The sequence below is a fragment of the Hypomesus nipponensis genome, chromosome 14, assembly GCF_054491055.1.
Source record: "Hypomesus nipponensis isolate SF chromosome 14, ASM5449105v1, whole genome shotgun sequence".
In the NCBI taxonomy this organism is placed as follows: Eukaryota; Metazoa; Chordata; class Actinopteri; order Osmeriformes; family Osmeridae; genus Hypomesus; species Hypomesus nipponensis.
Window position 1 is genome coordinate 10,797,172 of NC_140374.1, and position 112,783 is coordinate 10,909,954.

The 112,783-nt window shown below is 42.0% G+C and overlaps 6 protein-coding genes across 6 annotated transcripts; 3 read left to right on the plus strand and 3 right to left on the minus strand.

Moving 5' to 3' along the window:
* Window positions 1–2,811: 2,811 nt before the first annotated feature.
* On the plus strand, window positions 2,812–39,799 carry sema4ba (sema domain, immunoglobulin domain (Ig), transmembrane domain (TM) and short cytoplasmic domain, (semaphorin) 4Ba). Its single transcript, XM_084671977.1, has 15 exons — window positions 2,812–2,971; window positions 17,175–17,585; window positions 27,634–27,794; window positions 27,923–27,985; window positions 28,562–28,660; window positions 29,407–29,518; window positions 29,779–29,895; window positions 30,252–30,409; window positions 33,563–33,744; window positions 34,038–34,188; window positions 34,729–34,939; window positions 35,040–35,155; window positions 35,531–35,688; window positions 35,782–35,873; window positions 36,118–39,799. The coding sequence occupies exons 2-15, from the start codon at window positions 17,468–17,470 to the stop codon at window positions 36,888–36,890; spliced, it is 2,511 nt and encodes an 836-aa protein (XP_084528103.1). The 5' UTR covers window positions 2,812–2,971; window positions 17,175–17,467; the 3' UTR covers window positions 36,891–39,799.
* A 908-nt stretch (window positions 39,800–40,707) lies between these two features.
* On the plus strand, window positions 40,708–46,810 carry rasef2 (RAS and EF-hand domain containing 2). Its single transcript, XM_084671979.1, has 17 exons — window positions 40,708–41,153; window positions 41,237–41,389; window positions 42,129–42,219; window positions 42,607–42,702; window positions 42,795–42,872; window positions 42,952–43,067; window positions 43,160–43,228; window positions 43,425–43,506; window positions 43,585–43,655; window positions 43,753–43,951; window positions 44,041–44,142; window positions 44,241–44,388; window positions 44,482–44,563; window positions 45,829–45,943; window positions 46,097–46,210; window positions 46,295–46,371; window positions 46,457–46,810. Exons 1-17 carry the CDS (start codon window positions 40,843–40,845, stop codon window positions 46,557–46,559), a joined length of 2,007 nt encoding a protein of 668 aa, XP_084528105.1. The 5' UTR covers window positions 40,708–40,842; the 3' UTR covers window positions 46,560–46,810.
* Window positions 46,811–46,919: 109 nt separating this feature from the next.
* On the minus strand, window positions 46,920–49,319 carry serf2a (small EDRK-rich factor 2a). Its single transcript, XM_084671978.1, has 3 exons — window positions 49,175–49,319; window positions 47,448–47,553; window positions 46,920–47,269 (listed from the first exon to the last, which is right to left on the minus strand). The coding sequence occupies exons 1-3, from the start codon at window positions 49,179–49,181 to the stop codon at window positions 47,200–47,202; spliced, it is 183 nt and encodes a 60-aa protein (XP_084528104.1). The 5' UTR covers window positions 49,182–49,319; the 3' UTR covers window positions 46,920–47,199.
* Window positions 49,320–50,843: 1,524 nt separating this feature from the next.
* On the minus strand, window positions 50,844–75,123 carry fkbp16 (FKBP prolyl isomerase 16). Its single transcript, XM_084672639.1, has 8 exons — window positions 74,640–75,123; window positions 74,159–74,328; window positions 73,769–73,857; window positions 54,215–54,432; window positions 52,929–53,110; window positions 52,661–52,738; window positions 51,434–51,571; window positions 50,844–51,310 (listed from the first exon to the last, which is right to left on the minus strand). Exons 1-8 carry the CDS (start codon window positions 75,106–75,108, stop codon window positions 51,224–51,226), a joined length of 1,431 nt encoding a protein of 476 aa, XP_084528765.1. The 5' UTR covers window positions 75,109–75,123; the 3' UTR covers window positions 50,844–51,223.
* A 2,320-nt stretch (window positions 75,124–77,443) lies between these two features.
* Window positions 77,444–99,605, plus strand: LOC146258576 (RNA polymerase II elongation factor ELL2). Its single transcript, XM_084672465.1, has 12 exons — window positions 77,444–77,581; window positions 79,517–79,564; window positions 89,243–89,370; window positions 90,043–90,206; window positions 92,327–92,568; window positions 93,289–93,413; window positions 94,915–95,029; window positions 95,378–95,828; window positions 96,181–96,244; window positions 96,679–96,850; window positions 96,976–97,020; window positions 97,148–99,605. Exons 1-12 carry the CDS (start codon window positions 77,444–77,446, stop codon window positions 97,256–97,258), a joined length of 1,803 nt encoding a protein of 600 aa, XP_084528591.1. The 3' UTR covers window positions 97,259–99,605.
* A 1,119-nt stretch (window positions 99,606–100,724) lies between these two features.
* pex11a (peroxisomal biogenesis factor 11 alpha) lies at window positions 100,725–102,984 on the minus strand. The gene is made up of 3 exons (XM_084672466.1): window positions 102,617–102,984; window positions 102,224–102,339; window positions 100,725–102,033 (listed from the first exon to the last, which is right to left on the minus strand). The coding sequence occupies exons 1-3, from the start codon at window positions 102,670–102,672 to the stop codon at window positions 101,465–101,467; spliced, it is 741 nt and encodes a 246-aa protein (XP_084528592.1). The 5' UTR covers window positions 102,673–102,984; the 3' UTR covers window positions 100,725–101,464.
* Window positions 102,985–112,783: the final 9,799 nt, after the last annotated feature.

Sequence of the window (112,783 nt, forward strand, 5' to 3'; positions counted from 1 at the left end):
CACTGCTGAGATGTTGAAAAAGTGAGGTGGAAAACTTGCGTCGAAGCGAACCAATCAAGTGAATCAAGTGACCCAGGAAATCGTAATTATTGAAAGGAGGGAACTGTGGTGTTTGTGTGTGCGGATGTGATTGACTCATCCATTCTAGTTAGTCCTGCTTTCTAATTGTGAAACTAAGATTTCCTTCCCGATACTGAGTGGCACTGAGTGGGAGGTCAGGTGAAAGAATGCGGTACTGCCTGCAGTTTCATTTTCAGCCTACAGAGGGCATGATCATTGAGCCATTATAACTTTGTTGAGGATGTTCTTCGAAATAAATCACGCTCCAGTGCGTACATTTATAATTTCATCAATTTGTCTGAATTTGATGAACTGGATGTACAGTCTAAGATCTTGTGCAGGGATGCACCCTACTCGGAGGGGGGGGGGGGGGCAGAATTTTACCTTCTTGGATGCCTCCGTGACAGCACTGGTCTGATGATCTATTGCTGCCAAGGAAAAGGTGAGATGGAGAGAGGGAAGCCATGTGACATGGAGAGGGTTCTCCACAGCTGTCTGTAACACCTTCACACCGCATCAATCACATCATGATAAAAATATCTGTGTTCTTTCACGTTGCCACATAACACTTGTTAACACTGTGTCATTGAAAGCCAAAGCTAGGAGAGGGGATGTGGTCTGAAATATTAAATGACAGGCCCTGGAGACAGATGTGATGTCACTGAACTGCTACTGTACCTGCTAACCCCCAGTAGTTCAACTGGTAACCTGCTATCCTGGGTGTTCCCCATTAGGCCAACATGGAACTAGCAGCCTTATCGCAAAGGGTTGAATAAGCGTACTGTCTGTAATCTATCTGTTTGAATGGACCTGTCAGCTTTTCTTTCTGGGCGTGGTATACACTAGAGGATGCTCGAATAAATGAGCGTGGATATTTCACTAAAATGAAAGCATTTGAGAGTTCCCTACCAACTTGTCTGCCAGTTTTCTTGTGTCAGGACCTCGTGAGCCAAGGAGTTCAAGAGAATTTACCATTGCCTTTCAAATCTTTTGAAACAGTTAGTGAATAACAGTTTTTGTATACCTGTCTATATTTTGTCAGCAGGATATGCTAACAAGAAGCAACCTTGAAGGGTGTTAGAAATCAAGGGGTTCCGAGGCAATAAAAAGACCACCAATCACCACTTCTGTTTGACAAGCCTGATCCGCGTATTTAGACTTACACCAGACTTCCTTCTGTTCTGTAGACTGTTTACGTTGGAGCGTCTGCGAGGCTACGACAAGTGCTCCAGCTCAGCAGTCTGACAGGCATGTGTTATCAGAGGTGTGTGCTGCGCTGTGCCGAGGTCTCCTTTCCCAACAAAGCTGACAGGCCAACGTCACAGCCGGCTCCCAGTGACAGTAAACAAGACATCTGCTAAGTGGCCTTGCCGCTCCGGTAGTAGTCCTCATGTGACCAAGAAGGCATCTCAGCTCTGTACCCTCTCACCGACATGCCCAGAGCTGGCATTCCAACTCCTGACGCTTCCAAACCTGGCATTCCGTCTGCCTCCTTAGCAGTTCCCAAAGTATATAATTAGCATGCTATTTTAGCCACGGGCAGTTCTGACTCTCAACGACTTGCTATTTTACACCTCTGTGTTCATATTGGGTAATGCTTATCCCTGCTTTTAAATGGGTTTTTAATAAAAATGTTATTGGTGAAAAATGTTGTATTTCTCCAGTAGCCAGTGCACCTTTAAGTTTAAAAATGAGGATTCAGTTGATAATTAAAATATACACAGAAGGTTAGGGTTAGGGCATATATATATATATATATATATATATATATATATATATATATATATATATATATATATATATATATATATATATATATATGTGTGTGTGTGTTTTTTGATAAGTTTTCAGATGTACGCATTTCCGGAGGTAACCTCTCAAGAATGGTAAAGTCTACTAATGGCATTGGCAACAGAGAGCCAATCAAAGTTGGGTCTGTTTAGCATGGATAGTGTCTAGTTTCACATGAAGACAGTGGCCCCTTTTCAGTATATGAAATGGTCTCTTAGTTCTGAATGAAATTTCCATAGAGTCTTGTTAGCGTCACTGTTCGTGTCCCTGAACACTAAACTGAAAGCTCCCTGTGCAGTGTGTATTATTGTAGAACCTACTTCAGGACACAAGACTCTCTTTCTTCATCTTAAAGATAGACAATCCACTTCTGAGGTCATAGTGCCTGCTGCTTGTCAATGAATACCCTGCATAACATAACTAATTATCCTAGTATTCCCAATTTCCATCGGTAAGTTAGCCATACAGTTTACCATAAGACAGTTATGTGCTTCAAATTATACATTTGATATTTAGCAGGCTGAAACTTTGAGGTTGAAGTTTGGATATATTGAAAGATGCCACGAGAAAGGTCCAAGTAATGTTTTAGTTATGAAGCAAAAATATTTAAGTGCACAAAAGCATTTTTCATTTATAGACATTTCAGAACTCATTTCAAATGCAAAAGTGAAAATAGAAGGGTCTTGATGCAACTCCAAAATGTTCAAATTGTTGTCAACTGGAAGTACTAGTCTACTTGGTTATTCCCCACACACATACTGTATATAGATACAGAAATGAAAACTGAGTCAGGGTGATTGTGTGGGTGTGTATCCAGCCTTCTCGTCTGTCTCCCTCAGCCCCCCTCCCTCTCTCTTTCTCTCTCTCGCGCTGACAGACTGTGAGGGGGAGGGGCCTGTGTCCAGAGGGAGGCAGGTCTGTACTACGACAGCGTGTCTGACAGTCAGAAAGAGAGAGAGAGAGAGAGGACGCAGACACAGAGCAGGCAGCCAGGGCTTTAAACCGTACCTGCTTTACGTTGGATAATCCGCCTGCTCTTCCCCAAGTGAACTTCTTCTGACTCAAGAGAAAGAAAATTGTTGTATTTTTTAAGATAGCTGTGGTCCAGTGCTGAGAGAGAGTGAGTACAATCCCCCCCCACGCACACACACACACACCTCTAGATAGGCTGCTCTTGTGCACTCATTTACTGTGCTTTGCCCTGGCTGTGTTAATCATTGATGTGAGTGTCCTGGGCTTCTGGTTACCTAGTAAGATGACGACACTGCTGTCCTATCATTTTGCTGCTGGAGCAGGAAGCCCTATGGGCAGCTCAGGGTGTCTGCTACGGTTTATTGGTACTGCTCTGCTCCCTCTTTCTCTCCTCTCTCTGCCTCCCTTTCTCTTTCTTTTCTCTTTTTTGTCTCTTCTGTCTCTCTCTGTCTTTCTGTCCAGTACACAGGGCAAAGTGTGTGCTGACATGAGACAGCCTCTTTCTCTTCCTCTCCAAGTTTTTATCACAAGGTGATAGCAGGGCAAAAGGGATTGTTAAAGAGACCACTCTGGTACGCCTTTTCTTAAAGACATGTTGTCTTTTTGATCAAGCCTGGTCAGTTTTTTATTTCTTCTGAAAACCCCAGCTTTTCATCAGGGTGTATTTGAAATAGGCTGAAGTTGGGTGTCAGTTGAGTCAGTATCTGTAGGAGAGCCACGGTTTTCTTTCTGGCTTTGATGGCGTAGAGCTCCAGCTCTTTCCAGCCAGGCCAGAACTCAGGGCAAGGCAAGCGTGTGACTGGGAATGGGGCCTCTCTCTGCAGATAGGAGTGAGTGAATGTGGCAGCCAGTGCACACATATCCTGTCCCTGCACGAGAACTTCCAGTGAACTCCGAGGCATGTGGTAAAATTGGCTTTTTGAACGAAGGGAAAAGAGCAGAAACAAAATTTACGGCCAAGACTGTGTTGCTGTGGTTATGCCTGGGCTTTTTTGGCGGTTGTTGGTAAGTGGAGAAGGATGGTTGTGGTGGTCTGGCTTGGGATGTCAGGAAGTCAGGGTTTGAGGATGTGGGGCTGGCAAAACAAGTGCAGGTCAGGGGCTGCAGGTGTTAGTCTGGGATTCAAACGTCTCTCTGCTGAGCAACTGTGTCCTCCTTTTGGCTGCCGTTGTGTTAGAGGAGGAGTGGTTGAGAGAGCGGAATCGGACTCACTGCTATTGTGCTCTGAAGCCGTCTTTTCTGATAAAGATATGGGTTTCCAAGCACCTGACTGTTGAATTTAGCCTCAGTGTGAGGTTCACTCAGAAACAGGTGGGTTACAACTCAGATAAGCGGTTTAGATGATCATGTGTATCAGATGTCATCCATTTGTATCATGAAACTGTCATCTGTCTGCACAACACTGTACATACTGTGACTGGAACACGATGATTGTGTGGTTTGTGTGGCATGAGGAACTCGGGGCATCTTCCTAAGGCCAGCTCATGTGATCTTGTGGGTGGATCCTGCAGTATGGGAATGGACAGCTGGACAGGAGAGCAGCAGTAGCCTAGTCCTTCTAGCTAAGGACCTGGTTGAATAGACACACAGCACGAGCATATAACAAACACAGAAACTGTTGCAGAATCTGAATAAAGAAGCACATTCATGCCTTTGACGAACAAAGGGGAGTTCTTCTCACTGTGGAGGGGGCGGAATGATGGATTTCTTGTTTTTTTTATTTTATTTTTTACAAAGAGAGCAATTTGTTTTCTAGTCTGGGCCTATTAGGACACTTGTTGATTTTGTCGGACTTTGATTTGCTTGGAGAAAGCTTGTCCAGTACGGATGACCTTGGCCCTTTGTTTTTTTGGGTCTGATCCGCAAAAACAACAGCTGGCAATGGCATTCTGGGTACCAGGGCCTTGACAATGGAACTGCCTGTATGACGCTGTCAGAATGAGTTTGGCTCGTTGGTAGAGGACGGTGCCTGCTATATCAATACAACTCCAGTCACCAGCAAGTCACTTCTAGCATCCCAAAACAGATGGAAATGTCATTATGCAGCATACTGTAGAGTCTTATAGGAGTGTTCAGAATAATAGAAACAAGATATTTATCCGTGCTGGACCATCATTGTCCTAAACAGGCCTAAAGTTGGCCTAAATGATATATACTTCTGTAACACCCAGCTGTTGTTCGGAACAATGGCAGGCCAGGCATTTGATGTGCTGCTCCTCTCATAAGCAGCTAAAGGGCCACAAAGCAAGAATGAATAACAGTTCTCCTGTGGCCTGATGGGCTGATGCCCCACTCTGTTACAGCCCTGGACAACCTGCAACAGATTAGTGATTTCCCAGAGAAAAAAGGCTTAGAAGAGATACATCACAGTGGAGTATCCTTGCCTGGCATAATCCCCTATACCCCAGCCACACTCAGACATATGTTTCCAATCATAGTCCAATCATATCCCAGGATCTGTTTTTTTTTGTGTGTGTGTGTGTGTTACACTGATTCCACTTCTTTTATCTTTTGACAGGTGACTAGTGACTACCTGTGTGCAAACTGAGTTTGTGTTTGAGCCCTGCCCTGTTTTGTGGGATTTAACCACGAAATGAGGTCAGCGCAGTAGTAAAACAAGGAATGCAAACAAACTTCAGCTCTCACATTGCTCTACCTCAGTTGTATTCCGCGTTTTATTAGTAGAACACTTCTCTAGATAAGATGTCTGTGAACAGATCCCTTCTGTCATATGGCACTTCATGCCAGTGAATATGATGCAGTTTGCTGACTGTCGGCGTGGGAAGTCAAGAGGATCGGCCAAAGAATGGCCAGTCGCTTATAACCCGATGGTTCAACTAGGGCCTTCCAGGAGTCCTGTTACTATAAGTTTACTGATGGGAACTAAAAAAACAATCATTCTGGGAGCACAGCAGCCTCTTGTGTTTTTCCCAGTTCAAGCAGCGATGAGATGTGGGAAGTGATTGTGGACATGGAACTAAGCCAGGAAGCTGTGTTTGCTCGCCTGTCTCCTAGACCCCCCTCAGACAGGCCTTTCAACCTTTGGGAGACGCGCATAAAAACACTCCGCCTGTGGACTAGGTGTCTAGGGTTGCGTGGATCTTTATTGTTCAAGTACACTCGCAGAATCGTTAGGAGAAAACGTGTGGAATGTGTGGACGCTTGCATCAGCGTTTCTTAGCGCGTCCGCATGAGAAACGCAAAATTGTCTTTTCAGAGGTCGGCGTCAGTCACCCTCCACTTCACACCTGTTCTTCTGGCATGTCCATGTTACACACATTACACGCTGCTATTTTAAACAGGGCCGGCGGAATGTGGATGTCTGTACCTCTCTCTCACTCTGTAAATGTGTGCGGTAAAAATGAACACAGCGGTACACGTCGAAACTGCGCCTGTGTGTTTTTGCATGCGTGGCGTTTGCGACACCAACGTGAGAATAGTAATGGAGTCAGTGTTGGCAGGGTGTTCCTTCCCTTCTGTGGTGATATCATATCTCTCAACATTCCAGGTTGGCTTCTTTAGTCCACCAAAGGCACTACTGACCTTCCCATACAGACTACTACTGCCCACTGATCAGAGCATGCTTACTCTCTGTAAACAAACCCCTGTTTACTTGATTGAACCAAGACACTAGATTCATTGGGTTTCTATGGAACCGGACCCTTCGATTAAAAGTGCATAAAGTGTTGATATTACATGGCTGAAATACACTGTACTTTCATAACCTTGACTGATGGTAATAGAGAGTATAGTGTGACGTGTTTAGCTGTCCCGTTCACAGAGCTAGGAGTGGGAGATGACCACAGTGAAGAACAGGCAGGAAGGGATGCTGGGATATGAGCATGTCACGCATAGCTGGAATGCCCAAACAGAGGAATATGTGAGTTAGTGGATGAGGAGTGTGCAGGTCCCAGTGCAACCCTACTCCCCCACCCCTCCTCTCTCCTCTCTCCTCTCTGTCTTCCTCTATGTATTGCTGTCCAATGAATAGAGGACATGTACAGCTCTCTGCTCTCCTCTTCTCTCTCTGCCCTCTACCTGACATCTAACTGGATGGTTAGGACACACCCCTCCAAATATTTTTACCCCTTGCCCAAACCCCCAAAATCCCTTTTTATGGTAATGCTGACAGGCCATGACTTCAGTTAGTCTTGTATTAGATTAGCACATAACTATTGACACAATTAAGAAAACTTGGCACACGATGTCTCTTCCCTCCGTAATCAATTTCAGTCTCTGCATGCAAACAGATAATTAACTGTTTCACAGCATGATAACATGATACCTCTTTGCTTAATGCTTTGCCACCGGTATACAGTACATTAAACACTCTAAACAGAGAGAGACAGAGCTGAAGTGGAGCTCTGACGGTCAGACAGCAACAGTCTAAAAGCTTCTTGTCGTGAAAGCGAGTAACCCATCGCAAGCATGATTTCGGTGAGAGTCCCGGACAGTACACTCTAGGCTGAATAATTCATCCGAGTGGATCAAAGATGGGATATATTGAGACACAGTGCAAAACATCTTCTGTATAAAAATTAAATAAACAAAACATCCCATCGCTGTGGCTTTCTGCAGTGTGTGGGAGGCAGGCCCAGCATCCTCTCATCCCCTCTGGCAGGTGTCCACCAGCACCTGGGCAGACTGGGAGACTGATACAGATATGGTGTTGGGGCAGACATCTGGCAGGGTGAAGCTGCTTAGCATGCAGGTAGCAGCTCACAGGAACTAACACTGTTGACTTTGATGCTCATTTCTCCCCACTGCTGCCGGCGATGGTCGACAGAAGAGAGGGCGTATGGTCTGATTGGTTCAGGTCACTAAGATATCTTCATGCTGCCTCTCAAAGAGGCTCTGCTTTAGCTTGACTAACACTGTTCCCACACTTATTTGGACTTGGAGTATGTAAATGTAACAGTTTGCGGGCTTACATTTAGCACATATGAATTTATTTGGTCTTCAAAACTAAAAGAACACTTTTATTTTACTGAGAAACAGAACTGTCTAGTATGGAATGTTTATGCTTCTATAACCTAAAATATATTCAGGGGATAATGTTTGTGAAATTGCCTTACATTTCTACAGAAAGATGCTCATTGTCTGAGGTATGTCTTCTTGAAATACATTTCCCTACTCTTCCTCTGATCAGTTGAGTTAACATTTGTAGACAAAATGTTAGGATTAGGATTAGACTGTGAGTCTCTTTTTAAACCTGAAGCTACTCTAGTACTGACTACTCTCAATATAATCTTCGTGATTGATTTACTTTAATAATATCTCCGATTTTTTTCTTTTTTTCCAAAACTCATAGCCACACTTTATTTGACTTTCGTTGAATTTACAAATTGTTGGTCTTAGTCGTGTCTTATCCCGCTCATTCCTCACTGGCATTGATGCAATCCAAGCCGTCTGTTTGGTGACGTAGCAGCAGACAAGCCTTGACTTCCAAAGTTGTGAAACCAGGTAAAGCTGGCAAAGGATGTTGTGCTCTGTGGGCTCTTTAAGATCACTGAGGCTTTCCTGGATCAGATCATTTCACTCTCATCTCTCCATGATATCAGCTCCCACCTCCATGCATCCAGGCCGTCTCAGGGCCCAGGCCTCTGTGTGGACGTGTCAGGACTGATTGAATCTAACACGCTCTCCTGTGTGGGCCTCTCACAGCAAACAATGGCTGGAAGTATTTCAAGGAGCCTCTTGAATCAGAATCAGAATTAGCTTTATTCGCCATGTAAGTTCACACAAACAAGGAATTTTCTGTGGCAGGAAGGGTGCATACAATAAACCTATAGTATCTTAAATATAAAAAGTAGTAAAAGTACAGTCTAAATAATTCTAAAACAATACTATACAATATAAGATCTAAAATATAAAATAAGATGTAATATAAAATAAGAGTGCAATATGACTGTTAATAAGAGTGCAATATGACTGATCATATTGCAGATGGTCACTCTGTTCTTCATTAACCAACTGGTGCAGATCCAGAGCCACGAGCCTCCAACAACTACCCAAATTGTGCTTTTTGACACCAAGATCAGGGCTGATATTTAATGCAGTCCAAATGGTGACTTCACACCTACTGCACAGTGAGGAGATTTGCCTGTGTACCTCTACAGCTGCACTGTCATCTGATATACTGCTAATCCCCATCCTATGCCTGTTTGGTTAACTAGAGCAAGCGATCAGAGTTTCAAACTATTTGCTCAATGATCAAAGGAACATTTTAATATACAATGTAAAAAATAAAAAATAAATGTAACTAATTGATAATGCACATGTTAACATAGAGGACATAGTAAACCACAAATCTATTGGGATTGCATGTCTAACAGGATAACCATTTGAGTGATAAGACCTTGCCCTCCGATGGACTTCAAGCCAAGCTGCCCTCAAGGGTCAAACCTGGTTGTCTAGGATGGTGGATGCCATTGATTGGAATCTGCCCTAAATATCTGTGTTGCAAAGGATTCACTACATGGCTCGGATAACTAGGATGCCGACGCCTTGGTAACCTCTGAATCTTTATACTCAGGAATGTGCAGCCCGTCATTGATCTCTACAAGTGAGGTCACTGAATGTGGAGGGCAAACACCCTCCCATAGACCTCACATAGGGGACCCACCCCTACTCCCATCCAGACCACTCAAAATGACTGTGTGTTTGCCAGATAAAAACAAGAAGGAGCTGTTAGCTGGGGGCCCATATCATCCCTCCACACACGGTGAGCCAGTAGCCAGGGGCAAGACAGAGGATCCAGAACAGCCACAGGCCTCTACCTCAGAGGGTTGAATCTTTACAGTTGCATTGGTCCTGTAAATGTGCATATCTTACTTAAATGGATAATGTGAACCTGGTTTCTGAAGACTATCCGACAACAATCTTTGTACTGCAACGTACTTTGGGATTTCTTCATGACAGTGCTTCTGGAAATTCTGTGCCTCCAGAAGCCCAAAGAAGCTTCTTATCGTACTGAGTCCAGCCAGACTATGAAGGGAGAGCAGTCTGCACCCTCAGGAGTCACCATTCTGAAGCTCTTCTGACATTTTAACTGTGTGCAAATTCTCTAAAGTAATCAAGTTCTGGTCAGCCACAGACCTGTGCATCTCCATTTTCCTTCTTTATGTTACAAACAAGAGCAAGCACCACAACTGCTGTGTATTGTATTGGGTACGGTGATGCTGTTTTCCCACCCGTGTTTTCATTTGATGTGATTTCAGTTTCCACAGGGTTTTCTTTGGAGATCACATGTGGCTTCACAGCAGAGCTGCTCCTCCGTAATCTGCAATCTGAAACGCTATATTATGAGATCTGCAGAGTTTGGTGCAACTGATCGATGGCCGTGCTGGTCTGGCTACTGTGTTTTCGTAGACACCAGGAACAACAGAGCAGTGGGGAGGACATGTTCCGAGATGGATGAGGGGGTAAAGACTTCTGTCAGGAACAGCCTAAGGTTGGTGATGGAGGGATGGAGAAGAGAAAAGGGGGCAGGAGGGGTGGGTCTCCTCTCCTTCGTCCCCCTTCATCCCATCCAACTGGTGTGTGAGAAAGGTGTGAGAGGGAAGGCAATAGGAGGAGACCACATTCTGATCGCTTTATCAGCCTTACACAGTGATGGATGGGTTCAGCACCCTGCCCAGTAGCCTCTGTGTTTGCCTCTAAGATACTGGAATGCGTGCAACTCTTCTCTCTATGGACAGCGAGTGATAGCAGCCTCGTTGCTTTGTTTACAGCTTTTTTAGGAGTGGCATCCCATCCTAATCCATTTAAAGGTGAGGTTGGGAACGCATTCTCCAGCCTGCTTGTCTTTCAACTAGTTACAGGCTGAGGAATGAAGTGTATGCCCTTCAGATTAGGTGGCTGGACTGCAGGTTGTATTACTCTTCCAAAAGGGAGTCTCGTTCCAAGCATCTGTAATGTTGTTTTTGCAGGTCAATGTAGTGTTCGTATGTTGTCTATACAAGATCATTGTGTTTTGAGGTCAAACTTGGGATAAAGTTTCACATTCAGTTTGGACTGAACTGTTATACAGCGTATTTCCATAGAGAAAGTTATAACAGTTATCAGGCATCATTTTATCAGGGTCAAAATTCAAACACAATAAACAGAGAAGGAAAGAAGTGGGATAATTCAAAACAATTGGAGCCATGCAGTACAGGAGCAAGTGTTTAAACAGGCCTGACCTACTTACAACAGCCAAGACTTTATCAGCTCTTTACCTGTATTTCAGCGACGGCATAACTCCTTATAAAAACTGCTCAGTTAGATCTCTTAAACAGCATGCCGTGGACGTTTTTGCAGAGGCACCTTTCAAGGGTCATTGTACTGCATTCAGACTGCATACTTTTTGTTAATGTCAGTCATTTGAAATGACTGGATCAGTGTCACATTTAGCCTTGATATTCATACAGTATTCACTGGCATTTTGTTGGATATCCTCCAATATAGACTTCACAAATTGAACTTATTGTAAGGTCATGGCAGTCTAGAAGTATTTAGGCCTGTTGGCAGCATTTTAGATGGGGTTGACTATATGAGGTATTTTTGGTGAATCCAGCCCTCCTGTTAAAGAATCTTATAGCCCAAATAATGGAAGGATTTTTACTTTCAACAGCTGTTGATGGACATCTCAAGAGGTGATTTATAACCCACAGCATGCTTTCATACAGTTGATCATATAATCAAATCTCACAAAAGAAAAAATGCAGTCATTTATAATTTTGTGTTGCCTTGAAAAGGGCAATTATGGGAAGGTTTGATGCAATTGCTTATTGAGGGAAAAGCATATGAATTGTACTAAATGCATGTGAACTTGAATTATTAGTCAATGGTTGGTAAACTCTCAGGGTCACCTGTTATTAAACTCATAGCATTGTTCTCACACAATATAGAACACAGGGAAGACATATCAAATAGCCCTGGATCCTTATGTTTCGCTGAAACGGAAGTATAGGTGTTGCTTGCCACAATAGTAGGTGTGACCAGAAGGAAACACATAGAATAAAAGAATCAGGCCACTTCCAGAAAATCGACAGGCCACTTCTCAAAAGTAGAACAGCTTAGAATACAGCATTGATATGACAAAAAACTGGATCCTCCCCCTCTAACATGTCCATAGTTTTGCTCAGTATCTCAGCATATAAATCCACTTTGTTTTGAAACGTTATGCATGACAACACACAAAGGGTTTTAATCTGGGTTTAGACTCAATCTGATGTGTCATGACAGGGAGATTTGGCCCCATTGCCAGGAAAAAGAAATCTTGGCTGCAAAAGGGAAGAGGCGAGGAGTGCCAATTCACTCCCTCTTAGTTCACACTCCCTGAAAGATAAACCTCTATGAATGTTATTTGTTTGGTCAGGTTTTTTGTTCCACTTTTATAACAATGCATACATCTAATCAAGCTTTGAGATACATATTATTTCTGGGAAACGCTTCAAAGAAGTCTTTCCACTTTGCTTTCCCCTCACAGGTATCTGAGCAAAAACACACCCCCCAGCCCCTTTACCCTCACCCTCAGCATCTGTAGGATTAATGCACAAGGCTGTCTGTGAAGAGGATCCCCTGCTGGCGTCCTTCCACCCTCCACAGAGCTGATAGCGATAGCAGGCCTGGATACAGATGCAGCACTGCTACTATACATTTCATCAGCAAGCTGCTTGTGCTGGCTCCACATCTGTTATGGAAATTTACGCAGAGGGGAAATGGAATGAAATGGAATACCATTTCAAATATTTTCACTTTTGAGCACTGGGTGATTTAGAAACTCATGCTGGTTTCAAAGACACAGGTGATGAAATATCCTGAAATGAAATAGTCCACTTTCACAGCCATATATTACATTAATCTATCAATGGCCTCTCAGTGGCTGATGGCCTCAAATTTAAAGGTTTTTATCTTGTCAGCAGTACTGATGAAATTAAGAATTACTGACCATGTGTCAAAAGTCCCAGTAGTGGAGAGAGCTTGATGAATTTTACCCTCACAAACCTTAAGTTCAAGATGTCCCCTATCTCTTTTCAGTAGTTAATTAGACTTTAATTAGGCAATTAAAGGTCTTAGAAATAGCATATGGTCATAATTACCGCTGGATGGTTCACTCAGGGATGAATGAGCCATTAATTATTCTAAACTGGGCCTGGGGATTGGGCCAAACACAGGCACTTTAGGCACCTCATCACAGAGATTGGCTGCAAAGTTACCTGAGGGGGGGTTTGTATACCCGTTCCAAAAAAAGCAAAAAAGCATGTGTCGATGAATCTTGCTAGGTAATTATGGAAAGTGCTTTGTTATTGTGAATCACTCTGACCCCGATACTGAAGCTCACTGGACATAACTGTTCTCTTGCTCCCTGGCATCTGTAGACGTTGGTGACTGGTACTGAAAGAGCCCTGAAGTGTTGCCTCAGAAGTGTAGTCAGTACTGATCTTCTACACAAGGAGGTGGGTGAGGCTGTGTTCACACAGTACACACTGCTGCCCTCTCCCATTTCCGACCCCCCAGACAGTCAGACACATCGACTACACAACTGCTGATACACACAAGAGAATGCCCTTTAGGGTTGGGTGATGAAGAGGGCACGGGGGATTGTTGGTCCCCAGCTGAAGACCACATCTGGAAGCAGGTGGTGGAGGCCGCCCAAGCTGTGTTACTGCTTTGGTGTACAGGTGTGTTTACGGATGACAGAGATGCCAGAGAGGTCTTATTTATCAGTCAACACGTTTCCAGTCAACAGACATGGATTGGAATTCATGAAACCTTGACCCCCCCCCTTTTCCCTCCATCCACTCGATTGGCAAACCTGATAGTCACACCACCTGTTTCTGTTGCTGTAGAAGTACTGCTTTTTATTGGCCTCGGAACCTCATATCTATTGCTATTCATTGACAGAATTTGCAGTGCAGCAATGTACTGTACACTGTGTATTAGTATTATGCCAGGATACATATTCCAGGAAATTGCTGATGAGTTAGTAGAGTAGTAGAGGGAATTACCCAGTTTGTTCAAATATAAGCCTTATTTCCTCTTGTGCGTCAGACCCCTATGTGAGTTATTTTGACAGTGGGAAAGATACAAGGCTATTCATACATTCTGGAATATCAATTTCTCTAACGTATTAGGCAACATTTGATAGTATTTAATGCCTAAATCTAATTTGCCTGAAGGCACCACCCTATTTCGAATGAACTCACGTCACTCAACCACGAACATTGTATGGCTCTGTAAATTAACGAAAACACGTTTCCAAAGATAATATAACGCAGAAACTCTGAGGTGGCTAGCAAGGAATCAGCTGAACTTCACTCCCCACAATAACATGTATCCATTGAACTTCTTCATAGGTCTGTGTTGGGTTGTGAATGAATTGTTCTCCCCCAGTGCCTGTTCTCCAGTTGCCCCCAGAGTTTTACCGACACTTAATTTAACAGTGAGGGAGGAACGATTTATGGTCACCTCCCTTTCCCTCTGTTACTATTACCAACACATAGTTTTTATCTCATTGTAAGGGTCATTTTTAGAACCATTAAAGGGTTGTGGTGTGTTGTCTTTGAAGTTATAGTAAGGCATTTGGGAGATCACTCTTAGGCAAACGTATAAAGAAGAAAGAAGAGTTTGGGAGTTGCCTGTAAATCTTGCTGTCGAACGCCCTGGTTTCCCCCCTTGCCCCTCCGCGTGCCTCTGCAAACTTCCATGATACATAAAGGAGTCTGCTTTTGCGAGGCTGTCACACAACTTTACAAAGCCTCCCATGCACATTGCTAGAATGGGACCTAGCTTCCTGTCTCTACCAACAGGAGAGACTAATGATGGGACAGCTAATGCGACAGCCTTCCTCTCCAAAGTCCCTGAATATCACGTGCCACATTTCACACAAAACTTAGCAGAAAAATGGGTTTAACTTGGCCAGTTTGGGTTCTGAATGTGGGCAGGGATTTGGCCATAGCCAGAGTCTGTTTTTAAAAAATGGTCGGTACCACTTTAGAATAATGGTCCGTTGTTATTAAGTAGCTATGCAGGAAGTAATGGGTAGTTCTACATTAACACCGAATTTAATCCTATTAACTAATATGGAACCAAGATTAACTAAGCAGTAAGTAATAGCTGCTTTACAACAAAGGTATTTCCTTGGTATGTATTTGGTTATTACCAAATAAATGTATCCTCTTGGGAACTACTTGTGAACTATGACCAATTAAGAAAGAATAACCAATTAATTACTAATCACAAAAGTAACACGTCTAAAAGTGAACAATTTGGTTGTTTTACTCTTATTTTTGTGTAATTACAATTAGTGTTTGAGTTTAGTTTACAATGTGTGATTTTGAGCATGAAATTAACAGTTTTGCCAATTGTGTGTGGTAGGTGTGTTGGTACGTTAAGAGTTTAGAAAAAAAAATTGTTAAAGGTATTGAAAAAACGGTCATAGCGATTGTAAAAAAACTGTTACAACGGACCATTATTCTAAAGTGTTACCAAATGATGTAATCATCAAGTCATCCAGCCTGATCCTAATGAATTTAGTATATTCAGTAAGAGGGGCCCCTTGTGAGGTTACACACAGGGGTGGGGATTGGGATTCTGGATTTCTGAACCTTAGGGGGTTTCTGACATTGATACAGTTCTATCACCTCTTATTATGCTCTACCAGAGTCATAGCATTACAAATATCCTCGTAAGGCACCCTTTTATTGTAGTACTGTATGGATGGTGACAGGTAGCTCTCTCAGAAAGGAGATACTCCACATCACCCTGTTTGCACTCTGTTATTCCTAAACACATGCGCTATGATTTAAATGGCTGTGCAGTTGTCTCCCTGTGATGTAACCACGTTTGTTTCATTCATGGATTTCCTGGCCTCTGTGTAGCCTTTAGTCCTCTCGGCCACACCCCTTTCCCAGGATGCTTAGTGTCCCCACTAGCATCAGGAGCAGTGATTTGACTGGGCCTCGGAAAGAAGTCAAAAATAGTTCTACGAGCATTTGGCATTGACTAATCCAGTGTAACTGACCCTGCCTTGGATGTATTTAAGGTCCTCCCCCTGGGGCGACAGTCATTGAAACCACCCCATTAAGATGAGCAGATGCAGTGGGGATGTGTGTATCCAGTTCAATTTTGTCACTACGTATAGAGGCCTTCCCCTTTGCATACGCAACACGTAACACCTTTATACAGTAAGTCTTTTGGTTTTGTTGTGGTAAATTGTTTAAATGTCTCATTGTTTCAGATGTGGGAAGAACGGTTAGTTTGTGTCTAACTTTGGTCTTGGCAAGCACAACGAAGATTTATTATTATAGATCCATATTGATTTTAGACTTGGTGAAGCTGTGTGCAAACATCTTTAATCACATGACTTCTCCCATGGGTTTTAGATCCTTTCAGTTACCCCACCACAAACCTCAGTTCTAATTTCCCCTTAATAGGTTTTTCAGTGGGTTATAATAGACAGCAGACACAATCAAAAATTAATTTGATGCACTGCAAGAGTATTTGAATCACAATGAACAAACACATTACCATATGTCGTCTTTCAGTAATCACTGGTGGAGGATACTGCACCAGTTCATTCCTAATACTGTACTTTTGTTATTTTGTATTTCTGCTCATTCATTCAATCATGTCAAAGATTTGGTGAGTTTCCATTCCAGAATAGTGTCTTTTATATTAGCCCTCACCTGAAAGGAACAGATTTTCATTGTCCTGAACAAGATACCAACTGATGTCTCCAAGAACCATGGCCTACTCCTATTACATTAGTGACGCACCCACTAGTGATAACCTGAGAGTATCAAATTACTTTTTTTTTTATCTCACGCAGTACAATGCTTGCTTTACCACAAAGCAAATTTGCCATTTATCATAAAGTGTGTCCTTACCATAATGATACACATTCATGATCACAAGATCACATTTGAGAGACGTTATAGTAGTAGAGCCATAGTAACCTTTGGTTGGATAGGACGTGTTTTTAAATGTCAGGGCAGCCTGTGTTTCTCTCTCGCTGTCAGATATGATCTTGACTAATGTGACTTTTAAGAGGACAAATGGCATGTTTGTTTCCATCGAGGGAAAGAGGACACTGCCCATTCACAGACGTGCAGACATGGCCACAGGCAAGAAAAACAATACTGCCCACATGCTCTCATACGTACTTGTTTGTATCACAAGCCGAAATGAAACAAAAGAGCGAGGAGCACTCCGGCCTGTGACCTTGCAGCCAAAGTCTTTATTGGAGCTGAAACGTCTGTGCGTACGGAATGTTTTCACCAAGAAACGCTCCACGATAAGGAGAGAAACCCTGAGAGTTAGTGTGTACACCCATATCAACGAATGTTGTTTTTGTGTGTTTACAGATCTCGGCGGAGAGCCCTGGGGTGTGTGCACCGGAGCTGATTTCACGAGGCTGGCTGTCCCGGGAGACTCATAGTGGGGTCAAAGGTCATTGTTCCTCACCTGGTGTTGTCAACCACTAGGAGGAGTTTCCTCCAACTTTGCTTTCACAACTGCACACAGGTCCCCACCTTTCAGGCAACGCAGACCTCCAGAACGACACACAGGGAAAATAAACACGGAGAGACGCTCTTCATGAATTCCCCAAAATCCTGAAAGGCAAACCGTGCGAGTTGGCTGGCAGCATCGAGGAGCCATGTGGACAATAAGTATGGCCTCGCTCTGTGTACCGGCCCTGACGCTCCTACTGACAGTCTTTGTTCACCCAGCTGCGCCCCAACACGATGTCACTCCTCGCCTCAGCTTCTCATACAGTAAGTGTCGTCAGCTTCCTGAGTGGTTACGCTACGAGTCCTGAGGGGGATGTTTCTCCTCAGTCCTGCAAGCCGCTGTGTGCGTCATCTCTGTCAGGACCGGTCACAGTGAGAAACACCAGAATTCCTCAGAAAACAAAACAAAGACAGAGGCCTGTGTGTTTACCCTGACACTGTGCCCCCTTCACTGACCCGAGTGCTCAGATCATCCATTTACTGGAGAGTGTAAGAGAGCAGGCTCCCAGGGGCTGGTACTATAAATAAGTGTAGTGTGGGGGCTCGCCTGGGTCTTCCGGGGGCGTTGAGAGGTGCCTGGGGCTCACCCAGGGCTTTGTGGGGTACTTTAAACAGACAGTGGTGTTGGATGAGGTGTTGATAAGCGAGAAAGACCAGAGCAGATCTCTCAGCCGCAACTAGCTCTATAGAGTAGGGCTGTTCTCGGCTAGACAGAGGTGAAGCAGCATGTTTACGTAGTGCAGCACTGCTGTAATGTTTCTACCAGTTTAGTACAGCAATACTCTCGCTACGAGCAGTCCCTGTCTACAATGTCTACAATGATTATTTATTGTTACTCAGTTCAAGGCACCGTAGCCTATGCCTTAAATGCGTGCTTTCTTTATTGTATCAACTATGTAGGCACACACATTGATGGCTTTCAGTTCCCAATGTTTGACTTCATTGATTGTATAACATTTTATCAGTCAGTGTCCCGAGAAAGTGAATGAACGTTCAGACTGGCTCTGCAAAATGAACAAGGCTACTTCAAGTACTGTAGTATGCAATTTATGTTTGTCTAAACATAAACCTAACGCCTGTAAAGCTAGATAAATGCTGAACCATGAATTTCAGGTCCGTCAGGGTGGCTCTGTCAAGTTTCCACAGGTCAGAGGGAATTACTTTATGAACAAGGCCATTGTGCTGTTACACTCGCTCAGGATAACATATCACTGTCTCCACTAGCATACAGGGGTCTCTTTTGTTGTTTGCCTGTTACGCTAACACTAATGGTTAGTTGACACCGTGGCATCATTTGTCGGAATCATCATTTTGAATATGTACATCCTCAATTTGGTTGTATTATGCAGGTGATGCAAGTGAACCTACCCTGGATACCTGGATCAGTGACTCATCCTTTGGTATCATCAATAACAAACATATGAGTTTCAAGAGAAGGAGTTTGCTGAGATTTCGTTGTCAAAATATCTGCATCTGGATTAAGGCTAAGCCTCTGGTGGGTTGCCTGGTTCTGTGAGGCCAGGCAGGGATTTGAGCAGGTCAGCCACCATGGAGGTTGGTGGGGATGGGGCTCTGCCTGTCTCAGCTTGCCTCCCCTGTGCTAGAGGAACTCTATAGCACCAGGTAATCTCTCTCACTTGCCAGCCTCCACAAAACATGTTTCAGACAGAGCATTTCACAATAGAACTCGCCATTCGTCTCCCAGAGACCGACCCTTCATGCTCACACACTCCTTCGTGTTCTGACACACACAAAGAAATTGCTTTTGGGGTGAGACAACAATCTTGGAACGCAAACATAAAGCATGTCAAACTCAACATTTCACCGGCCCACTCAGTTTTTCCAGTGAAAAGGTTGTGGGATGTAGAGAGTTTCTCCCTTGGCAGTAACCTTCTAACCCGTTGTATTGTTTTATATAGTACCATGGATTGGAATCAATCATAAAAATTGTCAGTGGCATTGGGAAATGCCGACCTATGAGCAAGTTAATGCTCATGCTCTGTCAACCTATTAGCCATCTTTTTACAACCCGAGTAGACAGTTCAGTTTAAAAGTGACTGCGCTTTTACACTTTGAGAGTCTTGGTAGTAACAGCCCTCTGTCTCACACCATGCAGTTACCCTGTTACGATCATATAAGCATTTACAAGCTGAATGGAGCATTAAAACTAACACAAACGTTTGGTTCCATGGACATTTAAACGCATAATAGACTTCAACGACCAGCACAGAACCTGAGGAGAAGGAGTTAGCTGATTTAAAGTTATAGCCTATAAAGTTATGGCCAACGTATAACAGATTCCATTGTTATATAGTAGCATACACTGGTAGACAAGCCATTTTCCTGGTGGGGAAACCAGAGCTTGTGTGTATAATGCTGGGGAGGCAGATAGCTAGGGGCTTGACAGTTGGAGCTTGGCTTGGCATGGACGCATCCTCAATGGTGCGTCCGCCCCTGCCTTCTGTGTCTCTCCATGTTTATTGTACAGTGATTACAAGGCGACACCCACAGCTACAAGGCACAGGGGGCTGGACTGCCCCTCCCCCATCCTCTTGCCTGGATATCTGAGCCTGCTGGCTCTCCTGCCTTTGGATCAATGAAGAGGGTTAGACCGTTAGACCGTTCCTTCATGGTGGCTCCTCCACAGCGACATTTTCCTGGACATGCCCCTCCCCGTTGTCCTCCTCCCCTTTGCCGCCTTAATGAAGAAGCTAATCTACCATGAATAATGAATGGGGATTTGTGTGTGTTATGGTGTGAACATTCGTCTGGTTCTCATTACGCGCCTATCAGGACGGATCATGAGTTCAGGGAGGAGAGACTACATCTGCTTTCCCCCCCTCTTTTGTTCCCAGACTTAATGCAGACCATGCCAGAGAGCTTAGTGTGCAAGCATGCTATTTAAAGGGACACCTTTAAGCGGTTTACGTTGGCTCACTTAGCTTGTTGATCTGTTCATCCCGCTCTCCAACAGCAAGCATGCAGTCACGGCACAGTTGAAGATAGAGGCCTTGCCCTTCGCTCAGATAAGAATAAACGTAATTAATTTGGAAGCCGCAAATCAAGCGCATGCATCACAATGTGCTCAATCCCTGTCCTACAGGACTGCATTAAGGCCTGTTGAGTTGCTCCCACTGAACTGATTCAGAATGACAATCACGTCAAGTGAGATAACTAGTCTGCGAAGCACGATGCACAAAATACAGTGCTTCTTATTGTACTGTAATGTGTGTGTGTGGACTGCATAGGTATGGGAGGGTTCTGGACTAGATGCTTAGGTATGCTCCACTGAACCAAAAGCCTGTTCAAAGACATAGATCTAGAGCTGTTTCATAGTGCAGACAGTGTTCTCCAAAAGAACAGCAAGCCATTTTGAGTGTTGTGTGACAAACTTTATACATGTTATGTTTTACCTGTGTGTCCAATTGTCGCAGCAGTATCCATCTTTTATTTGATACTGAAAAGTGAAAACGTGGATCTGGAAACTCACCAGTGTTTGAGACCAGTGTTTTCTCCATTCCGCCAGGGAGTGGGTCATAAATCACGGTCGACAGGCCTTGTGAAAACAGCCCTCATCCCATCCACGCTCTGACATCTAAGGTGTTGAGGCGATCTCCCCGCTGCCGGCCCTAAACACAGCATGTGGTCATGCAAGCCTGCCTAAAACCCCACAGGCACTCAGACCAAGGGGACTACATGAGGTCATGACATGTTAGCGATGCTCCTGCTCTGCTCTCTCTGGAGGACAGGGTCAGGGAGAGGCCCTGAAGTAAAGCCTGGTTTACAATGTGCTACACCATGTAATGGTTGAACCCGGGTCAAGATCTAGATGGAAGAACAAGAACAGCATTCCTTCGCTATGGAAATCGGTTTATATGTTACCTAGGGAAGGCTTCCCTGTTGTTTACAGCTGAAATACCCCTCCTTCTAAATATATTTAATTTGATTCTTTCTCTTATTAAATGTGTCTCTTGTTCCCTTTAAAACCTGTTGTTGCCCCTCTTGCCCTAATGAATACCCAGGGAGAATCCATTAATTGCTTTTGACGGCAGATACTTTTCTTAACTTGATAGATTCTTTATATATTCTTTAACACAGTCACCACCTAATAGCAAACTGCTTTCCCAACCTCTGTTCACAAAGGTCATGTTTAGAACAGCAGGAATTCCCAGCATCACCATGGTGTCTGCGCTACCATTTATAGCTATCATGCTAACAAGTGGGAGACCAGGCATGCAGTTCCCTAAACAAACAGTAGGCTCACAGCTTGCCTAATGAATCTAATGGTGAATCCCTCCTCTTGGCTTGAAGTCTTAATGCATTCCAGATGCCTCCGTGTCTGTCCCCCCTTTACCCTGGCCCTCTACTGTCCACAGCACTATCAGTCATCATACTTTGTAGCTGATTAGCACTGATTAGCAAGACTTAATTCATCACTGTGGTGCTGATAAATACATAAGCTGATAGAGACATAATAGAAATGAGAGATTAAATGGGAAGGGCGGAGTACATTTACATGTATTAATCCAAAGCGACTTCCAAGAGAGAGCTTTACAAAAAGTGCAAAGGTCAATGATCATAAACAACGAGATAGCCCCAAACATTGCGGGTAGCCAAAACATGAAGCATACATTGTGAAAAAGCAACATCTGATCCAACAAATCTTTCATAAGTGCACTCCCGGAACAAGTGCGTCTTTAGCCTTTTCTTGAAGGTGGAGAGGCAGTCAGTATCTCTGATGGAGGTGGGGATATGATTCCACCACCCACCCCAGGAGTAAGGGAGGGTGGGGTGCCAGTCTGGTGCAGGTGGAGCAGAAAGACCCACAGATATTGAACAGCACGATGCTTTTATGATGGTGATTTCTGTTTGGTCTGTTGTGGCTGTCCCTGTCTCAAAGTGTTATTGTCCTCCTGCGTCTCTCCAACCATGACTTCACCTTCCGTAGTTTAGCCTAATCTTCAATTAACCTTTCTCCCCCACCGCACGGAATAACTCTCTTAGGACGCATAGTTGCATATTTGCGGCATCCACAGATGCAGTAACTCCTCTTTTTCTGAATGACTGGATTACTTTTATGTCTGTAAAATAGTTTATTTCTCAGACTTGCACACCCCTACAACATACTGACAACTCAAAAGCACAGGTACACATCTGTAACCGCTGAATAAAAATACGTGTCACCCCTTGTTATCAGCTATCACAGAAATGTCAAGAAGGCGTTTACGTGACCGGAGCTAGATTGTCAGGTTACAGTCAAAAGGACAATAGATTTCATCCCGTTTTTTAGATTGCTTCTTTGGCCACTATGGAAAGCTTGTAAGCTGTCGACTCATGACAAGGCACGGTTAGTTTACGTAGCTTAACGTGTTTGGATTTGCGCTGCTCCATCATGTTTTTATCGGGAAGGTGTGTATGTGTGTGTCGGGATGTGTACACATGTGTGTGTGTGAGTGATAGGTTTCGCTCCATCTTAGATTAACATCTGCGGTGCTAGGCTGTGCCCAAGTCTGTGCAGCTGATACGCTTGTTTTGCACCGCTTACCGCTTATCCCCTTTTGTCCTGTGCGGGGTCTCGCCATGTAAGTATCTTCGTGTTCCTTCTTGGAGGCAAATCTAGGCCATGTTTACGGACAGGCGGCTGAAAATGGGGCATCAGACATCCCTTAAAGATGTGCCATCAGGACACTGAAGCGATCCCTTGATCTCAAAAGAGACATGGAATTTGTTTCCAGGTCATCTGTGGATTGATGAAGAAAGTGTTTTGTCCGTCTCTTCATTAACGGAGTGACTAAGTTCAGTTGAGTTCTGGATTTTATCACTGAAGTATTATCAATCGGCAGATTGAGTGAGAGAACCAGACCTCTAACAATAAATGACAACACAACACCAGGTTTTGGTCTCAATCACGTCTCTCTCAGCTCTGGAAGCTGGAGGACCATCTTTTATAGGGCACACGAATGTAAACATAGATAGTGGCAGTAATGACATTACAACAGTCTCAGAGAAAGAGATTCACAGCTCCCAGCCCATGACCACTTTCAGGGCAGAGAGAGATCATAGGTGGAGCTATCCCTGTTGTCATCGCAAGAGTACTTTCTCCTGACCCCAAACATCTATTCAACCTGACAAACACAATCTACTCTTATCAATAGCCAACTCACATGAGAACACACTCACTAATATCCAATGACTAGTTCTATTGATTATTGAATAATGTAAGTACACAGGAAATTCAAATTTCTTCCACAGTATGGACCCAACAGCTCAAGCTGTTTTAAACAGAGAGTACATATCATTACCACAGTGAAGGGACTGTCACTGTGGTATGTGACACTTGGCAAGATGTCATGATGGCGTCCTTAATGAAACATGAAGTGGGGGCTGTGTAGGAGTGTGAGAAGATGGGAGGAGAATGAAGGAGTGTGCTACAGAACGTACAATAGAGGTCCGTACGCCAACTGTCAAGCCTACCGGAAATTTCTCAGCGTTCCCTGATGACTGCTCTGTTGTGGGCTAGTCTCCATTGGCCGAATGAGCCCAGTGATGGGACCCAGAGATACTTACGGTCCTTTCAGAGGCCATCAGTGTTTCCCTGTAGTTCCGGATCCCTGAAGTAAACGAAAACAACCCGTTTCTAACACAAATTTCCAACCCCCAAACACACAGCTGTGAACACTGATACAGACCACCATCAAGGATGTTGATGATTGAATCAGCCTGCCTTTGTTGAATGTCCGACAGTCCAAAATGAAACACTTTCATCTCCAACACTGAAGGACAGATTACTTCATGTCTGCCTTTAAAGAGGATGTTCCACGACTGTAATTAACTTTGTGCCTTTTTGGACTCAGATCTGTTGGGAAATCCACTGCGACAGACTGAAGAGGGTTCCCTAAAAGCCCACAGAGTAATTAATTTCCTCCTAAATAGATTACCGAGCCAAGCAGGGTGGATACAACAATCCATTTAGCAGTGTCATTTTACAAAAATTGCATTTAATTGCATAATGACGGTAATGATCTAGCATTGCTTACAGCTGCCAGGACCAGGCCATCCCCTCACTGCTTCTTATTGTGTGTTCTCCAGAATCCCCTGTGTGTCGGCGGAATGGGATCACACAGGAAGTGCTGTGAGCCACACAAAGCTTCTCTCAGTTACCCCCGGCCTGAGATCAGGGGCCTGGGAATGGCGATACGGTGAGAGGAGAACTGCTGGCACCCACAGACAGGAAAGGAGAGGTGTGATTGGCAGGTGTGATTGGCAGGAGTGTTAGGCGGCGCCTCTCTTTTTCAGCAGCAGCCAGCAGGTTAAAGAGGGACTGTGATGAATGTGATCCTCAGCCTGTCTGAGGAACATAGTCTGGGAGCTGTGATACAGTTCAGGATGTCCCTCCGAATGAATGTTTGAAAACAAACCCTGCTTTGACTGCAGCTAAAGCAGTTGGACTGTCGTATCCAAGCTGCTCTCCTTGGCTGTTTCCTCAACGCGCGTACGGAGATCGTCAGACGACGGCACGATAAACAAAGACTTGTTTAGACTCGGTTCTTAGATGGGTCTTCCTGTGTGCTAGCGTTCAATTCGGTGGCATCTATTAGCTTGATTTCCCCTGTTGGTATTTGACATTGTGGGCCTCAATAATGTGACGTCCCCTTTGATAAGTCGTCCTTTGTGGAGCGCTGTGGCAGGACACTTAATGCTCAAGCCTGTAGGGGCCAGCTGGAGGGGGAGGGGGCTCAACAAAGCGAGGGCAAACTAGTTATGATAGGTTGATGCTCTCAACTTGTTACACAGTGCCCACTTTCCTGCCCTTGCTAACACCCTTCCCCTCTCTCCCTCTAGCTCCCGTAGACATTTGCAGCTCTATTTTCTTTTTCCTCTTGCGTTCTCGCACTCTCTTTCTATTTATCTCTCTCTCTCACCCTCTCTCCTGAGTACTTCCACTTTTACCAGACCAGACTCTTCCCATTATTGGGTTGCGCCGTCATGGAAAGGCCCCCAGGCAGTCAACCTCAGATGCCCAGATGACAATCCAGGCTGTGGTCGGTGTGGAAAGGAGCATAGGGCAAGTTCAGATCTCAGACACACAGCCCCGGAAACGCTGACATGAGTCTCTGACCTACAGAACGTTCATTCCAGTGTGGAGGTTTGCAATCCCAGAGCTCGTCTTTTATTGCTAAATCATATCCATTTGTAGAGTTCATTGTGGTTAGTTGGGTTTCACTGCTGTCCCATAGTGCAGTAGTACAGTCACTCTTTACCAGATGACCGGAAAAAGGGACAAAAAGGTTGAACCGTCTTGATGATTAAACAAAAATTCCCCTTCAATGTCAATTCTTTTTTTTTTTTGCGTGCTAGTCTTTTCCATAAATAATTTAAATGTACTTTTACGGCTCTTCTACAAAATCCTCATATAATACAGATTTCCAGAAGCATATTTGATCAATCAAATCAGTGATACTGGCTTATCTTACAGTAGTTTTCTCCTTTTTGCGTTTCATATCTATTCAATTGAACTCTTGAACAGTGATACAGGATTTCTCAAGGACCAATAACCATTGAAAGTGTGTTTTAAGCCTACCTTCTTGTGGATTGTAGACAACAGGATTTTGTCAGAGACCTGTGTTCAGAGGTCGTACTGTAATGTACTCTTACAGCACAGTCCTCGCAGCCAGACACAATGTATAGATGGGAGTGATTATTGTTTACTTGAAATTATAAATGGAAAGCCATTCACTATTTAAAACCCACACGCATCTCTTAAATGATACACAATGAACTGCCTCATGGTGTGTTCCCCAAGCCCTGATGTCTGAGCATGACAGTGGAGAAAGTTAGCACTCCAGAGACTCTTCGTGTAGATTTCCTGCTCTGTGCCAATCCTTCTAAGCCCTTGTTTTGGTTCAAGCGCTAGCCTTTGTCTTTGCCTGTGTAAATCACCGTTAAATGTGCCCAAAGCTCTAAGAGGGAACAAGGAGGGGTGTGGAGGGGTGTGGAGGGGGAGGGGAGGTCCTCTTGTGGTTCTTAGATGGATTTCGTGGTAACAAGGCCCCCTGTTGCTGTGGTGATGCACTGCTTTTATTGTGTTTACCTAAGGGAAGTTGTTTCTGCCAACCCTCTGCCCTCTGGGACGGGGTAATGTCAGGTTAGCAGGAGAACCACACAGCCACCTGCTCAGTTCCAGTGGCTTTCACTCACTCAGAAATTGGGAATTGTCCTCTGTAGTGGTTTGGCTCATACTTAATTGACACATGGCAGGCCTGCATTTCCTTAGAACGTCAGGATTAGGCTTATGTGCATGAAGTTTTCAGGGCAGCATGTCCTTTTAGCTACAATATTTAGCTTGGGCTGGAATGCTGTCAAGCCCAGGCCAGCTAACATGACATTGAGCATGGCTGCAACTGTGTGCCGAAGTTAGGGCTTTGACGCCACTGTGGAAGGCTTGCAAAGAGACTCCATGATTTGTCACCGGGCTGCAGGCTAGAGCGAGGGGTTTCGAAGGGGTCTTAGTGTGGCATGAGAAAGTGGATGCTTTCTCTCTCTTTCATCCTGTCTTCTCTCTCTCTCTCTTTCTCTCTCTCTTCCTATCTCTTTGCTGGCTTCTCTCTCTCAGTTTGTCTCTTTATCTCAGTTTTTCTCTTTTTCTCTCTCTGTCTGCAGCCGTCAGAGGTGATGAGAGAGTGTGACTGCACGGGGGGGGTATTGTTTCTAGTACCATGTACGCACACACACACACACACGCACACACACACACACACAGTTGACTGAACACACAGTTACTCCACCAGCTGCTGCCTTCGTCTGGAATTCCTGAGGCAAGATCTGAGCGATTCAACAGTATCAGCTGTGGAGCGCGAGCCCACTGCGTGTGTCACACTCTAGCTCGTCCAGTGGCCATGCAGTCACCTCGGGCACAACGGCACAGCCAAGCCAGACAGCGTGTCATTGCCATGGCAACAGACAAACAGCTTGCAGGCACTGTGCGAGTAATGACATGGTACGCCGGTGTCTCTGATTAAGAAAGAACATCTGTCTTCATGCTGCATATCATGTTTTGTGACCACACACAGACACACGCACACTGGAACGTGCTTGCACAGGCACGCTTGACAATCTTACACACAGACACACACACGCAAACTAATGTATTCAGAGTTCTGGGCTGAATTTCTTATGGTTCTTTGCCATTCGGATCAGAACTTTGTCCAACATTTTTTGCTGGAAATTTCTATGACACGTAGCTCTTCTCCTCTCAATGTATTTCTCTCTCTTTCTCTCTCTCCACCTCCATTTTTGTCTCCTTCCTTTGCAGATGCAAAGGAGAGGTCAGCCAAAAGATTCACTGCAGATGGCGTCTTCAATTACACCTCTATCCTCCTCAGCAAGGAAGATAACATGCTCTATGTTGGAGCTAGAGAGGTCCTCTTTGCTCTCAACCTCACTGATATCGGCAGAGCCGAGCTCCAAAGGAATGTGAGTCTGCACTAACGTTTGTCTGGCAATGTTTCAATCCCAGTTTGATTTCAGGAACTGGAAAGTTTTTTAACTGGAGAAATAAAAAGTATAATTTGAATGCGTATGATATCTTCGCTCTCCTACAGCTGACATGGAGCACGCCACAGAGCAAGAGAGATGAGTGCGGTTTCAAAGGCAAAAAACTACAAGTGAGTACTGAAGCACACTTGTGCTGAGGAACTCAACATGCAGTGTTTACACTTCCATGACCGGGCTTCCAGGGTTTTTCTTTTCTTTTGCAAAACACCGAAAATAGACTCAGTGGCGTCCCTATGCCCTGAGAAGTTTCCACGGAACTAGTACATTTCCATTCAGATGCCCGTTGGTCCTTCTCACACACTCTTGCTCCTCCCCCTAACTTGACTCACCTGGTAATTGTAGTTCAATACGCACAGAGTTGGAGGAGTATCATCAGGTGACTAAACTGGATGATTAATTTATGACTAAATTGATTGTGTGGGAGATTCATAGACTGTAATCTTGATTAAGTCACTTTAGTCTTGAAGACAGCCACACAGGCACATCACGTAGCTGCCTAAAGATCCCTAGGCTGTTTATAAGCTGTTCATCCCTGGAGGAGTAACGTGGAAATGTCTGTGGATTGCAGACCAATGACATGCCAATCCACTCTATTTCTGAGTAACTCTAGATGATCAAATTGTAGAAGGATCCAAAACCTATGAATCCTATTGATGCTTTTCTCTTTCTGTGTGTCTTTAATGCAGATTGACTGCTTCAACTACGTCAAGATCTTACTGCGGCTGAACAGCACTCACCTATACGTGTGCGGAACCTATGCCTTCAGTCCCATCTGTGTGCACATAGTGAGTGCGTGTTTGATTTTGGCAGCTGTTGCCTACGTACAGTGCAGCCCCAGCAGGTCCTGCTGTTGAGAGCTCTAATTATCCATGTGATTCCCTCTGTCAGTCAAGATGCCGCTACTTTCCTCCTGAGGCTGGATTGAGATGCGTAGGAAAGGACAGATCTGAGAGGAAGCGTGCTGTACCTTTAAAGCTCTATGCACAGATGTGGCCCCTAGGCTCTGCGGCATAACATTGATATTTCCATTTAGGAAATGTATCGACAGGCAGAGAATGCAGGCCTACGTAAGAAGCGCTGTGTCCCCTCTGCTCCACTTAGATTCAGGAGACCCAACCGTGAGGCAAGAAAGACAGTCATTTGGCAGAGCACACGCTGTCTTGTTTCTGACCCTGAATTTCAGCAGGCCTGTCCTCCTAGTTTGGAGCTGTACTATCTTATCTGCGTAAGTGAGCCTCAGCCCACACCGAGAGAAACCTACAGACCCTCCTCATTGTGGGCGGCCATCCACGTCATCAGTACCAAATGAAACTGTAACAACAGTTACAGTGGACAAGATAAAGCAGAAACAAGGCCATCATACAAAATAGCAAAAAAGGATGTGAAAACCTGAGTGGAGGCCCATCCCTCACTTATGGTTCACCACTCATGACACTGCTGTGGATGTAGCCATCCAGCAGCGGTCAGTGTCAGTGTTGATTATAGCCTTACTTTCCCCTCAAAGCTGTGCGTGCTTGTGTGTGTCCTTCAGAACACTGCAGACTTCTCCCTGGTACGGAGCCAGACGGGGGAGATTTTGACAGAGGACGGACGAAGTCGATGCCCTTTCAACCCAGAGTACAAGTCCACCGCCATCATGGCCGGTAGGGTCACTGTGGGATCAGCCACTGTCAGAGACAAATTCCTCACGAGACATACGAACATCAGAGTACAAAACCATGCAAATTGTTTGACTTTATGGCATGAACGTTTTTGTTTCTTTTATGTTTCACAGAAGTACAGGGAAGAGCATATGAGTTGTAGATAAAAAGGCTTATTGTGGATAAGCTAAAGGCTGATCTTGATGGTTGAAGTTTTGTTTATATATGTCTTACTCTTCATTCCCCCTTTTTTTGTATTGTAGAGGGTGAGCTGTACACTGGTACGGTCAGTAATTTCCAGGGGAATGAACCTATCATTTACAAGAGCCTTGGCCATGGAACCTCCCTGAAAACAGAAAACTCCTTGAACTGGCTTCAAGGTAAGGGCTTTGGCTCTGCTAAATGTCCAGACCGAACACTAGTATACATAGGAGATAAGATTAACTTTACATTCGAATGCCAATGTTGAAAACAGTCCATCCTGAACATATACATGCCATATTTGAAGATTTGAGCCTGCATGCCATTTTTATATATATTTTCTACCTGTCTCCAGTTAAAAATGATAGTTGTCTTTAAGTGTGTCCAGTATTTCTCCAACAAGAGACAATACATTAATGCCTCTTACAGTGCTACTATATGTTCTGTGCAAATTAGTGATGGTAAATTGTGTTTGTACCAGAACCCATAGTTGTGGGTTGACATTTAAACCCTGCTTTCTTTGTTGTCTCCTCAGACCCAGCCTTTGTGGGCTCTGCTTATATACAGGAGAGCCTGCCCAAGGGCAACCCAGTGGGCAACGACGATAAAATGTACTTCTTCTTCAGTGAAGCGGGAAAGGAGTTTGATTTCTTTGACAACACCATTGTATCGCGCATCGCTCGCGTGTGTAAGGTGAGAGACGCTTCAGTGGAGACAGCCCCTCTAAAGGGGGTCTTTCCCCTTGAGCAAGAGACGCTACTGCCCATCTGTGTGTTGCGTGCAGGCGAGTATGTGTGTATGTTCGGAGGGGAATGGTAGCAGTGGCTGTGGTTGTTATACCGCGGTGTTGTGCCATCATGCTGCTTTCTAATTGGCAATCATCAACAATCATCACTCTCTGAAAGCACCAAATCTTCTAAACATCAGATATTCCTCAAGTACCTTATTCTGGTCCAGGTGCTCGAACCTGAAATGTCTGCTTCTCTGTCCTCATTGACAGCGATCTGTTGTTTTGTACTATTGTTCCAGTTATTTCCAAAAATCAGAATGTTAATCGTATCTATAGAGGCATCATGACAGTGGGGGTTTATTACAGCTGTAATAGAGTCCGATCTAGACACTGTGTGAAATACTAGTTGACAGTTTAATAGTCTGCACTCCTACCAGGCTCCATACATCCAGCAGTCAATCTCTGCTGATACTCATCCCATAACTAAGCAAATGTATTTGGTTCATCCTTTTATGGTGTGACATATTCCATTGGCTGTGCCGCCAGAATGGAGCTGGTCTTTTCAAGTCTCCCTTTTCGAGTCTCCCACAGCCAGTAGCACCATATCCTCCCCCATATTGCTAACAAACGTAATGAATCCACCCGAGCCCATTATCAAACTTAATTAGGAAATATTAACCATGATGAGACGTGAAGTAGAGCTATGCTTTGGGGCCAACTCTCGAGTCATTTTCAATTGCATCACTATTTTTTTTTGATATTCAATTTCCTCAGCACATACTCTCACTAAATTCATTTAAGCAGTCTACACTTAGCAACGCAAGGCATGTTTTGAATTTTAAGGGGCCCCATGCAATGCCATTTGAATTGTGAGAATTTTTTCTGGCCAGGTAGCAGACAGACACTTGGAAATGGTTTGTGTGCCTACATATTTCAATCTTCACAGGCTGAATGCACGTTTTTAGTGTTCGAGAGGCTTTGCTGTCATTAAGTGTTTGTCTGGACAATCTAGCTGCTTTCAGCGGGGCCAGGACACAAGACACTCACTTTATTCTCATCTGAAATACAGGCCTGTATTCTGGGACATTCAGCTGTCAGTCACTGGGGTGGTTTGAACAGCATGTTTGCAATACAACACCACAATCTCGTGTCCCTCACATTGCTCTGTACAAGGTGCAGTCCAAATGGTGCTGGAAAATGGGAAAGGAATAACTGACTAAATTGGGAGTTTCCTTTTAAAAGCTTTTTGTGTGGCTGCCTGGTGAAATCCGAAACGGAAGCGAAGGCGTTGTCAAAAACACACAGTATTACAATAATATACTTTGGCCGGTAGAAGCTTAGTGGAAGGAAGTTGAATAGCGGCTTTAACTAAAAAAACAGTTCTGTCATACCTCAGTCTGAACTTTTGTTAAGTTGAGTTCCATCCATCGCTCTCTTTCCATTTCTCTTTAGTTTCGCTCTGTGTCAGTTGTATGAGGTTCTGTGTTGTTTATTCAGGTGTTAGTGGAGGCTAGGAGTTCCACTACATTGAGGCCAGCCATAGAATGATAAACACAACTTTACTGCAAATAATAAAACACAACAGCAGCGTTCTCACTGATCATTCTGCTCTCTGTCTTTTCAAACTCCAGGATTAGCTTGAACTACAGTACCTGGCCTGAACTTTTTTGCATCAAGTACACCAGCCTTTCAAACAGATGCTAGCATTATGAGTTAATGAATGGGGTGTTATTGTGCTTCAGTATTCAGGGGTGACGTTAGGTACACTCCCTGGGATCAAATAATAACTACACGGAGCCAGAGGGAGCAAGGAATACATGTTGCTCATTATCCGGCTGGGTTACAGCAGCAAGTAATTGCATCTGAAACTCAACATTAGTCACATGTCATTTCCCTTTCCCGTCCAGCGATGCTGTTTCCTCGGGGTAAGCCATGCTGGGGGGACTCTGACGAAGGCACATGGCTTTGGGTTATGTAGACTAGACATCTAGATTAGTTTCCGTGTTTTTCTGAGCAGTTCCTATTTGAAAATTACTGTGGCCTCAATGGCTTCTGAATCTTTTCAGATCTATATTGATGAAAACAATTGGAATAATTGCTGCACTGACTTCTAGGCTCAGTTGAATGTAAACAGATAATAGGGTCTGGCAACAGTTTTTCTCTCTCTCTCTCTCCTCTCTCTCTCTCTCTCTCTCTCTCTCTCTCTCTCTCTCTCTCTCTCTCTCTCTCTCTCTCACTCTCTCTCTCTCTCTCTCTCTCTCGCTCTCTCTCTGTCTCTCTCTCTCTCTTTCTCTCTTTCAATAGTATGTGCTCTCTTATGACTCCTAAATAGACAGCTATTCATGCCAAGTGCAGCGATGAATGCATAGCTTTTTTTCTCTCACAACATTTCCACAAAGATGTTAGAGGGATGTAATCGTACTAAGTAGGTTTGGATGTGAGAAGTTGGACGAGCCCCTTTCTTGCTTGAACCGTGTGTGCAGCCTATCTCACATGGCGAACAGCAGCACCGTGGGCAGGGTAATGCCATGGGCATCGCTTCAGAGTGGTAGTGTCAGTGAAGAACCATTGTGTGAGAGCAGTGCCCTTTTCTCTCTTGCATTCAAAAGCATTTGGCCTCTTCAGTGCTCCCACTGTTTTTTCTCCGAGCCAGTTGTGGTGGTGGACAGTACATTGTTTTCTTGACCTAGATCTCCACTGCCTCAGGGGGTTATCTATGTTAGGGGCACGAAGAATTGTGTTCTGTCTGGTTTTTACTATGAGATACAAATGTTCCTCACTTAAGTCAAATTGATACATCTTGGGGAATGGTGCCAAAGGAAAGCTGAGGGAATGAAAGAGAGAATGAAGACAATCGTGATTCTATATGTAACAATAATAGCATTGAATATAGAATGTTAACCATTATCTCAGATTCACGTTAAGTCACAAGAGAACTATATATGCATCATATCAAGTGCAAATTTAATCAAAAAGTTGTGATTGAGTCTCTACACTCAGTCACCAATGAAGTACATTTTCAACTGATGTGGCTGCGCCCTCCTCTGGTCATTAAGTGTATTACTAGTGGAGAATGTTAGGCCTACGATTGAAACAGTGTCGTGCTTCTATTGCAGGGCGACAAAGGAGGAGAAAGGGTTTTGCAGAAGAAGTGGACCACCTTCCTGAAAGCCCAGCTGCTGTGCTCTCTGCCTGACGATGGCTTCCCCTTCAACATCATCCAGGACATGTTTGTGTTGACGCCCAACCCAGAGGACTGGAAGAACACCATCTTCTATGGAGTCTTCACTTCACAGTGGTGAGGCCTGACTCCTCTTTGGTCTCACCCACAGACAGTGTTATAACGGCCTCTTTTGGCACTCATGTCCTCATGTAAACACTTTTATCGTGTCGGACAGCCATTTTACACAATGTGTTTTTATTCTTAAAGTATGGTTCTGTCGAGGAATTGGTTATACAGAATGCTTTGTGCATACATCAACTGTATGTGTGTCATAGCCATTAGTGTTAAAGGCAAAAGAAACGATTCAGGGGGGGAAAACAGCAAAAAGTGCTTAGGTACAGTATAAATGTGGTGGGATGTCACTCCAGGTATAAGGGAGCCTCGGGGAGCTCGGCAGTGTGTGCCTTCACCATGGACCAGGTGGAGAGGGCTTTCAACGGGCGCTACCGCGAGGTCAACAGAGAGACACAGCAGTGGTACACATACAACCACCCCATCCCTGAGCCACGGCCTGGAGCGGTGAGTACCTGCTGCCCCCTGCTGGACACCCCCCTGCACTGTCGTCTGAAGGCACACGTGTTGGTTGTGGGGCTGTATGCACAGCAGCCATGTTCTAACCAGCCCCTGCGTTCCATCTCCACCCCCCCCCCCCCAATCTTGCACGAGCATCAGTGCTTGAGCAGATATCTGTCTCGCTGCAGTCACTGTCAGCCCCCTTCCCAGAAGACCTGATCTGTATCAGGGAGCTCCGCTGCTTTCATTTCCTGGCAGCCTTATCGCAGCCCAATCAACGGCGGCCCACAAACACGCAGTCTATTGATGAGACTGGCTGGAAGGAGGAAACGAGGGAGGGAGGGAGGGAGGGAGGGAGGGAGGGAGGGAGGGAGGGAGGGAGGGAGGGAGGGAGGGAGGGAGGGAGGGAGGGAGGGAGGGAGGGAGGGAGGGAGGGAGGGAGGGAGGGAGGGAGGGAGGGAGGGAGGGAGGGAGGGAGGGAGCTGCAGAGGTGCATGTTTGTTTGTGTGTGTGTCTGTGTTTGTGAAATGAGTGTCTTCTTTGCAGTGCATCACAAACGCAGCTAGAGAACAGGGCATCCCCTCATCCCTGCACATGCCCGACAAGGTGCTGAACTTCGTCAAGGACCACTTCCTGATGGACAGCGTGATCCGCAGCCAGCCTCTCCTGCTGAAAAGAAGCGTGCGCTACACCCAGATAGTAGTCCACCGTGTCCAGACCAGACACAAGGCCTACAACGTCCTCTTCATAGGCACAGGTAAACACGCCGCAACCACAATTGCCCCAACCTACGTTTCGGTAATAGTAGGATTGTGTGAGCACTTACTGAGCATGGTGTTCCATCATGTCTGTTCCAGATGATGGGAGACTTCACAAAGCCATCAACGTGAACAACAAGATGCACATCATTGAGGAAATGGTGCTGTTTTCGGAGCCCCAGCCTGTGCAACACATGGAGCTGGATTCGGAAAAGGTAGCTTTACAAGACTCTAAGACAGGACTGTTGATTTCTTGAGCCTTCCAGGTTGTAAACAATAATGAGTTCACTAAATGCTGGCACTGGCAGCCTAGAGATCCCACTAGCCATGGAGAAAGTCCCTATAGGGGGAGCTCAGGATCATTTAATTACAGGAAACTTCCTGTCGGGAGATCTAAAAAAAAGCAAGTGGTACATCATGCATCCTGTTCTCTGGAGCTCTGTATACACACTTTGTTTGTTTACAAAAGACGGCATACAGCTGGGCTCCAGTGGGGTATTGATATTGCATTAGCAATGGGTACATTTGATGTGTAATGGAAATGTCCAATACCCCCCTCCCACACACACACACTTCTTTCCCATCTGCAGGGGACTCTCTACGTCTCCTCCTATTCAGGACTGGTGGAGGTCCCAGTGGCCAACTGTACCAACTACCAGAGCTGTGGGGAGTGTGTCCTATCCAGGGACCCGTACTGTGCCTGGATGGGGAGACAGTGTCTCGACATCAGGCAGGCTCCACCAGAGAGGTACACTCACAGTATAGCATCACTCCACTAGGTCAGCTGGTATTGCTTTAACTAAATAGACACACCCTGACGTACTGTGTGTTGTTTTTTCAGCTACTGGCAGCAGGATGTAGATGAGGCAGACACATCAGTTATCTGTAACAAGTCGGTCCTTAACCCGCGCTCTGCTAAACCTCCTCCCACACGTAAGACCTGTGACGACCTTACTAGTCATTCCTTCTTTTCCTACCACAGTCATCTGCTGTCAAACTGCTGCATGGTCATGCCTCTTTTATTACAGCTTATAGCTGTTTCGGACTAATGACAGCCTATGGCCATGCTTGATCACTTGATCCACACAGCTACCAGGCTGAATGTAATTGACAGTTGATCTGATGTCTCAGCGTTAAGGATTTTCCCAAACAAAATCTTGCCCTTTGTTGTATACAGGTATGTCTTCATGTCAGGTGATATTGATACCAGCCAACACCTTCAAAGTACTGCCCTGTAAACTGCGCTCCAACCTGGCTGAGAGGAAGTGGGAGTACAGCGAGGGTGCAGGTCACTTCCTATACCCCAGCCCTGAGGGCGGCCTGGTGGTGGTGGCCCATGCTGACCGCCAGGAGATCTATGAGTGCTGGTCGGTAGAGGAGGGCTTTAGACAGCTGCTGGCCAATTACTGTGTTAGTGGCGAGGCCAGGCAGGAAAGCACCACCCTGATTGGCCGATCACGTACCCCTATGGTACCCCAAGAAGAGCCCATCATCTTGCCTGGGGAAGCTCGCTCGCCCCAGATGAACACCAAGACCTACTGGAACGAGCTCATCGTGGTGTGTGCCCTCCTGGCTTTCTCCCTGGTGGTCTTCTCCCTGTTCGTGGTCTACAGGAACCGGGACCGCATGAAATCGATGCTCAAGGAGGGCGAGTGCCCCAATATGCAGCAGAAAAAGCCCAGGATAGTGGGCAAGCCGGCAGAGAACTTACCCCTGAATGGGACCACTGTGCCGGCCTCCGTCTCAGACCACAAGGGCTACCAGACCCTCAACGACAACTACATCTGCAGCACTCCCCCACACGAGTGCTCCTCTCCGGACAACAGCAAGAGCTTCTCCGAGTCGGAGAAGAGGCCGCTTAACTTGAAGGACAGCCATGTTGAAATCTCGCCTACATGCCCAAGGCCTCGAGTTCGACTGGGCTCTGAGATTAAAGACTCCATTGTGTGAGGACGGCTTTGATGAACTACATGTGGGAGATTCAACACTTGCATCATGTGGAGGGACTAGCTGTGAACTAAAAGGAGAGTGCACTTACTGAAAAGGAAAACACTGAGGGGAAACACTGAGGAAACACTGAAAAGTACATTTCATTACACTGACTTTACACTCTGCCTCATTTCCTTTTGTCCCTGTGTCCAGTGCTTACTTCCTTTTAGTCACTCCTTTCTCTTGTGCACGAAGCACAACAGAGGAAGCTGATCAGGATTGCTTTCAGACTTTATAAGTTGTCCTGTAATGCTCACCGTGGGCATTTGACCCGCACAGAGCTGGCAGTGGCCCAATGTACTAGCTCTCAAACGTTTCTGGGATTCTATTTCTAAGCATTGTCACTCAGTCCGTCCAAGTGATCTACTGGTATAGTTTGGAAAAGCAGTGATGTTCTGTAGATGTGTCGCTAACCAGATGTTTTCCCACCTGAAGCAGCAGATCAAGCTGTCCTCCACCTAAAAGAATGAGAGTAAAAAAGGGGGGGTGAACAAAAAAAAAAACACTCCAGTAAAGGCGTACTAGTATAGTAGTATATACTTACATTCACACAGCTGGTCAACCGTGGTAGTATATAACTTGGGTAGATTAAAGGAATCATTGGAGAATAAGAAGGGCTGGCTGTTTTAGAAATTCAGAGAAAAGAGGAACCGGTGTCCATCTGGACTGACTTGAGCAACAAGAGCACAAAGCTCACAGGACTCCTGATGTAGAAGACCCTTTGCTCTTGTTGGAGCTTATAGGATTAGAAGAGGTAAAAAAAAGCTTAATCACTTCCACCTGTTATAATGGTGGATTGATGAAAAACATGCATTATCTACTAGGAAATGCAGATGAATGCAGGTGTTTAAGGATTGTATTTCTTAAATTAACAAGTTGTGTAAGTTGGACACTCAAAGGGTTTAAAAGTACCCTTGTATTAAGGGTTGCCCTCATTCCAGGTATTATACTGTTCAGCTTGCAGCAGGCTAACTATGCAAAGAACGTAATGTGAAGTTGGGTGAACATTTATGACATAAGAACTTTGCAAGCACACAGGTGTCAAGCACAGGTTTTGTTACTAATTGGTTGCAGTTAAAGTACAGTTAGGTATGAAAGTAATTTTAAGGCATTATCTGTTTTAGTAGAGTCCAGTCTGTTAATGCAGTACAACACAGGTCTGGATCCTAGAGCATGTCAGTCAGGCACATCTATGAAGGTGGTCATTGCAAACACACACCCAATAAAGGTGTAGATAAAACTGCCTTGGCCCTATCAGATGTAGTGAACCAGAGAAAGTCTGGGTGTGTGTGGGGTAACAAAACCACCAGTGTGAGTAAGAGCTTTTCATTGTTGATTGTGAAAAAAAAATGATATAATTACAATGTTTTCATGCCAAATGGAGCTGTTTTGTGTCTTATAGTAGCTGACCACCAGGCACTACTAGTTTGCTAATCTCAATGTGTTATGAAATATGAAAGTTGCCATACCCATTAGCTTTTTTTTCATTACAATAATGACTGTAATTTGTTTTGGTCAATATGGTCCCGAAGATATTAATTATATAAATGTTAAATTCGATGAAAGCATTTTAGCAGATCACAATTAGGAAGTTATAGAAATCTCTACATCTATACAGAATTGCAGTGCACCAAACTACAGTACATTATGACAATAAATACTCTCCAGTCGTAGCGTAATGTAAACGTAAAAGTATTCTGAAACTTCAAGTAACACAGTCTCATTTTACTTAAAAAAAATAGGGAATCATAGTTTAACTCTTGACAAAAAATCGTATTGATGAAGGACCGAGGGCTGAGTGTACTGAACTATACTGTATAAATGTACATTTTGTAATGTATCTAAGGGGTATAAGATCTGTGTAAGATTGTGGTTGATGTGCAAACCTGAAAACACCTTATCTCTGAATGCATTGTTTTTGCACAGAATGTTGGAAAGCCTTAGTTTGGTGCACATGGTTGTTAACAATTCTAGAGCGGGTTTGGTAAACCCATATCACCTTGGAAACCAGGTAGTGGTTGAGTCACCTGCGGTAGGTATGGCAGGAAAGACTGTATACAATACAAAAACATTGAGTGAATGCTTTTAGATTGTGGCCAGTATCAAAAAATAATCGATATCTTAAAACAGCTTTGTTCTCAGTCAAACATCATTTTCTTGTTTTGACAGTGAATCATACAACTGTCGGAACCACTATAGATGATGAGGGAACTGTGAAGGTCTATAAGAGTGTTTCTATTCCCTAATGGAATCTCAAAGACTTTTTACTTGCGTACTCGCTCAAACATAAAGAAAATAAAAGGCAGCTTAAGTTAAGTGGTTATTATCTGGACAATGCCACATTTGCCGAATGCAGGAATTATATATATAGAGAGAGATTCTCATGCAACACTACAGTACACACATGAAGATAGTGTCACAGCCATTATATTCCATCACAGCTTAAAATTAAAGTACAATTCATGCATACATTCATGAGACTGCAGTTAATGCCACATTGTAATATGTTATGTCTTTGTTTCTGTTAAGAAACCACTCTCATTCAAGCCTTCTATTTGTGACAGTGTCTCAGACACATGTTGTGTTGTAAGTTTGTAAATTAAAGGTGTTTTGTAAATTGAGCTGCCAATGTACATAAACTGTTGTGAATTATATTTTTTGTATTATACATCACTACTGTTTCTGTTGTTTGTATTGTATTGTACATAAAAGCACTTTATTTTAATTTTTCAAATAAAGATAAATACATTTTTGATTAATAAATCCTGGCCTTCCAATAACTACCATGTAGAAAGCAAGAACATTCTTTCTTGTGACCGATCGACCGTTCTTATGTTGAGCGATTAATTAGATACATCTGCTAGATTGTGTTTGTATACACCCACTGTGTGGCTATAGTGTCATTCATCTGAATCTAAACTGACATTTATCTCAGGCCATAATCAATCTTAATATGGTCTGCCTTGATCAACAGATATCATTAAAATACACTATGTATTACACAGACACTTCTAACTTTTCTCTCCTTAATTGTTTACCTTCTTTATAATGGAAATGTGTTGTTGCTGTGTTTTTCTGAGTTAAACTGAGTTTATTTCACTTAGTGAATATCAAAAACATGATCCCATGGTTCAAATGTGTGTACTGCTCCCAAGTTTCCTCGGTGAGTTAATAGGGATTGACTGTGTCTTTTGTCAACACATCAGTCACATTTAATGTAGGTGGAGTCAGTGTTTGCTTACACTTACACTGACTCAGCCACCAGCAAGTAAAGAAAACGAATGTAGGCCCTATGTTTTATACAGTTCTACGTCCATAACATGTATATGGCAGTTTGACATGGTAGCAACAATTGTATAAGTGAAGTGGCCATTACAATGCATTTACTATAGGCTACTGTTGTACTGTACCAGTCTACTCTGGTAGTAAAGAACTTCAGGGTACAACCTCCCTGGGTGGAGTTTTAGCCGTAGCCTACTTTGCACACAGTGCAACAAAGGAGGGCAGGTAGGTATCCCTGATAAAGAACACAGTCCACACCTTGAAGGAAAATAATACAACACTTTAATATCATTCCGAATATGGAAGTCCTCTCTACATTCATGGCTTAATCTCTCCAGCTAAGGAGGATGCAGTCTAATCTACAAACGTCGCCTTTGGTATGCACCTGTTGGACCAATCAGTAGCCCAGTTCAGATTACTTGCGATAATTCTTTAATTAGTGTGAGAAAGTTTACACCTCTACTCCTTTAGCGTACCTAAGCTCACGGAAATTGTCTCGCTGGACTGTTAACTCCTATTAAGGTGGAGGGGAAAAGGTTTGTAAAACTGCGGTAGTCGTCCCTACTTTATCAAACGGTATCATTATACGCACGTGGTTTGATCATTTGCATATTGTAAATTTAGTTTCGTAATGGACAGAACCAGTCTAGTGAGACTTTATTCGGCGTGTGATGTTAATAAATCGGGTATGATCGAGTATGAAGACTTCACAGTTGTCTGCCGAGAGCTTAATGTACCTGACGATGAAATCAAGTCCTTGTTCACCAAATTCGGCGCGGACGGCAACGGATGTATCAATTACGACAACTTCTCATCAAGGTTTCAAGAAGTTTCAGAAACATTAGATTTGGCGTCTTTCGGGGAGTTTGTGCAAGGTCGATCAGGTCCATGGAACGAATTTCAGAGCAGTATTGATGGCGCAGGAGCTGCCCTTTCAGAAAGGCAAGTTTGATGTGGAAATGTTCAGTGTGCTTTGTAATATCTGTGGATCGCCTCATTTGATGCAAATGTGTATGCTCTTACAGGCTTAAAGAAAATCTGGCCGACTTGTATCACGTCCTTCATTACTCCTCACAATTCCAGTTGTTACAACAGTATGAAGATGTCATCCAGGTTTTTGTAACTGAGAGCATGGAGCACACGCTACAGAACCAGAAGCTGGAGAGTACTTTGAAGCGGTAGGACCAAATGCATTGGTGTTTCGACTAACCGGTGTAGGATGAAGACAAATTATAGATGAATGAGGGTGTTCCCTAAACCATCAAAGCAAATTTTACACATCCATACTGGAGTATTTGGCAGGCATCATCACTAAAGGTTCTTTAGAATTTACTGCCTCTAAGGTAATCCTTCCTGTGAAGTTAAACTGAGTTTAGTCAACGAGGCTACAGGCTTCAGCTCTGCCTTTGATGAGTTATGTAATTTCTTCGTGAAGGAAGTAGGAAGACCAAAACAAGTTGCTCAGCCAGTTCTTCTCATTCTCTCCTTTCAGTTACCTGTACCTTACAGATGTATTTATCTACAATAAATGTTAGTTTGCTCATCAATCTTATTTTAATGTCCATTATTATTATTATTAAGTCCCAAATATCCAGTATTAACATGTTGCTATGGTGTGAGCCTCTGAGGGGCTGGCCAGTATATATTGGCATTCACTTCAAGACTGATCTGTAGTATGAGAAGTCCTGCTCAGGGTAGGGCCGCTGAAACTCCTTAGACAATGGCTACTCTAGAAGTGGGCGTGAAAGGAGCTGATCTATCAAAGTCTTTGGTGTGGATGCCACTTTTATGACCAAAAAAGATGGTTGTGTCTCTGTTTCCATATTCATCATCAGCCATGAACTAGGATTACAGTCATGTATTTACACCAGCTTCCAGTGGGATATTAAAGAAGCTTATTGCTCTGCCTTGTGACAGAACGGAGGAGATGAATAGTAGTCAGCTAGCAGAGCTGGAAGATGACATGCATCAACAACTTTCCCGAGTAGAGGAGAGGGTGAGAGACGAGGTAAGTGGCATAGATAAAACAGTTTATACCATGTCAGTATAATGAGTTGTCCACACTTGAGTTAGCAACATTTGAAAACAACTGAGAAACAAATAGGTTCAGATTGATGAATTGTATTGTCAAGGAAGTTCCTCGTAAATAAAGATGCACCAAGGATGAGAAATGTTACTACACATTTCAAAACAGAAGCAGACAAGTTTCCACCCCCCAAAGATCCTTCCTGCTTCTTGCGCATGCAAAGGTTTACCTGAAAATTTGAAGCAAAAGAAATGGCCAGTTCCACCTCACAATGGCCCTTCTGTGAAGCAGAGTAAAATCCTCTCTGAGGTGCAGGCCTGTGATCTGTCCTCTCTTTCTCTCCCTCCTTGGATTTCATGGCTGTTGTAGGAGCGCAAGAAAACAGAGAAAGTCATGGCAACCCTCCAGAGGAAACATGACGATCAGGTGGCAGACCTGCATGCAGCTGTGGACCGCTTGCTGAAGGTACGGTAGCCTGTCTGTTTCCCTGGGAACTCGCAGTGAAGCTTCTGAAATCCAAATGTACTGCATTTGTATCATTTATATGTTTGTTCTAGTGCCAGGAAGAATCTGAACTCCTCATTTCAAGAGAGTCTGTTGACAGATTACATGACCAAATAGCTGAATTAACACAGGTATGTTGGGATTAAGTCAAGTTGTTGTGGCCTAGGCCAGTACAGAAGTGTATTCTCCATCATCTCTGTGTCTTCTCAGGAGAACGAGCAGTTGCGGGGCGCTCTGCTGAAAGCGCAGACCAATATCTCCATATTGCAGGTAGAGATGGACAAAATGAAGAACATGTACGCAGACCAAAAACTTCAACATGAAAGGTGAGTGAACAAACTTCATTTTTATATCCACTGTGCTTACCAAATTAATTAACTGTATTACAGGCCATAAAAGCTCAGTGTATTTTTTACAGAGAAAGTGATGAATTGAAGAAGATGGTCATAGAATACCAGTCTTATGCAAGCCATGTTGAAATCCTCCAGTAAGTCTGTCAGACCGCGATTGTATGTTAGGAATGGTTTTGTTCTATTTCAGTTGAGAACATATCACACAGGTCGGTCATGCATGCACACACCTCATTCATGTTCATTGTTAGGTTCTGAGCACAGATCTTTATCATAGAGGTGATGTGCTGAAATATGGGCAGAGTATATGTCTGACTGACTGACTTTTATCAGGGACATGAACAAGAAGCTCTATGACAGCAATGATGGGTTACGCTCTGCCTTAACCAAGGATGTGGTGTCACCTAAAAGAAGGGTAAGTCAGCGGTTTTCATTTTAAGTCTGGATAACTCAATCTCCTATTTGATGCAGAGTCTACATTTCTTCCAAACAGTTGTCACCCAAGAATGAAATCCCAGCCCGGCGAATGAAGCCCCTTCGACAGAGCACATTTAACCAAAGCAGGTACACTGACTACATTTCCACCAGTACATCATATATATTTGCGAATGACAAATGTTTTTGCACAGATCACATTTCTTTATTTTATGTTTTGGTGCAGCTCAGAGCAAGATTTTCCAGCTGGGAGTAAATTAGAGTACTCCCATGTGGCCAGTTGGGCTGATAAATACCTAGACAGTGGCATTGCTATGCCCATGGACATTGCTGAAAGCTCAGTCAGTGATTATGACAGTGATGACAGCAGGGTTTCTTCAGAAACGGTGCACCACAGTTACTCCTACGTTCCATCAGAAATTGAGGTATGTTTTGAGTATACCACACAGGACAGTACTGGCACTTGAACATCATACCGATTTGGATGATAATTGAACTATCTTGACCACCCTAGATGTCGGAAGTGAAATCAGAGGCTACATTGTCAGTGGTCCCCAGCAGAACCAGCTCCTTAGCTTCTTCTATCAGAAGACGCTTGTCTGCCTTCCCCATCAAGGTTCATTGTGGTTTGGTCTATTCTCAGTGATAATGCATGAATACACCCTACATAGAAATGGCCCATTCTCCAAACTAACATGTATCCTTGTTAAAAAGCAAACAGATTCACTCGACTGTGTTGACACTGATGGCCCGGCGCCAATGTACCGCCTGGTGTTAGCGGGAGATGCAGGATCAGGGAAGTCAAGCTTCCTGATGAGGTTGAGTCTTAATGAGTTCAGGGGAGACATGCAGACAACTTTGGGTAAAGTCATACAATTAGCTCATCACAACTGCAATTGCAAGAAAAACAATACTGCTTAGTCTTTTCTTAACCTTCCCATAACCTGGCTCCCAGGAGTTGATTTCCAAATAAAGAAGATGTTGGTGGATGGAGAAAAGACTAACCTTCAGATATGGGACACTGCTGGACAGGAGAGGTATGCATACAATTTTCAATTGTTTTTTAAAGGTGTGATGACATGAAAACGTCATTTTATGAGGTTATTTAACATTAATGAGTTCCCCTAGCCTGCCTTTGGTCCCCCAGTGGCTAGAATTTTCGATAAGTGTAAACCAAGCCCTGCGTGTTCTTCTCCGCCTTTGACCAAATGAAGGCTCAATTGCGCTGTTTGAAAATCTCCCCCTAGTGACGTAGATAGGGGGAAGGTTACCTCCCTCTCTCTGCTTTGCCCGACCAGATCATCTAGCCCGCCCATGAGAAATTGAGCTACCACCGTGCAAGGGCGAGTGCGATATCGGTTTTTCCTGGAGAGAGACATCATGGCGAGCAAACAAACGAAGCATAACAGTTGCTCAGTGCTTGGATATACAAATGCAAGCACACATCTTTTTTTTCTGTTCCTTCATCCGAGCCTCTGCACAACCCGTATCTTAATTGTATTTTCGCTGGAAATGCGCCGACACAACTTCCCAAAGTGTTGTATGTCTGCTCCAAACATTTCCTCAACTTGAGCCAACTCAAAGCTGGCCTTGGTGAAATTAAATTCTAGATCATCACTAAATCTCCTTGGTCAAGCTACAAACCTTGGACAAGTAAGTTAACTAACACTATATCATTTGGTTTCTTTACTGTATATGGTTACCTAGCTTGCTACCCTTAGAATGTGGCTGTAACATTAGCTCTGCAGCTAACAGCTGAGTTACTGTTGCTAACGTAAAGATAAATGGCATCAAGTGTGTGTGTGAATACAAACGCTGTAACGCGAGTGTTGTACACTTCTTTGTTATTTGGATAACCGTTCTGCTGTTGGTGTTATGGCTCGCGATATCCGCCTTTCTCCACATTGAAATGACTGAGTGTGCACCTCTGCAAACCAGAGTGATCAGATGAGAATGGCTAAATTCGAGGCATTTTACAGCAACGAGGGCAACGAGTCATTGCGATACATCCTGTAAACAATAGCGCATGTTGCCGCCCCTCTCCTCCTCATTAGCATTTAAAGCTACAGACACAGAAACAGCGCGTTCTGAGGAAAGCTGATTGTGGGACTACTCGTAGTGCCTATAATTCTGCACCATGGCTGAATTTCGGGAAAAAGACTTCAGATACAGTATTAGGGGACAACTAAGGCCTATATAAAAGCATCCAAAAACAGCATGTCATGTCACCTTTAAACCAACTGTATTTGCTGTGGACTTGTAATGCACAGCCTGTTTGACACTTTCTGGTTCGGTACTTTAGGTTCCGTAGCATTGCCAGGTCTTACTTTCGTAAAGCCCACGGAGTGTTGCTGCTGTACGATGTGACATCTGAGAACAGCTTCCTAAATGTCCGAGAGTGGGTGGACCAGATTCAGGTAGTATTTGTTATTTATCCATCTCTAATGGCCATGAATGGTAAACCTGACCTGTGTTTCTGATGTAAGCCATGAAGGTCATCTCTCTACAAAAATAAAAAAAAGCATTCATAAATGTGACTGGATGTTTTATAGAGCATGTTGTTTCCCAAGGAGTCCACAGAGGAGCATATCCCTATGTGTGTGATTGGAAACAAGGTGGACCTGCGGGCAGAGCAACCTGAGGGCAGCTGTGTGAGCACCATGCATGGGGAGAGGCTGGCCAGGGTATGACTTCCATCTCTTTCATTGGGATAAGGACAATTATACCTTGGCCCATTAGCCATGTTCATTACTTTTTTTGTTTGACAGACTTACAGTGCTTTGTTCTGCGAGACTAGCGCCAAAGAGGGAACTAACGTGGTGGAAGCAGTGCTTCACCTTGCGAGGTAGGGGCAGCAAGGCAGAGCCATGGTACATTTCCATTGTCCACCATAAGTGTCAATTTTAAACAGCTCTATACTGTTGTTTCAGAGAAGTGAAGAGAAATGTGAAACTAAGACGACAGTCCGAATCACAAGTTAAGTTGAGTCTGGCCAATCCAAAGAAAACTCTAAACAACTGTTGTGGTTTGTAAAATCATTGATGCTCCGCAACTGATGTAAGCATGATGGTGGATTGTGTAGAGATGTGGATGGAGATACATTTTATCTTGTGTAATAGAGTATAAACACTTATTACTTCAGATGAATGCTAAACAAACCTTAATTTTAAACATTTGTACTATAAGTTAGTAATTGTAGAATGCTAGTTTTAACTGTTCTGCGAGTCTTTGGGAATTAATTTTCAATTGTGCAATTTACAATTTTAACAAAAGTTTATTTAAAGTTGAATGCAAATGTGTTTTTAAATAAAATCTTTACACTAATGCTTTGGCTTGTTTAAAAACATGACCATGTACATTAGCACATACAAAATAAAACTATAGGTAGAAACATGGAATAAACAAAAGCTTTTATTAAGATTTGACATGAAATATAAAATAAAGAGTTTCCAATGCAGGTAGAAATTCTTGTTCCATACATTTACTTTAAATACTGATTAACAGTAAAGCCTGAGTTCTTTAAACTGTTGATTTTCCAAACAGTGAAGTACAACCTCCACCACTAACTGGACTTCAAAGTGGTTTTACGAACAAGAGCTTGGGATGAATGATGGATCGAATGGGTTATATCTCAGGACAAGAGCGTAGTCTTGAATGGCTCCTCATCCAGCTGTCATTTGCTTTTCTCATCTCCAGGCTTGTCATTGGCTTTCTTCTGTTTCTGCTGCATTATCTCAGCATCCCTAGAATGAAAACAAAGACACAGACATTAAGTAGCAGTTTAGCCAAAAAAGCCTAGGTTAAGTAGCGGCTAACCAATAAGAATAATGGTAAATTAACTTCAGTCTCATACAAAATATGAATCCAGGCATGATCCTATTTAAAAGCAAAGTTCTGTGTACTAGAACTTGAAGCACTTGCCTCTGCTTTCTTGCTGCTGCAGACAAGCCATCTTCGGTCTTGCCTTTGGTTTTTTCAGTTTGCTTCTTTGCATTCTTTGCACGGGCGAGCTCACGCTGGTTTCCCCCTATAGTAAAAGACCCAGGAAATTGTTTAGTATAAAACCATAACTACATTGTCCACCCCCAGTGCTAGCTATAGCACACTTGGAAAATCCACAAGATACATCCTATCTGACCATATTTTCCATATCTGGCCTATAAACTTGGAACATTGAACAACCATGCACATATCAAAACAGATTCATAAGATAAACTGTTTAAGAATAACATCTTATTCATAATAATAATGATTTTGATATTGTACAAGTCAACTAGAACAGAACTAGAACAACTAGGAGAAATAGAACAGAAGTTTGACATGGCCGTATTTATCATCTCAATTAACTTCATTATTCTCAAAGGATATTCAAGAATGATTGAATTTTGTGGCAAGTGTTCACACCATTTAACTACATAAAGTATTGTCACAGACTTCTGTATGGTAATAATAACAGATTGGTGGAAAACAAGTTCTCTCTAGATCTAAATGCCAACAGTTCACTTTGAGCGTGTTAGCTTGTGCTGTACAGTTGTGGCCAAAAGTATTGGCAGTGACATACATTTTGTGTTTGCAAAGTTTGCTGCTTCAGTTGTTGTGATGTTGATTAACATTGTTATTCAATTATTGTGCAGTGATAAGATGGACTTTAAATAAAAGCTGGCTCCCCCAAAATTCAATTTATCAGTCATATCATAACACATGGGAAAGTGTGAACTAGTTTTAGTAAGGTTGTTTTGCTGTGAGAGGTGACTATTTGCATAATGATATTGAACGTTTTCGCCTTTTAAAACCTAATAAGAAATGTGTTTATTGTTTTCCAGTATTCGATAGAAACCAGTGAAAAAATAATCCACAGATAAGGAAACAGCAAACTTTGAAAAACACAATGTGTCACTGCCAATTATTTTGGCCACGACTGTACCTGTACAATAAGCGACTGTGCAAATTTAATGTCCGCGTTAAAAAAAGTATTCTATATAGCTAAAACACACAAGTAGGAGAACCCGGTGTGAACGATGAGTTTCTGAATCATCGTCCAAGTAACTTGTCTAGTGGATGCTCCTGCACAGTGATGCTGGTCAAAGAAGTAAATGAAAAAGGTTGCAGTACGTGGCATTCATTTTGGATCCTCTCTGTGTCCCGGTATTTTTTTTTAATTACTATTATCAGATAAAACGCTAATTATCAAATAATTCACGTTCAACACAATATTGTATATTAAAAATTGCCTTTACCTATGAAGGTAACACTGTTTAAGCTGTAAAATAAGGCTGTTTTTATATTTTTCTGAACAGGCATTCCGTGGGCTTAACGAAATTAGTTCGTTAGCTAGCTAAATCCTTAGATCTTCAGATTGTTCCAAAAGTTGTTTCATGTCACTGCTAAATGATCTAGCGACCTAAAGGTGCTGTTTAGTAAAGTTATCAAACCAGATTCAATGCATTGGAATTGTGTGCTATGTTAGCTAGTTAGCACTATCTTGCTAAGCTAACGTTGGATAGGTGCAGCTACCCCTCCAGCTATTAGCCTGAGCCTTTGTTGACATTCTTATTTAGTTAATATTAGTCGAAAGAAAAAGATGGGAATCGATCATTATGATTGCACAAACTGTTACGACTCCCCATCGTATTGTAGCTGTCACGTACTTGTCATTTTTGCTGTTTATTGTTCCAACACGGTTTGCCACGGTTGCAAAGCCAGTACAGCTGATCCTGTTCTTCCTTTCCTTCTACTGCTTCTTCTTCTTCCTGTTCTTCTACGGTGGTTAGCATCCATCTTACTGGTGCTTTACCGCCACCCTCTGGACAGTGGAATTAAAAAATAAAACACTGTCCTACAGTGGACTTACATGATACATGGAAGGACCCAGCCATGAAGAGGAGTTACCGCCACCAGCGGAACTGGAGTGCCCAAAGTCCTTTATTCAAAGTTTCTCCTGGAATCATGCGATAACTCGTGCACAGTGGCCGTGATCAAATTGGTGGCACACACACACACACACAAGCATTCCTGGAATTATAGATAGGGCACAGTGCCTGCGGTGATGTCAGTAACATACACATATTTCAGTAATTATAGATAGAGCAGTGCCCATGATACAGCTGGTGATGACAGTTCTTCTCAGTGGTTATACTTATATTTTTCAGATCACAAATGAAATGCTCTGTCATCTCTGAAGTACTTGTTCAACCTCCACATCATCTATTCCAGTTACATTGTCAATGCTGTGGTAGCCTACATTCATGCAAATGATTATGTGGCCTTCATTTGTCTGCTGTTTCCTACATGATCAATTTCTTATATTGATGTTGATCAAAATGTATTATATTGGTTCTTTGTTAAATTGTCTTGCCACCACAAACATTTAAACATTTAGTTCGTAATATAAGTCATTACATGCACAATGGTTAAGGCAATTGTCATTATTGTTGGCCTAATTCACCGTACAGCGGTTGCTTGTAAGCCTACAATTTTGCAGACTAATGAGTCTAAATTGGTAGGAATAGTGCCCATGTCCGTGATGCAGCTGGTGATGTGTAGTTGATTTGGTGTTAAAGAGTTTGTGCACATTTGCAATGTGCAGACAGTTTTGACATCAGCAAACACATAAATATATGTAACATAATGTACTGATCTATACTTGAAGTATATTCACTTTATACTGTTGCTCTGTTAGCTAGCCAGCATTTCATCCATAAAGAAACTTATTTGAAAGCAGAGATTCAATGTTATGCCTGCAGTTAGCACTAACCTGGCCATATCGACTGTAAAAGCGAATTTGCGTTGCTTTGTACGCAGCAACATTTTGGTTGGCCCCACCAAATCTCACTCCAAGGTTTTTTGAAAAGTTGGCAGCCCTGAGATAATCGTAGGAAACTAACGCGGTCACACAAACAGAGATTCCTGGCATTATTAGACAGATGAAACCATTTTGTTAAGCCAAATCTTTTTTCTTCTTTTATCTCTTTATATCTTCATCAGCAAGAGGACATTTTTGATGAAAAATATACATCTGGGTTGGGTTAGTATGATGTTTTTTTTTTTTTTTTTTTTACATCAGTACAGTAGTAAAGCATGTGAGCTACATTACGTAAGGCTATAAGGTTTGATGGCATAGCCATGGATGAGTTGAAGTTATGCATGATGTTAATGTGTGATTTTGATTTTGAAAGACTTCCACCTGGTATCCCCCCCCACCCCCACACATACAGACACAATAGTTTTTCTTCCTCCAGAAACCAATTTATCCTATCCAACCATTACACCAATCAAGACCCCCAGAAACATTCATAATAAGATCACACATAGAGACACTTTCCTCATGTCACTACATTTCATTAACAGATAATCCCATTGCCTGTTGTGAACTCACACACAAATGTAGTTATGACCATATGTAAATATCAACACAAATGTTTTATAATGATGCATTTTTTTTCATTTCCGGTGTGATAGAAATTGCAAAGAGAAGGAAACTGCATCGATTTTCAGGTGAAGCGCCATTGTTCTACAAAGTAATTAAACACAATCTGTGGTGCATATGTCAATGCAGAAGCTGAATGTTAGGGTGACCTTTAAGACAGTATTTGTCATAGTTCAATGCACTATCTCAAATTCTCCACAGTAGATAGTTCACTTCCATTTAGTATTCATGAGCTGGCCTCGTAGATGATAGCACTTTTGTAGAGAGGACGTCAGTTCCTTGCAGTCAGAACCACTGACGTCACTAAACTGCCCAAGGCCACCATCAGAGCTCCAAGCAGGAACTTCCATGAAATTCCCTGAAACACCAAGTGTCGCATTTATCAAAAACAGTCAAATCTTTGTTTCTTTTTTTCTTTTACCTGAATAAAACTCAGTTAGATAAACATTTCACCATCTGTGAAATGTACTCAATGGCTTACAGGTGGTTTCTTTTTAGAGGGAGTCAGAAATGGTGCAATATTTTCTCCAAGCATCTGGGCAGGTTTAGCTTTCCACTTCTGAGAATCATTTCCTCCTGATTGCCTTTTAACTAATTTTGACAGTTCAACATGGATGGCCTGTGACAGGGAGAAAAAAAGAGATAATTTCAACAATACAGCCTTGTTGCAAGTTGTACTACAAGAGTTATCCAGCAGATGACAGCCTAAATCAAAGAAGATTCAAAAATTAGGAAGTCAAGCTGTTTATATTTTGGCAAAGTTTTCAAACTTTGATTGGTATCCAAATTGTAACTAATGTTGTCTTCTGGTTAGTGCTAATACATCTATGCAAGAAATACTGTTTAACCTATTTTATTGTATCTACCAGTCATGTTATTGAAATTAATAAATACAGCACTCAAGTTTTTAAACTCCATTATTCCATTCCCATTTTAGTTTTGTCTTGACAAGGCACATTCACCACTGTGGCAATGTGGCAACTCGTCAAGTTGATTTGAGGAAAATCTTCTTTCAGAGTAAGTTTCAATTCTGAATTTTCAAGACTGTAAGTAGCAGACTTTGGTTTAAATATGAATTTATCATGGTGACATAATGGCATTATTTAGGAATACTGATAAACAGATCATTGATATGGGATAACTTGCTCTGATTTAACTTAACAAGGATTCAAGTTTGGCTGTATGGCATACTTTTTTTTGTGTGTGTGTGTCATTTGACTCAAGACCAACTCTCAAATGAGTGTAGGATCTGTTAGAGTGCACTACCCATAAGAGCAAGACGGGACAGGTTCCCATTGTAGTGAAGTAACACAATGGTCTACAGAAAGTCCTGTCCTGCGTCTAGGCTCTAGTCTGTTTTCATGGCATTGCTGTAGTCAACATTGAATGATCTAATAAAACAACTTACATCCAAAATGCTTCCAAGGTGTTTGTCTTTGGTTTGATCTGAGCAGCTCTGTGAATATTTTCAGCCAGCCAGGGTTTGACAATGTTGTGAGTAAATACAGGTGAACATGAAGGCAGCCATGATTCACTCGTGAATTAGGCTTCTGGCAGGCTGGCAGGTCTGAATTGTAATTATTGTGAGAGACTCTTTGTGAAATAACCCTTGATCTGTGTGCGGGGGATGGATTTCACTAACAGGACACAGGAAGGTGCAGGTGATGACAGAACATACATGCCCTCCAAGTAAGGCTGTATATCTCACCTTGGTGGACGGCTCCAGTTTCAAAGCCTTCTTCAGTGTCTCCATTGCCTCCTGATACTCCCCCTTGTCTGACAGAAGCTGCAAGCACAGATCAATACCCTCTAAATATCCCCCTTCATTTGTTTAATAGCAAGAAAACACTCACTTGAATCTATTTAGATTCAAAATACTTTTCAAACTAGTAAAAACAGATTTTAAATCTCGCTGTAATTCTATGAACTGTAGACTTTTCATATAAATAGTTGTATTTTTGCCTCATGTCCCTCACCTTCCCCGTCCTAAAAAGGGCTTTAACGTTGCTTGGGTCGAGGAACAGAACATCCCGACTGGTGTGCAGTGCCTCATCGTACTGCTCCAGTTTCAGCTGGGCAGCTGCCAAGTTGTTGAGACACTTCACCCGGTAGTCCTGCACCTCCTCCTCTTCTTCCACGACTACAGCATTGTCACCGTCTGCAGGGAAACAGGGCCACACAGACTCTTACACCTGGCTCATTGTCACATTGTCATGTACTGTATATTTCCTGTCAGCCTGTCTCTCTTGGTATCAGGGGTAAATTCTATTCACACTAAAGACCTGAGAGGAGGAGAGAATGACTATTTGATGTAGGCACATCTGTCTATTTGTTTACCCCTGTTATAAAATCCACTGTCACCCTCATTGTGGAAGTGCTGACTCACACTGAGATGAGAGCCGAAAGTCTGCCTGTTATGACCCACACCAGAAGTGAGAGTTATTAGTCTGAGATGTGTGAGAGATGGTCGTTAACAGATTCATGTTAGGTGGGGATTATGGGCAAGGAGCAGCTATTTAGGGCTTTTTAGAATATCTTTGAAACTGTAGATCCCACATGAAGTTCATGGTAATGCCATCATGATGCAAAGATCCAAGTCTGTACGTCTGTGAGCTGAACAGTAAATCACTTTGAGGGAAACAATACTATAGAACAGAGTTAATAGAATTCTAACTGTACTGTCCATCTTAAAACATATTTTAAAACAACAATTGGGATATGGATTGATCTTTCAGTCCACTTTCATTTGCTTTTTTTCAAATGTGCAAGATTTTGTTGGATTGAATACAGTCCCTGCCTAAGTGCTGTAGTGAATTCAACCATTGCCTCCATCCTCATTGATACATTTCAAAACACCCCATGCTCCTCTCCTCATTGACTAATTTAGCTCAAATGATTCTCTTGGGTCCACCCAGCCTTTCCAGCAATTAAAGTGATTAAGTACATAGAAAAAAACATGAACGTTGATTAGGTTTGTTAATCATAAACCATTTCAGAAACATTTCTCATGACAGTCACCTCCGCTGAATGTGGCTCTGCATTATAAGGCTGTAATTAGTGCAGTGATGGACTAGCTGAAAGCAAAGAGGAGACTATCATGTAATTTAGCATTGGAAATGTGGAAATGGTCTTTCTGAAGCATGTTATCACGACAAGTGGATGTGTGCACCAATCCTGATGTGTGTGTATGCATGTGTGCGTGTGCATCGCCACACGTCTAGGGGAGTATTAGTACTGAATGTTTGTGAAACTACAGGCTTACCCCTGGTGCGTGTGGTGAGCATATCAAGAGCCATGCAGTAGGCCCTTGCAGCCATGCTGTACTCCTCCCTCTGGAAGTGAAAGTTCCCTCGCTCACGCTTCTGGTTGCCGATGCGGATACGGTCAGGGATGGGAAGAGTCACAGGATCTGGCTTGTCTCTGATGTCCAGGAGCTGCAGCTGGTACAGGAGAGGTGCCCAAGTTGGAATATCAGGCTCCCTGTCAAACACAAACACACACACTCATCACTGGACAACATGGACAACCTAAAACAACAGAGAAGGATCACCTAATCGCCCTAAAAAACATTTCACTCCATTTCACTTCACATTGCTGCATGCTTTGTCACGTTTACTTTTGAAGTTTAGCACACATAGGTTTGAATTAATTCACAGAACAGGGGTCTCATTTATAAAACTGTGCGTAGGATTCTTACTAAAAGTGTACTTACGCCCAAAAGCCTAAAATGGCGTACAGACACACAAATTCAGATTTATAAAACCGTGCGTACGCACACCTGTACGCAATGTTCCCTTTACAAATCACAGATTACCCACAAGTGTGCGTACGTGAATCAGCATTGTACCCCGCCCTGAACACGCCCATTTTTAACCATAAATAGTCAATGCAAAGCACCTCATGAATGCTAATCTAGTATCTCATCATGACCCTGGCATACGATTGTTCTTTACGGTGAATCATAGCGCATGACAACTTCTCAGACACTGTTAGCCTATTGGTGGAGCCCAAAAACTCTGAAAATGTGGTGGCCGGTAGATCACCAATTTAAAAAAAAACTGTGCGAGTGGCGTCAACTGCGGCAGTGATACTGCGAGTCGAGATACAATTTGAAAACAAAAGCGTTTTGTTATGAACAGTAATCTATTAAAGTCTGGACTGATAACGAGGACTTAGAGTGTAGCAATTGCACGGGAGCTTGACGACTGTATTTTTGACATATGAGGATATTTGCACAGTATTAAATAAATATATTTAGTTATACACTAATACTACCTCCCTCACCTCCCTGGTGAGGTGTTCCGGGCACGTCCCACTGGGAAGAGGCCCCGGGGAAGACCCAGGACACGCTGGAGGGACTATGTCTCTCGGCTGGCCTGGGAACGCCTCGGGGTCCCCCAGGAAGAGCTGGTGGAAGTGGCCGGGGAGAGGGAAGTCTAGGCCTCCCTGCTTAGGTCGCTGCCCCCGCGACCCGATCCCCGGACAAGCGGTAGCTAGATGATGGATGGATGGAGTTATACACTGTGTTCTCCAGTTATCTAAAGGTAGGATATGTGATGTTATCCTGTATTCCATGCAGTCGGGGAATCTCCCCCTCCTGAACTCCCGTAGTGGACAATCTGATGGTGAGGAAGCGCTGAATTTTTATTTAAAATTTGAGTTGGATTGTACAAGGTGTTTATGGAACAAGAATCACTCAGTACAAGCGCAAATAACACTGCTGGATGTAATCTTCATGATAATCATTAAATTGAATGAAAAAAACGTGTGTGAGGAAAATAAAATATATAAATATTACGAGTAATGTTCTTCCCACATTCAATTTCTGCGGTCGACTACAGTAGGTCATCTGCGTCGCCAATTCCAACTGTTTTCAAAATGTGCGTAGGCCTACGGGAGGGTCAGAGTTTGCGTGGAGGACCGCACATTCTCTCGTCAAGTTTGTTTTTTATAAATCACAACCTTTGCGTGGAAAGTGGCGTACGCACATTTTCAGCCCCGTTTTGTGCGTACGCAAGCTTTATAAATGAGACCCCTGGTCAGTGGATTTATGAACTTGTGAGATATTCTAATGGCTCTACACATGCAAGGAATTGAAAGCGATGAACCATCACCTGTGTGTGTCTTATAGAAGGACTGTTTGTTTTGTTCAAAATCATCTGGTCCCAGTGAACACATGAATCACATGGTGCATTATGAGTTACTGTGGGGCAACCCTGATGCCAGATTGTGATGGTGTTAAGAGAGAGACGGTAAGGAAGAAAAAGAGCATGTGTGTGAGACATAAAACAAGAGAGAGAAAGCAGATATAGATAAATAATCACACACCAAAAAATTCATCCCCACAAAGCAGAGAGCCAGAACCAGAGCAGAAGATAAACACAGTTGTCATTGCAAGGTCTTCCTTGCTTGTGGTGCAAGGCGATCTCTCTGTGTGGTGTGTCAGATCATGAATGATTTAAACTTGGTGCATCAACGACACATTTTATGTCTGTCCAGGAGATTTAGTATACCTCCAGCAGCCTCTGTGAAGCTGTGTCACCAGGTGGGATCAGGTTACCCTTTCACCTATCCTCTCAGAGGACAACATCCGGTCTCATGAGATGAGCCGAGAGCCCAGATGGGCCTGGTAAGGTGAGCTGGATCCTTTAGTTTGGGACTAGAGGAAGTAGGGGCATTCAGAGATACTTATCATTCTAGGTCATAGATGGATACATAGAGAACACATTTGTGTAGATGCATTACTATTGTAACACCCATTGAAATTGTTTAGGTTTAGTCTGCATTTTGAGCACAGTCATGCTGATATAAGTCTGGTTATGGTTCTAAGCAATTGATCATAGATACAAATGTGAAATTAAATAAAAACAGTTTTTTTTTCGCTGCATTTTCCTACTTAGTCCACATACAGAAATGGATTAGAAGGAAAAAAGGTTGCTGAGGTGATTTTAGATTACAGTGGACAGTGAAAAAGCAATGATACTGAATACTGATACTGACTAACTGAATTTTCTAACCGTAAAATAGTGTTAAATCAGTTTTCCACTCCAGCTTCCTCTTGCTCAATGTCACTATGTTTCACAATAATGTGAAAGGCTGTGTTTCATAACATGGGGTCATATTAAATCATTGAGTTGGAGGGTTAGAGTATCAAGATGTTGATCTACAGGGCTCCTATTGGAGTGAACTAACAGTTGATAACACCAGGAGCTGGTTGACTGTGTGTGACTGAGGAGAGAATAACACAAGGTGGAGGAAACACCAATAAGACTGGTTGTCCGTTGAACCAGAACATTCCCTTCATATATGTGACCTTAATTGATCTGTACTACAGATTAATTAAATTGTCTTTATCTTTTTCACCACAGACATAGTTATGTAATAAAAACATAACCCTGCCCAGTGGTGTCTGGTCCCAGTATGTTCACACAACAGTAACATTTGCCAGTTCTTGAAAACATTTTTGTCATCGATTTATTTTTTAAAGGGGTCATTGATCCGAACCGAATTTACCATGTGACAGTTGAATACCGACAGTTCAGTGGGTTAAATGGACATACAGTGAACCCCAAAGTCCATTGACACCTCTTTCCTATGCAAATCTCACAATTAAAAAATGTAGCTGTAAAACGGTAGGTTTAGAAAAAACCTACAGTTCGACCCTCAATTTGCTCGAACCATTTCACAGAGGACAGTTTTGGCTCAGTTTTGGACAGTAATGGGGCCCCTTTCACTAGACTGTAGGCATGTAAACTATAGTTTAGTTTGCTAACGCAAGAGCATAGGTAGAATATGTGATGATTTAGTTTATTGGCAATGGGGCTAACACCTTATTTCATGTTCCTGACTGTGTTTCGTTCTAATAAATAACCCGTACATGTAAATCTACAATTCACGATGCATGTTTGTCCAGATCTTTGTCAGGTTGTTTTTTATCTAGCTAACTGAAGCTTAGTTGAATCACAATATAGTTTGGTTGCTAAGCTGTAACGTTCTACCCACCTAAGTCAATCCAGTTTGCTTTGACAACAGAAGTGAAAACAACTAACGTAATCATTTCAAATGATATCTAGTCAATCTGTTGAAAACAGTGTTGTGTAGACACAATAATTTTCAGCTTCACTCGTTGTAAACCAACCAATCAGCGCGCAGCTCATCTATATATTCACGAGCATACCATAAAAGGAGAAAACCTAGCGTTTTTCCTGGGAAAATTGCAGAGGATGTATCAGGGGGCATAGAACAGCACCCGGGCCATTTTTAGCCCAACCAATGTTACATACCCTATTCGGAGACCTTAAGGAACAGTGTGAAATACCCAAAAAACCCAGTCAATCACCCCTTTAATGCTGGGATTCCCACTCTCTGCTGCTATCAAAAGTGTGGCACATGCCAAAAGACTTTATAAAGGATAAGATGACACATCAGTCTGCCAAATCTTCTTTACAATTATAACAGCTTCATTCCAACATAATCCAAGTTTTCAAAAAAAATAAAAATAATGATCTGCAGGACAGGTGACAATAACACTGAATATTTACAGTATTAGGTTCTGTAATATAGTCACAAAGAGAGGACTACATAGAGGTGTAAAGTCTCAACAGTGAGTCATTGAAATACAGACCCTCTTACCATTATTATATTGGAAGTGCCCTTGTTCCATGCTCTCTGAATAGTAATAGTAATACAACCACTTGGTTGATGGATGAGTCATTTTTTTTTTATCCATGCAAGTAGTTTCCCCTTTGCTACTATGAACAGATGCAGCACATCAAAGGAAAACAAGAATGCAGTCACAGACATATCAAAAACATGTAACTAAATACACATATTAATACACGTAGGCACACACAAATGTGCATGAGACACACTAACACACTGTATGATCAGTGATTTAAGTAAAATAATAACCTAATAGACCATTTTAATTGGTTTTAATATTCAACAGTTGTAGTAAGTTTTCCTTTTAAAGGTGCTGTTTGCCATATGGCTCCTGGAGTATATGAATCACTTCTCTTCATTCTTATTTTGAAAAATCCATATCCAATCCTTCTAATCCATCCTTTTGTGTCAAATTGACCCAAAACCATGGACAGCAATAAACCTGAAGCAATAAATCATCTCATTCAAACACAAAAAGTGGCATTTAAGTCATGTCAAATGTAATCAGAAAAACACAGCTTGTTGAATTATCTGTAAGGTTTTCAGTGTCAGCCAGGACACCAGTAATTAGCACCAAAGCGGTCTGCCATGGCATGGAACTCTGTGAACGAGCCCCCAGGGTCTGATTAGCCCAGAGTAGAAACACAGGCTGGTCAGCGAGACAAACTCATCTACCAGTATATCCCCATCTCTAGCCTCCTAATGAAATGTGATCTTGGAACCCTAGCTTGGGTTAACATCGTAAGACTCTGTCTCTAAGGGCAGCATGGTTCACTGCTTCCTATGCTTAGAGACATCTGCATTTAACCCTGAATAAGTACTAATTTAGTTAAATGTAACCACTTTTATTGGGAGTCCAGAGAAATGGCTGCTTACTTCAGATGTGCCGATAATTTTAAGACGTGAGGTGTTAGAATTCATTGTACAATACAACTGGTTGTGTCTCACCATATAACTCTTAAGAAACATTATAGGCTCAATATTGTGGTACATTTTCCTAAGGGAAGTATGCAGATTGTACCCAGTTACAAGCATGTGAGAGTGATTCAACGTTCAGAACTCGATTTAATTAGTTGTTACTCAAATCAGCTATCTTAGGAGACACACAAATGGTTAGAAATCCAATCAATGGTCAAAGTTTATTCTTATTTTGGTATTCCTTTGTAACAGGGCAAAATGTTGTTGAAACGACATTAATAGGTGTGTGGTTATAAAAAATGATTACCTATTCTCTCCACCATTCAGAACTGAATACTTGATTGTGAAGAGGTGGCTAACACACTGGCTAGAGCACTATTGTCAAGTCACTCAAGATTTGTTATGGGAATAAGGATTAGCCTAAGGCTAGAAGCTAACAGTAACTCCAATTCTAGTTTCACTCATCAAGTAGCACAGGACTCACCCTGTAGGTCACCGTCTAGCCCTGGGAAGGGTGGGGGTGGAGCCGAGGGAAGAGGATGGTTTAGAGACCCAAGACAAGCACAAGCTGAGACAGCCAGTCTGAAAGCGGTAACTGTCAGAGGCATGAAGGCTACACAGCAAGGGATTCTCATCAGGACAGGGTCTAGCTGGTCCATTTACGGAAATGATCATGAGTATGTCTTGAAACACAGTTACAGTTAAATACTTTACCATTGTGCCTGCAAAATGTATGCAGTCCTTTGTATACAGTCTTGCACATACCCATGGAACCTACTCCACACAACCGACAACGTCACTGTGTTCCAGTACTCTACACTAGCTACAATATCATTGTGTTCTAGCCCTCATATAAAGACTGTTTCCCCTTTCTCCTTCATATTACCTCACAGGGTACACAAACCTATAACTAATCAGTTCAAGTCGTGCATAGCTGCAATGCAAACTTCTCCGTCACTCTTTAAGATGCTGACTGCAAATGATTTAGTCACATTGTTATCTGTCAGACAGGCACCTTGTGAATGAATGAGGGAAAAATACTTGGCTCTGGCTGATGTCAGACACCTAATTTTATCTAAGACACCTTGTCTTAAATGTCGAGAATTTCCAGTAATTATCTAGTCATGGTTGCTATGGAGATAACCTCCCTTAGTAATTTATAAACACTGTAAATAAACATTTAGAACAGCTTGTTTAGAAAATTAAATGCTAACAACAGAGTAATAATAATACGTGTTAAATCCAACACCTAAAAGTGTTGGATTTATGATTAGTTTGTTATCTAAAATATGGTGATAAACAGATCAATTGGATTGGTCGCTGGCGTTTATTTTGGTATGGCTTCTGATCCAGAATAGGATGGACAAAACACAAAAACAAGCTCACAAAGGAGCTTAAGTCTAATCCTGCTCTCAGTGAAACGTCACAGCTGTTTTTTTCCCCTCTCCTGCCTCAGTAGTTCATTTACTGCACACCAACCGACTATTACTGTCCATAATCCAGGAAATGTCTGGCTCTAACTCTGTCAGCCACCTCTCAGTGAGCCACTGTTTTCCTGTGTGTTTACGACACAGTTTGTTTTTATTTGCTCAGCTAGCAAATCCAATGAGGGAGAAAACCAGCAGGGATCAAGGAAAGGTTCTGCCTAATGCTCGGGGGTAGAGCTCTTCAAAAGTCCTCATATAATCTGAAGCAGGCCTCTTCAGCCTGTTAAAATGAATCCAGTCTCAGCCTGGGGCCTATCAGCAGTGGTTGTACTAGATTTTATAGGTAGTTATTTCTGCTGGTCCTCTCACTGAGGCAGAGGGAGGCTAAACCACAACTACATCATGCCCCTTTGGTCTGGGGTTTGAAAAGGACATGGGTGAACTGAAGTCAGTGTGACAACACAGGACTATTTTGAGATATGAAACTGATCTGTGGGTGTGTCTCAAACCAGTGATTAAAACTAAGTGCTGTGATGCAATGTTTTGGTCTCAAAGCCTTGCTTTCATCCCCTGGGTTAGGATTCAGTTCTCTAGTCCTAAAAAGCCCAAATTAATGTTGTACTCTGGTTGTGCTATGATAATGTTTACAGGTTTTCCATTGTGATACACTAGCTTAGATGTTGTAGATGACAGCCACCTTTGACAAATATTTTAGACTGCATCAGAGACAAAGCTCACCAGTGATGGAACAAAAGTTGAACAGCAAAGTTTAAAATGCGGTCGCTGCTTGAACACCACTAGGGAAGATTTGCTGAGGTTGTGATGTGTTGTGCCTTCACTGCATGTTAGGCAAACAAAACAAATTAAACAGCAGATGTGCAGTATTGAAGCTAAACAGTACATGTAGCATACATTTAATTCTGGAAGGCTCATGTCAACAATCAGTGATTTGGGGCTAGATAGATGCAGTGGTTTGTGTGTTGTCAGGCAGGAGGTCCACTTTCATCCCCAGAGACTGGATATTTGGTCCAGCAGATTCCTCAGTGAGCTAAATGATTAAAGTCAACAGGACTGACAGCTCTGCTCTCTCAGACAAAGTCTACATTTGTACAGCTTTACATTTTACAGGTTTCAACTTCAAATCTCCTTAAGCCTAAAAACCAAGAAGCAAAAGAGCAGAGGTATTTGAATGTGAAATACTATTACGTTATTGTTACATTTCAATGTATTTGCAGTTTCATTATTGGATTTGCAATTATTTCTTATTCTAATGTTGTCTCAATTAATGTGGTCATGTGGTCTCAACTAACAAAACGAGGTACTACTGCTATCAACCAATAATTACTATGAATATAAACATGTCTTGTATTATTATTGCATTTTGTGATGCATTTCATATTTTGAATACTTTAGATGGGTGATGAGAGTGATTAATTGAATGGATGTTACAGTAATGAATGAAAATATATCTCCATATCATATTAATTAAATTTATCTTAGTTACATCTTTCACTAACCAACTATTTATACATTTACATATTCATTACCTCAGAAATCAAAATATTGAAATGTTCAGTGCAATTCAATCTTGCATGTGTGACATTCTGCAAATGAAATAAATGTCATAGTGTTCATCAAAATATTATTTATTTTCTTTCAAACTGTGAATCCTCATTGCTGAATAAAACATAGATAAGAACCACAAAGAAAATGGCGATCAAAGAAATGTCACCATTCCTGGAATATCAGTTTTGTGTATTGAACGCATAACCAGTAGTCAAATGGAGTTGTACCATGGAATTTGCCATCTGTGACTAATGAACACCTGAAATATTTTCATCTACAGTTTTACTTGAAAGTTCAAGCAAAATATAAGAATATGCTCTTGAATGGGCTAACTCACACTATGGCAGTCCAGTTTATTTGACATCTCATCAAAACCTCCCAACTAAAATATCTGTTCAGTTAGTTTGGATTCAGTGTTTAGTTAGCTAGATATGCACAACCTGGTCCAAACACTGATAAGGCCTGTTCTGTGCGTGCCTGTTACCAGCAGGTGCTCTGTGTATCTTGCTGGTCAGCCACTCTGGTGTTGCACACCCACCTGCAGCTTTAATGAGGCAGCCGTATATAGGGTTGTCATGGTGGAGCGCCACACATCTGGACGGTTTAATCTAGCCATCCTGTTAGCATGGGCCCGTGAACCTCCCATCATGTTGTCGTCCCCCCCCCCCCCCAGCCCAACCCCCTCTGACGAGAGTGGCAGAGACACTCGCTAGACTGAGGAAGGACTTGACTTGACCGGTGCCGGCGGCAATGATACGGGGTCACAGTCCTCACAAGGCCTGCTCTGCAGCTGCTGTAGTCAATTAGCAGGAATGTTTGGACCGCTGCACTGATGACCGAAACCACTGAAAACAGTGCCACACTCTCTATACTGTATCAAATAACTAGAATGAAACAATGAACTGACTGGAAACTTGACCAATAACCGGTATAAGGATGTTTGGCATGGATTCATTAACAAACTTCATTTTGCAACCAGTCATTAAAGGTAGTGTGAGGCTGGTACTGGTCGTGAACAGGAGATACATAGAGCACATTTTAAAGCTGTGTGAACACTGAGTCCTGTGATGGACTGCTGTGCTGATGCAAACGGCAGATGACGGACTGATGACGTCCATTAGAGATGAGTCACCACTCCTCGTCTCCACTGACGGAGCGCCCTCCCCCCATGGCAATGTCTCTTTGCCTCTCTCCTGCCTGACCACACTGACACAGACAGACAGTAAGTTCACAGTCCATGGTCTATTCTCTGCACGTATACTCTAGCAGTGGTATGCTTTGCTATGCAACCCTGGCACTGTGTGTGATACATTCAACATGCTAGCTCTTAGATACAAACCTAAAGGTCAGTGCTAAACCGTCAGAGCCACTATATTTAGCTCTGTGTGTGTGTGTGTGTGTGCCTGAAGTGTGATTGTACGTGTGTGTGGCGCCGACATGCTCCTCCTCTCGTTCTAACAACAGCTGGCCTTCCACTTTCCCATCTGCTTCCATTATGGCTGGTGTGACAAACAGAAAAAGTAATATACTGTGGTTGTGTTTATGAGTCGCCCAGCAACTGCGTTGTGGCTATCACAAAAGGTAAGGTCGAGGTTAGATTGTCTGAGGGGTAGATTCTCGATAATTTGATAACCTTGCCTCCAATCCTGGGAGCATAGTAAGAGCTAAGCTGTGTGGACTTGAAGAGGAGCAGGGTGGCCCCAATTCTGAACGTGCCCCAGAAACACCTCCTGTGCGTGGAGAATAACAGTCTGGATTGAAAGCAGCTATGAATACACACACATGGGAGAACCAGGTCTCCTGTTACAGACTGGAGCTTTTTACAAGTCTCCATGGATTTCACTCCATGAATTTCACTTGAATGGCTGGATAGTGTTCAGAATACATTCACTCAGAAGGAAGATTATTGTATGGCTATGATTACTTATTTTACCAGTTTGACTAGGCAAGTACTGTCTGGCATCTTTGAGATTCAATAGATTGCAAATATATTGGGTGGAAAAAAGAGATTCAGATTGCAATTTACATTTAGACCTATTTAGACCATACAGGGTGTACCACAAGATCCATTATCTCCCCGGAAACCGAAGCACGTCTGGGATCATGACAAACATTCTTGTCCCATCTTGTCCGGAAAGAACTCTAGGTTTCTGTAGAAGGTTCTGGTTTGATCCTGGAGCCTCTAGTGTTCCTCCATTCTCTGCCATGTACTGCTAATCCCCCCTTCTCTCATTGGCTTTATGCTGTGCACAGCAGGCGTGGAGGCCGTGTGGCTGTGTGTGACCGAGGTGAGAGAGGAGTAGATGGGAGCAGGTAGGATTGATTAGAGCTGGAGTGTCAGCTCATGTGGGCTCCACTGTCTGTCCCTACAGTCTGCATGTCATGGTCTGAATGCTGCGCCACAATGTGGCCCCTTGTGGAGGAAGCATGGTGTCTCTGTGAGGACAATGGATCCATAGGGAGCTGTTGATGACCTACATTGGAAAGGTCCCTTCTTTTCTTTCAGCCTTGGTACAAACAACTTTGTTGTGATTCAGTGAACAGTCCATCACAGACAAGCAAAGCACAAAGTTGCAAACTGGGATATTGAAAGGAGGGGAAAGCTGAGTGAAGAGGGTGGGTTTGTACACTCACATGTCTGACAGGATCTCCTGAAGTATATGTTTTACCTGGACCCCATCCAAACCAGAGTAATGTTTAAATGCATTTGGGCAATGGAAACATGTTAGTAAGGATTTGCTGTAGTATAACTACTCATTATACCATGGTCTGGGTGAATACTAGATTCTGATTGGCTGCAGGGGTGTCCATAATCGGGTGATAATGGACACCTACTGCGTCATTGCAGCAAAACACGGTGTCTTTTCACCGTTCTAAATTATTCCGCTGTCTACATAGGAGCCTGTACAAAGTATCTGAAATAAGTAAACATAACAACAGTGAAAGACTTTAACAAGCTAATTTGTATTTACAACAATGAGTGACTTCACTATTTATTTTAACCTATTTGAAAAATGTAACTTTTCAGAATGTAGTGTGTCAATGTAACGTAACCGCTCATCTCACATTCCATCCGCTATTCACCTCGCTAGTCAATCTACTGCAGAGTGCAGACAGGCTACGGCCAAAACGACAGTAGCAGCAACTCGACAAATGGCCGATTATTTTCTTCTTAAAAATCTAGATTTTATTTGGGGACAATGACATGGCTCGATAGCTGGCTAGTCTTGTTGTTAAACATACTGTCAAATTATAATCACTGTTTGGAGAAAATGTCAACATTGATGCGATCATCTATCCATTTGCTATTCAACTCGCTCCACAAGCTGCGGCCGTACTGTAGCCTAGTATGCTACTAGTATACGGCCTTTACTTAAGTTTCGTGAAAATCTTACTATTGATTTTGGGACAGTGACAAGGCTGGTTAGCTAGCAAATTTCCTTGTCAAACATACTGTAAAATTGTATTTACTCTTTGTCAACCGTACACGATGTTATTGCCTTTGAATCCTGCTAGCATAACGTTAGCTTTTGGGCTAATAGGTCAGGCAAAGGAAAGCCGGTGGTGTTGGTTCTCTGAGCTGAGCGGACTAGAAATATCAGAGTTGGCTAACGTTGAAAAACGTTAGATTTCTATTGCAAAACGCCTTAAAACATAAATTAATGTTTGTTTAAAAAAATCGTTGGCAAGTGACCATGGTATAAGCGGGATAATGCCCTTCGAGGTGTCCAATATCACCTGATAATGGACTCCGCGTAAGCAACCGTCTGACGCGCACGCCTCCGCATCGTCCATTATCAGATAATATTGGACACCTCGTCGGGCATAAGGTATCCCGCCGCTCAAGAGCGCCCGGTCCAATACAAGCTCTTCTCCTGTCTGGCCCCCCAATGGTGGAATCAACTCCCCACCTCCATTAGGGATACTGACTATTAGGGATACTGAAGCGCACTTGTTACGGGAGTACAACGGCACTTCGGAATGATTGGCTGGACCGGATGTTAGTATCCCCCAGGATCACAATGACTCTTATTGAGAGACTTGTTGCTCTTGTTGGTTTGTTATAACTGTATCCACAGGCACACTCTTGAGGTTCTTGCTGTTTAATTGAAACTTCTAACTACATGCTGTTATTGTTCTTCCCTTTGGGACTTCTTTGGTTTTACAATGTATTCTTCATGTTTGGCTACCCGCACTGTTTACATTTACATTTAGCAGACGCTCTTATCCAGAGCCACTTACAGTAAGTACAGGGACATTCCTCCCGAGGTAAGTAGGGTGAAGTGCCTTGCCCAAGGACACAAAATCATTTTGCGCGGCCAGGAATCAAACCGCCAACCTTCAGATTACTAGCCTGATTCCCTTACCGCTCAGCCACCTGACTCCGCAGGGGCTATCTTGATCTTATGATCACTGACCTATGCACTTTTGTAAAAATCTCTCTTGGAAGTCGCTTTGGATAAAAGCGTCTGCAAAATGCATACATGTAAATGCAACTAGAGAGAGTACAATTTCTGGGGAAATTGTAGGGTGTGCTTGCACATTACATTTTACAACTGATATATCTGTATATTTTATATAAAAATGCATAGCCTACTTATTATTTATAAAGATTACATAGATTTTAAAGCATAGCAATCATTGTCAGTAACAAGGCAAAATGCAATATAGCCCTGCTGTGTGGAGAAGACTGTTCTAGACTGTCTTGGTAGCAATTGCGTTGGTTGAATTCGATTCAACGTTACTTCCGTTGTACGGTCTAGGCTGAAATGAATTATGTTCATGAACCGATTGAAGTTTAGGCTGTGACAATGGAGTTCAGGTTAGTAGTCACTTGTCAGATAGTTTCACCTATTGAAAGACTTTTGATTTAAGTAAGGGTAGTGCCAAACATGTGCTGCCATTTGACTTCCTACGTAGGCTACTGTAAACAGCTGTGGAGATGTTTTTTTTAGCTACTAGACTATGCTACAGTAGCTACAGCGTTGCAGTGAGCTACACTGGTTTGATACCACAGGTAATGATAATTTCACCAACAAATCGTTTACTTGTAATCTAATGTCATAATAAATCCCACAACGAAAATGTAATTGTGAGGAATGTTTATTATAACGATTGAAAACAGATGCATCATAGACCACTGTAGTATGTGTTGACCGGGCAACAGAGGCTAATATCATAATGCTAATGCTTCAGTGAAATAGTAGACTACTGTTTCCGAAAGTAGATGTAACTACTTCCTTATATCAGCTTATATTGTACATTACACTTAAAGTAAAATGAGTAAATAGTTATCACCCTGGCCTATTTGCTTGTGGCGTTTCTGCAGCTCCCTTGCAATAAAGCAGTTAGCCTAGCTATCTCCCAGAAACGAGCTGCTAAACTAATGTTCTGCAAGAGGTAGTCACGCGATATTTTGTGACGTTAGTGACGTCAGTAGCGTCTGTGACTGTGCCTAGCAAGTTAGCCACCGTTAGCTTCACTTTTGCCAAAAAAACTTAATTAAAACCTAAACTGTGCAACGGAACATAAATCCCAATAGAACCAACGCAATCGCGACCAAGACGAACCTTTTGACATCAACGTTGTCTATGTAGTCCAAATATTGACTGAGCCTTAGGGGCGCGAAAATAAACAATAATAAATAATAATATATATGTGAGATAACAATGGTTTGTGCTCGCCGAAGGCAAGCACACCCCAATTACAAAGCGTTCAACTCATTATTTTTATGTACACAGATGTCGACATCATGTGAGCTACATTTAAATCCATCTCCTTGAAAGTACACTAAGTATTTACTCTGATACTCACTTTACTGAAAATATACTGCACTACTCTTTTTACAACACACAAAGGTCTAATTACATACAAAAGCTTCAGTCTGGGTGATTCATTGCTCCTGTAAAAATCTTCTGACTGCTAACTTTCCAAAAAAAAAAATCAGAAGTCGACGAGTTTAAGGCAGGATCATATTACAGAAAAGCCTGTGTTGATTGGAGAGATAAGCAGAGCTTGCTGGCAGTGAGGGATGAAGGTAAACATCCAAAGATTAGATGAAGCACATGCACAGGTCAACTACACAGCCTGAACACTGCTGAATATAACCATGGTTAAGCAAGACTACATAAGCACTTGTAAACATCTCACAGATGTGTGTTTGGGTCACAGCTGCTAACTGATAGGACGGAGGCACTGCTGACCTGAGGGCTATGAACGCTGCCTGAAAATCAGTAGATCTTTTCTGATGTGTTCTTTAATTGTTTGTTTTTTTTGGCAAACGCCTGATTCATGAGGGCTGGGTGGGGCTTCTAGACAGTTGTCGCCAGAAAACCAGGAAAACAAAACAGTCCAAAACTTACACCTTCAAGTCACGTGATTCACGTGAGTTCAACTGAAGGTTTGCTGAAGTGTAAGCACAAGTAAAACCTTCCGCAAAACCCCAGTGACACGTGAAAAAGTCCTTACCTACTCCTTACTACAGGTCATTACTCCTAAAAGCCATCTGTTATCTCGTTACTGTGTGTGGAACTGTCACAAGTGATTATGTCTCATCCTGTGGAGGATGTTTGGTTGAAGGATATTGCTCTTATTGATCATGCTTTGCTCAGTGGTCTCTAATACTTTTGACCTGGATGTTTCTGTTCTAAATATGACTGAGAGAAGGTCATTCCACACAGAGAGCCCTACCACACACGCATCACACTCACTCGCTGTGACTCACACACTCCTTGAACACTGACTCATGCTAACACATACATTACACACATGCACACATACATTCACTTGCACAAGTACACACACACTCTACAGTCCTGGTGTAGATTCCAAATCAAAATCTGACCTGCAAAAAGCAGAAGCACTGTGCGTCATCATATTCCCTCCACTGTGTTGATTCACAAGTCAATGTCAACACTCACAATGCTGTACTATTACTCATCCTCACATATCTCATTCATCACATATGAGAGTTCACACCCTAGAGTACCCGGAAAGAGTACTGATGTTTGGTTTGTGACTGTCTATTCTCATGGTTCTCTGCTTTAGGAATGGCACTGTAATGTTAAATAGCCACATTCTCTGTTCAGTATGGGTGTGTGAGTGAAGCAGCAGATACTCTAACAATTACAAGTCTGTTCAACTGTCTACACTAAGGTACCCCTCAAGCACATTCTCTAGGAAGTTGAAAGGTGCTGCTGGCTCCTTACCCAGTATTTACAGTGCAGTGAGCACTCTGAGTAAACATAAAATGTTCTGCAGAATTTCGACCTAGCTTCATCGTTAACAAGTTGGGCATGCAATGTGTGAGGGAAATGTTTAGAAAGCTAACAAACTAATCAATGTAAAGCAACCTTTTTTACAGTTAATATTGTTCGACATACATAAACATGACATCAATACAGTCAATCACTACCGCCTAGATGTAAGATAAATTCTTGCCCTTCCAGATGACCCTGCCTGGCCAGTGGGATGTGTTGTCATTTTCAGGCTTGAATACTCACTAGGCACAGTTCACCTGGGGGTAATGCGTGAGAGACTACCCCTCCCCATGTCAAACATGTTTGCTTTTCACAACTGTGAAATCTGATTGTGATGACAAGTTGCCTATCTCATGTATATAGCTATTCAAATGTAATAACTATGGTTGGGGTTATCACTGTGTCTGAGTGTTGAAAATATAAACAGTATTAATCAACATGTGATTCTCGTGTTACGCTTCAGTTGCAGGTTGGCTCCAGGTTTCCTTTTGCCTCAGGACTAGATAGTTATTGTCTTGGTGATGGTTCATAAACACAGAAGCAAACTCCTAAGCACGCTCTACTAGTATAACTATCTCTGCCAAGAATATAATTTCAGCAAAAAACATATACTAAAGTGCCAAATGGCACTGTTATGCCACTTTCTTTTGAAATCTACCGTCTTGAAAATAAAGCAACTTAATACATAGAACTTAATGGCATTGAAGCGGTTGTAGATAGCGTGGGTTAAACAGGAAGGTTGTCAAACGTTACCTCACCCAGGCAAAAGCACAACAGCTGTCAGAGGCATGTGTTTATGTTGTTGAGTTTGGGTTTGTAAGTAAGGAAGAGAGCTAGACTCCTCAGTCTCCCATTGGCTTTCATGGTGTTGCCATCAGATCAGAGCAGAGAGACACATTTGGACTCCAGTCATTTCTGATTAGGTTCTGTTGACTGACGGGATCCAGTCTGGGCCCTTTCCCAGAAATACTTTGACCCCATTCCAGAAGGACACAAGTCTGGGGGCAACATGACTGTGTCAGAGACAAAAAGGTTGATGGAGGCTTCTCGTTAATGCATTTCTGCATGACTCATTAGCACCCAAACTGGCAACTGAAACGTCACGGTTCTTATACTTGATTTACGCCAAATCATCTCATCAGCCTGTCTGCAACGATCAGTCAGGTAAAAGGTTGCTGGCGAAGGACTTTTACAGGGTTTTCATTGGACATGTCCTGATATATAAAACCAACATGGCTCCTGTCCCATCCAGTATGTTATGAGTATGATGTACCAGTAGCAATCACACACTGTGTGCATACCATCCCAGTAAAATACTCTGCACAGATAAATAGCTTTGAAGAGCCCTTACCTGACATGGTAGCACTGTCTCCAACAGGCACCCGACAGTGTCTAATCAATATATCGACAGAGAATGGGAAGACTAATGATATTTTCCTTCCCTGTCTTTCTGTCATTTTACAGCTTAGACACACTGTGACTTACCCATTCCTCTAGAAAATCTAACCAAAGAGCCAGTGCTACACAATATTTTTCAAACATTTTCTAAGAGGGACACTGCTACAGCGGCTATTTATTTACCTTGTTTGTAACATAGCTCTTCCTGTCCTTCAACTTCTTCTACCTGGATTAATTCATCTGTTTTACCTACCAGATTTGTATACCAACAAATCTGCCTCATTATGAGAAGAATCATCCATACATAAATATCTTAACATCTTTCAACTTTCAACATCAAATTCGACATCTCTCTAATAATGGCAGGAATCTCTGTGTGTGTGTGTGTGTACAAATTAGAATGGGTTTAGTTTCCCATGATCAGCTCAAGAACCGGGCACTTTGCAAAGTTCATATTCGGCATGTGTCCTCTTTATAATCCAATGGAGTGCGGTTCCGCGATTGATATTGTTTGGATAAGCATTTCAACATAAACTAATGAAAAAATACTAATTAGCCTTCAGTTTGGCTTTCTCTGTTCGCGTCCCCGCCCCTTAAGTCTGATTGGTCCTCTGTTCTGCAGTGAGCTTCCTATGAATATCTCGAGAGCCGGGCTATGTTAATATTTTGCAAGTGTCCTCTGCATACTTCATATTTTGCGGTGTTGAACTAATGCGATTAACAAAAGCATTCGCAATTAAATGAAACTAAGCATAATAAGAAAAATAAAGAAATTCTGTTTTGTTATTTAGAATCGATTCACATTTACAACTGATAAGCATCTGCTTTCAAAAGGACTGGCGAGCTAACATAACGACAATATAAAGTGGATATTCTTTCAGTATAGATCAGTGAATTTTGTTTCATAAATGTATGTTTACTGATGTCAAAACTGCCTGCACATTGCAAATGTATGTAGCGCTGTATGTTGAATTAGGCCTACAATTATGACAACTGGCTCAACCATTGTGCATGCAATGACTTCTGTTATGAACTAAAAGTTTAGATGTTTGTGGTGGTAAGACAATTCAACAGAGAACCAATAGAGTACATTTTTATCAACATAACATAAGCAATTTATAATGTAGAAAACAGCAGAAAACTAAGGCTACATAGTTATTTGTATGAATGTAGGCCACCACAGCATTGGCAATTTGACTAGAATAGATATGGAGGTTGAACAAGTATTTCAGAGATGACAGAGAATTTCAATTGTGATTTGAGAAATATAGGTACCAAAGCCACTGAGTCATCACCAGCTGCATCAGGGGCACTGTACTATCAATAATTCCAGAAATCTGTGTCACCGATATCATAGCGGGCACTGTGCCCAATATGTAATTCCAGGAATCTGTGAGTGTGTGCCACCAATTTTATCATGGGCACTATGCACTATAGAAGTAATATAAGAAATCTGTATTTGTGTGTTACACTGACATTTAATCACCGACTGCATCACAGGCACTGTGCACTAGTCTAATCAATTCTACAGACAAAATACCTACAGCAGCCTCAGACTTTTTATCTATGTGAAAGGAAACTAAGAACTCTGTCACAACACTTCAGGAGTCTGGCAAGATGCCAAGGATGTCTATCGTGAGGCTTAAGGACTTAATTTGACCACACTGTACACAACCTTAATCAGGAACATCCAAACAATCATTAACCAAGCTCCTGCCTGTCTCCTGTTCTTTTGCTGTGCTCTCTCTGCGAAAGACACATTTAACAGCCTCTCTAGACCCATTTCTAGAGCTCCAGAAACTCAATACAAACAAGACCTCACACAAGGACCACACATGGGAGAGGCCAAGATGAACACACACTCCATCCATGCCAGGCCCTGGAAGAGGACAGGAGACCACACAGAGACCCGACATGTATAAAGCAGGGACACTGTTGCTACTGGACAGTAAACCATTCCTGAATATAAACCGTGACACTGGGAGTTTTTTTTTACATTGTTTACAACAGCATGCGTTCAGATTATGTGACCTCGCCATTGAAGTTAACCACAATGATCCGTGGTTTGCTGACATCATCAAGATATATCTGAAAACCAATCTCATTTATTTCTCATCGGATGCAAGTAGTTCTGTGATTTTGAGTGAGCCTGACAGGTATCACTATACACAAGCCTTCTATAATGGCAGAGCCTCATTATTGCAGGCTAGGTTTTAGAGGCAGGCCAGTGGCTGTAACTTGAGTGGGGTCCTCCCTCAGGAAGGCTAGCAGGGTCGAGGCCTCTGGCCGTCTATGAATGCTGTTTGGGAGGATGGCCATCTGCTCCTCTTTATGGTTCATTAGCTAGGCACAGGCAGGCTGCCCTCACATCAACAGGTACAATAAGGCCAGGCTCCTCATTGGGATCAGAAACGTCACATTACTATTGACAGATGATGACAAATGGTTAAATCTGTGTTTCAATTTTACACTAGAAACCAAGAGGCAGTTGTGTGTCTTCCTGCATGGGTCACTTGCTAATCTCTCGCACTGGAAAGGGTTGTTGTCATGCTGTTGTGGAGAACAGCCTTGTTTCCAATATCTTACCTTCCGAGAAGTCCATAGGCGTACTGAGAATCTGACAGCAGCAGTGCAATCTCCCCTCTCTGCATGGAAATGGAACACTCTTCCAGGGCCTAGGGGTGACAAAGCACTGGGTCATGTGGGTGTTGCTCAGTCTTTCGTTTAGGTTTTAACCAGACATGGTTTTTATTGATCACTCTGCTATTCTAGCTGTCAATAGTCAGTGCAGTGTTCTATGAAATAGTTTGCTGACACTGCCTCTGAAGTTTTCCTTCATATTCAATAATTAGCCTATGACTTAATCAAGAACGATTGATAAAATATGAATGCTTAATAGGATAATTTGATTACACCATGGGGGTGTTCCTGCCTAAATTAACCTGCCTTTGATCTGTATTGAAATAATGTTTCTACCTGGTTGACATCTCCCTCTCCTATGATGAAGACCAGCTTGCTGTCCTTCTCCACCATAGTCCTGTCTTCCAGCACGCCCTGCATTTTGACAGTGACCTCATGACCCCAGTCGGGGTGAGGGGCCTGCTTGGGGGCAGACTGCAGCACCTTCTTCCTCAACAGCCGGTCATCTGGGAAAGGGAGGGCCGGTCGAGGGGGGTCAGGAAGGGGAATGGGGGTTAATCTGCTTGCTGTTCATCAACAGGCGCTCAAAGCTGAGGCTGCCACGACAAGACGGCACAACATGCGTTATTAAGCCAGGTGGCCGCGCTCAGAATCTGTCACACGCTGTTGTTTGTTAAAACAGCTTAATAAGCTTTGAGAATGTATTCACTTCATTTAGGCATGGCGGAAGAAGATGTCATGTGTTCAGATGTTAGTCTCACAAGTCACTAAGTGAATTACATATGTGCTACACAGTACATGAAGCGTGTAGACATACCTGTGATATCTTCCCAGTCCTCTGCCATGAACAGTTCCTCAAAGCTGGAGGACGTCCACTGTTCCAGCTCATAGTCTGGAAAGAAACTCTCCTCTAAGGTTGCCCTCTCCTCCACCATCTCTGCTTCAGCCGGTTCCAGAAACCGGACTGTCTTCCCAAAACTGTTTGTCTTCCTGAGCTTCCTCTCATGCTCACGTCTGGTATCTTCACTTGTCTCCTCAGGATTGGAGAGGGGTGTTATTGTCGTGACCTTGCCCTCTAGTCCTTGGCTGTCTGTTTGGACCTCCTCAAATCCGGAAGAATGTTTGTCTTCTTGTCGAGGATGGGACAGCTCCTTCTCACCCTGGTTGTCCTTGTCTTCAGATCCAGAGCAATCCTCCTCCCTTAACCCTGGATCCACCACATGCTCTGTGGGCTCTCTAAGACTCGGCTCTGGTTCCATGTCACCGGAGGGAGCCACGGACAACATGGGTGGAATCTTCCCGGAGGGATGATCCTCCAGCCTGCTTCTCTCCATGACACCGGGCTATTCAGAAGGAGTGGGGAGAAAACACTCCTTGGGTCTAGTTACAATGGAATATCACTTCCATCCATCTGAAGCGTCACTAGCTCTTACAGAAGTCCTGGATCCACAAACTTTTACTGAATGCTACTCAAAATTCGTCCAGAACCACAATAATCCCTACTGCACTAGTTGTGTTAAAGAGAAGTGTTCCTATATCCAAGTAAGCTATAGAGATGCAGTTTCACCTTGACTACCACCCAGTCCTGCTGCTCTGCTACTTGGCCTACATATTCCAGAGATGTTGAAGCAACACGAAATGACCAATGTAAAGAAACGGTGCTGCACAACGAAGCCCTCTCAGTCAGCAGGTTTGTGGGACGGTAATCTGTGGGATTAGAAGAGCAAAATCTAATCTGCCAGAACGTCTGTAAGCTTCTTAATGACTTCATTGCGCTGCCCTATAATGCTGTTTCCACGAATACAGTCGACCAATAAGATCTCAAGTGAAGTCTCTAACTCAAGTTAGTCTTCTTCTGGAGTTTGATACCTTATTTTCACTTTTTAGGAACCCAAGTGTTCAACAGAAGGTATAAAGTTTATACTACAGCCAGAATAACCCGATAACCTTTATGTGGTTGGGTGCTAGATTACTGAGTTTAGTGGATTTCTCTTACTATTACTAATTAGCAGCAATATGTGCACTTCATGTCACTGATTCAATCCTCTTACATTTCAAGAGAAATCAATATCAAACTGTAAAATTTGCAATGCATAGAAGACTACTGTAATAATCTAACAGGATCTCTGAATAATACAAAGCAAACAGGTTATTCAAGACTTTTGTGCCAGGCAAGCCATTGAGCAACAAATTCAAGATTAGACAGGCCTCAGTTCTCGTGTCAGCATTCTATCTTATCTATACCTTCTTGGTAGTAACAACGAATTTAAACAAGTACTGTACGTCTCAAAAAACGACTGTAGTTTACAAAAGTTCACAACGCTCACACAGAAAACAAAACCTTTGTGTGTATTACCTTTTTGTTTCTTGTCATGTGGGGACAATATATAATCTAATGATTAAACATTCAAACTGTCTTTCCTGAGACTCAAACTAAAATCAATTTTTTACACACTGAAGGGACAAAGCAAATTGCACTGAAAAAGGATTCCATCAACCAATATGAAGTCCAACTCCATGTAATTTGGTCACCAAATGCTGAGGCTATAATGTGAGCTATGCTACTACCCCAAGCAGACCAGTAATGATAACTTAAAACAACGTTCAGGGGCTGATTACCAATTGAAATGGATAGACACAGCTGAAAATTGGAATTTACAGATTTAGCAAAACTGTGCATATTCATATTTATCATAGAGGAATCTATGATTCTTTAATACCAATAGAATTGGGTTGTGGAATTCTCCTGAGACACTAGAACCAGCACTCTTGAACACATTAAACAAGGATGTTTTAAAACAACATCATCCATATCATTACAGTAAATAATAAAAAAATTGTATTTTCTGTTGTCATGCACATATTGGAGCAACCCTGGTTTGAGACAGTTATAGAAATGTCATAGGACCATATGGTACGTAAAGTCTGCATTAGTGACTAAATCCAGAGCCACTGTATTGTGTCTGTAAGAGATTAAGAATTAAGTCATTTTTTTAATTAACCCAAATAAATATAACATAATCATTCTCTTTTTAAATGTATTTGTTAGCACAGGATTGTCAATCCAAATCAATTTAATACATGTGTCTTTTTAAATCTCTGATCTCTAGATAATGTTTGAATATATTTTTTGTTTTCACTTGGATTTCTGAATAAAAATAGAAACATTCCAAGAATTTGATGATTAATAATTCAATGGCAAGAAATGGCAAGAAGCCACACATTTGTTAACGATTGAGTATTTGTCAACTAATTCCTGAAATATCAGCACTGAAGGAACATATAGCCTGCAGTTGATAACTCAATGCAGTTGACTTGATAAGATACAGCAGTAGGCTATAATCGCTGTTGTATTTGTTGTATAGTTGTGTTGTATAAATGAAATAAAACAGGATATGGAACCACAACGTTATTGTTATGTTTCCCTTTTACAGTGTGTGTGTGTGAGTGTGTGTGTGTGTGTGTGTGTGTGTGTGTGTGAGTGTGTGTGTGTGTGTGTGTGTGTGTGTGTGTGTGTGTGTGTGTGTGTGTGTGTGACGTGGTAACGTAGTCGCTGGTAACTCCGCCTTGGTCAACGTGACGTTTCAAAGAGAATGTCGCTTATTCCCTACAGTTGTAGACATGGCAGCCCTGAGACAGGAGCATCGGTATGGGCTCTCCTGCGGAAAAATCAACAAAAACACCCCAAATAAAACTTTGTATCATGTGAAGCTAACTGACACTGCCATCCGGGCGCTTGAAGCCTACCAAAATCTCAAGGTAAGATTCATCTTTCATTGGATAGGTCTCGTAGATTTTTTTATCAGCTCCGAACTCGGAGCCGAATATCATTTGAAAAGTTCCATGAAGTTTAAGAAGTGGTAACAACATTGTCTTGTAAATAATAATTGCGTCAGCTAGATTAAATATGTACAAGCGTAAGCGTTGCGTCTGGGAAAAAATATGCGTGTATTATCCTTTTGGATTGACAATAGGCTACTGTATTGACATGTAGCCAAAAATGATGAGAAATTGTATACAAAAGGTTTGCATGTAAACCTTCATTTGTACAATTTAATAAATGATGTGGATTATCCCCGAGAAGTCAGTTTTTAAAACGATGAACCACAATGGTTTATGAATAAGAATAATCTTAAAAAACCGCATGTCTCTTAAACGAAATAGGTTACAGTCGAAAAATGTGCATACTCTTCAACTGCAACGCAATCTTACACTTGCGTTTATGTCACGTCATTTAAACCTGTATAGCCTACATAACGTTTTCTACGAAGCTTAAAATAAGCACCATTCCGATTGCCAACGTTTAATTTGCGCATTGATCTGAATAACATTGATTGTTCAGCTACTCTCCAAAGAGTCCCACTTTACAGCCAATTGTAAGGCTCTGTAATCTTTCTTTTTGTGTGTTTTCATGTACAAGTTCGTAGGCTGGTTCTTCACTTTCCTCTGCCTTACTTCCATTAACATTATTGGCGTTATTGAAGAAAGTAGAATGGTGCGGGTAGTTAGAGGTTTATTTGTTTTGATTGATCAACAAAAATTGCTCAGCTTGATGTGATCGCCAGCTGGACGTTCGCTCTGTCAGTTTCGGCGAACCTCTCGGAAAACCCGTTGCTTATGGGTGGTGGCAAGGGATTTTTGTTGCTGTACTGTTGTACATTGTTTTGCTCTGGCTTTGGAAGCCATCCCGTATCCGCTGCTCATTGGTCCGCTGGGCACTGTTCACTACTGCTCTACCTAAAATGCATTATCTTATCTTCGGGTGATAGCAAAAAAACAGGCTAGCTTGTGTACATGATGTTTAAGGATGCAAATCAGTAACAGTTGTGGAATTGTCAAAGTAGTTGTTAGAATTGTCTTCGACATTTTGTTTAATAATATATATTTCTACAATTGTTATAGTCCGAATACGGGGTGGATTTTTCGAACAGCATTTCACTGGGTGATGGTAAAGTCAGGTCAGACCTGGTTTTACTGAGGCTCATGGCTCAAATATATTTAAAAAACTATTGTTGTAACCAGCTGTAAACAGGTCAAAGGGATATGATGAAAAGCTTAAATGCTGATACAACATTAACTGTATTGAGCTATGACCGAACAGAAATAAGAGCGACCTCTCCCAAAACTATAGATAAACAAGCCTGTTGACCATGGCTGCAGCTGGCCTAAAGATAATGGGTCTTATCTTCTGCACCCTGTAACATCACAGCTTACAAGATGTATGTGTTTTTTCTCTTTTAGTTCGTTTCACAAGAAAATAAACAATAACATGTGGAGATTTTAAAGCTTTTTAAATGATGAGTCATTTCTGAAGATATGGGCCTGTCTTCCTTTCATTGACATGCCATTTGACAAAAGGGGTGATTGGAAAGGTTCCTGTGGTCTCAATTGATTAATCATACACATTTAATTTTGGTTTAGTACTGACACCCCTTAATCTGTAGGACTGCTATGGGTCTTAGACAAGAAGACATTTAAAAATATTGAATTGCCAGTTCATTATCTGAATTGCATCCATGAAAAGATAGGCTAAGGGGGGAAATATTGCAAACAAAGTAGCATAAATACACAAATTAAATATTTTTTCACAACAGAAAACATGTATTGGATTGTATTAGGACCTACAATGCTTTAGTCAATTGGTAAACATTAACCATTTTTCTAAAAAAAAAAATCTTTCTTTTCTCTCCCCAGGGATCCTTACCAAATCACCCCGCAATTTGCTTCAAGGGGAGCCAAGGGGTAAGATTAATGTGTTTTTCATACTCCTTTCTGCTTCAGAGATGAAATGATTTAATTAGTTCTGATTTGCTGTGCTGCATACTCACAACAATCAAATCTCTGTTGGACAGTTGCAGGCATCCACTGTAAAACCCTGAAGGCTTGCTGTGTGACAATGTGGTGGTGATGATGATTGTGTTTTAGTTTAGCTGTTGGGCTTTGTGACATGGCTTCAATATATGTGGAATGAAGGTGTTTCATATTTGTGAAACATATCTTCCGTAAGCACATAAATAAACATATGACTAGCAATTTGTCTATACGGAAAACCCTAGGATTTCCGATGTTGGGGGTAGGGGGAGGGGAAAGGGGATGTAGTGTGGCTCTGATTTAAATGAGTTTCCATAGTGTCAAATGATCCTAGATGCTGATGGTTGTCATGCTGGGTACATAATCTACAAAAACACTTGGCAGTCAGAGGGAGAGGACATTCCTGTGAAGCGCCAGTAAAGAAAGATGCCTGTGTCCAACCAGATTAGCCCGGCCGCAACAGCACCCTCCCCAGCCCAGCCCACTCGTCCGCTGCACATTTAGCACACAATCGGCCCTGTCTAAAAGGAGCTGCTCTAATCCCTGCAAGAGCCGATTGCATTGACGAAAGTGACTTTGCTCTGTACACAAACGCCAGCCCTGTGTGCTTCCACGGGGCCCTGGAAGCCTAAGAGAGGGTACACTATACCCCAGGCTGCTCGCCAGGTTACTGGGTCAGGCTGGTGACTGGGGAGGCTTTGTTCAGAGAGGGGGGAGGAGGTTGGGGAGTTGGTGAACCCCAGGGAGCCCAGTGTCTCCTCGCCTGTTGTCTCTGCTCAGACATGAAAGAGCTCAAATGAGGAAAGGGGGATGCAATGGCAGCTATGGAATTATTGTCTTACTACATAGATCTTCACAGCAATTTGTTTTTTTATAAAGCCAGGCTCATAGCCTGATACTAAATGTAGTGCTCAGTAGATATAAATATACAGCACACATTAGTTGTACTGTACTTACTTAATTAATATATGTAGCATATTAATCAAACATATTAATCAAATACAGTATACTGTTAGGCGAAACCATTCATTCTGTTTACTCATTTTAAGACTGTCCCATTTAAGAATTATTTAATCATTGGAACGGATTGGGTGATTATATCTTGGTTGGTTATTACATATTCAAATTGCTTTGGTGGAAATCAAGCATAGCACCCCTCTTACAATAGTGGCTGTACCAGTCCCGCCGGTTGGGCATTAATGAGGTATCTGCAACCGTTGGAGAGGGGGAGACCAGATGAAGCTGTTAGTAGGGGGAGGATGTTGGTGGATATGGCAGTCTGGAAAACTACAGACTGGGGGATGGGGAGTTTGGGGGGGGGGGGGGGGGGTACTGCACTACAAGCACTGTTACATTTAATGTACACATAGTACAAATAGGTTTTTGTTTATCTGCTGTACATATGTACACTACATATCAATAGTATATTTCAAAATACTTAGGAGTAGGATTGGATATGGTTTGGTCTAGTGGCCTGTATGTTCTCAGATGTGCCCCATTTGACCTTACTAAGTTGCCACATTTCTGTAAAGGGGCATCCCTTCTGCCACAAAGCCAAGGGAATTCCCACAACTAGATCTCTGGCTCCTCTCCAGAACCAGAGCTTTAAGTCCCCTGTCAGGCCATGCCTTGATGTGACAGTCAGCTGCCTGTTCCTCTGGGACTTGCACTTCTGGAACTGTCTGGTAGTTTTAGCACCAGTGTCCAGTCTCTGTGGACCCAGCCAGTCCACAGTGACAGTTTAAACTGAACAACAAAGATTCTGTCTAGAGGAAACACAAAAATTGATCCCATTTACATTACATTTACATTTATTCATTTAGCAGACGCTTTTATCCAAAGCGACTTCCAAGAGAGAGTTTTACAAAGTGCATAGGTCACTGATAATAGCAACAAGATAGCCCCAAATGGAAGCCAATGGATGAAAATGAAGGAGATGCCACCATGAAAAAGAATGACAAAAAGAGTGGGTTGTGTGAAATTCCTTTTATGAATTATGGTATAGATTGCTTTGGAATAGATTAGGGAAGATAGTCGGTTTTGGGTTCCCATGAACTGGAATTTCACATCTTAGTGCTTATTTTCCTTTAGAGCTGGCAAAGCAGTTTGCTGGCTGGCATGTTTTATGTCAGTTGAGTCTAAATGGAATGGTGTATTAGCTCTTATAACTTAACTCCTTATTCCCGGCAAGTATTGAGTGTTTAGCACTGATCTGATTCAAGTTAAGTAGGATGGTGGGTTTACAGTGATCACATAGAACTTCAGTGTTAGTTAGGCCTGCTAGTAATTCACAGTGGAGCTTTTCTTCCGCATCTCAGGGCTGTATTGAGTTTTGAAAAAGTCTGCAAGTTCCTTCTTAAAATTAAATAAATTCTTATTTTTGGTAGTGGTATTTAGCTCAAAAAATAGTACCATGACTCTGCAACCAGATCTTCTACTGCAAAAAATAAACTAATACTGTTTCTCTTTTCTTTTTCAAATAAGACACCAGCCAGAGGTGTCTTTGTGCCATCAAAATATGTTATTTTCTCCAGCCTAAAACCATTAGTGCTAACATAGTCTATAAAGGCTACACATTCTTCACTTTAAACCCCAAAATAATAACAGTAATCTACGTGGCTTGTGTGACAGTCTGCATGTGCACAGCTGTTTCATTAAATATGGTTTTGTGAGAGGTTAGGCAGCAGTCTACCCACAGAGCATTCACATGACAAGAGTGTGTGATAGCTCTGCTTGCTCCCCCCTCCCTGATGATTGTATCGTTTCCCCCTGTGCTTCGTCTGAGTCCTTGGGAGACATCAGGGCCTCTTTCTCACACGTGGCTGCCCTGACTCTACCCCCATTTCTGCTCTTAGCCTCCCGATACCCCTGCAAATGAACCTATGCTGTGTGTGTGTGTGTGTGTGTGTACACTTATCAGTGTGTGTGTGTGTGTGTGTGTGCTCTGGCCCCTGTGTGTGACCGTCTCTGTTATTTTTCTCCAAAGCTCATTAGAATAACAATAACAGGAACGTGGTTAGGGAGCAGTTCTGTCCCTGTGGCACAGCCAGAGGGGGAGCTTGCCCCACATGTGTCTGAAAGGGCACACGCCACTCTATTCATCCAGATGTGTCAAGTGAGGCACAAGGCTCTGTTCTTGTCTGAGGCTCACTGTTTTGACTGGCAAAGCAGTTGGCCTCAGGGATGATGATAACTGATTTTTGGAACAGTCCTGCTGAGTTCCTCCAGTTGTGGAAATGTGTTGGGTCTTTGTACTACCTTAACAGAGCATTGAAATCATAATTGAACATGAATGATATTTCTGGTTGTTACTCTTTAGTCCTGGTGCTAGTATTTAAATTCAAGATGGTTTGCATGCAGTTCATTACAAGGTTTTCTGTTGTACAACTTAATCTGTGAATTGTGGACCTGGACACAGGGTCCTCTTCAAATGACTTTATTTGGTTTGTGGCAGGGATACATGTTTATTCTAACTGGTGCAACCTCTGCAAAGTTGAATGAGTCTCCTCACCAACATGACAAATAATTACAGGATGTTTCAGTTCAGTTCCGAGGGAGAATCAACTATGCTCTTGATTTGAAGTGGGAACAACAACTGATTTTATATTCCAAAGCCTCTCTGTCCTACAATCTGTCTTGTCTTCCATGCTTCAGACTAATGGTAATATAATGTTAAAATCAATGTATTCTGCGTCATGTTATGGAGTGAATCAAGGGTATCCTGTTTGAGTTAGTCTTATGTACTGCGTGTCAGGGGCTAACTCTTCTATGAACTCAGCCGTGTAGGCCTTAAGACTTTCCTTTGATACAATGTTCTAAAATAACTGTGACAATTTAATAGTTTTGGGGGGGAAATGTATCTTTAGTGTATTTTAGTTGCAAGTCATGACAAGCTGTTTTTCATGTAAGGAAGAGCAAGCAATGCAGATAATCTTTGCCTTACATTTGGTAGGCTGTTTAGCTGTCTGTGGCAGTATTGGTTTTACCACATCCTTTATTTTTCCAACATTTTTAAATGAATTGCAACACAGGATATAAGCAATACAGAAGCTGTAAACAAACAGGATAGGCAGGAAGTGGAAGAGTCTGGGGCAGTTTTCTTCTGTGTACAGTATGTGGTTGTGCCATTTAAAGCTTACACCAGAACTAGTGAACTATTGTTTAACTTAAGGAGGGATAACAACCTTACATAATCCTAGCCATACACATACACTGTGCAAGAATGGTCTTTTATGATTTCTTAGCTGTATTTTTTATATATATGTGAGTGTTTGTTCATGTGAGCAGTTGTTTGTAATTTACCAGGCCTTATCTCTACTCTGTGCCATGGTTTTACACGTCACAGCTTGCTGCATTTTTAAGACTTTTGCCTTGATTCTCTGTGTGGCTACATTTGTTAATCAGGGCTGGCTGTGCTTTCATATTCACAATCTGAAAATTGTTAAAGGATTAAAGCCTGAAGAAAATACCAGTAAATAGTTCTACATATTGGTCATGTTCACCATGATTGAAGAGCAGTGCATTTCTTTGATACTGACATTACAGTACTGTATGTATTGGATCATAGCTCTAATAATGTATCAACATTGTTACAAAAAAGGGAAAGTGTAGGTGTTTCATAATTAAAAGACAAAGTTTCCAATGATTTCATCGCATGAAACATTGACATACACTTTACATGACCAGGAATCAAGTAGGCCCATATTGTTATTGGCATGTTTAATCTATTCTTAGTGTGTTGTAGATAGCCCATATTACTGAGTGTGTCATGTCTGTCTGTGTTGGCTACCACAAGCAGGATTCTCCATCCCCCAACATGCTATCAGACAGTGAGGGACCATGGAATGGTGGGTAGGGGTGGGGGTTGGAAAGTGTTTGTTGAGGTTGACAGATTAGCCCCAGCCTGGTGGAGGAGGGCTGACTTTACTTGGCAGAAGAGCCTATACCTTGGGGGATGCTGTATCAACGACAATTGCCCATCCCCATCTTCCCTCACTCTCCTCGCTCTGTCTCCCTCCCCCACATCCACCACCAACACTGGTTTTCCAACTCTACCAACCCCCTCAACTGGCTGGCTTCAAGCACAGGAAAAAAAGCCATCTTACTAAAAGAATGATTTCAAACTAAAGGTTGACCTCACTCATTGTATTCTCAACCTGTGAATCTCCACAAAATAATGGATTGCATGGTAAACCATGGGGATTGTGACAAGCCAGAATGAATGTGACCACCCTTTTCCTTGGGGCTTTGTCTACCCATGTAACCATCATCGGCTGTCAACATGTCACTGAAATAATGTCTTCCTTCCAACTGACACTTGTACGATACCCTTTGACCACTGGCGTGAATGGAGCTGAAGTAAAACATGGCATTGCTTTCCCCACATAAGTATCATTTTTCCCTCATAGCACTGGTACATTTAACCCAGTGTACAGTATTTTGTGGGTGGTAACGCATGGCAGAGGGATCTCTGATACATCTTGTTCCTGGAGGACTTTTCTGTGTTGGTGCCCTAGCTGTGTTGGGGGTGTTGAGCAAATTCCAGAGAGAGGAGGTCTATTTCCCATGCCGGAGCTGAACTGGGATCCCCATGCCTCCCCCTCCTGGCCCTCGCCACGCAGCCACACGTCCCTGCTGTTCATGAATAATCCAGGCGGGCCGTCAGACCGCTGCACTCAGCCCTGTGGGGGAAGACGCCGGAACAAAAGACGGGCAGCTCAGAGCAGCCATGGCTGAGCAGACAGGGATGAGAGGACAATGGCTTGTAGTGTGGCTACAGACAGGGGCAGGAGGCCCAGACTCTGAGTAAATCACTAACATTCAGGCGCCTGCTTCCATCACAGAGCTGCCATGCTAAATACCAGAGCTGTTAACCCTGCCTGCTTGCTTACATCTGCAGAGCCAAGTAGAGAAAAAAAGGCAACTTTTCATCTTTCATGGCAGATGTGTCTGACAGAAGCAAAGAAAAGACGACCCCTAAGTCGTTCTCCTCTGCCGCCAAATGTGAGGCTGAGGAGCATTATTTATAGTGATCAAAGATGGCGAGGGGTTTTACGCTGTGTCTGAGCAAGGGGGAGTTTTTATGGACACCACTGAGGGTGCCCTTTGTCCTGTTCCAACGGCAGAGCCCCTGCTAAGTTGTTCCGTTCCAGTCCAGTTCACACCTTACAACAGCCTGAAAGTATTTGACATCTTTAAACACACTGGAACTGTGGGCAGCAGATGTGGCTGGGCCAGGGCCACAGAGGCAGTTATTGTATTTGCCTGGGCACCCTGTAGGGGGGCAATCTGACAAGGTGCTAAGGATTGCCAATCTGATGCCATTCGGCTGGGATGACCCAAACTGTCTAACTGCCAAACACAGCAAATCTATGCATGCGGTAGGCTCTTATCTTCAGTTCTAGATAATGTGAAATTGATTGGAATTAAAAAACATTCAGTACCAGTCAAAAGTTTGGACACATTGTCCAAACTTTTGACTGGTACTGTATATTGTCGATCAAGTTAAAGCTTTAATGTTTGAGGGACTGTTGAGGGACAGTTCATCTATTTAAAAGAAGTGTGCCATATAGTGGCAGCTGTGGTGACCAAGCGTGATTTATCTTAGACATTTGGTCTCAGTCCTTCCATGTGACCTGTGGCAGTGTGGGGCTCCTACGGCTTAACCAAAGAATGAAAGGTCACACACACACACATACATACACACACACACACCCACACACAAACGCACACACGTACACACACACGATGCTGGAGTCCTCAAGGGCTCAGTCTTGAAGGCTACAGCTACATGGAAGGCCAAATATGAGTCAGCAGCTCTATAGAAATCCACACCCCTCACTGACAGTGGACCAACGATGACTAACTAGTCAATGTGGGTGGTAGCTCCCAAGCACATCACCAGAGAAGGTCAGATTCATTCATTTGAGAGAATGTTTTACCTTTTTCACAGTTTTGTACCCTTACGCTATGATACTCTATTTTAACAGAAAAAGACAGGAGATTAGGTGGCAGGAGGCCAGCGGTTGTTTCTGGAGGGTGTCATGTTTTAGGCCCTTCATCTTCTTGCCCTTTAGGGTCTAAAAGCAGCTATGTGACCAAGGTGCCAGGGGAGATGGGCTCTTCTCTAGGAGAGGGGAGCTGGGAACTAATGGGTTAAATGACATATGGTTAGGAAGATGGAGAAGGAAGCCGTGAATAAAACGGGGTCGACCTCCAAACGGTCCGACCTGAGTGACGTTGATTAGAATTCAAATGCGAAGTGTGCACCGTCGCGGGGCTTGGGGGTTGGGGGGTCGGGGGGGGTTAGCCGATGCTAACATTTGACTGGAGGGGGCTTGCCTAACACCGTGGGCACACACACACACAGAGAGAGAGAGGGAGGGGGGGGGGTGGCGGCAGAATGGGGGTAGGGTCTTCAGGTTGTGGGGGTTGGGTTTGGGGGTTGCCTTCATTGCACACAGCCAAGACTGTAAATGTTGAGCTGTGCTTTGGCCCCGGGGGCAAGCATGCTTTTGTTTATCAGCATGCCCATTTTATACACATTATTCTCCATTGCAAAGCAAAATGCCTTGACCTAATTCTTCAGCTCCTGTTTAATGACTTGTTGCTTGTCATTTTGGTTGAGACCTTAGGCCTACCACTTATCACATGCCTAGTATCTGAAGGTATTGTGTCCTGATCTGGGTGCTCAGTTTGTCCCATTTACTTTTATGCCTGGCTGAAAATGGTTCATTAGCAGAAACGAAACGCAGATATTGTTATAATCCTGTCTCACCACTTCATTTAAGCAGCTGGGCAGAAATAGGTCAAAATGAATGGTCAGTTTGATATCTCAAGTGTCAACACTCTTGTGGGCTGCCTTGTGCTTTGTGTTGTAGCTGTAGGTTGTGTGTTGGGTGATGGGGGTAGGGTGCACGATGTGGGGTTTGGAGGAGGAGGGAAGGGGGGTGGGGGTGTTGAAATAGGGCCTGTTTATTGGCTCCATGCTACAGATACTGCTTATGGCTGTGCTGCATGACTGGGCATTTGTGACAGCTCTGCTCCTGCGTGCCACATGTGCCTGCGGCACTGTGCTCTCTGCCAGCAAGCTTGGAATCAATCACTTACCACAGATAACTAAAGAGGCAGTTTCAAGCCCCACTGCCTGCCATTTGTTTGTCTTATAAGACAAGTACTAAAAGTAAAATAAAAGTCATTTTTCCTTTGTTTCCTTTCGTTTGTAACTGTGTCTGTCATGAAAACATGGGAGAGAAAGTATCAGTTATTCTGCTGATTTGACATAATTTTCCTAATACTCTCATAGCTGTGCACAATCAGTCAGAAAGTTTTCCGTTCATGTTTGGCAGGGGTCAGAGATAATAACTTTCTGGCACATTAAATTTCTGCCTGAATCTAGGACACAGCATCAACAAAACAGTCAGTTTCAATCTGAAACATGGCAGGCCACAAACTGGATAAAAGGACTGAGAGATACAAGTATTTTTCAGGGACATTATAATACTAGTTCATTAATGAATTTCAATGTTGGACCGGCCTTCTGTGAAAGTAGGTTTTTAGGCCATTTTATGTAACTAGCTTTGGACTGAGCCCATCACATGTTGGTTCTAGTTTGTTGCTAGGGAGCACAGAAAGTACAAGGCAGAAAAGGGTTGTCACCCAGGTGTGAGGCTGAGTCACATCCAGATAGAGCCACCCTATGACGCAGACTTCTCTCAAGGTTGACCATTATTTTGTTATTTAATATATCCAGACTGGCCTCTGGAATTGGAAAAACATGATTTTAATTTCCTTTTTCAAACCTTTTTAATTTTGAGGTCTTTCTTACTTGCTCCTCCAATATCATCACACATCACATCACACAATGCTGGTCCACAAGAAAAAAGTCTATATGTTGACGTTTGAGGTGCTTTGCTCAATTTAGGTTAGCGTAAAATTGCTCAAATTATTGAATTGTGTCAAGCTTTATTACATATTACATAATGCTATCTCACATCAAATCAGCAACACTAGAATAGCAACATTGAAAGATAGGCTAGATTATGTGACACAGAGTGTAATACAGACTAATTACATCTTCGCTTGAGGATGATAGAATAGAAAAAGTTATTTACTTGTTATACTAGACTTATTGCAATTCAGTTTTTTAGTTATCATGTATTACATGTGCTCCATTCCTAATAGAATGCACTGTACTGAACACTCTGTACTCTACAAGAGTGGATACTGGAACAGCCAGTACAAAGTTATGAACCAAATTGCTCTGCAAGGACATAGCACTTAGACATGACATAGGAGGGGCACTGGGCTATACACGATACAAATGAAAACAGTAGAACTCATATGGAATTTAGCTAAACATCTGTAACATCCTCCTTTTAATGTTTACATGTTCTTTTTTACTTATTTTTGGACTTCTGTGGTGTTACAAAACATATTCCAATTACCTCTGTTTGCTATTTTGGATGGTTGGCTCATTCATTCATGCATGTTTTGTTTGTACACATATATATACACACACAATACTTTTCTCTGTTACTTAAAAGCAGTTAAAGTGTCCACATTGTGGTTTTGCCTGTGATTTAATACTGAGGGTTTCCTCTGCCACAGTACATCAAGATCCCAGCCCCGTCCCCGGAGTCTCCTGATGCCCTGCGAATCTTTTCCTTCTACCTGTCCAGCGACAGCAAAGATAAACCTCAGGCCAGCTTTGACTGCATTCACCAGTATATCTCAGGGTGAGTGAACACACTGCTCTGTTTTCATAGTCTGCCACAGATGGAATTCACAGCCTGCTGGTGGTCAGGTTGTGACCCCAGGGCTTCCTTGACACTACGCTCTCTCTGTCTCTCCCTCCCTCTTCCACGCTCCTCTCTTTGCCAATACAAGTAACTCTTGTCCCTATGTGACTGCTAGATGCATCTTGCAGTTCATACTGAAAAGTTTTCATCACCCTATTTCTACAGTTTTGTATTATGGAAACAGAATACTACATCTGTTGATTATACAGCTGTGTTGTAATTTGAGGCTGCCACTAGCTTTTTAAGGGTCTGTATACTACTGATAGGAAAGAACAAGCTTCAACTGACCCACGTGACCAGTGCCAGAAACAGGAAGGTAGTGTAGTCAAGCAGGGTCAAAGGGCTGGTTGAAAGGATATGCTGGTGCTGTTCTGCTTGCCCTGAAGTTAAAATACTTGTGGCTTTCACAATCCCTCTCTTGTTCTTTAACATACTTTAGGTTTTGAGGAATGGGCTGTAAAATGTAAATCACTTAAATGATCATAGGAATGAAGCAGAATTTTTACCTAGAAACAACAAGCAATTTTCAATACTCCCATGTACTGATTAGGGCAGGTATGGAGGTCTGTGTTGTGTCTAGCATCCTATCTCTTCTTTTCTGCTCCACAGGGAGGGCAGGGAACACCTGGAGGGGCAGGGCAGTATTCAGGACAAGATCACGGTGTGTGCCACAGATGATTCCTACCAGATGACACGGGAGAGGATGTCCCAGGTGGAGAAGGACATCTGGAGCCGCTCTGCCATCGAGATCAAGCCCGGCTCCACACGTCCCAGTGAGTGTGCTGCCTGAGCCAGGCCCCCAGCCACATCACATGGGTGTCTCTAAGCATGAAGCGATCAAGGGCAAACTACCGAGGTGTTTTATCTTCCCAGAGGCCATCCAATCCATCGCTTTATGCCATCTTGTCCTGCTGATAATTGCCACATGGTGTGGAAGTTATCACATAATTGATCAAAGTAGCGGTTTGCAATTATTCATGCAAGAGGGATGCCTCTTTTTCCTCTTCTATTCTGGTAATTCTGACCAGATTGTTCAGGCTCATTGCCAACCTGCCTGCCGGCTCCATTAACATGATTGCGTTTGTCAGAAGTATGCGCTAACAAGTCTCATGCTGAGTGGATAAAGTTCTGCTGAGAGTTTAATCACAGGGAATGAGATTCACTTAGTTTTCATTTACTGAAATATTGTACAAGATAATTTGAAGCAAAAACTGTAATTCAAGCAGTGCACTTAAGATATGACACAAGATCTTTCAAATCTCAATGATCACACTGACAATAGCATACCTGACAACAAACATACATCAATGAAGTGAATGTAACAAGTAATTGCTGTTTCAAACTATTATGCAGCTGTTAAGAGTGAGCCAACATATTACACTCAAAACTCTTCTGCTAAAAGGGCTCTTTTACGGCCTTATGAACAGTGCTTTAGAGTTGACCTGGCAGAGTGACATACATACATACATACTGTATGTAATATCTATGAAATTTCATCATGTGAAATTTGGTCTACATAATGTGGCAGACATTATGTAGACCTCATATTTTACAAAGTCTTTTTGAGGCAAAAAACTACAAACATTTCACAGTCAGCTCCCCCTGTAAAGGAGAATCATTCGTTTGTTGTTTTTAGCTGGGTTTTTAACTTTTTCTTAAACCATAGGCAGTTGTTGAAACAAGTTAATGATGCTCATTTGTCAAAATCAGAATGAAGTTTCAGGGTTGATTTAGATGAAAAGCTTTGATCCATTGATGTTCAATGTTAATAACGATGATTAATGATTTACACTTTAACCTCAAATTGGGAAGGGAATTGATTTGGGAGTTCCTCAGTTCATATCATATTGTTGCATTTGATACTGTAAATCAAGGCATGTTATAACAACTTGAAGAAAGAAGGATTTTTAACAACTTACAAACAGCAGTCTAAAAGTCAGTCAAATATGTGTAATAACGAACTGACAGGACTTTGCCCAACGGATTAATTTAACCTTTATATAAACCTTTCTATATGCCAAGTTAAGTGGGTTGGTTTCCCATGTGTTTACTGTAAAACGTCAGTAAATCACAACACTCATGTAGATAGTACACAAATTACGCAACAGAGTAGATCCAAACCCCACAGGTACTATATAGAATCTGTGCTTCTTCTTTGTCCTGTAGCAACCTTCAAAGCAGAGCTTAAACTTATAATAAGATTATGGTCAGTAGATATCTATAAGCATCGCCATGTCCTAATGGCCAGGCTCTAGGTGAATTAGTGCGGCAACAGGAAAAAAGAACCTCTGTATGAGGTGCTTCAGTTTCCATGCTACCCTGTTTGAGTAGCAGCAAGCTAACCCCACTGTCAACCCTTTAACTGGCCTCCACTAATGGCCTGCACACCAAATGTGTGGTCTTAAAACCTATTGCCCAGCTGGAACTAAGGTGTCATTGCTGTGTGTGTATTGTTTGTTTGTCTACTGAACACTGTACAGTACCACAGGTATAGACTGGGCAAAGTGCAGATGTTGTTAATGTGGACCTTGTTTCACCTTTAAACCAGTCCTGGATTTGCATAACTGGCTTGAGGATTGAATCAGAGCTGAGACACGAGGCTATTCCGGGGACTGTCAGAGCACTGTATGGGAATCCTACATAGGCTGTCAGAACAGGCTCAATCCTCTCGTCCCCTCTTGTCACATTCACTCGACATTGCACTGTGTGGCCTTCCACTAAAGCTTTGGATTATCCCTGCGATAACTGTGGTAATCGCTTACATTGTCACTGAAAAGTAACATATACACTTAAGGGATACTAGCTTAGTTGGGAGGAAAGTGTAGAAATTCAATTCAGCAGTCTGTACTCTCACAGAATCTTCATGTAAACACTGATTCTTCTTCATCTGCAGGTAAATGTGTGAAGATCCAGAAGAAGCCAGGCCTGTCGATAGGCACAGACAGCAGCAACAAGCACTCCCCCAGCAACAAGAAAAGCAATGCCCCTAGTCTTTTGGTCCACAGGTCACTGAAGGAACGCCTAATTCACCTGCTAGCCTTAAAACCCTACAGGAAGCCTGAGCTACTGCTATGGTTGGAGAGAGAGAAATCTGGTCCCAAGGACAAGGCCGACCTGAGCTCTGTACTAGACGAGGTGAGGAATAGGGTGGGGAAGTAGATTGGTCGGGTTGGTTTATGACGCTCTATAATTACCCATTTACTGAGAGGCAAGGAACTCTCTATCAACGTATCTCAGAAATCACAGCAACATTTAAAGGCAATCGTGATCCCTACAGGGCTTCTAAATGGAAAGTAAATAGCTACTCTGCAACCACTCTGGTTAATGCTAATGGCTTCGTTTACCATCAGACATTTGTGAGGCGAAAATGGTTATCTCAGTTAGTTTATTTGAGGTTAGTTTCTGTGCTCTGCCTATTTTGGAGTCATTGCACTCATCAAGGAAAGACGTGTGCATCCGCCGCTGGTAGCTGTAATTAGGGTTGTACTTTCATTCTTTTTGGAGGAGAAGATTGTGTTTTGACAAGGGTGTGGTGTCTCCAGCCTTGCCCAGACTGCTCTGAGACATGGATGTCTGAGTAAGATTCTGGTTCCTTTGGTATTGCGATATGATAAATTCTTACGGTCTTCAATTTGAATCATTTCAAGTTGTATTTATAAGTAGAAAATAAATTGTTAGAGAACATGTCTATAGATAGTAAATGAGAAAGAGATGCATGCTGTTATTTAGAAAAGAATGCAACATGATTGCTAAATATATGTATATACAGTATATATATGGTAAGTACAGTATACAGTGTGTTAGCTAGCTATTCAGCCCTCTCACACTAACATGTAACCTACCATTGACTTCTAGATTGCAAAACTGAACCCTAAAGACCACAGCTTCACTTTGAAAGATGAGTTGTACAAGCACGTTCAGAAGGATTGGCCAGGGTACCTCGAGGAAGAGAAAGCGCTGATCCATAGGCTTCTGGCCAGGTAAATGTCCCTGCATTCAGAATCTTGGTTTATTCCACTGCACGTAACACCAGACTCTTCATTATCAACAAAATAAAAAGTTACAATCACCCATAGGGACATGGAATTTGTGTCAGGATGGGTAGGGTACTGTCTAGTCTGAAGTCTTTCTACGTTTAACCTGTAAGCTTCTCTAATTAGTTGATCACCTCTCCTCAGTTGCAGCGAGCACTGATGCCTTTTGACAATGTGCTGGTGTTAAGTCTGCCAGACCGGTGGATTAATGTGGCAGTCTGCTGTGATCATGTTGAAAGCATAGCTACTAAATGACTATTTCTATGCACTGATGAATTTGTTAATGGGCACATCAAAGCAGGGGGAGAAATATTCACTGCAGGATGTTGCCAAATACAATTAATGTGAAGGGCTGCGAGTAGCAAGGCAATGCTTTTTAGAATGAGAGCGTCATCCCATGGGCTCTCCAACCATCCTCTTGGAAAGCTTTTGCACTGTAGGTTTGCACTAAAAGCCTTATCAAGCCCAACTGATTCTTACAATTAGTTGCAACAGGGGGGTGGGGGATACAGGTTTGCTCATAGTTGGAAAGCCCTGTTTAACAGTAGATCATTCTGAAGGACTGCCAACTACATCTGCTTATTGTGCAACTGAATATTTTCCCTCAGTTCACAAATCCTGAGTAATGACAAAAAGAGGGAATAGGTTATTTTATCCAACATGCAGGAGGTACACAGCTCCTCATTCCAGTAAAACATAATTTAAGATATCCACATAAACATCTCTATAGATACTGTTTAGAAACGTGTTTATGCATTCTGGTTTAGCAGCTTTGTCAGTCGGCCGTATTTCAAGGAATGCCATGAACCCTGTCGAGCTTAGAGCGGATTCCACTGATCATGCTGTTGAAAAGGCAGTATGTCCTGTGGGAGGAATGACTGAACTCTGGTTTGACTGGGTTCTATCTAAGGAAGGAGCTGTAGGAAGCAGATTGCCAGTAGAGTGTTTGGGCTAGCAGAGCCTGCATCTGGCACCATTGTTCCTCCTTACTGGACACTGCTCTGTCCTAGTGCCTGCCTCCTGAATATTTTATCATTAGACACATGGGAAAGCTTAACAAAAAAAGTTTGACTAAATTGTCCACATGCCTAAATGTTGTGTTTACTCAATGAGTATGGTGTAAGATATTTCAGGGTCAAAGATCTGTCTCCAATGACCTACGGCATGTTTCTCTGTTCTCTGACAATACTCAGAATAGTGTACAGACTTTCTTCATTCCTTGTAAGTGATGACCCTTGATCCTGCAGTTACTGTAACCAGACGGTTCTTCCTGTTCTGCCTGTTGTTTTCCTTTGAAAACACAGCCCCACCTTCTTCACTTTGCTGAAATCAACACCATTGCATATTAAGTTTTAACTACAATACAGAGACTATAAAACCAGCACATTACCCACCATGCCTAATCTGAACAGAAAAAATGACAGTGTCTTCCATTTCAATGTTTTAGGAAGCTCCAGCCACTTGGAAGTAGCCAGTCAAAGAGTTTCCAGTCCAGTAATTCATTCCTTAAAACAGCAGGGAATTCTCCTGCACAACTCAGCCCTGTCAAGAATCTCCCTGTGGTAAATATTCACCTTTAAATAAGTTATACCTTGCTTACTCACCACTGCACTATTATGAGAATGAGTTTTGTAACGTTTTACACATGAAACAGTGCCTCTGTTGTAGGGGTAAATTGTAATCCAGACAATCTTAAAATTGTTTTAACAACAGTTGGGCTTACTGCGGAATAAATGTGGAGAAAAAGGAAAAATTGGTGTTGGACCATCTGCTTTTTATTGATGTCTATGCTGGAGGTTGTTCAGTCAGTGCTTGTTTTCAGGAGCCAGTTCAAAAACTCTCATGTAGTATATGTCTTGATGTCAGGATGTTTTATTTAAAAAATGTAACATTTACATATTTTCATTTAGAAACGTCCAGTGCACTCTGACCCACCGGATTGTCAGACTCCTAAGAAACAGAGGCTTCTAGACCAGAGTTTACCCTTGCAGTCCCCCTCCCATGGACATCTTGGCCCCAATGGGGCTCGTAGCACCCCTGCTCAAGGAAACACTAGTGTACAGACTAAAACTGAGTTTGAGAGGACAAACAACCACATCCAGGGGAGCCCGAACAGTCTCTACGCACGGCACAAACTCAGCAGCTCCTCCAGTACTCCTAAAGCGGAGCGGACAGAGCAGGCCCCGGCAGCACCCAGCCCCAAGCCCTCACAGACTCCCATTTGCACTGACCAGCAGCTCACCAACAGCCAACACAAAAAGAAGAAGTCCAAAAAGCACAAAGACAAAGAACGGGAGCGCTTAAAAGCAGACTGGGATGAAAGCAGCCCTGACCTGAAACACAATCAGGAAAATCTTATTGGTAAATGACTGTATGAAGTATCAACTCTGTTGAATTATCAATGTAATCGAACCCTATATTTTGTGTTGAGTGACTGTAGTTCTATATTTGAGTTAAAAGTGTTGGGCTCGCCCCCCTCCCTTCGAGGGCTAGTCTGTAGATGATTGCCTGTTAAACAGCTGGGTAACCTACAGTCCAGCAACTCAGCAGGCAGTTCTGCCTCCTATGATGGGGTGCTGTCGTCACCGCCTGCCTTGGAGCATGTCTCTTATCAGTAGCTGTGATTAACAACTCCATCAGCCTTGGCATGATGGGAGCTTTATCACGTTTGCATTTGCAGATTACATGAACCTTTTTCTATATGTGTCTCCAGACCATGAGAGGACCAAAACACCTGTCGCTCGTACCTCACCTGAGGAGCTGCCTGATTATTTAATGTAAGTTCCAAGGCAGTCCATCTTAACCATTGTATAATCACCACAAGTTTTCAGGTTAGACTTGTGGTTAAGAAGTCATTCGATATGCAAACTGTAAACACAGTATAGCCGTAGGTTATTTTTGTTCCATCTGTTACCAAATTGTTTTGTTCCATAGTTTGGCATTTTTAAAGTCTTGTTGGGAAAGGGACCAGATTTTTTTCCTAAAGGGTTGGGCTAAGCTTGAAAACAGTCATATAAATAGTGGAAAATGTGCACGTCCAATGTCCAAGAGACAATTTACTTAAATGGCTTGCTAGCAAACAATGTCACCTACTGGATAAAACGAGGAACAGCTATAACTGTACTTTCAATTTCAGTCAGTTCAATGTGACAGGCCTGTCTGTTTGAGTGACACTGCTTCAAATGTTTGTTTTCTGTTTTTTTTTCTCCAGGAAATACAACACCATTAAAGCATTAGACCAGCGTCAACAGTATAAGGAGGATTTCTGTGCAGAGTACGATGAGTACAGAGTCCTGCATGACCGCATTGGTACTATCACTGAGATGTTTGTTCAGCTGGGCTCTAAGATCAACACTCTTTCCCCTGGAACACAAGAATATAAGGTATGGGCTAGAAACAGATGAAACATGAAGCACAACCCCTTTCTGGATGACCAAAATATACCATGCAGCTCTAAAATGTTGTATTTACTCTTGATTCAAATGTGTTTTCTCTGTAATATTCACAGCTTATGGAGGACCAAATCCTGCAGAAATACAGAAAGTATAAAAAGGTAAGTTATGGTTGGGCAAATTGGATTCAGGCAAAGAGGTTTGTTGTGGCTGCTCTCACCAAGTCACGCCACTGCGATTATTAATTTTTTTTCACCTCGCTGATATCTTTCTGTCTTGTCGTTGTAGAAGTTTCCCGGGTACCGGGATGAGAAGAAGCGATGTGAATATCTGCATCAGAAACTGTCACACATAAAAGGTCTCATCCTGGACTACGACCATACACAGACACACTCATAGCTACTGGCCTCCACCCTCCCAGGGTGCTACTAATGGACCAAAGGTCTCTTCTCCACACCCTTGTGGACCGAAAGGAGGACCTGGAATCACACATTCACTTTACTCCTCCCAGTGGAAAAGGAGCGCAAGCTTCTTTTGTTGGAAGTGGGACCCATACCACCAATTCATGATGTAATGAAGAACTTTAATGCCAGATTGTTTGAGAATGAGTGTTGTTGTAATGGCTGGAATTATGTGCTGTGTGAATGGTTAGCTTGGCAACCCAATTAAAGCTACATCCACATGTCTACCTAGAACACAAAATAATAATAGACATAACCTCTCTGGCCCTAAAGCTTTTAACGTTTCGTCTACTCCTATGACACATAAAGGCCCATTGGTTTGAGGCTACAATCACGTGGATAGATGAACCCAAACTTCTAATACCCAGTTATTTAAAAACATAAATGTTATATTTAAGTACTCTGTACAATTTGTTGTTTGCTGTATCATTGATTGTATAAATGTAAGATAAGGATAGAGAATATTGAGTCCTATGGAGAGGGTTTTAATCACTGTTTGCAGAAACTTGGAAATAGGATCCTGTGAAAATATCTCAGAACATCTAAAGAGGAAAATATCAAGTATCGGAAATGTTAGCTTTTTTAGCTTGATCAATATCCTTTATCTTATGCCATATTGCACCTCTTCTCTTGCTCTTGAAACAGCTCTGTTGGAAAATGCTACGGTAACATTGTATTCCAAGCTTTTTGGATGAAATGCAATTCCGTACATTCAACTCATGGTTTCATTCAAGATTTGCTAGGACTGGATGGATTGTCATGTGAAATCAGTGAATGTTACTTCCCAACATTTAGCAACTGGATGTGTTTGTAGAGATGCCTTCATTCTAACTGGATCGTATCAACTTAAAGTTAATGTATGTATCTGTCAGTGACACAATTACTAGTGATTTCATATAGCTCATGCAGTGTCTTAAAGACATTATTTTCCAATACCATAACTTCTAGCAACATTTGAATATGTGGGTCTGCCAGTGAACACTATCTTACTACTTAAGTGCTGTCTTAATGATGGGTGGAAATGGGAAGAAACGTTTTGCCTTACAGTAACATACCCGTCGCACATTTCTATTTTTGTGATACTGTACATGCTCCCTGAAACATCTCATCTCAGTTTTGTTTATCTGCACAGTTAAAATGATCTGATTATTTGTATTCTTTGTTTTTAGTCTTAGGAAATAATGATATTAAGTTAATGGATGTTTGCAAGGATGCATTTGTTTGTCTCATTTGTAAGTGTTAGTGTATTTTATCAAGAAAGTCTTAATCCTTTGTGTATGTCGTAGGGTTTTTGTAAACAAGAAAAATGATCAGTGGTAATCATTTTGATAATCATGACCAGAAAATGATTTTCACTCTGATGTTAGAGTTTTGATTGTCGGATTCTATCAAACCACCACTACCAATGACGAGAAGCTTTTAGAGATACCACACAGTATAGTGTCAGATTGTTTTTGTAATGTCAATTAATCAGCAAAAGGTGAAAGTATGTGCCGTCATAGTTTTGTAACATCATAATTCATGACTTCTTGAGAGATGTATGAGCTGTATGTTCATGTCTTTTTTTGGGAAGCACATTAGGCTATATTATTTGATACCAAGACAGATCACTGTCGCTGTGTGCAGTATTGGACTTGGCCATAATGGCTACTCATTTGAATAAGTGCTAATTGTGGTGTATGCAGAAGTTAGCTAGGTGCCTTCTAGGGAATTCTTGAGTGACATGGAATTAATGTTGCATTACTGTTATTACTCAATTTGATTGAATAATATGTAAACAAAAGGTTTGCTCTCAATTTTTTTTAAATAGTTTCAAGACAGCTATTTATGGCATTCAGACAAATAAGATACTTGTTCTATTCAAACAATATACTGGCCTTTCAAATGCAAAATATATTGTCATGTATAAAACAATTAATAGTGGTCAAATGAACCCTTTTCAAGTAAACTGTTTGGTGGTGTGTTTACTTTATTTGTTGATATTGGAAAATGCATGTAAAAATTGAAATGTGAAATCGAACCCCTCGTCAATATAACTCACAGCAGTTTGTCTATGTATGAGAACAAATTTGTTACTATTTATTGCTATTCACGTGTTTTGGTTTCTCTTTTGCACAAGTTTCTCAGTCTATTGAATGGAGACAGAAGATATGGTGAAAGGGAAATTGAATATATTTTTGCAATTTTCTGTGGGAGATGCTTTGTCACCACCTCTTTCTCTTGAAAAAAGCCAACAAAATGTATTAGTCTCTGTAAAAATTTAAAATAAAGCTCTTTTCAATCAATTATTTTTCTATGATTCATTTTAAGAAATAACATTACAACATGTTTTACAACATGACAAGTGTAGACTTTTACAAAGCCTGATGGATTCCAAATTAGAACAATAGTGTACCTGTAAAGGTTTTTAAATTTGACTCAAAGATTTACATTTACATTACATTTAGCAGATGCTCTTATCCAGAGCGAATTACAGTAAGTACAGGGACATTCCCCCGAGGCAAGTAGGGTGAAGTGCCTTGCCCAAGGACTCAGCCACCTGACTCCCTCCCTAGATTTGAACAGTATTGAACTTAAATTTATAAGTATACTATTTTGACAGTTACTACAGTCACATCAGTTTTAGTAAACAGAAGTCTTTTGCAAAATTCCCCAAATATTCAGTGTTTCAACAGAATCATGTAATTTCTATACATTACAAAAAACTATCCTAAAAGAACAATCAGAGATAACAAATGTAGCCTATTGCTCATAGTCACAAAATATCACTCAGAATTACTATTGGAACAGTGACTATAACGACATGTTAACATTGTGATTTCTTTAACATTTTTAAATGTTGATTTAAAGATGGTTTAAAAGGAATTTAGTTTCATTCATCACATTTTGCACTGGTAGGATACTGAAGGTTCTTCAATCCTTAAGATATTAATTGCATAGAATTCATATTGAGCTCCCCCACTTGATACTACCAAGTGAGTATACAGGTCACTTGATTTGAAAGCACTCATTAAAAAGCTTCAAAAGGTTATGCAAACATACATACAAAAATCTGTTACATGATAATTGAAGAACATGCTTGTTATACAGACATTAGGCCAACCCATAGAAATACGAGAACTTTCACATTACCACTAGAAATTGGTCAGCCAATGTCGGCTTCATAAGTGAGGTGTATGCTGACCATTACTGTGTGTGCGTTACAAAGGTCCCATGATGAGTAAAGTTTTTACATGGTAGTGAGGTCAGGATTTTCAGCACCCTACCAATTGTAATTTAGTTTAATAAACAAAACAGAAGAATACAGTACTCATAATTTTACATATATATATTACCAATTAGAAAAATATTAAGTCTGTTCTCCAATTAAATAACCAAAATGATTAAAGCAGCAATATGTACTATTTTGATACAAATATTGATCTGTTTAATTAAACTTGATTATGGTATAAATTCACAGTGCCAGGGACCAAACTGTACCCCCACAGCTTTTTGTGCCAGTTTGGAAATCACTTGTTGGGGCACATATCAGGAAGAATCTGTCAGCACACTGTAAACAAATAAATAGAAGAAAAACAAAGTTGTACTGTTGATGTAAACTGTTCCCTTTAGCAAAGAGACTATTAAAAAGCTAGACCTCCAGAAAGTGCTATTGAACCTTTAAAAACCTAGTCTTATTAAAGAGTGATATTTGATGGCTTACTGGGGCAGTGCTGTGGTGGCTTTAAGGCGTACATTAGTTAAACATTATTAGTTTTCAAGAACGTCATTTTCATGTTTAAGAACTTCCAAGGATAACAATAACCTCAGTGATTCACAACTACCCTTTGCACACATATAATACTCCTAGCTGTTCCCTTTAGAAAAATAGGCTCATATAAGTGAACTGAAGTTGGTCCTATTATTAAATAAAAAGAAACAACATCCTAGTATTAAATCCATATACTACCTGGTGTTTCCTTACTTTTCCATCTAGCCAGAATGTTCAGCTTTGCTTACTAAACTAATGGGCAGCAGCAGTCAATGCACATTGCAGTAGCATCCCAATAAATATCAATTTTGCCAGGGTTTTACATGTCACTAGACTAGTGATTTTACAATCACTAGACCCAAGTCACTGTACCTCTCTTTCCCAAAAGCTTGCCTATGGCTTTATTTTCAAGTTGGGCTGCAGGAGAGACACTATTCCTAAGAATGAGGATATCAGACCACAAAAGCCCACCACCCCTGCATTTGACTGGTAAATTCCTAACTTGTCCAGTGGAATAAAAATATCACATATGTTTTTCATTGTGTCCAGGGCAACTGCAGGATGGCTTTTCAGGCTCTCAATCAGAACATAGAGAAATGTATCAATCTGAGGGATGATAACAGGGGCCACCTCAGGACTGTCATTGAGGTGTTGATTGATTTTCTGTTGAAAGCTCTTATCTTTTGCCTTCTGCACCATTATCTGAGAGATTACGTAAACATCTCTTGTTAGACTCATAACTAAGGACAAGAAGTAGTAACGAGAAGCGTGCAAGCTCCACCGGTCCTTGTTAATATCATGGATTAGGCCAACATTTCGGGCCCAAAGTACATTATCACAGATAAAGTAAAGAGCGCGGTTGAGGTTGGCCACTGTAAGGCACAGACGTAGAATTGGGTCAGAGAGTTTCAAGGTTCGTGCTGCAGCTTCAACGGAGTTTGCGGTGTTCCCCAGTCTAAACACTGAAAGACAAAACAATGCGTTGAAGTTCAACATATTCCCAAGGTTTTTAGACAATGATCATAGAAAGGGATACAATTAATGCTACAATACACGACAGTCAACTAAAATGTATTTGTCAAACTTAAAATAATTTAGCTAGCCAGGCTACAAACAAATGGTGTGTGTTGACTGGTAAAAAAAAAGACTCACATTTTCTGCCAGAACTCATGTTTGACTCCAGACTTTTCAGCTTCATCACTAGTTCTTTTCGGGCTGAATTATTTCGTAGTAAGTACTTCGTAAAAGCGCAAGCATATTGGGTTGCCCTTTAATAAACAAAACACACAGGTTAGGTAAGTTAGAGCTAACTACCGAGCCTATTCGTTTATTTTATAACTGTCAATTAACTAGCAACTAAACTCTTTAAATGTAATGCCTCGTAGTTAAACTCGAGCTACAGAAGAAACAAGCCACTATACAGTACATGTCATGATCAACATTCAGTGACTGAGAGTAGACTAATATATTCAGTAGGCTACAGTAGCCCAAAGCTACTGTAGTGCTAGCTACAAACTACGCTAGCAAGCCAATGTGTTCACATACCTGAAAATACGGTCCCTCCCTTGACTTTGATTTGTGAACTTGATGAAAGACTCCATTGCAATAATAAATACTACCACGTATCTTTATCAAATGAACGTTAGCTAGCTACTGGTGTTGGCTAACCAACTGCAAAAAAATGTCGGTAGTATCAGACTGGTACTGTAGTGTACAATAGAACAATTTGTTCTAGCTAATCACACACTGTGACACAGTACCAGCACTCGTCTGACAATTGAATTCCACAATTAGCACTATGTCTGCTTATTAATCAATTAGGAGACAACGTAAATTTTAAACTAAATGTCACGTCTCATCCCACCGGAGTAGGCCAAGCACTGATGGATAGTAAATTAGCCTTATTCATAAACCGGTTGATGGTGTTTCTGTACGGAACGTTTAGCCAACGGACAAGTGCGTCTGTCGCAACCTCGGGTTCGTACCTAAAGATGCGAGATATCCACTCGTCGTCTTCAACAAAAGCCTACTTGTCTCTAACCTTGATCGAAAATACCTGGGTTTCATATATCTTAAAAATGTCCGAGTAGGGGGGAAAGGGTTGCAGGAAGCAAAGTACCGAGGAGATCAGATCATTCTAATGCAGTCTACTCCCAAAGGCATGGCTGGTAGGATATATGTATTGTACTATGGCCTACGTAGAGACCGCTCAGTATACGGACAAATTGAAGCACTTATATTCAGCCAAAAGACAACAAGGGAGTGGACTGTAATGTTTGGGGATCGGATCTGCCTTGCAGATGCCATTACAATTTATCTGTATTCAAATCTACATCGGAACTTTTACTGCAACTATACCTACCACAAGCAAGTAGAAATGAGACTTAAACCTTAAGAAAAAATAATCTGAAATTGCACTTTACACCAAATACACTAATTTACTATGTAGGGAGTCATATGGCTGAGCAGTTACGGAAACGGGCTAGTAATAAGAGGGTCGCTGGTTCGATTCCAAATGTCATCCACAAATTCCCAGAAACCTTAGAGTGAATTTACCATCCAACCCTGATATTCACAGTAACAATAAGGATAATTACCTTAAAGGTTATCGGTAGACACCAGGTGGACTGTATACATCAATATTACTTGATGGTGTGAAGTAGGTCTTGGACTTGATATGCATTTCTAACTGTCTTCTCCTGAAATGACAGCAAACTATTATGCCGTTCCCCTGACCAGATGAATATCCATAGCCTATCTCATGAATCTATCATTTAAAGTCACCCTAATGGAAACCTGACCAGATGGCTGGTTAAAGGGGTACAAAATGTTCCATTATGTAAGGGATGGCTGAGCGGATAGGGAGTCAGGCTATTAATCAGAAGGTTGTTAGTTTGATTCCCGGCCGTGCCAAATTACGTTGTGTCCTTTGGCAAGGCACTTCACCCTACTTGCCTCGGGGGGAATGTCCCTGTACTTACTGTAAGTCGCTCTGGATAAGATGTAAATGTACTGACTAGATTTCAAATTTTGGCATAATTGCTGTAACATGCCACACACCGGAGTAGATCCAGGAGCAGAGTTTATTAGAACAGGTAGATAACAATGCAATAGAGAGTAATCCAAGAGAATAGTCAAAAATACAGACAAGGGTCAAAATCATTTAAAATATATATAGATATGAAAAAGTAACGCTCAGTCTGTAGGCTTACTTAACACTACAGTGTTTCCCCAATAGGATTCTTTTTAGCAGTGGGGGCAGGTCTGTCCTACCCCCCCCCCCCCCCCCTCCTCGGCCGAAATAAAGTTCTAACCCTATATTTTGGAGTAGGTTAATGTAATAGTCTAATAACAAATGTAATATTGCATATATTTTTGTCCTATTTTCCGTAAATCAATACAGTTAGGCTACTTAAAGTATGTTCTAAATGGCAGAAATATGCTGCCAATTAATAATTGACGTAACAACTTATTGTAAATGGTCAGTAGCCTAGCCTATCGATCAAGGTCCTCGAAAGCATGTACACCTTCGGCTTCATTTGATCTTGATAGGCTAAGCATTCTATAGCAAATAATAACAATATACACACTTAATTAAAACTACTTCTGCATAATAATGCACCTAAAATACAAACGTGAGCAAGGGCAGCAATCGCTATCGAATCAACAGGCATGCAATTATGCTAGCAGGGGGAGAATACAAACAACGAAAATCACCAGTTAACTTAAATTTGCAATAACTGTAGACTAATACAATAACACAGGCTTTAATGAACTGAAAACATAAGTTATACAACTTACCGTTCTCAAATACGCACACTCAACTGCGCTGTGACGCGTATGTCTTTGCTATTCTCTGACATGCACTCTAACAATCACTGCTGATAGACGGCTTAAAATCGTGTACAGCCCTATTTCTGATTAGCCTGGTCTTAAACCTTGTGCTGCCTTCGGGTCACATGACCAAAAGGTTCATAACAAACCATTGTTGTGTTTACCCAATTTTACCCAATACAAGAGCAAATAAAAATGATTTTCTTTTCACATGTGGGGGGTCTGAGACAGCCCAACGGTAAAAAAAAAAATGCTTCACTTTGTTTTTGTATGTGGTAAAGTTGTCGCAAACGACGGTGGGTCACAATGACTGATGGGTCAGAATGACCCCAGGAGAACTCAAGGGTTAACCAGACCCTCGTACATTTCTGTACCCCCAGAGGGTCTGGGATCACCCCATTGACAAGCGTTAACTTCCTTGAAGGCGGGTCCTCTGTTGAAGTTTAAAACTATTGGATCTGCGCAGAGCCACTCTAATCTGCCATAACCAATCGCAAGCGTTCGTCTTCGCCAATCCTTCACCACTACTGTAACGGAGCTAGTTGCCATAGCTGGAAAATCAAACTTTTCCCGAACCCCGTGAGGAGGAGGGCCACCTCATGGCCACCTACAAAACTCAGCAAGGAATGTTCTTGCTCCGGCTTTAATTTATGGATATTCGGCAGCATTGCCACAACCGCAGAATAACTTCACTCGCATTTTTCTACGCCGCCATTACTGAACTACTCAAACTAGTGCACGACGTTCTCAGCCACTCCCTCTGTTCGCTGATTGGACCCACAAAAAAATTGATTCTGAAAACCGACTTCAAAGTCAAACTCCCAGACCTAGTACAGAAGCAAAATCCAAATTGAGTGGAAGTACGTAGGAGGGCAGAGTCAGGCTAATTTCTGATACCGTGGCGGCAGAAATGTAACCGTGGGGGGCCGCCACGACAAAATCAACATAGGGGAAACCCTCCACTAGACAAGACTTAACAAAGACCTTAGAGTCTTCAACCCTGGTCCATGGACACATTTTAGATGTTTACCTGCTCCAACACATCCGATTCAAATGAATGGGTCGTTATCTAGTTAGGCACAAGCTTGTTAAAGACCATTCATTTGAATCAGGTGTGTTGGAGCAGGGAAACATCTAAAAATAGCAGGACAGGGGGTCCCTGAGGACAAGGGTTGAAGACCTCTGCCTTATGCTGGGGACACACTAAACAATTTTTTTAACCTTAAGATGTTCAAATTGTGAGAGACCACAAACATGAGGACAAAAAATCCTTGATTTAGCCGTTTTGCTCCTATGGTGTGTGGTGTGCCAGGATTTGACAAAGACAGCACACCCCACACAAACATATTTCCAACCCGTGTCCCGACTGTTAACACAAGAAATCTCGCAAAATCTCGCAAAAAATGGCGGACTATATAAAGGAAGAAATTTCGATTATCGTGTTTCGAATGACTTTCACAGAAAATTCACGGAAAAAAGAAAAGGGTTTTCTGTTGCCACAAATCAATTCCACGTGAAACGAAACAATATCCAATCAGAGAGCAAGCTGAGAGAAGACAGAAGCTTAACAAACGGAGTCACACAAAACCTTTTTTTACAAGTTGGCCTATGTAGCTATGGAGGACCAAACCTGCCATATTTACAAATGAATGAATGAATGAATAAATAAATTTCCACATCCATGCATTTAGACAGAAATAAACGAATATATATATTAATTAATACACAATTGTCAATCAATAGTTACATATATTTTACATTTATGTATTTATTTATTTGGTATTCATTTATGTATTGATTGATTGATTGATTCATTCATTCATTTATATATTCATTTATATATTCATTTATTTATTCATTTATTTATTCATTCATTCATTCATTCATTCATTCATTCATTGTTCCCAATTTGATAATAAGAGGAGGCCAGTAGGCGTGGAAACTGATGTTCAGACATTGCAATCAATCCAGAGCCATAGATTCAATCTAGCTAACGCCTGGGACACACTGGCTGCGAAGCTCCCTGGAGCGCCACAATATACTACGAATGGCGCGATGCTGTTCACACTAGACGCGCATTTCTCCACGCCGGTCACTAAGCCTTTCACCTTCTCTGAGATTTTCTTTTCTACGTGTAAAGCTGACATGTACATAAACATGGCATAGGCTACAGGCTATTTAGGCAACTTGTTGCTCCAACAATAACTGTCGCAACGGCATCCCATTCCCAACTAACGTGGCAACGTTTGGCTTTTGCTACTTTTCATCTTCGATGATTAACTTTGTGTCGTCAATCTTCACAAATTTCTCTTCTGCTTGATTGGGGGCTATATGCCAGATTGTCTATCTCGCTCTTACACACAGGACAAATATGTTGGTTTGACAATCAACAAGGATTTTTTATTTTAAAATTTTACGTTTTTATCGGGGTAAACACATGGTTGGCCGGTCAGCGTAGTGAAGTTGGGTGTTAAGTGATAGCCCACAACTAACGTATTAAAATCTTTATAACATGTTTGTTTATCCAAATATCATATATGGTGAATTAAATCTTTGTTTTCAACAAGGTCGGCCAGCCTGTCCATGTTGGCTATGTTGTCCATGACAGCAAGGATGGATGTAAGGCTACATAATCGAATACAAAGCGTGGAAAACGATTAGCCAATGGTGTGTCAAATACCGCCTACCTATTTTGATTGACACATCTCATTAACATATTGAGAAGAAGAAATACAGGAATGAATGAATGAATAAATGAATGAATAAATGAATGAATAAATGAATAGATAAATGAATACACAAATATATACATAAATACATGTAAATTATAAGGTAATATTGATTGACAATTGTGCATTAATTAGTACATGTATTCATTTATTTATGTCTAAATGCATGGATGTGGACATTTATTTATTCTTTCATTCATTTTTAAATATGGCAGGTTTGGTCCTCCATATGTAGCGTGCTTCACTCTGCGTTGTGTATTGTAGTTTGATTGAATACACTGCCACAACAGGTCGATCTGCAGGAGACGGTTTATTTTCCTCGCTCGCTATTCATGAAGAGACAGTACAATTAGCTCTTCCATGTACCCCGCTGCTAGCTCTCGGCTACCTCGCTCGCTGGAGGTCAAAAAGAAACACAATTTAACAAATAAATGCATCAAAAACGACCGGTGGTGTGCACATACATTCAGTGCACAACAGCACACCACACGATCCAATAACACAATTCGGACAAAAACAAAAGACATACCTATTGACCTTATTCCGGAAGTCACAATGGGCGCGGCCATCCGCGTATTCTCATTTCCGGTTAAGATACTTTTCACTTTATAACGGTGCTAAAAGACAGTGTCTTAAACAGGCTCTGGTACTCATTTATGGCTAATAGAGATGCCCAGCGTCTATGGAGGATTATAGGGGCCAAAACTAAATAAATAAATAGTATAACACAAAGCTTAAATAAATGACTAATTATATAATGTAATGCCTAATTGACAGACAAAATATATAAATTACTAATTAAATGAGACACTAAATATATAAATGTTACATGTATTTGTGTGTGTATATATATATATATTAATATATATATATTAACGTTTTAATGTGTTCACATTTATTTATTTATTTATACTTACATTTATTTATTTATCCTTACATTTATCCACGGTGTAACTTGCTGCAGCAAAATAAATCCGTCGTCCCACGTCACCAAGTCAGGGGGCGGGTCTCTGATTGGTAATTCAACTTCAGTCGACTGCTTTTGACTATTCCAAGATGGCAGCACCTTGTGCGTATTCAATGAATGAAATATTGAATGCTACAGTGGTCGAAATGTTGGCGGTAGCTGAAGAGATGGAGGCACCTGCCAATTCACTTCTTTATTTACATCATATTGAGAGCTTCGCTGAAATTATAGGAATGATATTGGCCCTAACTGACACAAACATCAATGAAAATGTGTTCACGATCCTCAGCAAGATGATACAACATAGGCGTGGGCAAATCTATCTCAAGACCGACAGTGGCCGGTTGGGAAACCCGGCAACTATCGATTCCAACGTTGGTATCAATAGCCTGATTGATAGCGTGATAAGATCGATACTGAAGTTTCATTCCACACTGAGTACACAACTCCCTTTACATCATAGGCTAGTGGTTGTGCAAACACCGTCTAACTTCGCTCAAACTCACTTTGCCCCTCCCCTGCTAGGCTGAGTTGTTGCCGTGTACGTGCAGTAACACGACTCAGCGGCACACATTAACAGTATTTTTGAGAAAATTGTTGTCCCGTGTTTTATTATGATCACAGTCATGAACAATTAATTAAAGGAAACATTTTAAATGTTCATTCATATATTCATATTCATGATGCATTCACTTAATCAATTATGAGGCATCGCTTTCCCGACACGAAAGTAGATAAACTGCTTTTATAAGCCAAAAGTATCGGTATTGGCAATACTGGCCCTGTATTTACTCCTTGGTATCTGATCTATATCACATCTTGCAGTGTCGCACACCCCTAGCAGCTGTAGAGTGAGGCGATAAAGGATCCCTCTAGATTGAAGAGAGCTTGATCGACTGGTGGAGTCTGCCTGGTGTGTAAAACTGTTCATTTACCAATCAGAGGCTTTAACCCGCCCCCTGACTTAGTGACGGGGGACGACGGATTTATTTTGCTGCAGAAAGTTACACCGTGGATAAATGTAAGTATAAATAAATGTAAGTATAAATAAATAAATGTGAACACATTAAAACGTAAATATATATATACACACACAAATACATGTAACATTTATATATTTGGTGTCTCTTTTAATTTGTAATTTATATATTGTGTCTGTCAATTAGGCATTACATTATATAATTAGTCATTTATTTAAGCTTTGGTTATAATATTTATTTATTTAGTTTTGGCCCCTATAATCCTCCATACTGTTAACCCTGACTAGGAAAGTGTTACATGCCTGAAACTTACTGTGCTTATTCATACTAGTGCCCTCATTTACCACTTTCAAAAAGTATACATTTGCATCTTATTCTACATTGAAAGTTCTGAAAAATACTGCTGGTGAAAACGTTGTTAAAATATCTAGTTTCAAAGGGGGTTCGGCTTGTTTCATAATAAACTGACCCAGCTGCAACCGACGCACGCCCTACAATTTCCCCCAGAAATTGTACCATCTCTAGTTCCTCTTTCAAGTAATAAGCCCCTGTGTTCAAGTGTTGAGCATTAAATTAGCTGCATGGTCTGTAGAGATCTTGGGACGAAGCTGCAATAGCGTACAAAACAGAAAGTGTTTCATTCTGTAGAAATTGTGTAAATGTTTTATGTAGTTAAATGGTCTGAGGAAGAATGAGTGGAGTTGGTGAAGCGTCCTGGTGAGTTGCAGTCATTCGCCATAGTTCTATTACTAATCTGAGGCTATTCTCTATAGATATGTAGGCCTATATCATGTCTATGGATATCTATGCCTAGTCTCCTCCACGTCTCCCAACGTGACGTTGTCACCAAATTGCGCTAATATGCTAACGCTACATATCTTGAGTGCTTCATGTACCCATTTATCAACAGTGATGTTTAACCTGCAATATGGCCTTTAAGTCACGCTCAGAAAGGTGTCATTTGCATATTAAAATCACAAAAACATCGAGCTGAGGGCACGGCACGCCACCCCCCGCGACACTGTCACCTTTTTTACTCTGAGTTTGCCGGTCTACAATGGCATACTCCATACATATTGGTCTTGTGGTCTCATAGAGGCAAATATGCATCAATATCCTGACTGTTTATTACATTGTTTATCTAAATGTTATTAATAACTCTGTCTGCACAAGCCACACTATGGAAGCAGACAGAGATATTAGTGTAAGTAAATCAACAGTGAGAAGCAACACTCACATTTTGCATAACCAACCACCAGAGGTCATCCTTTCATATGTCATATCCTAACCTTGAAGAACATGTATTGCATTTTTCAAAAGTAAGAAAGACAGGGAGAAAGAGAGAGAACATTTTAGTGTTTTTTGAACAAGAGCAAGATTGTGGCAAAGGATGTCATTTTGCTACCATATCTGAATCACAGCATGTGAAAAACATTATACCCTGTCGATGCCTGCTTTATTTTGCCTTTTTTGTAAGCTTCTGTGATATTTTGTGAACACTATCTTCTTTCTAAGTACACAATTTCTGCTAGAATACCCATTGGTTTAAAATAGAGAGAAGTTATTTGCAAATAAACATCTTGAAAGAACACTATAGGAATTTATATCAACCAGTAAACATGTTATGTAAGCTAACGTGGCCCTCTCTGAGTTGTTTAGCAACACAGACAGCTCAGTACAGGTGGAATGTCAATTTATAATTTTTGGAGCAGGCTGCTACTTTCCAGCCAATTCTGTTAATGTGATCCTGTTCCTGCCAATCACCTAAGGAGAGGCCTGCCTTCCTTGGCGGGGGATAATATGGTATAATATCTGTTGATGCATTTGTAACGGTGTGAGAACCATGAAACTCACTCCTCAGGTATGTAGCAGGCCACCCGCGTTAACAAAGAGCTAGCTTTTCTTTGGTTAAGTCGACATTGGTTGCACTAGGCAGTCCAGAGGTGGCAGGTTCGACTCCTGATGGCAGCGAACAGCCCTGGCGGAGCAAGATCACGTCTCTTACACCCCCGTCACATTGGTGCCGTGACCCCAATTCACTAGGTTAGCGTTAGCTAACCACCGGAGTGAATTTCAGAGGGGTGAGTGTAACGGTGTGAGAACCGTGAAACTCACTCCTTAGGTATGTAAAAGGACACTCGCGTCAACAAAGATCTAGCTTTTTGTGGCATAATTGGTAGTGACCGCGCTTGGCAAGTCAGAGGTCGAGCGTTGGTACCCAGCGAGTGGCGAACGATACCGTGTTAGGATGGAGCGTGGCCATGTCTGTTAAATACCGTCACACATTCTTTGACAGAGGTGAAAGGTGCATTATATGTTAAATCTGCATCTCCCAGTACAAGATAATCCCAGACTGCCCCTTTGGATGGTTTAAATGTTTCATTGAGTATGCTAGACCTTATTTGTCATACAAATTCATGATTGAATATATGTTAACATGGAGATCAGTAACTCATTGGCTTTAAGTAAGCTATTCGAAGAAGGCATTGTCCCTTACCCTTTATCATTGCTTAACTATTTTTGTTCAAGCTCTATTGATTTACAAAATACATAAACATCAGTGTGTGTAGAGGTCGTTCAACGTTTTATTGCGCTTGGAACATATTCAGTTTTCTAACAGTATTATCACCCTTATCAACAGTTACTTATTTTAAGGTATTGATTTTCCAAAGACTCTAGTCTAGAACAATACCAGTGTAGGTCATTCCACTTGAATTATTGCATCAACGCACTACTTTTCAATGTGAAGAATATAATTTTAACCTTACCACCTCCTGCTACATTCCATGGTCTCCCAGAGTTCAAAGCAAGCCTTTTACTAGATGTTTTGATCTGCAGGGAGTATTGTGCATGATTATGCAGCCTGCAATAGATACTCAAGCAGGTAGACTCAAATAAATATTCATTGATATAGGCCTATAAACATTTTTATTGTGTACTTTGTTGACTTATTATCATAGTTATCAAATTGTCAATGCATTAATTATATGTATTGTGACCAAGGAATAGCCACCACATTAAAAGAATGACAGACAACATCATACCTATCTATGCTAATACAATAACAATTTGGCATGTAACTTAGAGATAAGTACTTGCAATATACACTAGACTGAATTTAAATGAGTGTTTCATTTCAGCTGTTTATTTTCGGTTGGTGTGATCTCATATCCTTATTAATGTATGATATTGGACACATCGT

Excerpts from the sequence above, each read along its gene's own strand:
- sema4ba (XM_084671977.1), top strand. The coding sequence starts at position 17,468 with ATGTGGACAATAAGTATGGCCTCGCTCTGTGTACCGGCCCTGACGCTC. Across the intron at positions 34,940-35,039 it reads CGTCCTCTTCATAGGCACAG|ATGATGGGAGACTTCACAAA; the intron begins GTAAACACGCCG and ends TGTCTGTTCCAG. Across the intron at positions 35,156-35,530 it reads TGGAGCTGGATTCGGAAAAG|GGGACTCTCTACGTCTCCTC; the intron begins GTAGCTTTACAA and ends TCCCATCTGCAG.
- serf2a (XM_084671978.1), bottom strand. Across the intron at positions 47,270-47,447 it reads GCAGCAGCAAGAAAGCAGAG|GGATGCTGAGATAATGCAGC; the intron begins GCAAGTGCTTCA and ends TTTTCATTCTAG.
- rasef2 (XM_084671979.1), top strand. The coding sequence starts at position 40,843 with ATGGACAGAACCAGTCTAGTGAGACTTTATTCGGCGTGTGATGTTAAT. Across the intron at positions 43,507-43,584 it reads TGGTGTCACCTAAAAGAAGG|TTGTCACCCAAGAATGAAAT; the intron begins GTAAGTCAGCGG and ends TCTTCCAAACAG. Across the intron at positions 43,952-44,040 it reads ACGTTCCATCAGAAATTGAG|ATGTCGGAAGTGAAATCAGA; the intron begins GTATGTTTTGAG and ends TGACCACCCTAG.
- fkbp16 (XM_084672639.1), bottom strand. The coding sequence starts at position 75,108 with ATGTTGTCCGTGGCTCCCTCCGGTGACATGGAACCAGAGCCGAGTCTT. Across the intron at positions 73,858-74,158 it reads GAGAGGGAGATGTCAACCAG|GCCCTGGAAGAGTGTTCCAT; the intron begins GTAGAAACATTA and ends TGTCACCCCTAG. Across the intron at positions 53,111-54,214 it reads GCTCACCACACGCACCAGGG|ACGGTGACAATGCTGTAGTC; the intron begins GTAAGCCTGTAG and ends GTTTCCCTGCAG.
- LOC146258576 (XM_084672465.1), top strand. The coding sequence starts at position 77,444 with ATGGCAGCCCTGAGACAGGAGCATCGGTATGGGCTCTCCTGCGGAAAA. Across the intron at positions 95,829-96,180 it reads CAATCAGGAAAATCTTATTG|ACCATGAGAGGACCAAAACA; the intron begins GTAAATGACTGT and ends ATGTGTCTCCAG. Across the intron at positions 96,851-96,975 it reads CTGGAACACAAGAATATAAG|CTTATGGAGGACCAAATCCT; the intron begins GTATGGGCTAGA and ends TAATATTCACAG.
- pex11a (XM_084672466.1), bottom strand. The coding sequence starts at position 102,672 with ATGGAGTCTTTCATCAAGTTCACAAATCAAAGTCAAGGGAGGGACCGT. Across the intron at positions 102,340-102,616 it reads GGGAGGGACCGTATTTTCAG|GGCAACCCAATATGCTTGCG; the intron begins GTATGTGAACAC and ends TGTTTATTAAAG. Across the intron at positions 102,034-102,223 it reads CATGAGTTCTGGCAGAAAAT|TGTTTAGACTGGGGAACACC; the intron begins GTGAGTCTTTTT and ends TTTGTCTTTCAG.